A 143579-nucleotide genomic window follows, 5' to 3' on the forward strand; every position below is an offset into this window, starting at 1 on the left:
CTCTAGGCACATGGGCCTCGGTAGCTGCGGCTCGCGAGCTCTAAGGCACAGGCTCAGTAGTTGTGGTGCACAGGCTTAGTTGCTCTGTGGCATGTGGGATCTTCCCAGACCAGGGATCGAACCTGTGTCCCGTGCATTGGCAGGCAGGTTCTTATGCACTGGGCCACCAGGGAAGTCCCTCTTTAATCTTTTATTTACCCTATTGTTGAACATTTTTCACCCCATTAAACAATGATACCACACTTTTTTTTTGTTTGTTTTTGGAGTATAGTTGATTTACAATGTTGTGTTAGTTTCAGGTGTAGAGCAAAGTGAATTAGTTATACATACACATATATCCACTCTTTTTTAGATTCTTTTCCCACGTAGGCCATTACAGAGTACTGAGTAGAGTTCCCTGTGCTATACACAGTAGGTCCTTATTAGTTATCTATTTTATATATAGTAGTTACCACACCTTTAAAAGTTGTGTAGAATTTATGTAATAATCCCCTGTTGTTGAAGATTATTTTCAGGTTTTCATTATTATTAGCAGTACTGTCTCACACAATCCATGAAGAATTCCTGAATCTAAATACCTAGAAATAGTCTTCCCAATATTTAAAAAACCTTTGCTCGTTTCCAGCCATCAACTAATTCTCTCCTACTTTCTCATTGTGAGAGCTCTTTTTTTTTTTTTACTTTTCTTTTTTTTGGCCTCTCCATGCAGCAGTTCCCTGACCTTCCCTGACCAGGGATTGAACCCAGGCCCTCGGCAGTGAGAGCCCGGAGTCCTAACCACTGGACTGCCAGGGAAGTCCCTCATTGTGAGAGCTCTTGAACAAGGGATCTCTACTAATGACTTTAAGGTAACTACCATTTATTGAATGCATAGTGTGCCAGGCCCTGTGCTTAGCACTTCATTCATTTCACATTTACTCCTTACAGCAGTCTGAGGTGAATGGCGTCTGTTTTACAATGGTGGAAACTGAAACTTACGTTAAATCATTTGCCTGTGGCTTCGCAGTTGATAAGCTGTGGAGCAGCCTTCAAACTTAGCACCTTCTGACTAGAGGCTAGACTCAAGTAGACTGTGCCACCTGCAGTGGACTCGCCTCATCATCCTACCAAAAGTGCATTGCCAAGGGCAACCGGTGACGGTCTTGCCAGATTCAGGAACTGCAGGGACCTTTACTCCATGTCCTTGGCTTTTCCCAGCAATAGGTGGAATTGATCACTATTCCCCCCAATCTTTAATGTTATTTTACACCAGTGTTTCTCAAACCATTCATGGTAAAAAGACTAGTTGTCTTAGAAAAAAAAAAAAAAATTCCAGTTCATCATGGGCCTTCTGTGAAAGGCAATAAAAATAAGTTGTTAGAAAGATGGGATGGAAGGGACTTCCCTAGTGGTCCAGTGGGTAAGACTCCGCACTCCCAATGCAGGGGGCCTGGGTTCGATCCCTGGTCAGGGAACTAGATCCCACATGCATGCTGCAACTAAGAGTCTGCATGCCGCAAAGAAGAAGCCTACATGCTGCAACTAAAAAAAAAAAAAAATCCCGCATGCCTCAATGAAGATCCCGCATGCCGCAACTAAGACCCAGCGCGGTCAAAATTAAAAAATAATAATAATAATAAATATTAAAAAAAAGAAAAGAAAAAGGGCATGGAAAACATTCTTCAAAGTACAATCCCAAAGTTGTTATTATTGGTTTCAACAGAGAGGATTGGATGTTGTGGCGATGCCAAATTGATACAAGCATTTCTAGATGCTCTGGTGTCTGTACTTCCTTGGCCTGGGGCCAGGGATGGTGTGCAGACCCCTCCTTAGTGGCATCGGTTGACACCATCTTAGTTCTGATTTCTTCTGACCTAGTGGCTCCTCCCTTCTCCCCCTAATTATGGGCATTCCTTAAGGCATTTAGGAAATCCTTTGACATTTCCACTTCTGCTTCAGATCTCTGTGGTCAACGGCCACTAAGGCTTTGGGTGCTGAATCTTGGAGAGCTGGTAAAACAACAGATCAGTTCTGGTCTATGATGCCCAAGTGTCAGTCTGTAGATTGGTGTGTGAGAATCTCCTTATGCTTTGAAGAGACTTCTAACAAGTGCAGATTATGGATCCTCGTCCAGACAGACCTACTGAAGCAGAGCTCCAGGGCTGGGACCTGGGAACTGGTATGTTTAGCAAGTGCTGTGGCCCGCCCCATGCACAGCCAGGATGCAGGACGCATTCTCTAGTCCAGGCTTCTCTTTTTCCAGTTAAGAATACTAAAGCCCCCCCCAAAGTGGAAGTGACTTGACAGGTTCATATTGTAAATGGCCAGGGAAAGACTTAAACCCCTCGAGGGGCTACCTGAGTAATAGCTACATCCCTGCACGTGTTGAAATGTTATGGAAAGTCAATGTATAGAGAAAAGACAGAACATGTACAAGATCATGTTGAGAGAGTCACTCTGCATGGGATCCCAGTTGATCTTAGTAGTCTTAAGCTTTTCCGTAATTTAATTTTTTCTTCAGTGTGCAGTAGAAGAAAAAATTATTAAAGATGCTCCACTGTGGGACTTCCCTGGTGGCACAGTGGTGAAGATTCTGCACTTCCAATGCAGGGGGCCTGGGTTCGATCCCTGGTCAGGGAACTAGATCCCACATGCATGCCGCAACTAAGAGTTCGCATGCTGCAACTAAGGAGCCCGCCTGCCACAACTAAGACCTGGCACAACCAAATAAATAAATACACACATACATAAATAAATATTTTTTTAAAAAGCTACATTGGAAAAAAAATCAGCTTTTCTAAAGCCAGTGTTCCTCACTTTTTTTTTTTCTAGGTGACAAATCCCTTTCTCAGTTGTTTCTGAGTAATATATAATCTTAGTAATTCCCTTAGGGATTTAAAAAAAAGTGTTTCACTGTTTTTGTATGGTATACAATGGTTAAAGTTAAAAAGCAATACTTATGGCTGATAAGTTATTAAAGATTGTATTATAAAATTTATTTAAAATGCAATTATTTTCTCCTTAGGCCCTTTGAGCTCTTTTTAAAACACTTTTTAACAGCTTTAGTGAGATATAATTCACATACCGTACAATTCACACATGTAAGTACACACAGTTCAATGGGTTTTGCTATAATACATTATTAATTTTTTTTTAATTGTGGTAAAATATATATAACGTAAAATTTGCCATCTCAACCATTTTTAAGTGTACAATTCAATGGCATTAATTACATTCATAATACTGTGCACCTATCACCAAGAGTGAAATTCTTTATTTATGTTCGGATATACTGATTTTTTCCCACTAAAATGATGTTCACTAAGTTATTTTTATTTATGTTAAAATATTGCTGAATTTTAAAATAACCCATGGTTTGATTTGGAAGTATATAGACAATGAAATGCTGACAGGCAACTGCTACACACACAAGCTCTTATATGGGGAATGCCTATATCCTGTAATTTTGAAAAAATAACTGGTTTGGTATTTCTACAAATGTCATAAATTTTATTTTTGTAATTGAAATTTCATTTCTAAATTAGATGAGGTTTCAGGCTGCTATTTGTAAGTGACTTTATAAAAATTAACACATCATGTGTGGATAATTTTTATTGCCCCAAAATGAAAAACTGTTTGAATATAATTATCACTCTATGAACTATTTTATTTTTTAAATAAATTTATTTATTTATTTTTGGCTGCGTTAGGTCTTCGTGGCTGCGCACGGGCTTTCTCTAGTTGCGGTGAGTGGGGGCTACTCTTGATTGTGGTGCACAGGCTTCTCATTGCGGTGGCTTGTCTTGTTGCGGAGCACGGGCTCTAGGCACGCGGGCTTCAGTAGTTGTGTCACGTGGGCGCCGTAGTTGTGGCTCGTGGGCTCAGTAGTTGTGGCTCACGGGCTTAGCTGCTCCAGGGCATGTGGGATCTTCCTGGACCAGGGCTCGAACCCATGTCCCCTGCATTGGCAGGTGGATTCTTAACCACTGCGCCACCAGGGAAGTCCCTACGATCTCTTTTAAATGTTGTTTTTCAAGTTCTAGAGACATCTTGATACACTATGTCAGAATAAGTAAATGCAAGTCTAAATGATAGGTAAAGGAAACTTCTATTCAGGTGAAGAGCAAACTTTGATTTTGCAGAATTACCACCTATTCTGTACTATCTATCTATCTAGCTAGCTAGCTAGCTATTTATTTATTTATTTATAAAGAATGGTTATTTTTTAAAATAAATTTATTTATTTATTCATTTTAATTTTTTTTTTTTTTTTTTTGGCTGCATTGTGTCTTTGCTTGCACGTGGGTTTTCTCTAGTTGCTGAGAGTGGGGGCTACTCTGTTGTGGTGTGCGGGCTTCTCACTGCGGTGGCTTCTCTTGTTGCAGAGCACAGGCTCTAGGCCCACGGGCTTCAGTAGTTGTAGCACACGGGCTTCAGTAGTTGGGGCTCGTGGGCTCTAGAGCGCAGGCTCAGTAGTTGTGGCGCATGGGCTTAGTTGCTTCGCGGCATGTGGGATCTTCCCAGATCAGGGCTTGAACCCGTGTCCGCTGCATTGGCAGGCGGATTCTTAACCACTGCGCTACCAGGGAAGCCCTATTCTGTACTATTTATTAACTTGTACTTTAATTTCGGCATTCCTGGTACTTCCAGTCTTTGGCAATTATTTTGAGGTATAAATTAAACAATATATGGTTAAGAATAAACACAAAAGAAGCTGTAGGATGTCAAAAACACTTCAGCAGCTCTCCTTCTTCTGGTGGTAAACCAACTAGTGAATCGTTTGTGAATTGTAAAATCTACACATGTTCATTCAATAATTGATCACAGGCTCTTGAACAGATTATACTGATATTGTTGAAAATAAAAAAAAATTAAGCAGGCACTGTTATTGCCTTTGGTGATATGAATCCCCAGAACCTCTTCTCAATCATCTGGAGGTTTACAAGCTACCTGCGGGGAGCTGCAATGTGTACTGCTGGCCGAGTTCTTCCTCATCCTTTCAATCTAAGCCTTGGGTCGTAATGGCTGGTGGAAGCCCGCCTGGTTTGCCCTGGATCAGCCACGTCACCTTACATATGATGGAACTGGAGTTTCTACATCATCCCTGTTCAAAAGGCAGAGCATTCAGCCTGAGCCGGGTGTACTTCAGGCACAGCTCCTCCGTAATTCCCCCGCAGTTAAATAGGACTCACTCAATCCACCCAACCTGCTACCCTTTCTCCACCGTGCCCCTTCCCCACTGCCTTCTCACCCCTTCAGCTTTTTTTTATATATATAAAAATTTATTTATTTGTTTATTTTGGCTGCGTTGGGTCTTCCCTGCTGTGTGCAGGCTTTCTGTAGCTGCGGCAAGCAGGATCTACTCTGTTGCGGTGCACGGGCTTCTCATTGCGGTGACTTTTCTTGTTGCGGAGCACATGCTCTAGGCACGCGGGCTTCAGTAGTTGTGGCACGCGGGCTCAGTAGTTGTGGTGCACGGGCTTAGTTGCTCCGCAGCATGTGGGATTTTCCCAGACCAGGGCATGAACCTGTGTCCCCTGCATTGGCAGGCGGATTCTTAACCATTGCGCCACCAGGGAAGTCCCCCTTCAGCTTCTTTTATAGAGAGAGCTGCACAACTTTACTTTGAAGGATATTGAAATGTATGTGTGTGAGTTTATCTTGCGGTGAGTGTATTTTTGTGTGTGTAGAGGTTGGTGAGGAGTTAACATGATGGAGCCCAAATCCAATACTGGTCATTATCTGAGAGAGAGTGTAGCATAATTGTTAAGAGTGGGCTCTGGGGCCGGGTGATTTGGGTTTGCATCCTGGCTCTGCCACTTACTAGCTGTGTGACCTTAATCTCTCCGTGTCTCATAGCCTCATTCTTAAAATAGGAATTACATATAGTACCTACTTCAGAAATAGTTGACAGGATGCACTGAGTTAGTGTAAATAAAATGCTTAGGGAATTCCCTGGTGGTCCAGTGGTTAGGACTCTGCACTTCCACTGCAGGGGGCCCGGGTTCCTTCCCTGGTCAGGGAACTAAGATCCCTCAAACCACGCGGCCAAAAAAAAAAAAAAAGCCTGGTACAGTGCCAGGCACATAGTAATTGCCATATGTGTTTGCCATTATTATTACCGTAGTAGTACTATTACTGTTACTACTAACAGACCTTTTCAGTAATAGAGTGGGGAAGAGATTCAGGAATAATCTATGAACAATGAAATATTAATTGAAAGATTTTCTCATACATGGAGATGTACTTGACACTGGCAGATGAAATAGAGACATTCATAATCTTTTTTTATTAATTTTTATTGGAGTATAGTTGCTTTACAATGTTGTGTTAGTTTCTGCTGTATAGCAAAGTGAATCAGCTATACGTATACATATATCCCCTCTTTTTTGGATTTCCTTCCCATTCAGGTCACCACAGAGCACTGAGTAGAGTTCCCTGTGCTATACAGTAGGTTCTCATTAGTTATCTATTTTATACATCTATAATCTTTTTTTCTTCCAAAAATGTCCCTTTTGGAACTTAACTTCGTATAATTCCCTTGTTAACAACTCTACAATTTTGAGGATGTGAGAAAAGTGCCAGCATTCAGTTAACACAGAGCCTTCCTGGGCCATGGCTGTAAAGCAGCGCCTGCCTGAGTGAGCTTCACGGTGTGGTACAAGCCTGCTCTGAGCTTCAGGAAAGCCTGCGCCTCTTTTCAGAGCGGGCGTCTGTGCGCCCTCACCCAGGGAGGCTGCTCCACTCCGCTTGCCCTTTCCAGTGCTTCTGTCCCAGCACCGTCATTTCAACAGGAGCCCACGCTGGTTAATTACAGGTTGCTGGTGTTCAGGTGACCTTGTTCTCACGTGTGTACCCTGTTGGTAGGAATATTTTAATTCCAGATAACCCGCAGAGTGCATCATCCTAGAAGCTGATGAGGTTTTCGAGTATTGGTTGAGACTGATGTGCAGGTAAATGAAGGAGCATTGGTGTGAACCATTAATCTCATCTCCTGCTCAGCCTCTTGTCTGCACACTTTTTCCCTGATCCACTCAGTTTTCTTTCCCCTTCTTCTTCTTCTTTTTTTTAAAAAATATTTATTTATTTATTTGCTTGCACCAGGTCTTAGTTGCTGCAGGCGGGCTCCTTAGTTATGGCTCCCAGGCTCCTTAGTTGTGGCATGTGAACTCTTAGTTGCAGCATGCATGTGGGATCTAGTTCCCTGACCAGGGATCGAACCAAGGCCCGCTGCACTGGGAGTGCAGAGTCTTATCCACTGCGCCACCAGGGAAGTCCCTTCCTTCCCCTTCTTAATGAGTGCCTGCTCACTGCCTCCTCTGAAAATTGCCCAGTGACTCGGTACAGGTGTACTCCTGACCTGCCTTGTGAACTCCTGCTTCACATAACCCTTTCTTTAGAACAAGAATGTGTATGTGAAAAAAGGTTAATCTGCTTTGATGCATTTATTATTTCTGGCTTGTAATAGATTTCCCTCATGTTTCCAAAAGGTAAGTTGTTCGCTTCAAAAATAAATATATATTGCTGTGAATTAAAATGTAATTTATTCTCTGTGTTTACACTCCCATCCTCACCTAACCTCTGTATGGTAGTAGTTCTCAAGGTTTAGTGTGGGGAGAATCACCTGGCAAGCTTGGTGAAGTGTGGGTTTCTAGAAAGATTCAGTCAGTAAGCCATGGGTGTCAGGAATCCTAGACAAGCATCCCCTGGCCCCTGTCATAGGTGTGGTTGGGGAATTCCACTACAGAAAGAAGCATTGCTCTCTTGTACTGTCCAATGGGCATTTGGTGTGAGCCACACACATAATTTAAGATTTTCTAGTTGCCACATTAAAAAAAGTAAAAAGAAACAGCTGAAATGTTAATATATATTTTATTAACCTAGAATGATATTAATCTAAAATATCATTTTAACATATAATCAACATAAAAATTATTAGGAAGATACTTTACATTTTTTTTTTCATAATAAGTCTTCAAATTCTGGTATGTAGTTTACATTCAGAGCTCATCAAATTCAAATTAGCCAATTTCAAGTACTCAGTCACATGTGGCTAGTGGCTATTTGTTTTGTGCTGGTCTCAGCCTACAGATAAGGTGCTACAGCTAGAAATGCCTGGGGGGGGGGGACTCACCTGCACCCTGGGTGCGCCCCGGACAGACATTTCCTCTTTCAGGGCTGATGTTGTGGCTGGACCAGCACTTGCAGTTCTTATTAGGATTGTAAGACACCCTCAGCAGCAACCATCAGGGAGCTTTGCAGGCACAAGGGTTATGACTCACAGCTTCCAGAGGGTACATAGCACGCCCCGGCCATACAGCGAGGTCAGTATTGGTTTGATATTTGTCTGTGAGCCAATTTAATTTCAATTCAGAAATGGCTTTTGATCCAGCAGATAATTGGGTGTTTTAGAAAGAAATTGTAGGCATCTCACTCATCCTAGGAGGGTGGTCCAATCAGCCCAACTCGGATAAAGTGAAATCTAATTCTCTCTCCATCACATGGCTCCTGACCATTTGGCAAGACCGTATTTATGGTCTTTAGGTCAAAAAGCTTTGCTCCCCAAACGAAGACCCGAGGTGTGAATGTCAGGAAGCAAAAGTTAACAGCATCTGGCTCGTCATTGCAGGTTTTTTCCCCATCTTCCCACGCCCACACTGTTTTCAACCACTCTGCAATGTTCCAAACATCTTCTCCCCTCTCGTCTTTCCTTTTTCTATTTCTCTTTTCTTCTTTCCTTCACTACCCTCTCCTTCAAGTGAGAAGCAGAGTTCAGTAGAAAACAGCTGAAGGGTTGGGGAAACAGAAAAGGGGAAGATGAAGAGGAACAAATCTTGTCCTCCTACCGCTGGGCCTTGAGTCCTAGGAAAAGTCAAGAAAAACAGTGGTGTCCTCTGTCCTCAGAGTCAGGGTTTCCCCCTCTGGTGTGAACTGAGGCAAAAGGGTGCCCCCCCTCCCCCCAGGCAGGAAGGAGTAGGACCAGCAGCAAGTCCGCACTGGGGTCCGAGGTCTACTCCGCAGACACAAACAAGGCCGTCCGCTGCCCCTGGTTTCGGAGGTGGCCTCTGCTGGGTGCCACCAGCCTGGGGAACGTACTCAACAAGTGCACTGGCTCTTCTCCCTCGGCCCCGGGGCCGTGAGGACAGGACTGGACTCCAGGGGGAGGCTGCCCAGGGTGCCCTCCCCATACAAGGGCAGGCTGTGGCGGGCCATCAGCTCCCTGGCCATCAGCACGAAGACCTCGTCGATGTTCTTGGACTCCTTGGCAGATGTCTCCAAGACAGCCAGGAGGCCGTATTTCTCAGCCAGGGTGCAGGCATCCTCAAACAGAACGTGCCGTTTTTCCCACATGTCACATTTGTTCCCTGGGAGTGAGAGAGAAGCAAATATTCCGATGAGTAACTTAATCTGGTTTTTTAAAAGGTGAACTTGAAAAAGAACATTTTAGTTTAGCAATATGCGCACATGCATTTGTTCACAAATAGTTATTGATGGCAGAAAATGAACCCAGCGATGAATGGAAACAGAGCCACTATCTTTTTTTTTTTTTAATTGAAGTACAGTTGATTTACAATGTTGTGTTAGTTTCTGGTGTACAGCTAAGTGATTCGTATATATATATAAAATTTCAGATTTTTTCCATTATAGTTTATTACAAGATATTGAATATAGTTCCCTGTGCTGTACAGTAGGTCCTTGTTGGTTATCTATTTTATATTTAGTAGTGTGTATCTGTTAATCCTAAACTCTTAATTTATCCCTCCCCCACCTTTCTCCTTTGGTAAACATAAGTTTGTTTTCTATGTCTGTGAGTCTGGCTCTGTTTTGTAAATAAGTTCATTTGTATCATTTTTTTAGAGTCCACGTATAAGTGATATCATATGATATTTGTCTTTCTCTGTCTGACTTACTTCATTCAGTACAATCTCTAGGTCCGTCCATGTTGCTGCAAATGGCATTATTTCATTCCTTTTTATGGCTGAGTAAAATTCCATCGTATATATGTGCCACATCTTCTTTATGCATTCATCTGTTGATGGGCATTTAGGTTGCTTCCATGTTTTGGCTATTGTAAATAGTGCTGCTATGAACACTGGGGTGCATGTGTCTTTTCGACTCAGAGCATTCACGGAGCTGCTGTCTTAATTCCCTGTCCTGTAAGAGCATTAAGAGCTGCTAGGAATGGGCTGGAGGTGTGTGTTTTATTGCCCAGGACAGGTGGAGCCCCTGTATTTGGGGACCATCATTCCTGCCAAGTGTGACAAGGTGAAGGCTGGGCTGGTGACCCTCTCTGTCTTCTCTCTACTTGCGTCACATCTTTTTCCTCTTTTCACTCTTTTTTTTCCCAAGTGACTGTAGAGATGGGGCCTGGTCTCACTGAGGAGACTGTGATGAGATTTGTTGGATTGAAGGCGTGGAGTGAATAGTGAAGGACAGAGCTATAATTTACATGCAATAAAATGCACAGACTTGAAGCAGACAGGTCAATGAGTTTTGACAAATGTCTATGTCCTGTAACCGCCATCCCCCTCAAGACACAGAACATTTGCAATTCCCCCAGAAAGCTCGATGAGGGATTTTGCCAGCACAGCCCAGGATTTACTGTAAGAGGAGAATTACCCCATTTCTTTTCCTCCTCCTCCTCAATCCTACATTCATCTAATCACTGGACTTTGATCTCTCGGAGGCAGGAATCTAAAGGCGAAATTACTTTCTCACCAGGTTTGTTTCACTAGACATCAAGATTTATTACAAAGCTACAGTAATTAAGATGGGCTAGACCAGTGTTCCTTTATGGTCCTCATAGAGGGTCTTTTTAGATCTTTTTTCCCCCTAATTACACCTTCGCCTCTGAAAAACAGTAAAACTTCCTATTTGGAAAAAAAAATCTAGATTCACAGGAAATTGCACACACACACACACACACACACACACACACACTATATATATATATTCAGGGAGGTCCAGTGTACTCTTCACCCAGTTTCCCCCAATGGTAACCTCTTGCACAACTACAGTACAATATCAAAACCAGGAAATTGACACTAATACAACCCACAGAGCTTATTCAGATTTCACAAATTATACACACATTCCTTTGTGTGTATGCCTGTGTATGCGTGTGTGTGCGTATGTGTGCAATTTGATCACTTGTGTAGATTCCTACACCTACCAGTGCAGTCAAGATACAGGACAGTTCCATCACCACGAAGTGCTCCCTGTGCTACCCTTTACGACCTCCCACCAGCTCTAATCCCTGACCCCTGGTAACCACTAATCTGTTCTCCATCTGTATAATTGTGTCATTTCAAGAAAGTTATGTAGGGGCTTCCCTGGTAGCGCAGTGGTTAAGAATCCACCTGCCAATGCAGGGGACACAGGTTCAAGCCCTGATCCGGGAAGATCCCACATGCCATGGAACAACTAAGCCCGTGCGCCACAACTACTGAGCCTGCGCTCTAGAGCCCGTGCTCCACAACAAGAGAAGCCACCGCAGTGAGAGGCCCACGCACCACAATGAAGAGTAGCCCTAGCTCCCTGCAACTAGAGAAAGCCCACCCGCAGCAACGAAGACCCAATGCAGCAAAAATAAATAAATTTATTTAAAAAAAAGAGAATCATACAGTAGGTAGCCTTTGGAGATTGGCTTTTCTCAGCTCTTGAGAGCCATCAGAGTGATGTATGTATCCGTAGTTTCTTCTTTTTTATTTCTGAGTCATGTTCCATGGTATGGATATACCACAGTTTGTTTAACTATCCACCCATATGAAGGAAACTGAGTTGATTCTAGTTTTTTATTATTATGAATAGTGCTTCAGTGAACCTTTGTGTACAGACCCTACAGATACACTGTATATCTGGTCCTTTGGAGGCCACAAACCACTGTAATATCTAAAATATTTTTGCCCTCCAAGAGAATGCATGAAATAGACCAGTAGAGTAGAATAAAAAGCTCAGAAACAAACTCATGAATATATGTACCCTTCACAGAAAGATGGTGCCACAGAGCAGTGGACAAGATTACCTTTTTAGTCAATAGTACTGAGGCAATTGGATCTTTACATGAATAGTTACAAATTTTTGGCCCAGACCTCTCACTGTACACCAGAATCAATACTGGGTAGACTGCAGATCTAAATGTAAAAGTCATAATAAATTATAAACAAACAAACAAATACAGCAAGAAAGGGAGGGTGGGAGGGAGACGCAAGAGGGAGGAGATATGGGGATATATGTATACATATAGATGATTCACTTTGTTATACAGCAGAAACTAACACACCATTGTAAAGCAATTATACTCCAATAAAGATGTTAAAAAAACAAAAAACAAATACAGCAAGCAAGCTTCAAAAGATAATGTAAGGCTATGTTAATGATTTCAATTAGGGTAAATTTTCCTACATAGGATACAGGAAGCAATAATCATTAAGGAAAAGTTTGATGGATTGAAATATATTAAAATTAAAAATGTCTATTCATCAAAATACACCATCAGGAGAGTGAAGAGGAACTCTGAGAGTAAAAAAGTGAAAGATGAGGGACTTCCCTGGTGGTCCAGTGGTTAAGACTCCGAGCTTCCAATGCAGGGGGCATGGGTTCGATTCCTGGTCGGGGAACTAAGATCCCACGTGCCGCACGGCGCGGCCAAAACATTAAAAAAATAAATAAATAAAATTTAAAATAAATAAATAAAAGTGAAAGATGTATTTGCAACACATGCAATTGACAAAGGGCTCAGAGCTCCTTCAAGAGAACTGACTTCAGGGAGCATAGGTGACCCCAGCCCAGCTGCTACCCCACTGTCCTCCGCCAGCTGGTGCAGAGGCCCCAGCACAGGGAGGCACTAACGCAGGCCCCTGCTGCAGAGACCAGGGTTCCATTCCTCTATCAGGCAGCTTTGGTTCGGGGCTGAACGAACCTTTCTTAGACACCATCCTCCTCCCTCCCTTCTCTCCTTCCCAGGGGCAGGTCTGCATCACGTAGAAGACTCTCCCTGCTTCCTTCTGTTCCTTCCTCTTTACCCCTCACGGCCATTTCTCCCAATAAATCTCTTGCATGTCTATCGGATCCTGTCCTGACATCTTCCTGGAAGACCCGGACCAACATAGATTATTTCCAGAAAACATAAGGTACTTGTAGGGATCAATAAGAAAAAGACAAATGGGCATGAGAATTGAAAAGAGAATATCCAAATAGCTAAAAAGTGTATGAAAAGGTGCTTGACCTCAACAATGAACAGGGACCTGCAAATAAAAAACGCGAGTGATATCACGACACACTTATCAGGATGGAAGAAATGAAAAGATCTGATAATAGCAAGTGCTGGTGAGGATGTAGAACAACCGGAACTTGCAGACCCTGCCGGCGGGAATATGGAGTCTGAGATGATCTTACTGGAATTGCAGGAATATGCAGTTCTGCTCTCAGGTGTGTACGCAACAGAAACGTGTGCCCATGTGCATCAATAAACATATACAAGGATGTTCAGAACAGCAATTTTCCTAATCGTCCCAAACTGAAAAAACTCAAATGTCTATCACCAATAGAAAGAAGAGAGACTTTGCAAAGGAAGATTATACAAATTATGCAAAAGAACAGGTTACAGTTACATGCAACAATGTGGATGAAACTCATAAACTCCACGTTGAGCCATAGAAGCTTAGACATAAAAGATATTTGTGTCGGGACTTCCCTGGTGGTGCAGTGGTTAAGACTCCGTGCTCCCAATGCAGGGGCCCGGGTTCGATCTCTGGTCTGGGAACTAGATCCCACATGCATGCCGCAACTAAGAGTTTGCATGCCGCAGCTAAGGAGCCGGTGCAACCAAATAAATAAATAAATAAATATTTAAAAAAAAGATATTTGTATGACTCCACTTCTGTAGAGTTCAAAAACAATAGCAAAACAAAACTGCAGCATTTAGTGATGTGGGCTTAGGGGGTAAGATGATATTGAGAAGGAAGGGAGTGATCACTATGAAAAGCATGTTGTGTTTACCTTGGGGGGAGGAGAGGGAGTAATTGGGAGGGGCATGAAGGGGAGACTGAAGGGAGGGTGCTGGCCATATTCTCTTTTTTGACCTGAGGAGAAGGGTGTTTACACAGGTGTTCTCTTTGTGATAAATCCGTGTTGATGTACTTCTCTTTAAACATGTCCCAATAAAAAGGATTGGGGAAAAAAATACTTTCTCATAGTGACAGTCACTAACCTGCTCATTGACAAAGCTAGACTTAGATCATAATTATCCCCAACTAAGGTTAAATCCAAGAATTTTTTCAGTGGACATTACCCCTTCTGGTACTGTGGTAGGCTGAAAAATGGTCCCAAAGATACCAGGTTCTAATCCTTGGAAACTGTAACCATTACCTTATTTGGAAAAATGGTATTTGCAGATGTGATTAAGTTAAGGACCTTGAGATGGGAGTGGGGCATGGGGAGAGGAAGATATCTTGGATTAGCTAGGTGGGCCCTAAACATAATCATGTACAGTATCCTTTTAAGAGCCAGGCTGAGGGAGACTTGAGTACAAACATTGAGGATGTGAAGATGGCAGACACTGGAGTGGTGCGGCCACAAGCCAAAGAATGATGGCAGCCATCAGAAGCTAGCGAGGCAAGGAACAGTGTCTTCCCAAGAGCCTCCAGAGGGAGCGTGGCCCTGCTGACACCTTGACTTCGGCCCAGTGATACTGAGTTCAGATTTCTGGCATCCGCAACTGAGAGAGGTCAAATTTCTGTTGTTTTAAGCCGCTCTGTTTATGGTAATTAGTTACGGGCAGCCACAGGAAACATTCAGGTAGTACCTTCAAGAGAACTACACGCATTTGTATAGCTAGTGAGGTTTAAGCTGGGGACAAAGCCCTGCTTCTTGGTTGGTGGGGGAAGGGATGCTGTGGAAGTAGGAATCCCTGAGCCGGAGTCTGGTCTCCCGCTCTGCATTCCTCACTTTGGTCTATGGGGTCCTGGGCCGGGTTGCATTTATAATCTGCTCCTCCCAGCTGCCCCATCACCGCGGCAGATTAATAGCCCTGACTCTGCGCTGTGCAGTCTCCCCAAAGCTGGTAGCTGCGCACCTCAGGATGGACCCGGACACCTGGTGGAAGGGAAAGAAACCGTGTGCTTGCTACACGGAATCCAAGTCCTTGCTTGCTAAGTGCTCCGTGTTGGGCACCCAGAGAGATATGGGAAGGGGTCTTCATCTTGTCAGGGAGGCATGAGAGACACACAGACAATTAAATAGCTATACAAGCATTTGCCAGGCGGAGACGGGTCAGGAAGTACTATATACTAAGGACCAGGTGAGTGGTACGAGTTGTTAGTAGTACAGATGCACAATCCCTTATCTGCCTTTCCCAAATCCGAAACACTCCAAAACTCCTAAGTTTTTTGGTAATTCATCTGACAGTAAAATCTGCCCTCAACTGGCCATTTGAAGTTTTTATTCAACCTGCTTTGTACAACTGTTCATTCATTTCACTGCATAAATATTAATGCATTTGACCACAGGGCATTGGCCCAGACCCTTAGGGTATTACGTAACATAGAATGCACCCTTCTAAGATCTGCCAAATTCTGAACTGTGAAATCTTGGGTTCTAAGAGCTTTTGCTGAGAGATTGTGGACCTTTAAATATAACAGGGGTTTAAGTGGAAAGTTTGCCCGAGATCCTAAGGGGACAAATAGCAGATGCCAAAGAATGTTAAGAGACAGAACAGCCACATAACCTACAAAAGGAAATTGGCTCCCAAACCCTTACTCTGAGGGAGTAAGAAGAGTTAAGAAGTTAGAAACAGAGCAGAGGGGGATGAGAAAAAGATAAGAAGCAGCCATCTCCAGGGGAAAGCAGGGCACCTTGTGAATGATGTTCAGGAATTTGTGCATTATCTTGGGGGTGATGGAGACACCGAAGGTTTTAAACAGAGGGACAGGGGCTTCCCTGGTGGCGCAGTGGTTAAGAATCCGCCTGCCAATGCAGGGGACACGGATTCGAGCCCTGGGCCGGGAAGATCCCACATGCTGTGGAGCAACTAAGCCCGTGCACCATAACTACTGAGCCTGTGCTCAAGACCCCGTGAGCTGCAACTACTGAGCCCGTGTGCCACAACTACTGAAGCTCACGCACCTAGACCCCATGCTCTGCAACAAGAGAAGCCACTGCAATGAGAAGCCCGCGCACTGCAACGAAGAGTAGCCCCCGCTCGCCGCAACTAGAGAAAGTCCGCGTGCAGCAACGAAGACCCAATGCAGCCAAAAATAAATAAATAAAAATAAAATTAAAAAAAAATTTTTTTAAATAAGTAAACAGAGGGACATTACTGAGGAGCTGGGTTCCCTGTGAATGGCTGGAGGGGAAGGAACAGGACAAATCAACGCACAATCGTCTCTTTGATTTTGTACGGTGGTGACATGGCCTCTAAGGGCTGGGGTAAACTTTTGAGGAAGAGCCATTTGTGTGAAGAACCATGGAGACAGAATGGAAAATATGGGGAAAGGGGCAGGGACACTTCTGTGAGGGAACAGCACAGGTAGCGATCCCAGATTAGGGCGAGGAGGCCACTGACAGTAAACAGGAAGACCCGTGGTGTCAGCCCCTGGGATTGGATGCGTCATAAGCGGGAACACTGGGGACACGTCCTGATCATCTCTGGGGGCGTTTCTAGAACCAGTTAAGAAGTGGGGCAGAGACGTTTGTTACAACAGACAGACGAGGGAGTAAATATCAAGCAAAAGTTGTGAGATTCATGGAAATCCCACCACATCTTGGCATTTGTTCCCCTACTCTGCCCCACCTGTTTCTGCAGTAGGGGGAGGAGGAGTGAAGGACAGTGCTGGTGGGGGGGCGGGGCCAGCAAGGGGCGGGGCCAGCAAGGGAGGAGAAGGCGGCGGTGGAGAAGGGGTGAGCCCTTCCAAAGACAGCCCAGAGGGGATGGCTGGGCAGGGTGGCTTTGCATGGCAGCTTTCAAGGTTCTTCCGCTTCAACGTTTCCTGGGAAGCCTGTGAATTTAGTGGAAGAGGGATCCAACCCACCTTCCTGGGTAACCGCCAGTGAGATTAGGACTGCGTAGTTCCCCTCAGCGGGATGCAAGGGATTCACACCCAAGCTTCCTTGCCCTGGGAGCTACTATTGGTGGGGTTCCCACCTTCCCTGCCGGCTCAGCTATGTCCCCCCTCTCCTGGGGAGGCCCTCTGAGCCCCTCGTTCAGCAGGGCAGGACAGCTCCCCTGGATTGAGGTCTCAGCACTGTGCTAAGTGCTTTATATGTTACCTTGTTTGATCCTTTCAATTCAACAATACCTTTGAAGCAGGTACCAGTTTTATAGATGAGTAAGTAGAAATTTAGAGAGAGGGATGAGACCAAGTTCAGACAGGAAGGACAGAGAGGGAGATTTGAACCCAAAGCTGTCTGACTGCAAAGTCCAGGCACTGGAGTGAACGAGACATTGCCTCAACCAGAGCTTCAGGGGGCCTCCGGGGCGACTGTCGGCCTGACCAGCTACTGGAAAGTGGTTGGACAGGAACTGAACCACCCGGGGCTCTGATTCAAATCCTGCCTCACCTGTCAGTAGGTAACTCGGCTGAGCTCCTTGGCAGGATACTTAACCTCCAGAGGCCTCGGTTTCCTCAGCTGGGAGACGAGGATGGTCGTCTCTGCTTCTCAGGATGGTTGTGAGGATTAAATGAAGGGACCCAGGGGCAGACTCAGAGTGGAGTTTAGTAAATGTCACCTGTCATCACATCTTCTTGTCACCCCTCCTGGTCCTCACACTTCAGGAGCAGCTGTTGTGAAGGGTGTCAGGAACCTTGGCCAGTGTTCTCCTCGGTGCTTCGAAGAAGTGGTTATTGAGGAAGAAATACAGCTCTGTTGGGGGTCAGTGTTTATTTTTATAACTCTGAACTCTGCCTTTTTCTTTTTTTTAAAATAAATTTATTTATTTATTTGTGGCTGCGTTGGGTCTTCGTTGCTGCATGCGGGCTTTCTCTAGTTGCAGTGAGCGGGGGCTACTCTTCGTTGCGGAGCACGGGCTCTAGGTGCGCGGGCTTCAGTAGTTGTGGCACGCGGGCTCAGTAGTTGTGGCTCGTGGGCTCTAGAGCGCAGGCTCAGTAGTTGTGGCTCACGGGCTTAGTTGCTCTGTGGCATGTGGGATCTTCCCAGTAGCTTAGTTGCTCTGTGGCATGTGGGATCTTCCCAGACCAGGGCTCGAACCCGTGTTCCCTGCATTGGCAGGCAGATTCTTAACCACTGCACCACCAGGGAAGCCCTGAACTCTGCCTTTTGAAGAAGTGTTCTTTATATCTGAAGTGAAATCAATAAAGTTTCTGGTCCCAGAAGGGACCTTTGGCTGAGAAGTAACAAGAGAGAGGAGGCAGCTCACTCTTCTCCAAAAAGACAAGTCGCTTTCCATGTGGAGGCCGTTTCCCACTCTCACTAATCTCTCCTGGTTTCTGCCATGAGGGAAAAGACACAGCCCCTCTGAAAAAAGGGGCTAAGTTTGAGGCGCATTTTCTTTGGCAGCTGGCTGTGGATAGGGAGCTTTTGATCTGATGCAGCAGGAAGGAACGAGCCCCGTCTAGGCTCTTGGAATGACTTTGATTCTTAAGTTACAAGAAGCAGAATGAGTTACAAAGCAGCATTCTCTTCAAGGCCATGCATATGATAGGGGCTAGACTGTGACTTAAAACGGCAAAGACAGGGAAAACATGGTTCTAGAATAACAAGTCCTTTTTTGGAATCGCAATGGTAATAATAAATGGGCTAGATGTGCCAACGATGTGTGCCAGTGACCTCTTCTGTGGACCGTCTGCAGCCCGGCTATGCTTCCTGTCACTGCCTCCCGCCTCGGGGCCCAGCTGCTTGGTCCAGGGCAGGCACCTTACCCCAGGCCTGCCTGCCGTGAGGTTGGCCAGCAGCCTGGGCCAGGCTTTGCCATGAGAAAGAGGAATGGGGCGGGACTTCTCTGATGGTCCAGTGGTTAAGACTCCACGCTCCCAATGCAGGGGGCCTGGGTTGGACACCTGGTCAGGGGACTAGATCCCACGTGCGTACTTCAACTAAAAGACCCTGTGTGCTGCAACTAAGACCCAGCGCAGCCAAATACATAAATAAATAAATCTTTTTTTAAAAATTAAGTATTAAACAAAAGGAATGGGACAATGGGATTTCCTTTCTGAGGAATGTGAGCTAGAGGGTATGAGAGAATGAGGGATTTTGTGGCAGGAGCAGGCTGGGGATGATACTTTGAGGAACCCAGGAGGGAGGGTTCAGTGGGAGAGAGCGCTGCAGGCCCACAGTATCCTGAATGTAAGAAGCAGCTCTGAGAGAAGACATAGATACACAGTGGTGGAGGAGGCTGGTACACAGGGCTGGTACACAGAGCCCAGCCCTGAGAGGAGGGTCCCCAACTTCCTGCTTGTGATGGGTGGCCTGGTTCCACTGTGTCTCCCACTCTGGCTGGGCTTGACTGCTGGTTTTTCCTAGGTCCCAGGGACTTGTACCCTCACCATAAGCACCCCACCCCATTGTTTAAGGAACACAGATGAGTTAGTTCCCTCAAACAAATGAACCTTCTAGAAACAAATCCCACACCTGTTATGAAGCACCTACTATGTGCCAGGCACTGTCAAGTGATGTATACACATTATCTCATCACATCTTTACAACAACCCTAGTGAATACTGATTGCATATTATAGATGAGGAAACTAAGGCTCAGAAGGTAACTTACCTTCTGATATGCAGCTAGGATATGCCTGTCAATGGATAAATAATCCATTAAACATGGTATGTTTAGCTCTCAGTCCCACAGCAGCTGTCTAGACCTGTGCTCTGCAAACTTTAATTTGCATATGAATCTCTCTAGGATCCTGTTAAAATGAAGATTCAGATTCAGTAGGTCTGGAATGGGGCCTGAGATGGGGCACTTTTAACAAACCCCAAAGTGATGCTGATGTCGTGGATCTTTAGGGCAGTGAAAATACTCTCTATGATATCATCATGGTGGATACTTGTCCTTAGACATTTGTCCAGACCCACAGAAAGTACAACACCAAGAATGAGCCATAATGTAAACTATGAAGTTCAGATGACTAGGATGTGTCAATGTAGGTTCATCCTTTGTAACAAATGTACCACATTGGTAGGGGATGTTGATATGGGAGAGGCTATGCGTGTGTGAGTACAGGGGGCATATGGGAAATCTCCGTACCTTCCCAATTTTGCTGAAAACCTTAAAAACTGCTCTGAAAAAATAAGTCTTAATACAAAAAAAAAGAAAAGGAAACCTAAAACCAAAAACCCCAGTGGTGCTGATGCTGCTGGTCCGTGGACCACACTTTGAGTAGCAAGAACCTAAACCAACTTGCCAAAATTAAGCAGCCACCTGGTAAACATTAGCGTCCTTAGGAGGGGCACTGCTTGCAAAGCTAATACTATAGGGAAGTGACAGCACGTTACCCGTTTCTGAATGCACAATGGGACGGCACGTATTTCAAGCTGTGAGTTCACTTTGTATAGTTGAAGTTGCGGTTAATTTTGACGTTGGCTTGCTGTTAAGATTTGCTTAGCATCTTAGCAGGTGTGACAAGTCATTCAAGAGTGTTGTCAGTCATAGTCATCTGAGTGGCTCCTCCGGGGATTAAGAGCCATCTGACACTGTGAGGCTCAGACTACAGAATACTTCCTGTGTAGTCTGTACAGACGTGTGTCGAATCAGCCAGGGTGTACCTTCATCTAGATGTCTGGCCCCATCTCAGGTTTTTGCAATGAGAAACTCTAGGGTGGGGCCCTGGAATCTGTATTATTAACAAGTTCAAACCACCCCACTCTCATGCTCAAGTGAACCTGATGGGAATTTCTGGCCCAGATGTTTTCTGAGGTCCCATCCGCCACATGCACTTTTATGGCTTCCTGTCCCACTGCCATTGGAAACACAGAAAAAACTGAGCATGCGGGGTGGCGGGCAGTCAAGGAAAGCGAAACACTTTGAAATCAACCTACCAATCAGCATGATGACCAAGTTTGCCGCCCCGTATTTCTCTATCTCATGAATCCAGTGAGGAACAGACTCGAACGTGGACCGCCGGGTGAGGTCGTAGGCAATGATGGCCGCGTGGGCACTGCGGTAGTAGCTTTGGGTGATGGTCCGGAAGCGCTCCTGGCCTGCAGTGTCCCACACCTGCATCTGGAGAAGGGCAGGAAAGGGGGTCCGCATCAGGAGTTCCCACCCCTGATGGGAACTTGCTCGCCTAAGTCGTTCCCTGGGTCTCACTTCTAGAGATCCAAATTCAGGAGGCCTGGGGTAGGGCCCAGGGATCTGTCTTTTTTCAGTTGCTCCCCAGGGTAATCTGGATGTGCTTTCAGGTTGGGGGCCGTCACCTAAGGTGCCCTTCAGTGGGAGAGGCGGATCCAATGTCCTAAGGTCTGGTGTTCTTTTGCCTTCCTACCACACTCATCCCTTCGTCCAGATGTTGGGCTTTATCTTTTGAGTATGTCCATTGATGTTAATGCTGGAAAAGGTGATAGCGTTGAACTGTTTGGATTTTAAAGGACCATTTGGCTGTTCATGTTTAGAAGTGTTATCATAATACTACCTTCCAATTACCGTCCCAGGCAGTGGCATCAATTTATACCCCCTCCAACAATGTCTGAGGGTACCTGTTTCTTCATACTCACATTATTTATAAAATTTATTTTTTAAAGAAAGTTTGCAAACATACACAAAACTAGAGAGAATAAAACAGTGAACCCTCATATGTCCATATAATTATCAAGATTTTGCCACTCTTGCTTCATGGAGCCATTTCTGTTGATTTCTTTGACGTATTATTTTAAAGAGAATCCCAGACTTCATGTCGTTTCATGCCTACTCCCATCAATATACATTCCTAATAAAAATGGACATTTTCTTATATAACCGTAACACCATTATCACTGCTAATAAACTTTTCAATAACTCCTTAGTATCATCTAATACTCAGATCATATTAAAATTTCCTGATTGGCTCCAAATGTCTTTTTTTTTAGAAATTGCACTTTTGTTTGATTTAATTAAAAAAATTTTTTTAGCTGCACAGTGCGGCACGTGGGATCTTAGTTCCTGGACCGGGGATCAAACCTGCGCCCCTGCATTGGCAGCGTGGAGTCTTAACCACTGGCTTGCCAGGGGGGTCCCTCCAAAATGTCTTTTTACTATTGTGTTTGTTTAATAAGGATCCCATGCAAAATCCATTTATTACATTTTCACCAACACCTTTTGATCTTTTTTGATCAAATGGGTAAATGATATTATCTCACTTATTTTAATTTCATCTCTTTAATTATGAGTGACAGTGGGCACCTTTACTTTTTCACATAAATGTATGAGCCAGTTCATATAAAATTTGTGAAGTAGCTGTTTTGTCTAATCTGTGGAGTGCCTACTTTTTGTATTTGGTTGTTGGTCTTTTCTTCGATATTTATCAGAGCTCTTTTCACGTCAAAGAAATTAGCTCTCTGTCAGTTCCATATTTGCAAATGTTTCTTTCCAGTTTGTCACTCATCTTTGACTTTGTTTATGGTATTTTTGAGTATGTAGAAATTTGACCTCTATATGATCATATAGAAGAGTATTAATTTGACCTTTAAATAGTTAGATGGAGCAATATTTTCCCTTATGGCTTCTGGGTTCTTGTCTTACTTTAAAGCCTGATTTCTCTATTCCTCAATGATAAAAATAAATACTCCCATGCTGTTTTTTTTTCCTGGTACTTTAATGATTTCATATTTTATATTTAAATCTTTCACGCCTCAGGCATGTGTTTCGGGGTTAGGAACCATGGCTAAAAGAGGCAGACCCGCCCCGTCCCCCTCTGACCTTCACTTTCTTGCCGTTGATCTCCAGGGCACGCACAGTGAAGTCCACCCCAATGGTGTTCTGCTGCACCTCTGTGTAGACCCCGGACGTGAAATGCTGCACCACACACGTCTTCCCTACATTGGAATCCCCGATGAGGATGATCTTGAACAAATAGTCAAAGTTCTCATCTGCTGCCCTGGCTGAGCTGGAGAATTGCATTGCTCTTGCCGCCTAGAACAGATCAAGGAAGAAAAGAAGGAATTCAGTCTCTCTTTAGTGCAGCCGTCCCCAACCTTTTTGGCAACAGGGACTGGTTTCGCGGAAGACAAGTTTTCCTCGGACGGGGTGGGGGGCCAGGCTGGTTCAGGAGGCAACGCGAGCGACGAGCGACGGGGAGTGATGGGGAGCGATGGGGAGCGATGGGGAGCAGGGTGAAGCTTCGTTCGCTCGCCCGCCGCTCACCTCCTGCTCTGTGGCCGGGTTCCTAACAGGACTGGTACTGGTCCACGGCCCGGGGGGTTGGGGACCCCTGTGTTAGTGAACAGCTACCAGGGGCCGGGAACTATTCTTGGCACTCGGGATTCAGCACAGGACAAGACAGAGGGAGGTCACTGTTTTCCTAGCACTGCCATCCTCGTGGGACAAGGACGTTAATTACTGGTCAGGTAAGAGGGAGCTGCCCGCACAAACCCCACCTGTCCTAGGGGAGTTAACATTACTTTAGGGGTGACCTTGGAATGAAGAGGTTCTACTGCTGTTCTCTGCTGGGCCCAGGACACAGTCAACACTCTCAGATGACAGCATTGACTGAGACTTCCCTGGCGGTCCAGGGGTTAGGACTCCACGCTTCCAGTGCCTCCACCGCAGGGGGTGGTGGGTTTGATCCCTGGTCCCGGGAACTGAGATCCCACATGCCTCGGGGCCCAGCAGGAGTGTTTTACCTGCCAGTCATCAGGTGGGAGACATGCCTAGCTGTCAGCCTATCTCCATGTCACATGGGGGGAAGACAAATTACTGGAAGACTGAATGGCCAGGCAACCAGCAGCAAGCATCAACGAGACCTGACAGACAAGTCAGTTTCAGGAAGAGTCACATAGCCCTTTTCTTCTGGTTGGCACCTGCTTTTTCTTGTCCTGGAAATTATGATGCTGAGAATATTCAAAATGAAAGCTGTGGGGAATTCCCTGGCGGTCCACTGGTTGAGACTCTGCGCTTTCACTGTCAAGGGCCCGGTTTCAATCCCTGGTTGGAGAACTAGGATCCCACAAGCCTCGAGGTGCAACAAAACAAAACGAAACAAACAAAAAAACCCTGTGGTTCGAATGTTTGTGCCATACTCTACCATAGGCTGGAAAAGAAAGTTTCTCATGACAGTGTCTCCCAAACTAACTGATTATCAGAATTACCTGGGAAGATAATTAAATATATATATATTCCTGGAGCCCATCTTAGGTCTGCTAAATAGATTTAAAAACATGCACACACTCCCAGGTGATTTTGATGACTAGCTAGCCTTGGGAAGTGTTGACCGACACAATCACCCATCTGAAACCTTATTCCCACCTTCAGTGTCTCTGCTTAAATATCCACAGCATCTCAGATCACAAGGAGCTCACTACCTCCTGAAAAAATCTATGTTGTGTGCACAGCTCTAACTTACATGGGGTTGAAATCTATCTCCCTGAGGTTTCCATCTGTGGACCCTCGTGCTACATCAGGACTCCTATTCCACATGACAGCACATTCCTACTTCACAGCCCAGCAGATATTTGGAGCAGCACCCATGTCCCCTCATGGCAGGTATACCCGGGCCCTTCAACTGTTCTTCGGTTGTGTTGGGTCTCCTCGTCAGATGTCTCTTAAAAATACAGGAAACCTTATTTCATTTGATGATGAAACTTGATGTGCTGCAAATTGTTCCTGCCTATGACACCCTTCTTGATTTCCCCCAGTTTCGGTTTTTGGTTTTCTCAGAAGTCATAGAAAAGGACAAGTCTGTATCATCACACAAATTAAAATCTGTACGTAAAAACCGCGAGCTTTAAACAGGTGGAGGATCCTCACTTCTCTTGGACTCCTCTGAAATCACTGTGGCTAAATGATCCAGCAGACACGAGACATAATCAAACAACTCTTCCCCGGGCTTTTCAAGTAAAGAAAGCCATTCCACTTCCGGTGTCTTATCCCTGTAATTTGAGCTGAAATCTTACTTCCATGACCCCCCCCCCAACCAAGTAAGTCCTCAGGGTTTCCACAAAAGCCCCCTTCACCTCAGCCTACACGCCCTGCAAGGAGAAACAAGCGATGCCCACCCTCCAACACCCTCCATCCTGCATCCTGTAACCTGCACCTGTTGCTTACCTGTCTGGCTCTCTCACCTCTGCCGGGGGTAGGTATTGTTTGCTCTTTCTCCTGGTTTTCCTTTTGGTCCTCCGTGCCCCTTCTTCCTCCTGTCTCGAGGTGTGGTGGGAACTGTAGTTCTGTCCCCAGGTGTCAGGTTTGGTGGCCTGAGAAAGTGAAAGGAAAGTGTCAACCCTCCCTCCCTCCGCCTCCCCCTCCCTCCCCATCCGGAGGAGCTGCCATTGGGTACAAAGCACAGGGTGAGGCCACACTAGGTCACCTTTCCTCGGCTTCTTAGCCTCACATGTTATCCAGCAAACCCAAAATGAAAAGGACCATCTAGCTACCTCAGCCAACACCTATTGAGCCGCCCTGCTCTTTCTTTCAGCTCACATTCTCTTAGGTGGCCCTTACCCCCAATTTTTCCTGGTGTCCCCTGTTTGGCTGGGGTGGGGGTGGCTAGTTGAAGGACAGCAACTTAAAGGAGGAGACAGATCTGGGTTTTGAGTCATTTAACTGTTTTGTGGACTTGAATAACCTTTCCTGAGGAGCCACTGAGAGAAAGGAGGTGATCCAAAGAGAAGATTAAAAAACTAAAACAACTTTGAATTTGCAGGGGAAGAAAGAGCTGAAAAAAAAATGTTTCCTTCCCCCCACAAAATGTACCCCAGAACCAAGGTTACTTTCTAGGAAGACCTGGAGTTCGTCAGTCCCTCATGCTGGCAGGAGAAGCGTGGAGCTGAGGTGAAGTTTCCTTTTTGTTTTTTCCCCACAGAGTCTGGAAGAGTCACTGCTTCTAGCATGGGGACCAGATCAGCTCCACTCTGTGGAACGTGCTGAGCAGGCAGTTAAGCTATAGGCACAACATGCAAAACAGAAACATCCCGACTGATAAAATATTAAACTGGTGTAGTGGTTTCAGACTGTGGGCTGAGACCCATTAATGAGTCATGAAGTCAAATTTAGTGGGTTGTAACCAGCGTTTTTACAGAAAAGATTAGGAAAACAATTCAGAATGCATTCCATGGAGTAAGAGTATTGTTGCGTGAGCTGTTTGCATCAGTTGTGAGCAGGCACGTGTGTGCTGGGGGTGATGTAAGATGTATTTCTTACTGTGGGTTGAGGCCTAGCGCTGAAACAGAGGACAATTTACTCACTACTCAAGAACATTTCTCCAGAAAACCTGTAAATGATGATTTATCTTACCCCAAATTCCATTTACACATCACTTTCAGGAACCTCTCTTTTGGGGAGGATAAACCCAATGTTGGCAGGTAGAGCAAGAAAACAAAAGACACTGCCAAATACTACTGCTGCATACCGTGCTTTGTTGTTGTTGTTTTTTTAAAATCTTTATTTTATTTAAAGAATCCTAGTTCGCATTCAGCATGAGGGATCTTAGTTCCCTGATGAGGGATTGAACCCGTGCCCCCCAGCAATGGAAGGGCAGAGTCCTAACCGCTGGACTACCAGGGAAGGCCCTGCAGACTGTGCTCTGAAAGCCACAGTCATGCGTATGCGGCTTGAAAATGAAATGTAGGTCAAGAGCCACGACAAATGTATGGGCAGGGGCAGGAAATAAAACCCGTGAGATGTGTCAGTGAGGTTAGGTGTCAAAATGTTTTCTTCTTCTGGTAATGATTACTGATAAAGAAAAAAAGAAAAAAAAAACCCGAAACCAAAAAACCCCAGCTGACTCAGACTTCACACTTGGATTACCTGAGAACTTGCCTGAAGCGGCTAGTGTCTGCCTGGCGATGTAAGGGGGAGATTCCTTTCTTCCTTTGCTACCTCTTAGCGTGTTGCCTGTGATGTGCGTCACAGTCTGGTTCAAAGCGTATTCAATAATAAAACTGTTTTCTAATCTGCTATCTTTGTGGACAGGTTTTCTGGGTTGAAAGACTTAAATTTTTTTTTTTTTTTTTTTCCCTATTAGTTGAAAGAGAGCCCAGGAGGGCAAAAGACCCTTGTTCAGAGTCATGTGTTGTAAGGCCTTCAGTTTTTGCTTGAGGCTGCCAGGATCTTAACACTCATTTATTTGGGTGATGGGGGTGGGATGTACAACAGTGAATTATACCGACAGACTAATAATCCTGTCCTTATGGGCAACTGTATTTAATTCAACAAAAATTTAAAGCTTATGCCCTCATGGCAGGTCAGTAGCACACCTAGCAGCGCGTTTCTTTCTCTCAAAACAAAATGCAGAATAAAGGTTTTTTGAAAAAAAGATGATTTATATATACATCATTTCTTCCCAGATTATATCCTCTCTCTCCCGCACTGCTTCTTTCCTAACAGTCCTGGCCGTTGTCCGTCCCCCCGACCCCCACTTCCCCCTCGAAGCTGCCGGGTCCACCCAGGCCTCCGGCGGCGTCTGGAAGCCTACACTCCCCCCTCCCCCTCCCCCTCCCCTCCCCCCCTCCACTCCCTGCCCAGCAGCCCTCAGGTAAAGCCGCGCGGTCGGACTACAACTCCCAGCATGCCACGGGTACCGACGGGTCACGTGAGTGCCCGGAAACCCTGGCCGCGGCGGCGCCGGTGAGGTGGCGGCGGGAGTGGCAAGCTTGCGGGCGCTGCGTAGCGAGAGGAGCTGCCGGCCGGCCGGAGCGCAACGACTACTGCGGCACTCGGGTGCGCGAGCGGCGGCGCGCCGGGCCCGAGCCGAGAAGGGCCTGAACCCGGCTGGGGGCGGGGGCGGGGGCGGGGGTGGGGGGCGCCGCAGTCGAGGGCAGGTCCGAGGAGCTTCCAGGCGACGAGGGGACGGGGCGGAGAGGCAGAAGGTGGCGGCCGGTGGGTGTGGCGCCGCGGGCAAGGCCGGCCACCCCTCGTTCCCTCCACTCTGGGCCTGGCTCCTCGGCGCCCAGGTGCTCCGGGACCTGGCGGGGCCGGCGAGTACCGCAGCGGAGGGGAGCGGGAGGATCGGGAGGGCCTCCGGGGAGAGCCGGCGGCCGGGCCCCACGCCAGCGCGGCGGCGGGGGCGCCTGTGCAAGAAAGGGGTTTGTCGTCTAGACCAGGTGAAAGGTGCCTCACAGGTAGGGCGGGCAGGCTTTTGGAGAGGATGTAGTGAGGCCACAGAGGGAGGAGGGTCTTAGTGGAATTACTGGGCTTTGCTTTTTGGTAACTACCACGGTCTCGGTCAGGAATTTATCTGATCGCTTTTCGTCATTAACTCAGTATTCTTGTTTGCAGAATGTGGTCTGTTTGTTCTCACTTCTCACGGGATTATGGGAATGTGTCCACAGGGTTTTTGGTGTTTCCAGAAACTAGGCGATCCCCTGATAACTTACTGAAAGGATTGTAGGGATTTCCTGGGGTGAGCAAAATATTCTTAATGGCCACCTTCTTTCTTCAGCGTTTTGATGCTTGAATTCTTTTTTTCCCATTTGTTGAATGTTTGCTGTATGCCAGGCACTGTACTTACTTAATTTATTTTTGGCTGCGTTGGGTATTCATTGCTGCGTGCGGGCTTTTCTCTAGTTGCGGCGAGCGGGAGCTACTCTTCGTTGCAGTGCACCGGCTTCATTGCGGTGGCTTCTCTTGTTGCAGAGCACGGGCCTAGAGCACAGGCTCCGTAGTTGTGGCGCACGGGCTTAGTTGCTCCGCGGCATGTGGGATCTTCCCGGATTAGGGCTCGAACCCGTGTCCCCTGCATTGGCAGGCGGATTCTTAACCACTGCGTCACGAGGGAAGCCCCAGGTGCTGTATTTAGAACTCTCTATAAATTGTCTCATTTAATCTTTCAGTGAGGAAATTGAGACTCAAAGAAGTTAAGTGCAAGGTCTAGAATTCCAGCTGGAACTTTTATGCCTTTGTGTGGGCCGCGGTGTGGCTTCAGATGACAATCTTTTATTAATCTTTGATATCCAGTCTCTGCATCAGAAAATAACCCTGAAACGATACTTTCATAAGCTCAAAGTCGGTGCACTGTCTTGTTGCTCACTAGCTGTCAGGATCCAGTGTATTAGTCATTGTGTCAGGTTCTGATTTGTCTTGTTCACCAGTGATAAGGAAATGTCACGGCAATGACCATTAACTTGAGTATAAGTCCTTTGTCTAGGAGAGGGAAAGATTTTTATCTTGAAAACTGTTGTCTTTGGAATATGTTCAAAATACGTAGGAAGAACGTGGTTCAGGGAACCCTGAGAGAATTTTACAGAAAAGTGCTAGGTATTTTACATCTGTGGTAAGGAACAATTTAAGAAGAGAGACAAGTTACAGGAAGACTTGAGTTTTGAATAAAAGGATTTACATGATACAGGGAAACGACTTCAAATGAGGTCATGTGGGATAAAAAAGATACTTGTGTAAATTACAGCATGCACAACTGTCACAATAGGCGAGCTCAACTATCCATTTAATACTTTTCCCCCTACCTCTTTATACTGAGTATACATAATCATTTTACTTTGCAAACATAAAAACTGAAGTCTAGGGAGTGAAGTAATTGCCCTTTTTATTTAAGCGTGTGTGAGAACCACTGTTACTAATAAGGTGCTTTTTTTCCATCCTGGATCTATACTTCTGTGTTTAATGTGTGATATTTTTAATTACTGTGTTTTACCCAACTTGGGATATTTTAACCTTTTAACCTTCCCTCTTACACAGTATAACGTAGGGTCTAGGGTCAGGTCTGGGTTTGAATGCTCCTTTCACCTCCTAAGATATATTACTTTCTAAAATCCATTTTTTTATCTGTAAGATATGGTGAGAACTAAATGCAATGGCACATGGTAAGTGCCTAGCACAGGGCCTGGCACTTTGAAAGCAGTCAGTGTTGGCCGTCAGTCAAAGCATTCATTCATTCAGAAAATCTTTACTGATCATTCTAAATGCTCTGCTAGGCCCTGGGGTTATAGCTGTGGTGTTAAGACAGATGTGGAACTTAACAGGTGAACAATAAACATGTGAACAATTAAAGCAGATAATTAGATTGGGAGAAGTGCTGTGAAGGGAAGAAACAGATGGAGATGGGAGAGGTAGTAACAGAGGGAGACCATTTTAGATAGGACGATCCAGGCAGCCACTCTAGGGGATGACACTTGAGGCTGAGCCAAGGAAAGGCAAGAGCAAGCCATTTGCAAAGAACCAGGAGAAAAGCATGTCAGACAACAGAACAGCAAATGCGAAGTCCCAAAGCAAGGAAGGGCTTGGTGTGTTCAGGGGCAAGAAAGGGATTGGGTGCTAGGGAGACGGTAGCGGTAGCCGTGTGGAGGAGTGATGCTGGTGGGGGGCGGAGCTAGGCGGGCGGAGCTAGGCGGGCACAGGGGAGGAGGAAACGGCTAGCTCCACACTGTGTACACCGGCAAAGGATTGGGAACCACCCAGATGTCCCGCAGGAGACTGGACTGCGGCAGCTCTGTAGGTGCAGATGGGGTGGACCTCCAACCTCTGATAAGTGAAGGAAAAAAATGGTGCGGGATGGTGTGTGTTGTACGCTCCCATTTGTGTATGTGTGAGTGTGGGGCCACGCCTGGAATGCACGCACAGGTGCAGATTCTGCAAGAGTGCAGAAGCGATGGTAGGAGCCACGGGTGACGTGGGAACAGGGAGGGAGGTGTCACCGTGTACATACCCTTTGAACTTTCTACCGTATGTGTATAGCATCTACTGCATACAGGTTTTGGAGGCCGTGGCAAAACTCTTGTTTTGTGGTTGTATGTGAGTCTTGGGAAACCGTGAAGAAGGCATTTTAAGCAGAAGAATGACAGCTGATTTATGTTTTAAGATAATGTTTCTGGGCTTCCCTGGTGGCGCAGTGGTTGAGAATCTGCCTGCTAATGCAGGGGACACGGGTTCGCGCCCTGGTCTGGGAAGATCCCACATGCCGCGGAGCAACTGGGCCCGTGAGCCACAACTACTGAGCCTGCGCGTCTGGAGCCTGTGCTCCGCAGCAAGAGAGGCCACGATAGTGAGAGGCCCGCGCACCGCAATGAAGAGTGGCCCCCGCTTGCCGCAACTAGAGAAAGCCCTCGCACAGAAACGAAGACCCAACATAGCAATCAATCAATAAATAAATCTTTAAAAAAAAAAAAAAAAAAAAAGATATGTTTCTGGCTGATGTGTGAAGAGTGATGGGCGGCAGGGGGCTGGTGTGTGTGCTAGATGTACAATAGTGAAACCCTGCAGGAGGCTGTTGCACTAGGCTTGGTAGAAGACGTGCGTGGTTGACCTTGGTAGTGGCTGTGGGGATGGAGAGAAGAGGATGGATTTGGGCTGAATTTTGGGGTGAAGAGGACTGGATTTAGTAGTGGGTTGCATGCGGAAGCTGAGAGGAAAGGAGAAATGAGGGCTAAGTGTTAGTTGCCTTGGTGGTACCATTTTCTGAGGGCAGTGCTGGGGACGGATGGGTGTGGAGGGAGGAAGTGAAGAATTGTGAAATTGTGTTTCAGCTCCAAGGAGGGCCCTCAAGTGGTGGGTTGGCTGTGCCGCTGGGAGCCCTGGAGGGTCCAAGTTAGAGCTGGCGCTCTAGGAATCATTGGCAGAAAGCCGTGGTACCAGATGAAGGGGACAGAGAGCTTGGAAGTTTAGAGAGAGAAGTGTAAGTGGTTATCTTAGATGTTGAGAAAGCAGGTCATTAGGGAAGTGTGGACTTGCTGGGCAGAGCTGCATGCCCTTTGAGGTTTGTGGTTTTGAATCTGAAAAGTGAAACCAGCCTGCTCCTTTGATTTTTCTCTGGCAAAACTCAACCACTTGGGCCCAGGGGAGGAGGCCAGAGGCAAGCAAGGAAAAAAGGCCCGTAAGGGAGATAGTCCAGATTCTAAGTTGGGAAAGAAGGGAATGAGGACAGGAGGAGGGTCATGGCTGAAGGGAAAAAATGGGGAGGTGACGTAATTGGGAGCTTGCTGAGGTAAAATGACTTTGCAGTGGGGAGTATGAAGTAAGCAGTTTTCTGGAAGGAAACAAAGCAAGATGTTTGAAATGCAGTTTGGGAGGTGATGCACTTACTGCTTAGTAGATGACACGGGCCGGGTTTTGACCACGGAGTGGGTTTTTCTCGTGGGATAGAGGAAAAGATTGGTGGGAAGAGGACAAGGGTCTGCTAGGTTACCCATCTGGGTGTTGACATGAGACAGAGCAGAGGGGGGACAGCAGGTGACCAGGAGACGACGGCTGTGAGGGGCAGGGGGCAGCGAGGCCCAGGAGCTTCGGAGAAGCTGGGGTCTCGGAAGGAGGAGGAGTGGTTGTGAGAAGGAAGATTGCTTCTCCCTGAGAGACCCCAGAGGAAGCAGTGTTATCTGGGGGCAGGCAGGAGTCCGCCAGGGTAGGAAAGGTAAGAACTCGCAGAACAGGGTCATGGTATGGAGAAGTAGATTAACTGCTTCTCTCCATTTCCAGAGAGCCTTTCCTTCCAATGGGGGTGGGGTGGGGATGGGTCCGATGAGGTGGAAGTGGCCGGTGATCTCCTTTTCTGCCAGTCTCTCCCCTTTCCACTCTGCAGTCTGTTTCCCCTAAAGTGTTCCTAATACGAGACAACTTTATTTATTTATTTTAAAAAAATTAATTAATTAATTAATTTATTTTGGGCTGCGTTGGGTCTTCGTTGCCGTGCACGGGCTTTCTCTAGTTGCGGCGAGCGGGGGCTACTCTTCGTTGCGGTGCGTGGGCTTCTCATTGCGGTGGCTTCTCTTGTTGCGGAGCACGGGCTCTAGGTGCCCGGGCTTCAGTAGTTGTGGCACGTGGGCTCAGTAGTTGTGGCTTGCGGGCTCCAGAGTGCAGGCTCTGTAGTTGTGGCTCACGGGCTTAGTTGCTTCACAGCATGTGGGATCTTCCTGGACCAGGGATTGAACCCATGTCCCCTGCATTGTCAGGTGGATTCTTAACCACTGCGCCACCAGGGAAGTCCCTACAAGACAACTTTAAATCTTACTATGTTTGAGTTGGAATGGACTCTAAATATGTATGGAAAGTGAAATTTGGGGAATGTTTTATATTCCAAGGCAGTGTTTATAAGGGGGAGATTGCCCTCTGCCTGGACGTGTCACATGTGAAGCCATCTTTTTATTCAGCCTTGATCACACAATATGGAGCGTTCCATCCTGGAAAGTATGTTGTGTGGGTGATCCTATAGGATCTCCGAAAGCTTCTTACAAATCAGATGAGTTAATGATCATGAACTAGCCTTGAAAAGTAGAATAGGGCTCAATGGTTCTGCATCCTTTTTGATGGCAGGGATCTTACTTTTTATGTTTTTTTTTTTTTTAAAGGTCATTCTTGTTCTCACATAACAGTTGTATATTTAGTATCCATGGACTAAGAAAATACTAAATGACAAGCTTCTATTCAGAAACACTTAAAATGAATTTTGGCTTTATTAATTATAACAGCATTTACATATGCTTGAAAAATGTTAGACATTTGTTCAGTCTATATTCAGAGCTGGAAAGAAAATGGTCTAAAAGTAGGATGTGCTTAATAGAGTCGGACTTGGCAAAAACTCCGTGCTTCTGCAGGGCTCCAGAGCTCACAGATGATCAGAAATCACTTCTGTGATGTAGGACATATAAACGCAAGGTATTGTTATTAATGATTATGATTATATAAGACCAGATGTTATAATAGTATTCATTTTAAATGGCATTCTGCCAACATCAGATGAATGTTTAAACTCTTTTCCCATTGAACTTATTAAGCATTTTCTTCCCTGTCACTGTAGCTAAGGAAAAGGTGGTTTATTTAGAAACTAAATCCAGATGGTCTCAAACGGCTTGGTAGTCATTTAACAGCATTAATGTAACTGTACAGGCCTGAAATCCACAACCATTATTGCCGAAGCAAGTAATTCCAATCTGTTGGAGCATACATTTTTGGAATTATTCTCTTACCTAATTAATTATAGAATTTCATAACCCACAACCTTTTCTGAAGTATTCAGTACAGTGTTTTGAGTTGTGAGTGTGTTCAGGTCAAAGAGCTATGATATATAAAGAATGGTTAAAACTTTGAGTTGTTTCACTTGGGTGTCATGTTTAATTTGGGGGTAGAGGTAAATTTAGCAGTAACACTAGTAGCTCTCAGGTTTGTAACCTCCTGGAATTACAGACAGAAAGTTTATTTACATTTTGTGAGTGGAAATTTGTTGTCTTACTTGGCTCATAATTTTGTTTTAACATTTTTCAAGGGGAATGATTATATGAAATTAACTGTATTCTCCTGATGTGGGATTAACCCTGGGCAGATCAGTGGCTAAAATAATTATCTTAATACCTTACATGCATTGTTTATTTTGGTCTCAGAAGAGATAGGCCATTTTACACATGACAATCTGTGCTTCAGAGAGGTTGATGTGTCCAAGGGCTCACAGCCAGTAAGTGAATCAGCTATAATGTTTATATAACTTTAACCATCTCAACTTTGTATCTTTTATCCAAAAGTTTCAAGAATGGCCTTTCAGCTGGGTCTCTCAACATTTAGGGTTTTGGGTTCATCTACCAAGCAGTAGTATAAATTGTAATAGAGAACGGGAGTATAAATAGCAGTTACAGGGAACACAACCTTGGGCAAAGTCCTGTGATTCACTAATTTTAGTGCTGGAAGCTTTTGAATTTGTCTCCTACCTTGACTATTATTGTAGTATGTTTATCATACAAGGTATTTTGTTAATTTAATTTTTTTTAAAGCTTTTTTGTTTTTGTTTTTAATTTATTTTTGGCTGCGTCGGGTCTTCGTTGCTGCACGCGGGCTTTCTCTAGTAGCGGTGAGCGGGAGCTACTCTTCATTGTGGTGCGTGGGCTTCTCATTGCGGTGGCTTCTCTTGTTGCAGAGCACGGGCTCTAGGTGTCCAGGCTTCAGTAGTGGTGGCACATGGGCTCAGTAGTTGTGGCACGCGGGCTCTAGAGCACGGGCTCAGTAGTTGTGGCGCACGGGCTTAGTTGCTCCGCAGCATGTGGGATCTTCCCGGACCAGGGCTCGAACCCGAGTCCCTTGCATTAGCAGGTGGATTCTTAACCACTGCGCCACCAGCGAAGCCCCTGTTAATTTAATTTAATTTTTTCCTAATATGCAGGTAAACTATAGGACTTTTACAATGCTGTGGATGTTTTCCCTCCTGATTATAAAAGTAATATACATGTTTATTGTAGAATTTTTAGGAAAATATATAGAAAACTAAAATTACCCATAATTCCACTGCCCAGAGAGAACTATATATTCCCTGTTTACTTGTAAATATTATGTAAATCTAGAGTTCAGTTGATTGTAAGTCATATCCTACACATTTCACTTGCTGTTTTCTCATGTTATTATAAAGTCTTAATCATCATGTCAAATGATAAAATATTCAGCCATTTGGATATACCATAATTTGTTTAATTATTCCCTTCTTATTGCATGTTTAGGTTGTTTCTGCAGACTCATAGCTGGAGACGTTAAGTGTAGATGCCTACTTTATGCTTAATTAGTCTTGGTGTCAGAGCATGGATGTGGCTTTCCGAGAGGACAGAGGAGAGGTGAGAGGAAGTAGTGGAAAGAGATGGCAGAGGTGTGGCCCTGTCTCTTTCCCCTGTTCCTTTATGACTGGCACAAAGTTCATTTCTTCATATAAGAGAGCTCTTCTGACTTTTTGTGAAAACTACCTTTGTGTATAGAGCTGAATGCATCTTGTATTTCTTTAGGAATAAATCCCTGGAAATTGAATTTTTGTGTCAGAGGCTCTCAATGAACATGGCCAGATCGTCTTCCTATAAAATTGTGTTAATTTTCACTTCCATCAGCAGTGTATGAGAGTTCAGGATCATTAGACCTTGAGCTGCATTGAGCACAGTCTTTTTTAACTATGCAAACATTTTTTGTTACCATAATTAGCATTTCTTATGTTCTAATGAGATTGGAACTCTTATTTGATAAGTTTAATAGCCATTTCATTTCATTTCTTCGGAGTTGTCTGTTCATTTCCGTTGCTCATTTTCCAGTCAGAATTAGTGATTTTCTTATCAGTTTGTATGAGAGTTTGTTCTGTTAGAAGGTAATCAAGGATTTCTTTTTTTTTTTCTAATAAATAAATAAATTTATTTATTTATTTATTGGCTGTGTTGGGTCTTTGTTGCTGCGCGCAGGCTTTCTCTAGTTGTGGCGAGCAGGGGCTACTCTTCTAGTGGGGGCTACTTTTTCTTGTGGTGCACGGGCTTCTCATTGCGGTGGCTTCTCTTGTTGCGGAGCACCGGCTCTAGGTGCGCGGGCTTCAGTAGTTGCGGCACACGGGCTCAGTAGTTGTGGCTCGCTGGCTCAGTAGTTGTGGCACACGGGCTTAGTTGCTCTGCAGCATGTGAGATCTTCCTGGACCAGGGCTCGAACCCGTATCCCCTGCATAGGCAGGCGGATTCTTAACCACTGCGCCACCAGGGAAGCCCCAAGGATTTCTTTTTAAAGGACTAGTTAATAGCTATAAAACGTAATTATCAACCTAGTTTTCTGGTGTCAACTAATCCATGTAATTTTTCTTTTTCTAGGCCTTATTATACAGTGACTGGTTGTTAAGTCTAAATAATTCTATTTTTGGATAATAGGCCTATTATGAGTCATGTTAATAATGTGTTTTGTTTTTCCAGAAAGAAGAAATGATGTAAACCATTCACTATCCAGACTTTAAGGTCAAGGTGAGAAGGAAGGTCAGGAGGAACATGGCCTGGCCAAGTATTTTTCAAAGAGGAACTTTGCTCTCCCAGTTCAGCCATCATCATGTGGTAGTATTCCTGCTCACCTTCTTCAGGTAAGTGGACCACTGAAACTCTTCCCTTGTTGTTCTTGTCCTTGTTTTCCTTTTGAAGGAGCTGTTTATTGCATGGCCAGTGCTTAATGCAGTGATTGGCCTGGGCGAGTCATGAGCTAGACCAGCTGGTCCTTCTGTGGCACTTTATGATGTGGCTGTAATACAGTGCTTCTCGAGGGCTGTCTTGCCCATATTTGGCGATGTCTGGAGACATTTTTAGTTGTCACGCTGGGGGAAGGGGTGCTACTTGGATCTAGTGGGTTGAGACCAGGGATGCTGCTAAACATCCTGCAGTGCACGGGACAGCCCCCCACAATAGAGAATCTGGGGGGCCCAAAATGTCAGTACTGCTGTGATGGAAAAACCTTGCTCTAACATAAAGTCCTTTAATTGTTAAAAGCAGGAGCTTGCGAACAAAGGATGTGCGTATTCAGGGAATGCTCTATGCCTCCTTGAGCATTAAAGATGGTAGGAGACCTCTTCGAGGAACTTCGGTCACTCGTGTGAGAGCCTGACCAGTCAGTGTGACTGAAGAATCGTCCATGTCTGACTCAGTGGCCCTCAGTGGCTCTCCTTAGTGGTCTGTAGATGACTTCAGCCAGGCTTTTTGGTGTTAAGGGCACGTTTTTCATAACCCTGTGACTCAACTACTTCGCTTATTTCTTCTGAATAGATTTTATTTATTATTAATCTTTATTGAAGGCACTGCAAATGATGATGATGGTTGTGGGGTTTTTTTTTAAGGCAGAAACTAGGAAAATGGTTTTCTAATTATGTAAGAGTTGATAGGTACTTTTGGATGCTTGCTTTAGGGGAAATCCATTTGTGAGGGGTTGAGGGAGGCATCAGTATGAGGAAAAGACAGGCCCCAAGGAAAAAGCCACTGAATGGCTAGTGCAGTGAGTGGCCAGTGGTTGGTAAAGACTTAAAATCCTTTACAGAACTGCAACCATGATTTAAAGGGGTTGCAATCCATCACATCTCCATCTTCTAGGTCCAGGGACATGTTATGAATGAACATGGGGGCTCATACTGAAGAAGACAAGTTAATTGTTTCTTTGCTTAGCAGAGACTGTTTCAGTGGATAGTTCTTATAAAGCAGTTCCTTCCGTCCCTCCTTCCCTCTCTCTCTCTTTCTTTCTTTCTGAATTTCTCTTTTTTAAAAGAGAAGAATTCCAAATTGTATAAAACGAATGGGAATATATCTGTGATTTTATTGAATCCGTTTTTCTTTCATTCAGCAGTCTTTCTTCTCTCTTTTGTAGTTACTCGTTGCTCCATGCGTCAAGAAAAACATTTAGCAATGTCAAAGTCAGTATCTCTAAGCAGTGGACCCCAAGTGCTTTTAACACGTCAATTGAACTGCCTGTAGAGGTAAGCAGAACGAAGTGCTAGGGTGGATTTAAGAAGGGAACCACACTCACCCATGAATTCTTCTAAGTTCTGTTTTGTTTCATTCATCCTTAGGATGGCTTACTCTTCCCTATGGCATAAAATCCAACCTATTCTGCCTGATTTCTTAGCTTGCCCTGATTCAGGTCTGCTTTACCATTTCAACCAACCTATTTCTCACTGTTTTGAAATCACACAATTCTGGCTAGGCTGTTTTTTTCATTGAGTTTCACAAGTACCATGCTTATTTCTGCCTTTGAGATTTTGCCTGTATTCTTTTGTATGATCTTTCACCTTCCTTACACCCATCTAAATTTTGCTTTTTCCTTTGTGTCAAGATAAAATGCCACTTTTTCTATCAAGTTTTTTTCCCAGCTTCTGCTGAATTTTTTCCCCTCCTGAACTGTGTGCACTGCATATTACATAGTTTAATGTCGAGGTACTTATGTACTTTATAATCATTTCACTTGTTTTTATCTTGTTTAAGTGACTTGAAGTCAGGGAGTCTGTATCCAGTTCTTATATTCATTTTTGTTTGTTTGTTTTGGTTTTGTTTTTTGGCTGTGCCGTGTGGCTTGCGGGATCTTAGTTCCCTGACCAGGGATCGAACCCAGGCCCCGGCAGTGAAAGTGCTGAGTCCTAACCACTGGACTTCCAGGGAATTCCCTCTTATATTCATTTTGGACCAAGTAAATTCTTTGATGACTATTTGGAATGGAGATGCTATTCTATTTTTTTCAATAAATTTATTTATTTTTGGCTGTGTTGGGTCTTCGTTGCTGCGTGCAGGCTTTCTCTAGTTGCGGGAAGCGGGGGCTACTCTTCGTTGCGGTGCACGGGCTTCTCATTGCAGTGGCTTCTCTTGTTGCGGAGCACGGGCTCTAGGCTCGGCGGCTTCAGTAGTTGTGGCTCATGGGCTCTAGAGTGCAGGCTCAGTAGTTGTGGTGCACGGGCTTAGTTGCTCCGCAGCATGTGGGATCTTCCTGGACCAGGACTCGAATGTGTGTTCCCTGCATTGGCAGGCGGATTCTTAAGCACTGCGCCACCAGGGAAGTCCTGGAGATGCTATTCTTTATGATGCCGTATCTCAATACAAAAATCCATACCTGTCAATCTTTACTATGTTGTTTGAGTTCAACTTATATGGAGTTATAGGTATATATTAATATGCTTCGCACTTTTAAAAAATTTTATTTATTTATTTTTGGCTGCGTTGGGTCTTTGTTGCTGCGCGCGGGCTTTCTCTAGTTGCAGTGAGCGGGGGCTACTCTTCGTTGTGGTGTGCAGGTTTCTCATTGCAGTGGCTTCTCTTGTTGCGGAGCACGGGCTCTAGGCACATGGGCTTCAGTAGTTGTGGCCCATGGGCTCAGTAGTCGTGGCTCACGGACTCTAGAGCGCAGTCTCAGTAGTTGTGGCGCAGGGGCTTAGTTGCTCCGCGGCATGTGGGATCTTCCCGGACCAGGGCTCAAACTCGTGTCCCCTGCATTGGTAGGGGGATTCTTAACTACTGCACCACCAGGGAAGCCCCGCATTTTTATTCATTAAAAATTATTTCCCCTATTTGGACCAATTCAAAATTGACAGAGAATCGAAGGTTATATGAATATACCCTGAAGTGTAAATAAGTTATTCAGTCAATTGCTTATTCAGTCTGTCTTGCACTGAGGATACAATCAATCAATCAGTCAATCAATAAAAGCCTAGAGGATTAAAAAAAGAAAAGAGCCTGTCCTCATGGAGCTGACATTGTAGTGGAAATGCTCTTGAACAATTTTTCTGGAATTGAAGTTATCAGGGATTTTTAAAAGGCAGGCTATTAAGACTAGACAGCTACATTTCTCGACGGAACCTTGACCAGTGTTGTGTGCACGGTAAGTACGTCTGAATGATCATTAACTGACTCGTCACAAACCCTCAAGGTGAAGTGGCCTTAGAGAGGTCATATGCCCTAACCTCTCAGACGGTATAGAATCTTTCTTTGTCATTATTGACAGATGACCACCTAGCTTCTGCTTTAATACTTCAGGGAGAAGAAACTCCCTGTTTTCTAGGTGGACGATTACATTTTTATTTAACTTTGATTATTAGGAAGTTCTTTCTTATACTGAGGTAAGAGTGTTCTGCTGTTTAATTTTGATCTTAGGTTTTATCCTGAGCCGTGCATACTAAGTTGATTCGTGCTGCAGGACAGCCTGTTAAATATTTGAGGAAAATCCATCTCCCTAAATTTCTCATGTTGAGGCAAAACATCCCTGCTCCTTCGGCTGTAGTTTAGTGACACAGAGCACTAAATATGCTCTTTCAGGTACAGGCTGACCAATATATAGAATAATAGGATTTGATTTAGGCACTAAATTTCTGGTTATACAGCCTTTGTTTTTCAGGTGACTGGGTTGGAGATCCCCAGCGCCACCCCCAGGTTTGATGATTCACTAGGGAGACTCATAGGACTCAGCATATGACTCAAAACTATGGTTTATTACAGTGAAGCACACCGAGCAAAGTCAGCAAAGGGAAAAGCACATAGGGTAAGGTCTAGAGGAGAGCAGGCAAAACCTTCCAAGAGTCCCTTTCCAGTGCAATAATATGGATGTGCTTAATTTTTCCAGCAGCAAGTCATGACAGCTCCGGTGAGATGTTGTCTACTAGGGAAGCCCATTAGAGACTTGGTGGCAGGGTTTTTACTGGGGCTGGTCATGTAGGCACCCTCTGCCTGGCACGTACAAAAATTCCACATTCCCATAAGGAAAGCAGGTGTTCAGCACAAACCATATTGTTTGGACAGACAGTTTAGGTACAGGGAGCCACTCTTAGCAGGGACTGATGGGAACCCTCCCAAGACCCAAGTTTCCAGGGGCCAGCCTTGCAAGTAGGCCTTTTTTTTTTTTTTTTTGCAAGTAGGCCTTTTTAAGGACACGTATCAGGTCTGCTATGGTAACTCTTTCCTGCCGGTGACCGTGTCACATTATTAGCTTGTGTTGAACTTGCATTAACTTTCCTGCTAAGATATTTACTTACTTACTTATTCTAATTGATGCTTATTTTTTTTTTTTTAAAAACATTGCTTTTTAAATTTTATTTTATTTATTTATTTATTTATTTAGTCAGTTATGGCTGTGTTGGATCTTCGTTTCTGTGCGAGGGCTTCCTCTAGTTGTGGCAAGTGGGGGCCACTCTTCATCGCGGTGCGTGGGCCTCTCACTATCGCGGCCTCTCTTGTTGTGGAGCACAGGCTCCAGACGCGCAGGCTCAGTAATTGTGGCTCATGGGCCCATTTGCTCCGCAGCATGTGGGATCTTCCTAGACCAGGGCTCGAACCCGTGTCCCCTGCATTGGCAGGCAGATTCTCAACCACTGCGCCACCAGGGAAGCCCCTAATTGATGCTTATTAAAGTAGCTTTCACCATTCTGAGTTTTCAGAACTATGTATTCAGTAGCTTGGATGGATTGGTTATGTAGAAGTCGGGTTCTGACTTATCTTGGAGGTCTTCGTATTTCCATACCTGCCCTCATAGAGAGCAGTGCCAACCTTCCACTCCCTTCTGTAGACTTTAAAATCCAGGTTTTTTCTTTCCTGAAGCCTGCTGCTGGGAGCAGAGTGGCTAGGGCAGTATGTACCTTTCACTCCTGTGCTTCTGGGTCTGTAACTGTCTTAACTCTAGCTTTCTTTGGAGACTTACTTTCTTGTCCAAAGTGGAAAGGTTCTTAGAACCAGAAGTGTACGTAAAATGAGTCAACTCTAAAAAACATTTTGTTTATATATGTTTTTAAACATTTCTTAAGTGCCCCAAACAGCATCCTCAAAAAGTGCTTATTATAGCTTTTATGTTTATGCATAGCTATCTTAGGTGCTTTACAAAAAAATTAAGCAGACACAGTCTGTATACCTTGAGATTTTATAATGGGTCCCACTGACATGGGCAAACATTGGACATAGTAAGAGATCATGATATTGAATCTCTGTTTATAGATACTGAAGAGGAAATGGTTGAATCTAAGATTTGAGGACAACTTGATTGAAAATTGTGAACAAAAATTTGTTCCATTAAGTTAAAAAGTCATAACTCTCCAGACAGCACAGTCCTTCCAGGGTGTAGGGAATAGTGTAAGAGAGTCTAAACTTCTCTCCAGAAGAGGAAAGCAGGATTCAAGGTGCCCTCAACATTCCAGCTCAACCTCGGCCACAGCTGCTCTGACTCAGATTCTCACAGCAACCGATACCTGACCCCTGAACACAAGTCAGCTTCGGCTTATCCTCCGAGCTCGGCTTCAGGAAGTGCTTTCGTGTCAGTTTCCCCACCCCCACGCATAGCTGTAGTTCTGTGATAAACATTCTCACTTAGGAAACCCACACTGCGACCTTTTGTGTTTCCAGGAAGTGCCCCAACGTGTAGCGGTCGTCGTAGCTTAATGCAGGCCCTCCCCTGACAACACAAGAAAGGCCTCCACACTTAAAGGCCGGTCCTTTCACATGGCAGTTGTGCATATGTGCAGGCCAGCGGGTGAGATTTGAGCACCTTAAAGTCACTTTGTTGATGACCTTCAGGTTCATTTCATTCTCTTTTGAGGAAATATCTGCCACGTACCCAAATCTGAATAACTAGAGTTTGTCTGTCAGTCACTCTTACAAGTAAAAATGACATTTCAGCTGTCGACTCACACAGTTTTCCTCAAGACAGTCATCTCCTCTCCTGTTCGTATAGCTGTATTATCGATGTTAACTTTCTTCACTAGCCTTTTCTCTTTTATCCTATTTTCTGAATCTTTTTGTTAGTCCTGCTTTTTTTGGTTTTTTTTTTTTAGTTTTGGGGTTTGTTTACACTTGTTAAGTAGGCAGTCAGAAGTGTATTTCAGCTGAATTTTAAACAGAAAAAAGCTGTTTGAAACCTGTCAGTTTTTGTGGCAGCCGCACCTGCAGGGAGATTTTGGTGGCTTCTCGTAAGAGTAAAGAAAAAAATCCTGAAACTCGGAGCAACTGCTTGAATGTGAGCTCCTCACGTTGGTGTGTGCCCCACAGGGCTTAATTCTGGGTCCTGTTGAGCCTGGATGGCATCAGGGATCAAAGATTGTGGTTAGAGAGGAAGGTGGCAAAATAACTCTAATTGGAGATATTTCGGGCCCCAAGTTGGCACACTGAAATACTGATGGGTCTCAGCCGTGTGAGCTGCTTTCTTATCGCTCATGAAAGCAGTGTGTGAGGGAAAGTAACAAGACTGTTGGCGTTAAGCCTCATGGAAGTGAGTCACAATGCTTTAGGATCACACTTTATATATTCTCTTACAATTTGAGGATTTTACTTTCTGTTAAAAGGTAGAGTGTGTTTTAAGTTGCTGATTGTGATTTTTCTCTTTAATATTCCAAAGTCAAATTTTCTATAATAACCCATCTCAGAAATCATTTAGTATAACAACTTTTTGGTCTGGAGACCCCAAAGAGCTATGGGTTTGTATTTATAGAGACTTACGGTTTTAGAAATTAAAACCAAGACATTGAAGAAAAATACATTGGTTTTAAATTATTTTTAAATGAACTAAATAACCCATAACACGTTAACATAAATAACATTTAGTGAAAAATGACTTTCAAAATGGAAAAAAATCACTTAATAAGGAGAGTGGCATTGATTTACATTTTTGCAAATCTCTTCATGTCTGGCTCAATAGAAGACAGTGGGTTTTCATGTCTGCTTCTGAATTCAGTCTCTTGCAGCTTGATCCTTTAAAGTATATGAAGAGAATTTGGCTTTCACAGATACATAGTAGGAAGGGGAGAAGTATTTTAATAGCCTTTTTTGTTAATTGTGGATATTTGTCTTTGATACTACATGAGAATTTGACAAGAGGCAATTTCTTAAAGGTTAGTTACAATGTGGAATCTGAAACTGTATTCATTAACTTTTTTATACACTTGCATTAAGATCCATTTGTCTGTCTTGTACTTTGAATGGATCTTGAAGTGACAGGCTCATTTCATTCTTTTCTGAGGAAATATCTGCCAAATACCCAAATCTGAATAACTAGGGTTTGTTTGTCAGTCACTCTTTCAAGTAAAAATGACATTCCAGCTTGCAGCTCAGACAGTTTTCTCAAGCTAGCCATCATACTTTGGTGTGCATAAGTGCTGTATGCATATTTTCTGCTTCATCACACGAAATATTTAAAAAAATGTACTCGGGCCAGATTTAATAAAATCAATAATTTTTACTGCTCGACAAATATTTGTTGAGCGTCTAGCATGTGCCAAGGACATTCTTAAGTGAAATTGCCTTTGTTTTTTTTTAAACTGCGTGGCATTAAAGAATACAGTGATTAATAGTACAGTTGTGTAACCGCCTTGATCTGTGCTAAGGCACAGGAGTTTTACCCACCACTGCTTTTGCACCATCAATGGAAAAGTCAAAGGGAAAAAGCAAATAACATTTTAGTGTTATGCAAATGACGTTGGCCTTGTGGACCTTTTTTGCATATGTGTTTCCCTCATGTACAGAGGGCTGATTTGCTCTTTTCAGCATCACCACCCGGTGATGCGGGGGCGGGTGGTAGTTGTGTGTGAAGGTGCTTTGGACCAGCGGGACTGACTGGTTCTTGTGTGACTGCAGATCTGGAGCAGCAACCATCTGTTTCCCAGTGCAGAGGAAGCCACTCTTTTCCTCGGAACACTTGACACCATCTTCCTCTTCTCCTATGCTGTGGTAAGTTTCAGAACTCTAGGCTTTTACGTTGAGGAAAAATGTAAAATTACTCCAAACCTTATGAAGTTGGCAAGGGATTTTGAATTTGCTGACTGAGGAGAGTTTATGTTTTGTGTCCTTCCCATCCCTCTATTCCTCCATTCGACACATATTTTTTGAGCACCTAGCATGTGCTGAGCACGTGCCAGGTACTTTTCTAGTCGATGGGGAATTCATCAGTGAGCATCACAGGAGAAATCCCTTCCTTCATAAAGCTTATTATTCTTTTTTAAGCTTCTCTTCTTGAGTGGGAGCTGAGGGAGACAAATGGTAACAAAATGCTATAAATAAGTAAACGACTGAGTGTATTCGAAGGTGGTAAGTGCTGTGGCAAAGAGCCAGGCCGGGGCGGTGGGGGGGGGGGGGGTTGTCGTGTATGTAGGACGGCCGGGGAGGACCTCGTGAAGAGCAGAGGCCTGAGTGTAGGTGGAGATTTCAGAGCCCTTCACGTATAGATGATTTTTTATTTTTAAAAAATTTATTTATTTATTTATTTATTTGGTTGTGCTGGGTCTTAGTTGTGGCTTGCTGGCTTCTTATTTGCAGCACGTGGGCTTCTTAATTGTGGCAGGAGAGCTCCTAAGTTGCGGCTCGTGGGCTCCTTAGTTACGGCATGCAAACTCTTAGTTGCAGCATGCATGTGGGATCTAGTTCCCTGACCAGGGATTGAACCCGGGCCCCCTGCATTGGGAGTGTGGAGTCTTAACCACTGGACCACCAGGGAAGTCCCGTAGATGATTTTTTAAATTATGAGACTGGATGAAAATCGTCAGGAGAGTTGATAAGGACGGGGAGGAGGTAGGAAGACTGAGCCGGGGCTGGGGGGGGCTTCCAGTATTTCGAGGTGGGGAAGATGAGGGATGGGCCCGGGAGGCTGAGAGGGAGCAGGAGAACCACGAGAGGGTGGCATTGTCCTGGGAGCGGAACCGGGATGGCCGGGGCCAGCTCTGGCTGAGGAAGTGTCCTGGGATCGGGCAGCCAGAGTCTCTGTCTGGCCTTAGGGAATGTCTGTGGTGGCTGCCGAATTAGAGCAGTGGTGGCGATAGCTGGAGCTGTGCCCCCGGGGGAGCAGTCTGACCTTTTCTCCCCAGCGTCTTACTGTTTATCTTTAAAATGTGTCCAGTTATAAAAAAGCCTTTTAGGTATAAATGTGCAGGTGATGTGAAATACTGGGTGAAAGTCCCAAAGTAATCTCCAAATGTTTATTTGGGCGGTTCCTAGAATATCTTTTCTTTGAAGAGGAAACTTATAGACACAGTTGGAGCAGATCTTGGATCATTTAGCCTAGCTTCTCAGCCCAGCCTTTTTTTTTTTTTTTTTTTTTTTTTTTTAATTGGGGTACAGTTGTTTTACAATGTTGTGTTAGTTTCTACTGTACAGTGAAGTGGAGTTCCCTGTGCTATACAGCAGGTTCTTATTAGTTATCTATTTTATACATATTAGTGTATACATGTCAATCCCAATCTCCCAGTTCATCCCACCCCGCTCCCCCTGCTTTCCCCCCTTGGTGTCCATACCTTTGTTCTCTACACCCGTGTCTCTGTTTCTGCCTTGCAGACCAGCTCATCCATACCATTTTTCTAGATTCCACATATATGCGTTAATATACAATGTTTATTTTTCTCTTTCTGACTTACTTCACTCTGTATGACAGTCTCTAGGTCCATCCATGTCTCTACAAACAACCCAATTTCGTTCCTTTTTATGGCTGAGTAATATTCCATTGTATATATGTACCACATCTTCTTTATCCATTTGTCTGTCAGTGGACATTTAGGTTGCTTCCATGACCTGGCTATTGTAAATAGAGCTGTAACGAACATTGGAGTGCATGTGTCTTTTTGAATTATGGTTTTCTCAGGGTATATGCCCAGTAGTGGGATTGCTGGGTCGTATGGTAGTTCTATTTTTAGTTTCTTAAGGAACCTCCATACTGTTCTCCATAGTGGCTGTGGGAATTTGCATTCCCACCAACAGTGCAAGAGTGTTCCCTTTTCTCCACACCCTCCCCAGCATTTATTGCTTGTAGATTTTCTGATGATCAGGCCAGCCTTTTCTGTACAAAATCCCAATATAGGATCGCTTGGCTTTGGCAGGAGCACTCCCAGTGATGCTTCTCCTTCAGCCTTAGAAGAGGCTGTGTCGTCTCACGGAACCACTAGCTCACCACCACCAACTAGCTATGATAAGCTTCGTATCAAAATGGAATTTAACTTTTTTTTGATATTTAGTTTCCTTACCTACAGAGTTATGATGATATAGAGTTATGATGATAATACTTGTCTATAGGATTAAATAGGTTTAGGAGATAAAAGATAAATGCCATGAAAAACCAGTGATCATAGCTCTTTATATTGAGCTGCATTTCCTTCTGTAACTGCCAGGTATTGTGTGGACCTTTGGAGCAATACAGAATAAATTGGTTGCCTAATCTGAAACATAATTGAGAGATTTTCTTCACCACTGTCCCGCACCACCCCCACCCCCCGCTATATATAGTGTAAGACCCTGTGAATTGGAGCTATAGAACATAGACTCTTCTCTAATGTTTGCGGGTGCCTCTTCTGAGGTAGTGAAAACTTGACAATAATGAGGGAGAAACATTTATTATGCCGTTTATCATCTAAATTTTCTCTAATATAGATATATTTATACAGCTATATTATATTGATAATATAGTCAATTTCCTAGAAACACTTGTATCTGAATTTAGGTATTTAGTCAAGACATTTATTCATTTTACATATTTGTGGAAGAAACCTAAAGTGCATTGCCCTTAGCTCTTTGGTCTGCCTTACTGCCATGATCTCGGCATTTTAATTCCTGCCACTCAGTGGGAGGACAGCAGAAGGCGGAGCATCTGCGCCTCTCTTCAACTAATTATCGTCTCTGCCTCCGTGCTCTCCTTGCCTCGTGATGTCATGAAACCCAAGGGTCAGATTAAACAGGCAGTGCATGTGCCCCCGAAGCTTCTGTTCTGCAGGACACGTAACATCTTAATTCAGAACGCAAATGGCTAAGAGGAATCCCTTTGGGAAAGCAGGTAACTGATGTTTAGGAGTTCATCTGTTCTAGAAGAGGAAACATATTTGTGTGCTTGTTTTATTAGAATTATTCTTTGGTTTTTTTTTTTTTCTTTTCTTTTCTTTTCAGTGTCTTAGGCAGTTAGGGGATCAAATAGAATGGAAATTTGCACTGAATTGTACTGTCTTGGTGCATGAAGTGTTTACAGTATAGTGTGCAGAAACAATTGTCATTTCTTGAAATGTTAGTGAAACTGATTTAGATAGCTAGGCTAGGCATGAGAATGAGATTTAATTTTTGTGTTTTGTTTGCCTCGTTTGCTTTGGAATGCGTTTTACTTTTTCCAGGCTGTGTTGTTATCCAGAGCTATAAAATAAAATGCTTTATTTTTAGGGCCTTTTCATCAGTGGTATCATTGGGGATCGGCTTAATTTGCGATGGGTTCTGTCTTTTGGCATGTGCTCCTCTGCATTAGTGGTAAGTTGAAAGGTGTTATTCTTATTACTATTACTGTTATCTCAGCCAGGTATTTTACAATCCAAGCAATCCCCCACTTCTGTATATAGAATAGAATAGAAAAATTAATCTTCAGTGTTCTAATCCCTTCTGTGCCTTTTCGCTTAGGTATGTCCTTAAAGTATGACTTCAGTCATGCCCCTTGCTTGATTCTCAGTCACCAGCAAAATCAAAGCATAACTCGCCTGGCATCCAGTGCTCCTGAGAACCTGGTCCCAGCCCGCCTCCACAGTCATGTCTGTCCTGTGCTTCACCTCTCTGCTCTCCCAGATCAAACTATCAACACCTTTTGTGGCCCTAACATATCCTGCTCCCTTCTACCTCACGGCTGTTGTTCCTGCTGTTCTTCCTGCCTTGAATGCTCTCTCTTCAACTCTTGACAGTATAACTCAGCGTCTCCTTCAAGTCATTGGCCAAATGACTCTTGTTTCATTATGCCTTACTTTACCAGCCCCACTCCCGGAAGTTATCCTTCCCTGTCCTGAGCTCCCGTGCCTGGATTTCTTTGAAGGCACTTGTCTTGTCTGCTGCTCAGCCTGCTTATTTCTGTGTCAGTCTTGCTTTCCCTAGGAGTCTGCAGCGGGGTGATTAAGACCACAGACTTGCCCAGACCTGCACCGCCTGGGTTTCAGTCCTTCCCCGGGAGTTTCCAGCTACGGTTTCTGTGTGCTTCAGCCTTCCCTTCTGAATACCTCCACCTGGGGTTGCAGTGAGGGTTGTGTGTGTTACTATGTGTGGGGCATTTGGAACAGTGCCTGGTGTATTAAGTGCTATAGAGGGCAAGATCCATATTTGATTCATCTTTGTTTGCTTACAAGCATCTGGTGATAAATTTTTGTTGATTGAATGAAAGCGTGGAGTTTAGTTAGACTCTATTACTGTTTTTCAATGTCTGCCATTTGTGTATGGGGAAAAACTTCTTTTTCTATTTCAGAGATTGAAGCACTTTATTTATTCACAAGCTGCTCACCCACACATATATACATACTATTTTTAAACCTGTATACATTCTTGTTTGTTTTTTTTTTTTTTTACATTTTTTGAAAAATTGAAGTATGTACATAAACTCAATAAACTCACCCTTTTTAGTGTATACTCCTGAATTCTGACAAATGAGTGTAGTTGTGTAACTGCCACCCTTCCTCCCGCCCCCACCCTCTGGCAGGCACCGACTGATTTTCTGTCGTTATAGTTTTGCTCATTCCAGAATGTCATATAACTGGAATCATACAGTATTAGACATACCATTTTGAAACCCATGCCAAATATTCCCGAAGGAGACTGACTACAAATAAAATGCCCACCCCGAGCAGAATGCCTGGAAAAAAGCAGTCCTTTGATGAATGCCACCAAATGATTGAGCCAATCACGAGTTACGCTGCTGCACTTATTAGGCACGGCGTTAATAATAGCTGGCGCTTTCTGGTCCCCATGATGTGCCTGGGCTGTTCTAACGATATTTAAACGTGTGAAGTCAGGTAGTCCCCAGAGCTGTCTTCCATAAACAAGAGGAAAGGGAAATAGATGTAAAAAGAGGTCCAACAATGGGGACTTAACCTTTTAGAGTTGAAGATGCAAGTTGGAAGGATGGTCCTCGTTGCGTTTTACGCTCTGCCATCTCTGCCTCTCTGGTGGGGGTGGTTTGGTGGTGGTCTCACTCAGCGCTGCTCTGGGCAGGAGCATCTGAAGAGTCGGCCACACGTCTCTCAGGCCCCAGACATTGACTGTATCTTTCACATAGGGTCTTTAGTTGGGGTGTCCCCGCAGATGTTACACGTGTCTTTTTCTTTCTTCTTCTCTAAGGTGTTTGTCTTTGGCACTCTCACAGAATGGCTACATTTCTACAACAAGGGGCTGTACTGCAGCCTGTGGATCGTGAATGGCCTGCTGCAGTCCACTGGTTGGCCCTGCGTCGTTGCTGTTATGGGCAACTGGTTTGGGAAAGCTGGGTATGCCACTTCCTCCTTCTTTCATTTCTCTATTTAAGTAGTTTTAATATGGGATTGTTCAAGACTTGTCAGTCAATGCACTTGATCCCTTCGACACCACCCACGTCTTCCCTCTATTTTAGAAAGTTTAGAGCAGCCGGGAGAGGAGGTTTCATGTCAAAGTACATTGGAAATAATGTGGACCCTGGAGATGGTCTAGCCTGTGGGACTCATTCACAGCAGTCTCCTGTCCATGGTCAGATTTTGAGTGTGGCTAAAGCCGTACGTCTCAAATTTTTTTTTTTTTTTAAATCTTCCCTTTAGAGAACATAAATAACACACCGTAATAACAGAAATCTCACATGCCATCTCATCATGTATCTTCCTGTGGGTTTTGCTTTCCCTTTTTCTGAGACTCAGTGATCTAGTTTAACCTTCTTAAAGATAAGAAAACGGAGGCCAGAAGTTATCCATGGGGCTTGCCCTAAGGTCACAGAGCAAAGGCTTCAAGAAGATGCAGATGGGGCTTCCCTGGTGGCGCAGTGGTTAAGAATCTGCCTGCCAGTGCAGGGGACACGGGTTTGAGCCCTGGTCCGGGAAGATCCCACATGCCACGGAGCAACTAAGCCCGTGCGCCACAACTACTGAGCCTGCGAGTCACAACTACTGAAGCACGTGCACTCTAGAGCCTATGCTCCACAAGAGAAGCCACCGCAATGAGAAGCCTGCGCACTGCATCAAAGAGTAGTCCCCGCTCGCCACAACAAAAGAAAGCCTGTGCGCAGCAATGAAGACCCAACGCAGCCAAAAGTAAATAAATAAATTAAAAAACCCAAAGTTCCCTTTAAAAAAAAAAAAAAGGAAGATGCAGATGAAGAATGCCAAACTTTGGGGCTTAGTTAAGTTGGCCATTTTTCCCATAAACCTTTAAGTACTTATCAGTTGTATGTGAGTTTGTGTGTGTGTGGCGGGGGCCATGGCTTGAGGATGGGCACCTGCTGCCACTCAAGAAGACCCATATGTAATTTACAGGATGGAAAATAAGTTGAGCTACCCAAAGACTTGGCTTTGTTGTTTATTGTTGTTTGTGGCACTCTGCCTTTGTTGTTTATCATTGTTTATGACACTCTGCCTTTGGGAATACTGTTAATTTGGATTTCTATCATTTGTCCTGGATAAATATTTATGTGTTGTGAGATGCACATTTATTTCATCGATGGCTGTATACTTTTTGTTTGTTTACGCTTTTACGTAGGGACCAGTGTACACAGCAGGCATTATCCACCCGCCGCGGTGATCAGTGCATGCTTTGACCAACTCCTCTCGGTTTTCCAGCTTCCCCCGTTTCATAGTCGGAGTAGAGGTGCTTGCTGGCTAATGATCTCTGTGTTGTTGTGAAAGTTCACCTGTAAAGTGCCTTGTGGTTAGAATCAGCACCGCTTACCGAGAATGCTCTGATTATGTTCAGTGTGCTAGTGATTTCCAGTTCTTTCCAACTCTAGTGTCACTGGTTTAACAGAATTGATTTTCGGAGGTGCTCATTCCCCCGGGATACTTTAGTTTTCTTTTGGAGTAGGAGATGCTGTCCGCTTGCATGTTGTTTATTTTTATTAAGATTTTTAACATAACTTCTTTCCAATCATGATTTTTGAAAATTATACAAAGGTTACTTGATTATTGTAGCCCAACCAGATACTGTAAATGAACACAGAGAAATAAAGGCAAAACCACCTGAAATCCTGTCACTTCAAAGATAATCACTTTGACATGTATCATTTTGAGATAATCCTTATCTGAACTTTTATAAATTGGGTGACATTTGGTGGGTGGTAGGTGGCAGTGACTGAGTAGGCTGACCTCTTGATTATTTCTCTGGCTCAGTCACAAAGACAACAAATTCAAGAAAGCCATTACAGTTTACTTTTGAAAGTAAGACAGTTTGTTTTTAAGCAAATAACACTAGTAAGTGAAATCAATGATGCATTGCCTGACGCACAGTGACTCTTCCTGTGAAATGTAACAATAAACCACAAAGTACTAATAAAACTATGATAACTTAAAGTCACAGTCGTTTTCAACCAGTTTCTTCTGAAATCATGCCTTTGGTCAGCCAGTGTTATTCAGGCCCTCTAGGACGCTCTTGGTAGGTTTCAGGTTTTAGAGGCTTGGGGCATTTTCACACTGGGGAGAACATAGAGATTATCTAGTTCAAATCATTTGATTTCCAAGTGAAAAAAGTTGGGGAATTAAGTGATCCACTGAGGACGTTGCCTTGGAAAGCTATTACCTTGGCTGAGTCGTGTCCCTCCTCCCGTTGTCGGGGTCATAGTTTTTTAAAACACATTGAGGCAGGTAGTACTAGTAGGTACACCCTTGCAGGCCCAAACTGTCAACTCTGTCACTGCACTCAGTCCTTTGAGGAGCACAGCGCTTTCCAGATGAGAGCCCTGAGCCTGGGCTGGGACTTGCTGGAGATCACCCAGCTGGAAGTGGCAGAGCTGGGACTTCTGAAAAGACTTTAGTTTTCACTGTTAAATGTTGTCTACCTGTTCATTTCTAAGATTCCTTCTGTCTCAGTGAGGTTATAAAAATGTTGAAAGAGCTGAAGAACCTAGACCTAACACTGTGTGTTATTAATATAAAGTAGAATAAAATACAAATTTATTTTTTTATTTTATTTTTTAAAATGTAACATACTTTTTTAAAAAAAATAAATTTATTTATTGATTTATTTTTTGGCTGTGTTGGGTCTTTGTTGCTGCGCGCGGGCTTTCTCTAGTTGCGGCGAGCGGGGGCTACTCTTCGTTGTGGTGCGTGGGCTTCTCATTGCGATGGCTTCTCTTGTTGTGGAGCACGGGCTCTAGGTGTGCGGGCTTCAGTAGTTGTGGCACATGGGCTCAACAGTTGTGGCTCGCGAGCTCTAGAGCGCAGGCTCAGTAGTTGTGGTGCACGGGCTTAGTTGCTCTGTGGGATGTGGGATCTTCCCGGACCAGGGCTTGAACCCGTGTCCCCTGCATTGGCAGGCGGGTTCTTAACCACTGCGCTACCAGGGAAGTCCTAATACACAAAATTATATGTTAAAAAAATTAATTTTTCTTAACTGCTTTTTTTTTGTCTTTTTCTTTCTTCACCAGCCCTACTGCCATTGCCTAAGTCCAGAGCTAGTTGTTTTTCTCCAGGACTATTGTAATAGCTAGTTTCCCTTCCACAGACTCTTCATCCACATATCCATTTTTTTTTGATGGCCTTATTGAGGTATACAATATGCTGCACACGTTCAAAGGGTACAGTTGGATGAGTTTTGGCATGCATGCACCCGTAAAAGTATCATCACAATTAAGATAATGACATATCCATCACCCCCAAAGTTTCCTCGTGCCCCTTGGTAATTCCTCCATCCCACTGCCATCTCCAGTCAACCACTGATTTGCTTTCTGTCACTTTAATCTGAATTTTCTAAAATTTTATATAAATGGAATCATGCAGTATGTCTTCTTGTCTGTGTTCTTTCACTCGGCACAGTAATGCTGAGATTAATTCATGTCTGCATTGATAGTTCATTCCTTTTTATAGCTGAGGAGTCATCCATTATATCACAATTTATCTGTTCACCTATTGGTGAACATTCAGGCTTTTAGTTTTCGGTTTTTACTAGTAAAGCTACTGTGAATATTTGTTCATGAATCCTTGTATGGACATATGCTTTCATTTCCCTTGGATACATACCTTGGAGTAGGATGGCTGGATCATATGATAGGTGTGTGTTTATCTTTTTAAGAAACTGGCAATTTCTTCTAAAGTGGTTGAACCATTTTACATTCCCACCAGCAGAGTATAAGGATTCTAGGTGCTACACATCCTTGCCAACACTTGGTATGCTCAGTGTGTTTTGATTTTAGCTATTCTAGGAGGTGTGTAGTGATACCTCCTTGTGGTTTTAATTTGCATTTCCCTAATGTCTGATGATGTTGAGCATCTTTTCATGTGCTTATTTGCATCTTAACTTATTTTTTATTTTTTAAATTTTTTGGCTGTGTTGGATCTTCGTTGCTGCGCACGGGCTTTCTCTAGTTGCGGCGAGCGGGGGCTACTCTTGGTTGCGGTTCGTGGACTTCTCATTGCGGTGGCTTCTCGTTGCGGAGCGTGGGCTCTACACGCACGGGCATCACTTGTTGCAGCACGCAGGCTCAGTAGTTGTGGCACACGGGTGCTAGGGCGCACGGGCTCAGTAGTTGTGGCACACGGGCTCAGTAGTTGTGGCTTGCGGGCTCTAGGGCACAGGCAGTTGTGGCACACGGGCTTAGTTGCTCCATGGCATGTGGGATCTTCCTGGACCAGAGATCGAACCCGTATCCCCTTCACTGGCAGGTGGATTCTTAACCACTGCACCACCAGGGATTTCCACATCTTATTTTTTGTGTGTGTGAAGTGTTTATTAAAATCTTTTGCCCCCTTTTCAGAAACTTTGTATTTGAGATTATTGTAGATTTATACTCTTTAACATTTTATTGTGTTGTCTGTTTTTTACATTATTGAGTTTTGAGAGTTCTTTATATTCCAGTGACAAGTCTTCTGTCAGACAAGTGATATCCAAATAGTTTCTCCCAGTCTGTGGCTTGTCTTTTTAAATTCTCTTAATGGTGTTTTTCAGTGAGCCCCAAATTGAACTTATAATAGAATCTTAGAGTTAGAAGAGACCTACCTGATGTTTTGCCATTTGGGTGTACTTTAAAATAACGTTAATATAGAATATTGATTCTTTGTAATGCGAACCTGCACTATTTTGGCCATTTTGTATTTGAACTGCACACAAAATCCCTTCTGATTCTATTGTCTTCTGTTTTGCACTGTTCCCATCATAGACGAGGAGTTGTTTTTGGTCTCTGGAGTGCCTGTGCCTCAGTGGGCAATATTTTGGGAGCATGTCTAGCTTCTTCTGTTCTGCAGTATGGTTATGAGGTAGGTGTTTCTTTCTAGCTTTTTTGTGAGTATATAAATATATTTTCTATTTTAGGAAATAATCCTGTGACCACTTAAAATGACCTAGAGCTATGTCTGGGTGGGGCAAGGTTTGTATTAAGAGTGGACAAACTTTTGGTAAGTTCAAACATGTTAGAAAAATTAATCATGGAAAAACAAACCTAAGGACATATCAGTTGGGGAAAAGTATTTGCAACTCATATTACAGATAAAGAGCTAATTTCCTTAATATATAAAGAATGCCCACAAATTGATAAGAAAAAGACCAACACACAGAAAGGTAAAGGATTTGAATGTGTAGTTCATGAAAAGGAAATAGAAATGGCTTGTAAACATACGACAGGGTATTCCACTTCACTCAGAATTTATTCATTCATTCAGTAAATATTTTTAAGCTCCTCTAAGTGCCCCAAGGCAGTAAAGAATAGAGCCCTGACCAAGAGACAAAAATCTCTACCCTTATGGAGTTTAGGTGTTAGTCGGCAGAGAAATGCAAATTAAAACTACACTGTAAAAAAAAAAAAGAAAAGAAACAACACCGTATACTTATTAGATTGGTAAAAACCCAAAAGTTTGATAACGCGTTTATGAGGATGTGACAAAACAGGCATTGCAGATGGGAGAGTAAATAATCCCTCTTGGGGTCAGTATGGTCTATCAAAATTATAATGGCTCTCACCAAGCAGTTCCACATCTGTGAATTAATCCCATTGGTGAATATACTTCAACATGTACAAAGAGATACATCTACAAGGTTATTTACTTCAGCATTATTTGTAATAGCAAAAGATTGGTAACAGATGTCAACCAAAAGGGAAATAGTTATACCAAGGAACTCCTATTCAGTGGAATGCTGTGCAGCTGTGAAATAGAATTATGCAGCCCTTAATGTCCTGACAGGGAAACAGCTCAATGGTGTGTTAAGTGAAGAAAGCAAGGGTGCATAACCGTATGTGTTGAATGCTGCCATTTGTGTGACATGGAGGAAGAATTAAAGAGTATCTGTTGTATTGGCTTGTATGTTTCCAAAACAATCTCTGGAAAGTAAAAATGAAATAACAGTGCTTTTATATGTTGGAAAAATGAGAATTGAATGGCTGGGAGAAGGGATGGGAGGGAGGGTTTAACTATACATCTTCTACTTTTTGTTGCTTGAATCATGTCAACCTATTGCCTGTTCAGAACCCTAATAATTAAAAGTAAATTGCTCTTTTGAAAAGCAGATACATTTTTAAGCTGCTCACCAAGTGTTTGGTCCCTGAAGAATTCTGGTCTAGTTAGGGCCAGTGGGACGTCCTTCCTGTGTTCACATCCACCTTTTCCCGGGTTTCTTAGCTTCACACCTGGATTGTACTACTTGGCTCAGATGGGGATTTCAGTTCACCCTACGTGCTGCTCCCAGATTTGACTTCTGGAAAAACTAATCTTGTCACCTGTCTATCCGCATCAGGCTCCACTCTTAAATAAAATAAAATTCAGCGATGCAGCCTGGCTCCTGAGTCTTTCATCTGGATAGCACCTTTCCAAGTCAGTGTTCTTCCCTGTTACCCCCAGCAGAAGCTCTCAGCTCCCACCATGCAGAAGGCTTTCCATCTCCCTCCCACCCGGTGCTGGTGCCTTTGCCTCAGCCGTGCCAGGAAAGGTGGTCAATTGCTGTGATTTTCAGCTGCTCCCTAAAGCATTGTCTCCCTCCTTCAACCTCTTTAGCTGTTTCCTTCTTCTGAATTCAGTTCCTGTTTGTTTCCTATTAGGACTGGGCCTTCTCATTTATTCAGCTACATGCTGCCTTATACTATTATTTTGTGTACTGTTTAATCCCCTCAACTGGAAAATGTCTTTTAGGGCAGATACTGTCTTTTGTAGGAGGCCGAGTAGTGTAAGGAGGAGTATTTTTGGAGCTAGTTCTGATTTCACGATCGTAATAGTACCACTCAGTGTCCAGCGGACCTTGATTATCCTCTCTGAGCCCCATGGAGTCACTGGGAAAAACTTGTGAGAAAACACAAGTAAAACACTTAGCTCAGTGCCTGGCACAGGCTAGGCGCTCAGCGCTCATTTCCTTCCCAGTCGCCCCGTCCTCCCCCCCGTGTGCCTCTAATGAATGTGCCTTTAATGAGCATCTCAGATGCGTCAGGAGCACCTTTCCCTTCCCCCTCCAGTATGCCTTTCTGGTGACGGCGGCTGTGCAGTTTGCTGGTGGGATCATCATCTTCTTTGGACTCTTGGTATCACCCGAAGAAATTGGTGAGAAGCTGCTCTTCTACTCAGAACGTCTTACTGTTACAGGCAAAGAGAAACCTGTGGCCAGAACAGCCCGTCTCTTTCTTGCTAGGAGAACTGTGAGCTCCTTTCAGTGAATTCAAGGAGCAGTATCGCTGTTTGTATCCTGTCCACGCTGCGGCCTCGCCTGGCACAGCTGCAAATGTTTGAGGGAGTGAGGCTCACCTTTTTATAGATTCAGGGAAAACTCATCATTTGCAAATGGGTTTCATAATGGAGATGCTGGCTAGAAATTAGCATGGATGTATTTCGAATTTCACTTCTTGAGACAGATTTATTTTCCTTCATAAAAATAATTTAGTGTGATACTTATCTGTGGTTAAATACAGAACGTGTACAAGTGAAACCACAGAAGCAGATAGATGTATGATTCTTCTCTCTTTTGAGTATACTAAAGAGACATGTCAGTTTAAGAGCACGTAATTAATGGTTTTTTTGGTATTATGTAAGAGAGATAGTGTGATGTAGTTGAAAAAGCTTTGCTTTGAAGCCAGGTCAAGGAGAATTAGAGGCCTGGGTTTGTGGCTCATTAGCTGTGTGACCTTAATTGACCTTGGACTCTGAACCTTAGTAGCTTCTTCTGTAAAATGGAAATAAAAATAACATGGACCCCGTAAGTAATGATGCATGCAAAGCACTTAGCCCAGTGCTGGGCGCCTGGAGGGCCCTCTGTAAACATGGCTGTCACTCTTGTTGTAGGTCTCCCAGGTATTGAGGCCGAAGAAAATTTTGAAGAAGACTCGCACAGGCCATTAATTAGTGGTGCTGAAAATGAAGATGAAGCTGAGCCTAATTATTCAATCCAAGAAGACAAGACTATTACCCAAGTCAAGGCGATAAGCTTTTACCAGGCTTGCTGCCTTCCCGGAGTTATAGCGGTAAAGCCTGTTCAAATCTCCTCACCACAGCCAGTGAGATGTTATAGCCTGGATAGTAACTCTGCCTGGGATAAAGCATCTTGAAGTATTTCGCTTCTCTCTCAGACTTTATCTTAGGAATATATGTTCAGAGGAGTAGCGAATATTGGCCCTCAGCTTGTTTCTGTATTGGCACCACTTGAAGTTTTATCTGAAATCTAATGCAGGGGTTGGCAAAACCTTTTCTGTGCAGAGCCAGTTAGTAAATGTTTTCAGCTTTTGGGGGCACCGTACAGTCTCTGCCACAATCGCTCAACTCAGTAGAGGAAAGGAGTCTATGGACGATATGGAACAGATGGGCCTGGCCGTATTTGGCCCGTGAGCTGGAATTTGCTGACCGTGGTCTAGCCTTCGAGTAAGAAGGCAAAATTGATATTTTTAAATATATACCTTTTGGCCTGTTGAAGTCTTATAGAGTTATAAATAGCCCAAGAGAGGTTTGAGTGGTTCGTTAGGTCTGTTTGATTTGCCTATATTCTTACTATTCTAGGGGAAAAAAAGTTTGCCCTTCTGTTAAAAGGTCCAGAGCAGAATACTCCACAGTATTTCCTGGTAATGCATTCCAGTGTTTCCGCAACCTTTACAGTTAGGTTTTTTCCTGATGTCTAAACTGAATCCCTTCTGCTGCAGTTTTTCTGTCTTGGTGTTTCGGGCGCTCTAGCGTGGGAGTGGAAGTTAAGAGGCCTAGGTTATGTTGCCAGCTTACCCATTAACTCGGCCTGGGGTAAGTCACTCAGCCCGTCCTCGTGTCTCAGTTCCCCTTCCTATGGACAGAAGGTCTACCAGTCCTCCCTGGGGTCTGTAACGCTAGGTTATTATATTGTGAACAAGCACCTTTTTTATTTTATTGTTTAATGGTGCTCTATGAACGTAACCCCTCAGTTAAATTCAGAGTCTGCAGGTTGTCCTATTTCATACTTTACAGTTCCCTTCTACCTGCCCCCAAGCTAAGAGAACTGACATTTACAAACAAGATAGTTTAAAGTGTGAGTTAAAATTTAAGTGTATGTTCCCACAAGTCTTCAACCAAAAGATGATGCGTAATACAAGGGAAATGCAAGTTCCTTTGGGCCTGTTCTTATGCTAATGATCAGTATTTTTTAAAGTGGTTATTAAAATGTTCTGCTGGTAATAGGTTAATTTCTGAGACAGAACTTAGATTTGTTGTGACTAAACATGGCCCTCTTTTGCTATTCCTTTGTGTTTCACAAGCTATTGTTCCCTGCCACGGGTAGGGTGTAAAGGAAATCCAGTTAACTTAATTCCTTTGTCTTTGTGGCAGGCTGTCTGGACAAAATGCACTCGTGATTGGGATTTGGCTCTCGGGGGGGGGGGTGGGGGGTGGGGGGTGGGGGGTGGTGGCTGCTGCCCTGCCTGGGAAGCTGCTTTAAAACAAGTGATACCCAGGGACTAACTGGCAGCTCCGGGGAGAAGGATATACTAGCCAGACACCCTTTGAAGTCAGTCTCTCTGTTCCTCCCCCTTTTTCCTTTGATGCTAAATGTCAGGATTTCCTGGTAATAATGTGTTGAATATAGGATTCTCAGCCCCACTGCCATCTTAAGGCAGCTGTAGCTTTCATTCCTCAACCTAGAGCCACAAGACCCATGACGATCCTATTCTTTCATTTTTGACTCAAAGCTTGTGGAAACTGCAGCGTGAAAGTAGTTTTCATGTTGATGCTTTTCTTAGACCTCGGAACTGTCGTCCAGTCCCATTGCTTCGCATTGTCCGTAATGTTAACTTCACAGGAAGCAGAAGAACCAAAAAAGTCTGGCTGCTTGCAATAAAGGCTGTGATGTTATTGGATTCGTTTGCTTATGGTTAGTGCTAGTCAGTGGCATGAATACCTTTTATCTTTATCTAAATAAAGAAATATGAGTATGTGCCCTGCCTTGCAGGTTCAAAACACTGGTTTGCTTCTACCAGAGAACTGAAAGAAGAAAGTGGGGGGACAATTAAGGAGTAGTCCTATGTGTTTTTTATCCCGAGGCCTACTGTACTGCCTTTCTAGACACTAAGCGGGGATGAAGAGAAGAGGGAGACTAGGTAAAGTCAGGCAAATAGGAATTTGTAGAAACATTTAATTTGAAAATCAGGTACTATTCGCCCCAAACGCCTCTGTTTTGTTTTGTTGTTTAATTACATTAAAATGGTAGTTATGTTGTGCTGTTTGTTCCTTACTGGTAGTTGGATGTTTTTCTTATAGTATTCACTGGCCTATGCCTGCTTGAAGTTAGTGAATTACTCCTTCTTCTTCTGGTTGCCCTTTTATCTGAGTAATAACTTCGGATGGAAGGAGGCTGAAGCCGACAGGCTGTCCATTTGGTACGATGTTGGAGGAATTATAGGTAAGGCCAGTGATACATCTTTTCCTGTAATAAGAATTAGTCACTAGTCATATTTTACTGGGTTATGAAATCTGGCATCATTTAAAGTTTTATTACTTATTCCACAGCTATTTTTCCTAAACTGTCCTACCAGTAAATAGCCAAACTCTTAAAAAAAAGTCCTTAGAAAAGAAGACCTAGCCTATGGCAGCCCTGTGATTTATAGGGCTCTTTTTTCTCAGTCCTTTGTTGATGGATCAGTTCTTTTGTCTTGGGAAGTGCAGGGATGTCTCTCTCTGATCTCTTTAAGTGTAACCCTTTTGTACACTTTCAGCGATAGCTTAGCTGTAAAGCAAATTGTATGTCGGAGATTCAAGTTAGGATGTGAATGTGTTCATTTTATATACCACACCGCAGCCAAAGAAGGGAAACATACTAGCTTAGTGTATTGATTGTCAGATCATAAAGGTAGGAATAATAGCAGGGATTAATTTTTTTGTTTTGCAGTTGCTTCATTGTACACAGCAGATTTTAACAGTGACTTTTTGCTCTAGCTGGAAGTGTAAACAAGGAAGTAGGAAACTTTAAAATCAGACAGACGTACAGATTGCATGTTAGCGGGTACTGCTTATATGGCTATGGCAGAACCTTAATATCCTTTTTGTAATGTTTACATGTAGAAGTGTGGAAAGACTAAACTGCCCTGAGCACATGAAAGCACAGTGTATCCTTAGGTGATATACTGTTGCTGTATTTGAACTTGTGTGCCCTTATTCTTAGATCCAGAGCCAAAGGTGAGGTTGCTGCCTTTAGACCTGCACGTACTTCTGATGAGGGTGTACCAGGTGTCCCATTGCCCCTAGACTCCAAGCAGGACTGCATCTAAACGTGACTGCGTTGCTTCAAGGATCCACATCACTTCTTTTAAACGTATTGACCTATTAGTTATTACCAAACCATGATTGCTGCATTTAAGTTTAGTGAATATTTTATGTTCACTACTACTAATAGCCGATGAAGCACAGTTCTTAATTAATTATCTTTTAAAATAAAAAGCAGCAAAAGCCTTCACAGCTGGTTGGAGAAGGAAAAACAGCAAGGAACAGTGGGGTAGTTTTGATGATTTTCCCTTATTTGTGGTGTCCCGTCCCCATCAGCCATCATGGCAGTTAATAGGTAACCTTTCTAACAGGAAATTACGGAGGAAATTTTTCAGGAGAGTCAGCTGTCGTTTTGGATAGACCAGTGTTAGGATCCTGATCGCAGGTGGAGGGTTATGTGGTAAGCAGGAGTCAGGTAACTGAGCTAAATTAGAAATATTGATTGGGTTGCACTCTTTGTGCTTGAAGGTGGAACTCTGCAAGGCTTCATCTCTGATGTGCTACAGAAGAGAGCCCCGGTGTTAGCTCTCAGTCTGCTTCTGGCCATCGGGTCCCTCGTTGGATATAGTCGTGAGTATTCCCTTGCAATTCAACTGTTTTCCTCATCTCTTAGGACTAAGGCATTTATTTGCCTTGAGTCAGTGATCAGCCCTGGGGGGATAGTTGAGACCAGCCACAAAGGCATAATATGGGACCTTTGTATTGTCCTGTAAATGCCGCTGAAAGTATCACATAGTTTTATTTGTGCTGGGGAGGAAGCTGGCATCTCTTCTGCTTTGTTGGTTTGTTTAAAAGCTTGCTTGGGAGTGTATATGCTTTGTTCAAGAGTGGCAATGCTCCAGAGTGGCAGCATTAGAGCCCATAAAACAATAAAGGGGACAAGACTTCAAAAGAGGAGTGATGGTAATTACTAGGTTTGGTATATGTCCCTTAAGATGCTGCTGAGATAGAAGTAGAGTTTTCCTGTAGCCTTTAGAAGTCACATTAGCTTGAGCACCAGCAAGAAGCAGACATTACAAATAAAAGTTGGGGGACGTGGTGATGGAGCTGTATGCGCCTGTTGTCCCTGGGAGTGATCTGTGAGGTCACGGAGATCCAGGCCCGGGTCTGTGTGTACTGTTGGGTGGGGGCACACGTACTGCGCCCCTCACATGGTTGTTCTGTGTCTGTGTCTTTCCTCACAGGTTCTCCAAATGATAAGTCCATCAATGCACTTCTGATGGCTGTCACAGGTATGGCATAGGCTCCATTTCACTGTACGTTCCTCTATAAGGAAAAAGGAAAAAAGGAAACTGATTTCTCCTTCAATTTGAGTAAGGCTAAAACCATAATTATAGAGAACTCAAGAGGTAAAAGGAAAGATGCTTCCTCCAGATCCTACTTCTCTGCTCTCGTGTGACCTTCTCAGTCCTGTCGTGACAGAGGCAGTCCCTTTTGACAGAGATTTTCTAAGATTTTTGATTGCTGCCCCACCTGCTCATGTTACTCGCGGAAGTGGCTTAGGAAGATGCCACATTGGAAACCAATTCACAGGCTTTCAGAAGGTCCAGTATAGCTAGTTTTTCCTCCTGTGTTGGAATTGGTCAGAATTTCTTCCCTTGATCCCCAGATGTGACAATTGAGTGCAATTAGGGACCGTGTTATAGAAGAAGTCTTATTTGTAAACTTGAGATCATAGGATAGTGGGAGCTGCTCCTGCCCTGTGGGGCACATGGGGCTGATCCAGCCTCACGAACACATTCACATGGGCCAGCTCCTGCTCTGTCCTTGGACAGCCTCACCGAGAGCAGTGGCAGATAGAACCCCCTACACCACTGAAATCGCTTTTTCTCCTGTCTCTCTTTTTTTTCAAGATGTTTGGTTGAATTTGGGCAGTCAGATGCTCTGCGATGCACCTCTACCATAAGAGAATTTGACAAGCCAGTGCAGTTAGTTGTCAATGAATGCACACTTCACAGGATTAGAAAGCTGTGTGTTCGCTCCATTTTCTAGAGAAAAATAGATGCTAACTAGTTCGAAGACGTTACTATCTGGGGGAGTTTCCATTTTTATTGGTTATTTTTTTTCCCCTCTTTTCGTTTCTCTCCAACATACTGATCGGAGTATTGGGATTAAGAGTTTGCTTTATTCAGTAGATTCCTAGCATTGTTACAAATAGTATGTTAATAAGAACCTGTTCTGTTTATGACTTTAGGATTTTTTATTGGTGGACCTTCTAATATGATTAGCTCTGCTATTTCTGCGGACCTGGGTCGTCAGGAGCTGATCCAAGGGAGCAGTGAGGCTTTGGCAACCGTCACAGGAATAGTTGATGGAACCGGGAGCGTTGGAGCTGCGGTGGGCCAGGTGAGAGAGCAGGGGAGGGCTTGACATGGAGTGTTCAACAGTCCTTCAGCGGCGGAAGAGTTTACCCCCGCCCTCTGGGCCACAGTAGGGTGGCACTCTTGTGCTGTAGTGCACTGTACTGAAAGCCTTGGGTTTTTAGTCTCTGAGGTCCAGCTGATGTGACCTAATGTGGAAGGTCGCTCTACATTTATCAGTTCCTTCTTTCCACTTTTACCTCCAGATTCTTCCTGTCTGGAAAGAAGCTAACACCTCATAAGACAGATCCTCCAGTCCCAGCCCGCCACCCCCTTCTTCCAGCCTGAACTTGGCACTCCAAGGAGGCCATGAGACACATGCTTCTCATTACCCCCACCTGACATGCAGGCCCTACCTCTCTCCCCCTACCAAACACACACACGTACACACATCCTTCCCATGGATCCCTGCCAGAAATTGCCATGAACTCTGCAGCTGCCCTGAGTCGCTTTCTCTGCTTCCTACAACTGTGTCTCAAAAGGCGGTTCATAAATGTCTTATGCCAGAATCATCTGGGAGTTCATTAAAGTACCGAACACTAAGCTTACTATAGACTTGCTGAGTGAGAGCCTGGGGATCTGTATTTCAACAAGCCTTCCTGGCGATTCTTATGCACTCTGAAGTTTGAGATCTTCTAGGCTAAGATTGGCCTACTCTAGGTAATCAGAACTATTCAAATCGATCTTTTTTTTTTATAATTAATTAATTAATTAATTAATTAATTTTTGGCTGTGTTGGGTCTTCGTTTCTGTGCGCGGGCTTTCTCTAGTTACGGTGAGCGGGGGCCACTCTTCATCGCAGTGCGTGGGCCTCTCACTGTCGCGGCCTCTCTTGTTGCGGAGCACAGGCTCCAGACGTGCAGGCTCAGTAGTTGTGGCTCACAGGCCCAGTTGCTCCACGGTATGTGGGATCTTCCCAGACCAGGGCTCGAACCCGTGTTCCCTGCATTGGCAGGCAGATTCTCAACCACTGCGCCACCAGGGAAGCCCCTCAAATCGATCTTTTTTGCTTACATTCAGCTTCAGAAAGGCATCCCTTCTCCGGGACGGTCATGAGTCATGCCTCTCCTAGGGTATACTCCTCTAGGTCATTGAGTGCTAATTTTGCAAAATGTGGATTTGAGAATCAACTGCATGGATAAAATGGTTGAAACCGTGGAAGTGATGTGATGTTTAATGGGGAAAGAAAATATAGGTAAAACCTCAGAGGATGCCCAATGGTCACAGAAACAGGAAGCCAGAATTTGAGGAGGTGTGTTACTCAGATCATAGAGGTAGAGAGGTCAGGAGAAAGAGAGTGGAAGGAAAAAGGCTTGTAGTTTTGACATTGAGGTCATTAAATGGCCTTGAAGATTGCTGCTTAATGGGGGTGGATCAGTGGTATCCGATTGCTAGTGGTTAATGCAAGAGCAAATACTGAGGGAGATACACCCATCTTAATGCTGGTCTCCACCCAGCCATATATTACACATTTATTTGTTAATGTCTGTGTCTCCCACGGTAAGGTGGGCTTCACGAGGGCAGCATTTTATTTGTTTTGTGTTCTACTGTAGCCCTGGTACCAGGAACGGTGCCTGGCACACAGTAGACGTTCAGATATTTGTGGAATGATTGTAGAATGAATGATTTATAGTGTCAGTGTGTTAGCATAGTTGATTCTGAGACTAAAGGAAAAACAAACTTAGCAAAGGTAGGAGAAATTTGTTCTGGAGTAGGAACTAAAAAATGCTATTGGCCACCTGTTCCGATGTCTTCCTATAAGGGGTATGGGCATCCTTTTCTGAAATTACTGTATTTTAAGTTTTCCTTCCCAACTAATGTTTTCTTCATTAATCAAATAGGTAGATTGTAATTAGCATTTCAAGGAGTTTCTTTTCATTTAGAATGCCTGCCAGTGTTAAGATCCCTATCTGTGAACATGGGTCAGCATTAGATTGACTTTCATGGCTTGGGAAGCAGCATAGCTAGCTTTACTCATTCCCCTGCCATGTTGATTTTTGAATGATTTCCTATTGCTTGGGGTATGAAATCCCAAACTCCATGGCTTAATATGGACTTAATAAAGCCCTTAGAAGGAAACATAGGGACGACTCCTCATGATAGATATATACCAATGGTCAGTAAGCACCTGAAAAGATTCTCAGCATCCTTAGGGAGATGCAAAGCAAAAACATGAGCTACCACTTGACACCTAATTAGGATGGCTATAATTAAAACAAAACAAAACAGAGTAACAGGTGTTGGTGAGGATGTGGAGAAATTCACATACAGTGCTGGTGGGAATGTAAAATCGTGCAGCTACTGTAGAAAACACTATAGTGGTTCCTCAAGAAGTTAAACATAGAATTACCATATGACCCAGCAATTCCACTCCTAGGTATGTTGTACCCCAAAGAATTGAAAACGGATTCAGATATTTGCTTGCCAATGTTCACTGCAGCATTATTCGTAGTAGCCAAAAGGTGGGAACAACTCAAGTGTCCATTGATAGACGAATGGATAAACAAAATGTGGTATATCCATGCAATGGAATATTATTTAGCCATAAAAAGGAATGGAGTTCTGATACATGCTACAACATGAATGAACCTTAACAACATTATGCTAAGTGAAATAAGCCAGACACAAAAATATTGTGTGATTCTACTTAACATGAAATATTTTGAATGGCAAATTCATAGAGACAGAAAGCAGGTTAGAGTTTATCAGGGGCTGAGGAGAGGGGCCATGGAGAGTTCTTGTAGAGAGTTAACGGGTGCAGAGTTTCCGTTAGGGGTGATGAAAAATTTTGAAAATAGGTAGTGGTGATGGTTGTGCAACATCATGAATGTATTTGATGCTGCTGAGTTGGACACTGAAAGATGGTTAAAATGGCAAGTTTTATGTTACATGTATTTTTTTTAAAAAAAGAACATGGGTTAAAAACTACTGTATACCTTTTATTAATTGAAAATAAAAGAATATGCTATAGAGTGTCAAAGTCATACAGTAATCCTATGAGCAAATAGTATAATTGAAAAATGAGTGGTATACTTAAAAGACGAACTTTAAAAAAATATATATATATATTTATTTATTTATTTATTTGGCTGCGTTGGGTCTTAGTTGCAGCATGCGAACTCTTAGTTGTGGCATGTGGGATCTAGTTCCCTGACCAAGGATCGAACCCAGGCCCCCTACATTGGGTGCGTGGAGTCTTAGCCACTGGACCACCAGGGAAGTCGCGAAGACGAACTATTTTTAAAAGCATCAATTATAGTACCGTTCACTGGAAGAAGGAATGATTAAATGGAAGTGACTTGAGGCTGTTCATCATCCTCTCTTAATTTTTTTTTTAATAAATTTATTTATTTTATTTTATTTATTTTTGGCTGCGTTGGGTCTTCGTTGCTGCACACGGGCTTCCTCTAGTTGTGGCGAGCCGGGGCTACTCTTCGTTGCAGTGCATGGGCTTCTCACTGAGGTGGCTTCTCTTGTTGCAGAGCACAGGCTCTAGAGCACAGGCTCAGTAGTTGTGGCACACGAGCTCAACAGTTGTGGCTCGTGGGCTCTAGAGCGCAGGCTCAGTAGTTGTGGCACATGGGCTTAGTTGCTTCATGGCTTGTGGGATCTTCCCGGACCAGGGCTCAAACCCTTGTCCCTTGCATTGGCAGGTGGATTCTTAACCACTGCGCCACCAGGGAAGTCCCCATCAGCCTCTCTTAATACCAAAGTGAAAAAAAATATACCTCCTGGACTTGTGCCTTCTGTTACACAGTTTTTGTATGTGGACTCTGCCAGCTTACCAAATGAAGGCTGTCAATAAAGCTTAAATAGGAGCATGTATGTGTAAGAGCTCTGCAAACTGCAAAACATTATACAAATCCTAACTCCCTTTTATTTTCTAGAAGAGATATGTTTAATCTCCTTTTTTAAAAAAAATTTATTTATTTTATTATTTATTATTTTTGGCTGCGTTGGGTCTTCGTTGCTGCGCGTGGGCTTTCTCTAATTGCGGTGAGTGGGGGCTACTCTTTGTTGCAGTGCACGGGCTTCTCATCTCAGTGGCTTCTCCTTTTGTGGAGCATGGGCTCCAGGTGTGCGGGCTTCAGTAGTTGTGGCTCATGGGCTCCAGAGCACAGGCTCAGTAGTTGTGGCGCACAGGCCTAGTTGCTCTGTGGCATGTGGGATCTTCCCGGACCAGGGCTTGAACCCGCATCCCCTGCATTGGCAGGCGGATTCTTAACCACTGCGCCACCAGGGAAGTCCTAATCTACTTTTTAGCTACTTCAGTTTATTAATATATAAAGGATTATATTGTGATTTCTTTTTCTCCCTTTTAGTATTTAGTGTCTTTGATCCAGGACAACCTAGGATGGATGTGGGTTTTCTACTTTTTCATTCTTATGGTAAGTGTGTGCCCTTTTTGTTTTTTTAGAACTAGTAGTTTTTAAATTAAATTAGTTCAAAGCATTTACTTAAATCACTTTTTTTTACATGCAAAGTAGTTTTTTTTTGTTGAGGAATAATTGACTTAAAAGAAATTGCATATATTTAACAAGTAAAATTTGGTACAGTTTAACATATGTGCACGCATGTCTGTGAACCCATCATCCCCATCAGGACAGTAAATGTATCCATCACTCCCAAAAGTTTCTTCATGGCCCCTATGTAATCCCTGTCTCTTGCCTCTCCACCATCCCACCTCTCTCCAGGTAACTGCTGACGCACTTTCTGTTGCTATAGATTAGCCTGCGTTTTCCTGAGTTTTGTATACATGGAATCATACACTCTGTATTTTTGTCTGCTTCTTTCAGTCAGCATAATTATTTTGAGATTCATCCATGTTGTTGCATGTATCAATAGTTCATTTCTTTTTATGGTTAAATCACTTCTTAAACCAACAAAATTGCTGACCGCTTTTAAAAAGATTCTTTTGTGAAAAGTAACATTTTATTATTCTGAAAGACACATTCATTTTTCAAGGAAGGAAACGGCTGTTAGTTTGCCCTTGACCTGAGTCTTATGAGTATTGTCATTTGTAATTCCAGAAAAAATGAAGAGAGGCTTATATCCCCAACCATTAATCAGGGTACTCTTCCAGAGTACTCTCTGTCTGCTAAATATAATTTGGAAATTCTGAAGGAAATGTGTACGCCAAGCCACATAGGGTTAAAAAAGAAGCATTGCTGTAATTAACACTGTGGTGTGCAAGTTCTAAAGTGAACCTCGAGTCTCTTGAGAAAATATCTGTTGTGCCTTCGACATTCTTGGCTGGAACTCTGTACTTTCTGGGAAACAGCCAATACAGAATAAGGCCTTGTGCTTTTAAAACACTGCTCTCTGTTGAATAGGCATGTGACATACTCTTATCACATACTGAGACGGTGCTCAAGACAGGTCTACTTGAGAGTCTGGTGACGGCTTCGTCCACCAGGGGATGCATTCAGTATCCTGTCCCTAAATCTAGGGCATCCTAATTGGAGGCAGCCTCCATTGCCCAAGTCTAGATGCTGTCCTCCAGCCTATCCAAGGAGCCTTTGGGATAGCTCAGCACCTGGAATCCCCTGGAGCTGCCTTAAGGCTTATGTACTCTGCTATCACAAAGGATGCTTTCTTCTGCCTGAGTGCCCTCCAGCTTCTACAGACTGGGCCGTATAGCTCTGTCATCTACTTCTGAGTAGAGGGAAGTATCTCCTGATGAACCTGTTGGTATGATCATACTAGAAATGTAATAGGAAGAAAACCGAATCTGTTAGAAGAAACACTGTTTAAATCTGAGCTCCAGCATCAATTTTCTGCCCTACCTATGAGTTATTTAATCTGTGTACCTTAGTTCTTTTTTTGGAGACTGTAATGTAACATTTAAGTATTTTGTAATATTAACTGTAATTTTCAAAATTATTTTCTAATTCATTAAAGATTGAGTTGTCCTTGTACAAAGTCAAAAAGAATGTAGTTGTCCAAATTCATTATTATGTTCAAAACATGATGCTCTAACAGAATTAATTAACTTGTCACTGCATGTTTAATGCTTTTTTCTCTTCACAGACAAGTTGCACAATTCTATTTATTTCACCATTAATAGTGAGGGAAATGTGCTATCTTATGCAAAGACGACAAACTCGCATATTGAGTGGGTGACCGGTGCCCACAAAAGAACAAGAATAATAGGAGACACATCAGGACTATTTCTTTTCATTCACCTTCTTTTGGGGTTGTCTTAAGAGCTCTAGCATAACCTCAGATTGTCAAGCCTCTTTCAACAGTGTCAGCCACCGGAGGTGCTGACCAGAGTGAAGGCTGGGCTGTTTTTCTACACTACAGGAATTACTGTTAATGATTTTTATCGCTGTTGTTTCATGAATGTACTGAAATGGCCTATGAATCTGCTAGCGTCTTTGTTGGCCGTAAATGCTATATTGGACTTGGACCCAAGTTCTCCAGCCTGGAAAGCCGAGTGCCCACAAGGCAGTCAGGCATGGTTTGTATCAGTGACGTGCTCCACGAATAGAAAGGATCGTTGCATTTTGCTTTGGTCATGAGTTTGCAGAGCGTGCCTCGTCTCTGAAGCATCAAATCCGGATAAAGCACTCTAGCTGGGTCCAGCGTAAGCCTGCCTTGGACAGAGAATCCCTTTGTTAACCACGGTGGGAAAAATCACACTACATGCTGATTGGCTCAGTCACTCTGTATCTGCTCTAAAGTCGTTCAGCTCCAGAAGCAGAAATATCTTCAAGTGATTGTCAACTTGTTCTCCTCCGTCTTCATTCAGAATTCCCTTTGACTCCTGGAAGTCTTTAGTCTTCCTTTCAAGGACCATAAGGTACCTCAATTGTGAACATGCCAGTGTGTAATTTACAACTGAAGTACTCAACCCCAGATTTGTTCTCTGGGAACTTTAGGATCCACTAGGAAGCTAATCTGCTTAGCCCTATTTTCAGAGGATTGATCTCTGTTGCAACTGGGTTCCTTGCGTTACCTCAGCAGAAGACTAAAATTAGAGAAAAAGAAAGACCTTTTGGCCCTGTAAGTGTTAAGTATGTGACCTTGAATCACATTAATGGATTACTAGGGCCTGAGGCGTATCTAGGTATCTATTCTTTAGAAGTTTGTAGAATATATGTCTTCAAGGCTGGGAATTCTATACTAATTATCAATATTTTAAGGCCATACTGTATATATATTTTAAATTATGGAAGTTAACAGGTGAAAAATGTGCAATTTTGAGGGCTGCCTAATTTGCATTGGGTTAGGGAATATTTTTCAACCTCTTGCTTTATACTCTCAAATGTGGTGCATTTATGAACTTGTTAATGTTATTTAATCAAGCAGATTTCCAATCAGTTAATTGCTCATTACTGACAAAAAGGGAAAATATGAAACACAGAAAGGGAAAATAAACTGACTTTTATAATAAATATCTGTCCACCTGGTTATTTTATTTATACTGTGAGCTCCGCGCTGTAGAATGTGACTCATGACTTGCAATTTCCTGCTACTGAGTGTTCCCTGGTGACCATTCACTGATCCTATGGTGTTGTCAGATTGTACAGGTCTATTTCTACTACATTCTGTGAAAGCCTTCCCTTCCTCTTTGTGTAAGATTGTGCTAAGTTTGGATGAGTTGCCTAGTTATAATTTAAGAATCATCTGTAGATGAACCCCATTTTGATTGTTTAGCCTCTGTCTGACATTTGGCTGAGAGCTTCGTCTCCCCCCACGTAATCAGTATGGTCACATCTTCATATCCTGACACCAACCATTGTTTTCTTTCTCAAGTTTAAACTTAGGACAAGTGTTCCTCTGACCTCTCTGGAGCCCCCAATTTGTACCTGAAATGAAATTATAAATAAAACAACTGCTCGGCACTGAATGAAATTATATCTTGCACTATGGGTATATTTCCTATTGTTCTCTTTCTGGCAATCTACATACAAGTTAGCTTTAAAGAACTCCTAAGAGTTAACTTTCTTATTTTTTTTCCCTTGAAGAAAAGGCCATAGTGAAGGCCAGTTTGGAAAAGCATTCTTCTCTGACACCTCGGTCCTCCGATACTCACTAGGTTGAAATACAGCACTCTGGCCTGCCTTTTCTTGTCATATGGTGTTTTCTTTTCTCCTTCCATATAGTTTCAAAGGGAGAAAGCCCCCTCTCCACTCCTGCTTATTCTAGTCTTTGCTGCTTCCTGGAGGGCTGGTGTCCCAGTCAACATTCACACAAGAAATGTCTGAGGGCCCCCTGTGTGCGTCGTGAAGTTCAGCGAGATGGAGGGTACAGGATGCTCTTGTCCGCTCCTTCCCTTTCCTTTACAACATCAGAAGTCCTCCCTCCTCCCACACAGGTAACTGATAAAGCCTTTTCTTATCCCTACTACTTCTTCTGACTTACGTCCTATTTTCCTTTTCACAACCAAATCCTTTGAGTTAACAGATGGTATCTGCTGCCTTCCTGGCTGTGCTACTAACTTCCTCCACAACTAGGTAACTAACTGTGTCTATTCGTCCAGGACACGCCTGGTTTATGCCTGATGTCCTGACATAATTATCACGTCATAATTATAGCACTTTCCTTTGCTCTCCAGGTCTCCTAGTTTGGATATGTTACCCTTAACCTCTGACCTTTTTTGCATCGCTCTACAGAAACCGTGCAACTGAAGGTCACAGAACTTAGATATCTTTTTTTTCTCATTCCTTATCTTTCTTAATCCTCCTCTTATACTTGACTCCGGTAACCACTTCATCGTCTCCAGGACTTTTTTCCTTTGGCTTCTATGGCATTTTTTTAAAAAAAATTATTTATTTATTTATTTTTGGCTGTGTTGGGTCTTCGTTTCGTGCGAGGGCTTTCTCTAGTTGCGGCAAGCGGGGGCCACTCTTCATCGCGGTGCGCGGGCCTCTCACTATCGCGGCCTCTCTTGTTGCGGAGCACAGGCTTCAGACGCGCAGGCTCAGTAGTTGTGGCTCACGGGCCCAGTTGCTCCACGGCATGTGGGATCCTCCCAGACCAGGGTTCGAACCCGTGTCCCCTGCATTGGCAGGCAGACTCTCAACCACTGCGCCACCAGGGAAGCCCTGTGGCATTTTAATGTATTGAATCTTCTTACTTCCTGTCTTTTACTGGGTTCTCTTTTCTGCTCCCCCTCTGCTAGTTTTTAGTAGGGGTCACCAACTTTCCCAGATGAGCTGTTGTAAATACCTAACAATCACTCTGTTACGCACTAAAGAGAGACGGAGCATCCAGTTATATAACACTGTCTGCTGTTGAGTTAACTGCACGTCTCAAGGGAAATGAGCTCAACTTATGTAACCTCAACCCGTGTCCCATCCCCACCCAGACCACACTGGCAACTGGCTTTATGAATGGTTTTCAGATTTTCTAAGTCATAAACCCTTTTGAGAATCTACCAGCCATTTGCCCTCTCCCCAGATCAGAATGCACCTGTGAACAAACTTTCAAGATTTATTACAGGGTGTTGTTCACAGGCCAAAACTTGAAGCCCGTCTTTAGACCACAAAGTTAGAAACCTTGGTTGAGAGAATCAAGTGCCACATGTTAGCCTGAGGTTTCCCACAATCCACCTTCAGTCTGTTTCTTTCTTTTTTTAAAAAAAATATTTATTTATTTATTTAGGCGTCACCAGGTCTTAGTTGCGGCATGCGGACTCTTAGTTGCGGCATGCGAGATCTAGTTCCCCAACCAGGGATCAAACCCAGGCCCCCTGCATTGTGAGCACGGAGTCTTACCGACTGGACTAACAGGGAAGTCCCTCAGTTTGTTTCTTTACTGAATCTCCTGATGTCTCTCTACACGAACCTTCTACAAAATCAGACTGGTTAGCTTATTACTTGGCTACAAATGGCAGTGTGTATTCATATCAGTTTATCTTTTTTTTTGGAAGCACCTGTGTTTTGGTTTGTTTTTTTTTTTTTTTTGGTTTGTTTCTTAAATGAAAAAAATGTTGAATTGTGATAAAATACATGTAACTTAAAATGTACCATCTTAACCATTTTAAGTATACAGTTCAGTAGTGTTAAGTATTAATATATTCACATCGTAGTGCTTACCTTCTAGTGTTGATTCACACTTCTGGTCTGTAATACCCCTTCTTAACTCTCTGCTTTCTGAATCTTAATTTTTCCTCAAGACTTGGACAAGCACCGTCTAGTCCAAGAAACCATTTTCCAGCCAGCCTTACTCACCCCCCACCGTCTCGCCTTTTTTTGGTAGCAATAGCAGTATTACTTATTTGGTCCTTAACTGCTTTGGTCTAACCTGTTTTTTTTTTATATCTAACTCCCCAAGGTGATTATTGGTCTTCTTTTTTTTTTTTTTGGCTGCACTGGGTCTTCGTTGCTGTGCACGGGCATTCTCTAGTTGCGGCGAGCAGGGGCTGCTCTTCGTTGCAGTGCGTGGGCTCTAGGCGCGCGGGCTTCGGTAATTGTGGCACATGGGCTTAGTAGTTGTGGCTTGCAGGCTCTAAAGCGCAGGCTCAGTAGTTGTGGCGCACGGGCTTAGTTGCTCCGCGGCATGTGGGATCTTCCTGGACCAGGGCTCGAACGCGAGTCCCCTGCATTGGCAGGCGGATTCTTAACCACTGTGCCACCAGGGAAGCCCTGATTATTGGTCTTTTTCTCCAATGCCTAGTTCCTTGCATGGTTGTTGCTGAGTAAATGTTGATCGTGTTGGAAAAGGTGGAAGGAAAAGAAGTGGCGGGGGGCCTAGTGGACTGTGGCTCCCTGACCCTGCATGTGGCTCTTCCCCTTGCTTTACAACATGACACCGCCTCCCACAGTAAATGGCCAGGTTATCAGGCCAGGCCGTGGGGCAGAGAATGCATTGTCCTCTCCTCAGGCTCTTCAGTAGCCATATCAGCTCTCCCAGAGAGCTAAGCCACAGTGAAGAGCGAACTTGCTGCTACAGAAGAAACCCCATGTTGTTCAAGTTGCTGTCTTTATTCCTGCTGCGTGTTTTCACCTGGACCGTCCTCTTCCTTCCAATTCTGTCTGTCCCTCTCAGCTCCTGATGTCCTACCTCCATGGGACTTTCCTTTTTTTTTTAAATTGAAGTTTAGTTGATTTACAATGTTGTGTTAGTTTCAGATGTACAGCAAAGTGATTCAGTTACACATACGTATGTATATATTTATCTTCAGATTCTTTTCCCTTATAGATAATTACAAAATATTGAGTAGAGTTCCCTGTGCTATACAGTAGGTCCTTGTTGTTTATCTGTTTTATATATAGTAGTGTGTATATGTTCATGTCCGTGGAGCTTTTCTTGATTACCCCACTTCTGATGCTCTTTCCTTAAAATTCTAGAGTTGTTACATAGACCATGCAGTCTGCCCAGGCCGAGTGATTTTACTGCCTTATTTTGTTCTCTGGTTGTTTCTGGTTAAGTTGTTGTTTCCTCAATTAAATTGTGAGCGTGAAAGAGTCAACTCCATGTCCAAGGTCACAGCAACCATCAATCAAGACAGCTGGTTTACCTTCCCTTGTGACCTCTGTACTTTCGGATTCAGGCACATCTTCCTTTTGCTTTTCCTTAAATGCCCTGATCATTTCTGGTGACCAAGTTTTTATTTATTTACTTATTTATTTATTTTTGGCTGCATTGGGTATTCGTTGCTGCGTGCGGCCTTTCACTAGTTGCGGCGAGCGGGGGCTACTCTTCGTTGTGATGCATGGGCTTCTCACTGTGGTGGCTTCTCTTGTTGCGGAGCACGGGCTCCAGGCACGCGGGCTTCAGTAGTTGTGGCTCGCGGGCTCCAGAGCGCAGGCTCAGTAGTTGTGGCACACGGGCGTAGTTGCTCCACGGCATGTGGGATCTTCCTGGACCAGGGCTTGAACCTGTGTCCCCTGCATTGGTAGGCGGATTCTTAACCACTGTGCTACCAGGAAAGTCCCTCTGGTGACCAAGTTTGTTCCAGCATATATCCGGAATAAATCAGATTCAGTATGAAATTTATATATGTGAACACAGATAATACAAATCACTTAAATGGTTATAGATGTGTTATAGGTAATTCTAGGTGACTATATATATATGTAATTATGTGTTACATTTAACTATACACACACATATAAATATATACATATGTACATGTACATCAAGACTAATATTTGAAAGGGAATTCTAGGTGACTATATATATATATGTAATTATGTGTTACATTTAACTATACACACACACATATATATATATATACATGTACATCAAAACTAATATTTGAAAGGGAGTTCTGTGCCTGAGCCCCCAATGCCTCATGTGTGTACACAAATTTCTTTTTATTTTTTTTAAGCTTCTCATCTTCCTGGCCTCATTTTCTTTTCTTTTTTTAAACAAGTTTATTTTATTATTTATTTATTTGGCCGCACCGCGTGGCATGCGGGGTCTTAGTTCCCCGACCAGGGATCAAACCCGCGCCCCCTGCAATGGAAGCACGGTGTCTTAACCACTGGATTGCCAGGGAAGTCCCCTGGCCTCATTTTCTTTATTTTATTTTATTTTTAATTTTTTTGGTTGTGCTGCATGGCTTGTGGGATCTTAGTTCCCTGATCAGGGATCAAGCCTGGGCCCCCTGCAGTGGAAGCCCAGAGTCCTAACCACTGGACCACCAGGGAAGTCCTGGTACACGACTTTTAAAAGTGCCCTCCCATCCACTGCTCTCTTTTATCCCCACCGCATTTGTAAGGTAGGAGGACCCGTGGTTGTGGTCCTTCGATTTGAGAACTGAGGCTCTGAGAAGCTCATGGGTTTGCCCAGGGTCACACATCTAGTACATGACAGCAGGACTGAATCAAAACCCAGGTCTTCTGACTTAACTGTTTTTTTCCGTGATCCCACTCGGCCTCTTCTCATTTGACTTTAATCTTATCCTGGACTTCCTCTGGAGCCAGGAGGGTGGGGCTGGGGGATGAAGGAGCAGTGACTAAAATAGAGGCTGAAGAGATGCCCTTCCCCAAATGCCCCCAGTCGTGAGATAGGTTTCATCCTTGTTTGCTCTACTAGGTGGGTTCACGTAAAGATGATTCTGTGAACAAGGTCTTGGAGAGAAGATAATTTAACAGAACTTTTGAAATTCAAAACAAGCCTGTGTCCTGGCTGAGGGAAAGGTTCCTATCTCTGCAATCACTTTGAGGCTGTTGAACAGCGTGTGGATAAAGGGATGGGTTAATTAAGAGAAGAACCTTTTAGAGAAAAGACTAGCAAAGATTTTTTTTTCACCCCCCAAAGTGTGGATCTTAGTTCCCCGACCAGGGATTGAACCCATGCCCCCTGCAATGGAAATATGGAGTCTTAACCACTGGACCGCCAGGGAAGTCCCAAAAAGACAAGCAAGAGTGGCCCACAGGGATGACCCAGTGCTGGCCCTCTTCCCACATCTGTCTGCTGTTTGGTTTTTGCACAGCAGCTCATTTAATGCTGCAGGATCTAACTTATAAGGTGGTTTTTAAAAATCAATGTTTATGTTTTCCTCTCTCTAACCCCCCCCCCCCGCCGCCAAAAGAAACAGTTCTTTCCTATTGGGCTCCTTTCCTCGTCTCAGCCGCTCATGCCTCTTGACTCAGCAGGGGGAGACAAAGTTCCAGAGACCCTGCCCGCTGCACCTGTCAGCACCAGAAAGCCACGTGTGCTTCATTTCATCATGACTTTACATCCGTTGGTTTTGAAACCCTCCTGGCTAGTTATTCTCTCAGAAGTTCTCGGTCCCCCCACCTGGCAGCCTTCTGTTACCACTGGTGATGCCCCACCTGTTTTACTGAAAGATCAGGATTATCTGGAGTTTCTCCACTTGGGCATTTCTCTGTTTTGCACAGGAATTGATGCCTTAACTTCACTCTAAATTCCATTCCTTTTGATTAGCTTCTCTCCATCTTTTTTTTTCTAGTCTTTCAATCCTCCAGGCCTCTCAGCTGAGACCTTTAACCTTCCCTTCCACACCTTGCTTCTACCATCCCCCTACTATGAACAGTAACCTGTTCTCCAAATGCATGGTCTTCCGATGCGCACCTCAACCATACTCTCCCTGTGAGGCTCTCGTTGTTAGAAGATGTGTTCTACTGAGTGAAAATCTTTTTTTTTTTAATTCATCTATTTTATTTGTTTTTATTTTTGGCTGTGTTGTGTTTTCGTTGCTGCCTGCGGGCTTTCTCTAGTTGCGGTGAGCAGGGGCTACTGTTCGTTGCGGTGAGCGGGCTTCTCATTGCGGTGGCTTCTTTTGTTGTGGAGCACAGGTTCTAGGCGCCCGGGCTCAGTAGTTGTGGCACACAGGTTCAGTAGTTGTGGCTTGCGGGCTCTAGAGCACAGGCTCAGTAGTTGTGGTGCACGGGCTTAGTTGCTCCGTGGCATGTGGGATCTTCCCGGACCAGGGCTCGAACCCGTGTCCCCTGCATTGGCAGATGGATTCTTAACCACTGTGCCACCAGGGAAGCCCCCTGAGTGAAAATCTTACAGTGTCTTCCATTGGTCCTAATTCTTCCAAAGCAACACAGATATATATTTTCTCTTGATATATTTGAAGACAACTTCCATCTTTCCCTTTCAGCTTTTTATGCTTCTAATCTTAAATTTTTATTGAAGCTATTCCGCCAAGCATTGCTTTCTGATCAAAGCTGGCCGTCTCTGTTCTTTACTTTTGATGTCGTTAACTACCTTCTTATTCTTTGAATTCTACTTTTGTCTCCATTTTGATATCCCCTTTTCCTCCTAATCCTCAATCGTAAGAAAACTCTCTAGACAAAATTGTTTCATCTTCTGTGTCCCAGACACTCTCGTTCATACTCTATTTTTAGCTTTGTCATCACTCGTCCACAAAACTCTAGAAAGTCAGGACTACCTTCTAATCATTTTGAAAAATCCTCTCATACAGTGCCTGGCAAGTAGGAGGTAGAACTTAGTTAATGTTTAATTTTTCTCTTTTCCAGTTCCAGTACTTCTTTTACACAGTTCACTGTTTCATATTTTTCTAAAACCTCCCAATGACTACCAAATTTTTCTCTCTAGCCCCAATTTGTTACTCATTTTCCAATCTTAAATTGCCTGGCAATCACCAGGATGTCCTGCTGGCAGCCCAATGTGATAGAGTTCATTTTCTCACCCCAGTCCCTGCAAACCCACTTCCCACATAACTTTCCTAGTGGTCTTTGTTTAATAAGCTGCTTGAAGCATTCTTGAGTAACCTTAGGCATCAAGGCACATTTTGATCCTTATTCATTAAGTAGCTCTCTCGCATTACTGGACCCGGAGTCTCCACTGTGCCATAATTCTCACATTTTCTGGGTTGTCTTTAACTGTCAGTGGCAACGCCATCTTCCCCAGGCCCACAGCCTTAAGGATACTTTTGGATACATCTTTTCCTCTCTTCTTGTCCTCAGCCTGCACGCGTTGCTGATTCTTTCTCACTTGCTTTTCTAACTCGTCTTTCTTGTTGATTTCTAAGCCGTTTTCCTCTGCCTGAATTATTCTCAATGGCCTTATATTTGGTGTCCCTCTTCTAGTCTTCCCTGCTGCAGTCTGTGCCCTGCTCAACTCTCAGAATAATCCTGTTAAACAGTATTTTTGTGGTGTTATTTTCCTGCTCAGACATCAAAAAGGACTTTCCTGTTTCCTGGATTAATGTTGCGATCTTGCATGAAGCCTCACCTCTAGCTAGAAAATCTGGGAGACCAGAGATCTGAGGGTAAGTAGTAGTGACACCTCTCTTCCACTGATGTCTTTTTTTTTGCCATGCTGCGTGGCTTGTGAGATCTTAGTTCCCGGACCGGGGATCGAAGCCGGGCCCCCTGCAGTGAAAGTGCAGAGTCCTAACCACTGGACCACCAGGGAATTCCCCTCTGATGTCTTGTTTGTGAAAGTATTGAACACCGCTCTTTCTTTGTATTTTGTTTTTAAATAACAACTTTATTGAAATATAATTTACACATATATAAGTCACTCATTTAAAGTGTACAGTGGTTTTAGGGATAGTCACAGGTCTATCTAATTTTAGAACATTTTCATCACCCCCAAAAGAAACCCCGTACCTCTTAGCAGTCACTCTGCATTCTCCTCTTTCCCCAGCTTCTGGCAACTAGTTACATTCTGCATCTATGGATTTACCTATTCTGGACTTTTTGTATAAATGGAATACATGGTCTTTTGTGATTAGCTTCTTTCACTTAGCATAATGTTTTCTAGGCTGTTCTAACTGGGTTTTCTTAGATCCTGTATTTGTCTATTTAGCGTCCATTCATCAGAAGGCCAGCTGTCTTAATTGTATCATCTTATTTTCTGTATTCTTGATGCTCTGGCATTTGTGGGCTCGCTGCCCCTCCCAGGACTAGCTCTGAGAGATAGGAAAGTGTTCACCCTGCAGCACACTTTTCATATGCAAACGATCCAGTCCAGAGCCCACACCCCGAACCAACCAGGAACCAACCACATCCTTTATCAAACTCTCACACACCAAGCTAATCTCTCCCCTGCCCTAAGTCAAACGAGGGCCAGGTGCCAAACAACTAAGAGACAGCCCTTCCCAAAGCCTGCCAGCATTATTCAGACTAGTCAGTCCTAAACTCTTTACCCTGCCCTGCCTTGCCTTTCCTGCAGAAAACACAATAAAGGCTCTGGCTCAGGCTTTCCCTGGCTCCTTCCTCCTCCTGACCCAAACTGAAGCTTCCCTATAGGGCCCTGTGGGTGTGGTGTGCTCGCCTTTCAGGCACCGTGAGTAATAAAAATCTTTCAATGGCACTGACCTCTCCTTGTAGTCACTCAGTCACTTCCATAAGTTAAAATCTCACAGGTACAATTGAGACAAAGGCTCATTTCTGTTGTCGCATGTATCAGTACTTCATTCCTTTTTATGACTGAATTGTATGCATACACCACATTTTGTTTATTTACTCATCAGTTGATGGACATTTGGGTTATTCCCACTTTTGGGCTATTATGAATAATGCTGCTAGGAGCATTTGTATATAAGTTTTTATGTGGATGTATGTTTTCAGGTCTCCTGGGTGTGGAATTGCTGGGTCATATGGTAACTATAATTAACATATGGAACTGCCAAACAACTTTTTTTTTTTTTAACGTTTTTTTTGGAGTATAATTGCTTTACAATGGTGTGTTAGTTTCTGCTTTATAACAAAGTGAATCAGTTATACATATACATATATCCCCATATCTCTTCCCTCTTGCGTCTCCCTCCCTCCCACCCTCCCTATCCCACCCTTCTAGCTGGTCACAAAGCACCGAGCTGATCTCCCTGTGCTATGCGACTGCTTCCCACTAGCTATCTATTTTACCGAACTACTTTCTGAAGTGGCTGCACAATTTCACAATCCCACCAGCAATCTGCGAAAGTTCCAATTTCTCCACGTCCTCACCGGCACTTGTTATTGTCTGTCTTTTTAAAATTTCAGTCATCCTAATAGATCTGAAGTGGTGTCTTACTGTGGTTTGCTTTGCGGTTCTCTCTAATGACTGATCATGTTGGGCATCTTTTCATGTGCTTATTGGCCATTTGTTTGTGTTCCTGGAGATGTGTCTCCTTTGCCCATTAAAAATTGGGTTCTTTGTCATTTTATTGTTGTGTTGTGAGAGTTCTTTACATATTCTAGATACAAGCCCTTATCAGATATATGATTTAATATATTTTTCCTATTCTGTGGATTGTCTTCACTTTCTTGCTGGTATCCTGAGAAACACAAATTTAAAAAATTTTGATGAGGTCTAATTTACCTGTTGTTTCTTTTGTCACTTCTGATTTTGGTGTCATACATAAGCTATCTTTGTCTAGTCCAAGGTCATGAAGATTTACTCCTAAGTTTTCTTCTAAGACTTTTATTATTTTAGCTCTTACATTTAGGCATATGATCCATTTTGAGTTAATTTTTGTATGTGGTATTAGATAGAGTCCAAGTTTTATTCTTTTGCATGTGGCTATCATTATCCCGCTGCATCATTTGTTGGCAAGACTATTCTTTCCCCATTGAATTGTCTTTTTTTAAAAATTATTTATTGATTTTATTTATTTTGGCTGCGTTGGGTCTTCATTGTTGCTCATGGGCTCTCTCTAGTTGTGGCGAGCGGGGGCTGCTCTTCGTTGCGGTAGATCAGTTAGATGGAGAGTATTGCCATCTAATAATATTAAATCTTCCAGTCCATGAATATGGGATGTCTTTCCATTTATTTAGGTCTTCCTTAATTTCTTTTTTTTTAAATAAATTTATTTATTTTTGGCTATGTTGGGTCTTTGTTGCTGCGCGGGCTTTCTCTAGTTGTGGCGAGCGGGGGCTACTCTTCATTGCGGTGTGCGGGCTTCTCATTGCGGTGGCTTCTCTTATTGTGGAGCATGGGCTCTAGGCACGCAGGCTTCAGTAGTTGTGGCACGTGGGCTCAGTAGTTGTGGCTTGCGGGCTCTAGAGCGCAGGCTCAGTAGTTGTGGTGCATGGGCTTAGTTGCTCCATGGCATGTGGGATCTTCCCGGACCAGGGCTCGAACCCGTGTCCCCTGCATTGGCAGGCAGATTCTTAACCACTGCACCACCAGGGAAGTCCTGGTCTTCCTTAATTTCTGTCAGTGATGTTTCATAGTTTTCACTGTACAAATATTGTACTTCTTCTGTTACAGTTATTCTTAAGGGTTGTTTTGTTGTTGTTGTTGTTGCTATTGTAAGTGGAATTGTTTGCTTAATTTCATTTCATGTTGTTCATTGCTAGTATATAGAGATACGATTGATTTTTGTATACTGACCTTATATCCTGCAACCTAGCTGAACTTCTTTTTTCTGTTCCAATAATTACTTTGTGAATTGCTTAGGATTTTTCATATACAAGATCACATCATCTGGGAATAGAGGTAGTTTTAATTTTTCCTTTCCAATCTGGATGCCTTTTATTTCTTTTTCTTGCCTAATTTCCTTGGTTAGAACATCCAGTACAATGTTCAATAGAAGTGGTGAGAGTAGCCATCCTTGTCTTGCTTCTAATCTTAGGAGGAAAACATCCAGTCTTTCACCAGTAAGTATGATGTTAGCTGTGGGTTAACAAAGAGCCTCTTGCCTTTTTGTCATCCTACACTATCCAGTTTCTCTTTCTACTCTCTGACTTTACAGCATAGTGGAAGGAATGTGAACCTTAGAATCAGACTTCGGGTTTGAATTGACTGTTTTATTAATTCTACCAGGAAATGTTGAGTGTTAGAGACCAGTGAATAAAAGCAAATCCCTGCCCCCAAACTACTGCTAATACAGTGAGAGAGACTGTCGTATGGGTTAAATCTCACAGTGTGATTAAGTGCTGTGATGTGGGTATGCTCAGGGCAGTGAGGAGTACAGAAGATGGGTCCTTGGGAAGATTAGTACAACCTGAGGATATGATGCCTGAATTGCTCTTGAACTGTAGGAGATGGTCTTGGAAGAGAGGGAACATGTGCAGAGATGGGAAGGTGGCTGGATTCTGTGAACCACAGGTAGGTCTGCGAGGCTGGGGATGGAGTGCTTGCAAGTGAAGGGCCAGAGGTGATCCTGGAGTTAGCAGAGCTGTCTCATCAAGGGCCTTGCAAGCTTCTGAAGGCTTTGTGAGGACTGGTTTTGTGTGTTAGACCACCTGGGCAGTAGGGAAAGAGATGGACTAGTGATAGGTGAGACCATGAACAGGGAGACCTGGAGACAGGAGGTTATTGCGTAAGCAGGAGAGAATTGAGGGCCTAGAGTAAGGATGGAGGAAAAGAGTAGAATCAAGGAAGATTCAAAGGTAAACTTAATAAGGCATGTTGTGGGCTTCCCTGGTGGCACAGTGGTTGAGTCCACCTGCCAATGCAGGGGACACGGGTTTGAGCCCTGGTCCGGGAAGATCCCACATGCCACGGAGCAACTAAGCCTGTGCGCCACAACTACTGAGCCTGTGCTCTAGAGCCCGCGAGCCATGACTGCTGAAGCCTGTGCGCCTAGAGCCCGTGCTCCACGGCAAGAGAAGCCACGGCAATGATAAGCCTGTGACCACAATGAAGAGTAGCCTCTGCGTGCCGCAACTAGAGAAAACCCGCGTGCAGCAATGAAGACCCAACATAGCCAAAAATAAATAAATAAAATAAATAAATTTATTTAAAAAAAAAAAGGCATGTTGCAATTGACTGTGAGACGTGGAGGTGGATTTGGAGAGAATGATTCTTGGGTTTCTGATGTGGCATCTGGGTTGATTGGTGGATTACCTGAGATTGTTTCCTCATCTGTAAAATGGGAAAAATACTTCACAGATAACAGTATATGCAAATCTCTGAGCATAGGCATGTGGTTGGGACTCAGTAAATACTTATCCTTTTTGCTTTGCCCCATTTCGTTTCTGTTTTTTCCATTCTCTAAATGTAGGTCTTCCTTTGGTTCTACCTTCAGAATGCTTTTCTTTGCTGTGTCCCACAGTTCCCGCTGTCACCCCCATGCAGATGACCCCCAGATCTCTCTCTTCACCCTGATCTTTCTTGTAAGTATTTTTGACTGTGTTCTGGGCATCTACATGGCCTCTTAGCCCTCGCAAGGGCGAACCATCCCCCAAATCTTCCTCCTCCTCATATCCATAGGCCTTTTAATGGCACTGTCACTTCCTCAACCACTGTGGCTTATAAATTCATCTTCTCTAGTGGAAAAAGCACATCTGTCTCTGGTGGTTCCTAGTTTCCCGGAGTCTTTTTTTTTGTGGGCTGCACTGGGTCTTTGTTGCTGCGCGCGGGCTTTCTCTAGTTGCGGTGAACGGGGGCTACTCTTCATTGCGGTGTGCAGGCTTCTCATTGCAGTGGCTTCTCTTGTTGCGGAATGGGCTCTAGGCACGTGGGCTTCAGTAGTTGCAGCACGCAGGCTCAGTAGTTGTGGCACATGGGCTTAGTTGCTCCGTGGCATGTGGGATCTTCCTGGACCAGGGCTTGAACCCATGTCCCCTACATTGGCAGGTGGATTCTTAACGACTGTGCCATAGGGGAAGCACTTCCAGAGTCATTTTGACGTCTCTCTCTCTACCTCTCTCTCTCTCTCTCTCTCTCTCTCTCTCTCATTTCCTCACATCCAGTGAAAATTCAGGCTCTGTTTACTCACCTCCGTAATGTTGTACACGTTTCCTTTCCCACCCCCATTGTTACCGCCATCCTTCAGGTCTTCATTACTCCCACCTGAACTAGAACAGTAGTTCTCTGATTTCTCTCCCTTTTGATCCATGCTGCCGGCAACTTCCAGACTGAGCTTCTGGAGACTCTGATTCGATCCTGACTCTCACGCTGTTGAGGATCTTCAGTGAGATCTGCACACCCACTGGATCAAGCTGAGCTTGCAAGCTTGTCGTTAAGGCTCTGCACGTCCAAGCCAAGTGTGCCTCTCCAGCTCTGTCTCCCTACATCCTTGTCGAAAACTGAGACAGTTTTCTGCACCTTTGGCATTACCCCTGTGTCTTCCCTTTCAGGAACTGTATTGTTCTCCAAGGCACAGTTCATGAATCTTGCCTGACTTTCATCAAACCAGATAATTCTCCTTCCTCATATCCTGTAGGACTTTGTGCTTACTTTTTACTAATTTATTTATTTTATTGAAGTATAGGTGATTTGCAATGTTTCATGTGTACAGAAATGTGATTCTGTTATATATATATGTACACACACACACATACACACACATACACTTTTTCAGGTTCTTTTCCATTATAGGTTATTATAAGGTATTGAATATAGTTCCCTGTGCTATACAGTAGGTCCTTGTTTATCTAGTTTATATATAGTAGTGTGTATATGTTAATCCCATACTCCTAATTTATCTCTCCCCTCCCTCCACCAATCACTATCCCCTTTGGTAAGCATAAGTTTGTTTTCTATGTCTGAGTCGATTTCTGTTTTGTTTTGTTTTTAACTTTTTATTTTATATTGGAGTATAGTTGATTAACAATGTTGTGATAGTTTCAGGTGTACAGCAAAGTGATTCAGTTACACATATACATGTATCTAATCTTTTTCAAATTCTTTTCCCATTTAGGTTGTTACGTAATATTGAGCAGAGTTCTCTGTGTTATACAGTAGGTCCTTGTTGGTTATCCATTTTAAATATAGCAGTGCATGCATGTCAATCCCAAACTCCTGAACTATCCCTTCCCCCCACCCTTCCCCCTTGGTAATCATAAGTTCCTTCTCTAAGTCTGTGAGTCTGTTTCTGTTTTGTAAATAAGTTCATTTGTATCATTTTTTAAGATTACACATATAAGTGATATCATATGATGTTTGTCTTTCTCTGTCTGACTTCACTCAGTAAGATACTCTCTAGGTCCACCCATGTTCCTGCAGATGGCATTATTTCATTCTTTGTTATGGCTGAGTCATATTCCATTGTATATATATACACCATATCTTTTTTTTTGGCCACACTGCATGGCTTGTGGGATCTTAGTTCCCTGACTAGGGATTGAACCCATGCCCCCTGAAATGGAAGCGCCGAGTCCTAAACACTGGACCACCAGGGAATTCCCAATATACCATATCTTCTTTATCCATTCATCTGTCCATGGACATTCAGGTTGCTTCCATGTCTTGGCTATTGTAAATAGTGCTGCTGTGAACATTGGGGTGCTGCATGTATCTTTTCGAATTAGAGTTTTCATTTTTTCCAGATATATGCCCAGGAGTAGGATTGCTAGATCATATGGTAACTCTATGTTTAGTTACTTTGTGCTTGTGTAAAATGATTTGTGTACATGTCTTATCTCTCCTACGAGATTTACTCTCCTTGAGGGTGCCTCCTTCATCTCTGTAACACCCACGATGCCCTCCCTCATATCCAATAAATATTTGTTGGGGAATATCCTACATTTCTCATCTTCCTGAAGCATGAGCTTTGCTTTTCCAAATGCCCATCCCCAAAGGTCTGTGACACAGGCAGTGGTGAGAGGATGAAGGACAAGTGACTTTCCCCTGTGGATCTTATAATTTAATACAGGGTAGTATGAGGATATTACAAAGACTCTTTCTTATTTAAATTCCTGGTAACTGAGTCCCATAGCATTTGGTGAGTTCGGTATAGTCTATACAGCACTTAACTCTTTATATGGCTTGCATGGGTGTAAGTCATCATGGGCTGCATGGGAGCTAGAAAGATGCAGAAATTAATCCAAGTGCTGTGCAGTTACATAGAGCTGTAGGTACCAGTCTGATTTTTCCTTGTAGAATTTAGAACTTAAATTTACATACTTCTTGGGCACTTTCAGTCAAAATAAATAGCCACGTGATTCATTTGGGAAATTCTACAAGGTACGCCCTGCCCTCCCCTGCTCCTCCCTGGAATGGCTTCTCAGCAAGGCCGCCTCAGCTGGGCTTGGACGGAGGTGGCTCTCTGTCCTAGTCTCCTACCGGTGATTTCCAGGAACTGAGAAGGGATGCAGGAAGAATAGAAAGCATTAAATAGCTTCTGTCTTGGGCTTTAAAAAAAAGAAAATACTCAGTTCCTACAGCACTCGTCTCCTGGCAGCCAGACAGGGAAGGAGAGAAACTGTGAAGGGTGCCAGGGTGCCAACAAGAGCATCCGTGTCCTTGGCGGCGCTCAGAATAGCAGTCAGGCTCTCAGTGATTCATCACACGCAGGCCTGCCCACTCGTGGGCCATGCGGCTGAGCGCAGGGTGAGTCAGGCCTCCCGCGGCTTCCTCCCCGACTGCAGTTCCGTGTCCTCCCCAGTCTCGCTGGGCTGGGAGCGGAGGGGAGGCCCGTGATGCAGGAGGCCGTGCCAGTGAGGAGAAGATGCCTGTTCTGGACTGTTCCTTCCTGAAGGGTTTCCCGCTCCTGTCTGCACTAAGCCCTAGGGAAATCGGGAGAAGAGGAATCCTGATATTTGGAAGAGAGGGTAGTTTAGGGACGTATCTAAAATCGGGGCCTCTCTGCCCCACTGAGCTGAGCAGTGCGCCTGCATTGACCCTACAACAGTCCTCATGGTGATGTCCTGCCCCTCTCCAATTGGATGGGCGTTCTGTCCTCTTGCTTTGTCCCACTCTCTTCTCTTCATTATTTTCTCTGTCCCCTTGCTCAGTAAGAATTGTATGTATTTATGAAATCACAGCTGTTGGGATTTTTCCTTCTCAGGATAGTTTTTCAACCAGGTGCATCCACACCTCTTGGCTGGTCCTCCCATATCCCAGTCCTAACGGAGAGAATAGCCCAGCGTTCTCAACACCAATCCCCCAGCGTGGACCCAGGCCCGGAGTTCACCACCTTCGTTCCCCTTTGACCCGCAGCAGAATCACTAGTTGAAAAATCATCCTAATGCCATGTAATGCTTAGAAACGCATCCTTCTTCATCTGGGCGACCCGAGACAGGCCCCGGGTCTCAGGATCTCCTTCAGCCGAGCTGTCATTCTCACCTCAATGCAAGGCTCTTGCTGTGTGTCCCACTTCACTTTTGTAGCAAGTCACTTTCCTCTTTGCCACTTTCCCAGCACTGATTTTCTTGGATCCACTCAATTTAAAACTGAAGCGTCCCTGTTCCTTCTTCACAGCGGGAGCTCCTCGCTTCCAGCTCTGCATGTGTCTATCACCAGACTCGTTCCACGACACCTTATAGCAATCCAGACACAGCTAGTTTCGGTGGCTTGTCTAGAATGACATAGCATTGTCTGGGCGAGAAAGATAAGTTACTCTTTTAGAGGTTTTTTTTTTTTTTAATAAATTTATTTATTTTATTATTTTATTTTATTTATTTATTGTTTCTGGCTGCATTGGGTCTTTGTTGCTGCGCACGGGCCTTCTCTGGTTGCGGCGAGTGGGGGCTACTCTTTGTTGTGGTGCGAGGGCTTCTCATTGCGGTGGCTTCTCTTGTTGCGGAGCACGGGTTCTGGGTGTGCGGGCTTCAGTAGTTATGGCACGCAGGCTCTAGAGCGCAGGCTCAGTAGTTGTGACGCACAGGCTTAGTTGTTCCGCGGCATGTGGGATCGTCCCGGACCAGGGCTCGAACCCATGTCCCCTGCATTGGCAGGCGGATTCTTAACCACTGCGCCACCAGGGAAGTCCTATGTTTGGTTTCTATCACACTGCTCTCTTTTCAGGAAGCTTCTTTCACTTAAGAGATGAGATGAAGCCACCCCCAGGAAGACCTGTGCTCTGAGTTGTTTTATTAAAGCGGGGATGGGTTTCCTTGAATTATCCACATGCTCTTCCCTAGAGCGCTGCCTGTATCATCTGGAATTTATTCTAAGTCCTGGGAGCAGCCTGCCCTCTGCAGTCCCTCAGGGCTCAGCTCCTCCGGCTCTGTCCCCATCTTCCCAGACCCATTCCTGCTGGCGCCCATCTGCCTTTTTCCTGATTGTGCCATTTCCCAACAAGTGGCTCCTTTTCTTGTCAGCTCCTTGGCTTGTAGGGCAGGAGAAGGGAATGGTATACTCCTTGCTCCCTAGAGATGCTTCCCTTCATTCCACAAGTAATTAGTGAGCACCTGCTATGTGCTGGATTCCCTGATTATACCACCTGTTGTCACCATGTCCATCTATCAACTTCAAGAAATTCTCCCTCTTCCCTAATGAGTTCGGTGCTGGACTGATAGTGTCCCACCCTCTTTACTGCCATCACTGCCAAGGAATTGAATATCCATGTTACTGACCACCCAAACATCCCACCCTTCTCGTTTTCTAGACTTCCTAACTATAGTGCCTCCTTTTTCAGGACGCTGCAGTCACCCATGAGGACATTACGCTTATTGCACTTCGTAATCATGTGGGACTGTTCCTCCTCCAACCTTTTCAGCTCAAAAATCTCTCTGACCACATTTCACAGGATTGATAGACTATGATCCTGGCTCTCCTCTCCTTTCCCTTGCCTTTGATAGACATCACTAATTTATGGCCAAGGCACTGAGTCCAACTGAGCCTGGACACAGCCTTGAAAGTCTTCCTCAACATGAACCACTAATGTCACTACATATTAACATATTTGGTCTAAGAGGTTACAACAATTTTCAAAACATTTTAGGACCACAACCTCTTTCTGTCTTTCCCACCTCCACTCACCATGACCTTCAGGCCCTGGATCTCTCATTCTCCCAGTCTAGGCTGCCTTGTCTTGTTTCGTTGCAAAGCTCAGAAAACCCCATAGTTGACCATTTCAAAAATGTGCTTTCTATGATCCAAGAATGCCTCACTCCTTGGATTTTTATTACACAAATCTTAAGCATACTTAGAACCACCCTCTCAATGCCATAGCTTTTCCCTCTCTCCCCCTTAGAGTGCCAGGCATTGATGGCTGGGCCACCAGGTGAGTTTGCTGCATGTGTGTGCTCTCCAGCCTCATCTGGGCCCCGGTGACACTCGGCAGTCATTTAATTCCTCCTCTCGTGGCTCCCTGTGTCACCTTCTGCAGTAGACGTGCCCTTGTTGAACCATCAGAGTCACTCCTGGCCCGTCTCCTGAAGCAGATGACTTCATTTCTTATCTTATTGATAAGTGTGGAGCCATCTTCCTTATTCTCCACTAAAAAATTGTCTCTTCGAATGGATAAAGAAGATGTGGTACATATATACAATGGAATATTACTCAGCCATAAAAAGGAACAAAATTGGGTCATTTGCAGAGACGTGGATGGATCTAGAGACCATCATACAGAGTGAAGTAAGTCAGAAAGAGAAAAACAAATATCGTATATTAACGCATATATGTGGAACCTAGAAAAATGGTACAGATGAACCGGTTTGCAGGGCAGAAATAGAGACACAGATGTACAGAACAAATGTATGGACACCAAGGGGGGAAGGCGGGGGTGGTGGTAGTGGTGATGGGATGAATTGGGAGATTGGGATGGACATATATACACTAATATGTATAAAATAGATAACTAATAACCTGCTGTATAAAAAATAAATGAAATGAAATTCAAAAAAAATACGTTTATTCATCCAAAATGCAAAAAGTTAAATGTATATATGTAAAAAAAAATTGTCTCTTTACTTTCTCCCACCCTTTCCCCCTTCACTTCTGTCTACATCACCCTGACCCTGTGCCAGGTTTCTCCACCCTGCTCCCTCTTACCTTCTTCTGCCCCATCACTTCACTCTTCTTTCTTTCTCTGATCTCCAGTCTCCCACAGGCCACCAATTCTTTCTATTCCTTCAGTCTCTCCTAACCTAAAAACACAGACAAAAACCACGAATCAAAATGATGCTGCAAAATCTTTCCCCTCAACATACAACCCTCTCTCTTCATCTTCATTGTTAAATGAATTGAAAATCATCTATACCGTAAATAATGCGCCACCACCTTCTGCCCCATTCTGACCCTCCCTCTCCACTTGCAGCCATCGGCTTCTATGCATTACCCTCCAAGGAGCCCCCTTCCCGTCCCCCCTCGCTCCTTCATTCCCATCCTATGGCCACTAGTCAGGTCCAGACCTTCCTTATCTCTCACCTGGCTGTATAGGGGCCTCTGTCTCCTCTTTTCAATATATTTTGTACACCAATGCCTAGCTAATCAATCTCAGGGACAACTTTGAGAACTTCATTCTTCTGCTCAAAATTTTTTTTTTTTTTTTTTTTTTTTTAGAAATTTCATGTAATGTCTGAAACATTTATATTAACATATTTCCATACATATTTCCATACAAATACAAATATAAGATTTTTAGAAATTTCATGTAATGTCTGAAACATTTATATTAACATGTTTCCATACAAATAACCCAATGAAAGTTTAGTATTAGTTGTCTTGTTTGTTTTTTTATACTGCAGGTTCTTATTAGGCATCAGTTTTATACACATCAGTGTATACATGTCAATCCCAATCGCCCAATTCAGCACACCACCATCCCCACCCCACCGCAGTTTTCCCCCCTTGGTGTCCATATGTCCATTCTCTACATCTGTGTCTCAACTTCTGCCCTGCAAACTGGCTCATCTGTACCATTTTTCTAGGTTCCGCATACATGCATTAATATACGATATTTGTTTTTCTCTTTCTGACTTACTTCACTCTGTATGACAGTCTCTAGATCCATCCACGTCTCAACAAATGACTGAATTTCGTTCCTTTTTATGGCTGAGTAATATTCCATTGTATATATGTACCACATCTTCTTTATCCATTCGTCTGTTGATGGGCATTTAGGTTGCTTCCATGACCTGGCTATTGTAAATAGTGCTGCAATGAACATTCGGGTGCATGTGTCTTTTTGAATTACGGTTTTCTCTGGGTATATGCCCAGTAGTGGGATTGCTGGGTCATATGGTAATTCTATTTTTAGTTTTTTAAGGAACCTCCATATTGTTCTCCATAGTGGCTGTATCAATTTACATTCCCACCAACAGTGCAAGAGGGTTCCCTTTTCACCACACCCTCTCCAGCATTTGTTGTTTGTAGATTTTCTGATGATGCCCATTCTAACAGGAGTGAGGTGATACCTCATTGTAGTTTTGATTTGCATTTCTCTAATAATTAGTGATGTTGAGCATCTTTTCATGTGCTTCGTGGCCATCTGTATGTCTTCTTTGGAGAAATGTCTATTTAGGTCTTCTGCCCATTTTTGGATTGGGGTGTTTGTTTCTTTGATATTGAGCTGAATGAGCTGTTTATATATTTTGGAGATTAATCCTTTGTCCGTTGATTCATTTGCAAATATTTTCTCCCATTCTGAGGGTTGTCTTTTCGTCTTGTTTATGGTTTCCTTTGCTGTGCAAAAGCTTTGAAGTTTCATTAGGTCCCATTTGTTTATTTTTGTTTTTATTTCCATTACTCTAGGAGGTGGATCAAAAAAGATCTTGCTGTGATTTATGTCAAAGAGTGTTCTTCCTATTTTTTCCTCTAAGAGTTTTATAGTGTCCAGTCTTATATTTAGGTCTCTAATCCATTTTGAGTTTATTTTTGTGTATGGTGTTAGGGAGTATTCTAATTTCATTCTTTTACATGTAGCTGTCCAGTTTTCCCAGCACCACTTATTGAAGAGACTGTCTTTTCTCCATTGTATATCTTTGCCTCCTTTGTCATAGATTAGTTGACCATAGGTGCGTGGGTTAATCTCTGGGCTTTCTATCTTGTTCCATTGATCTATGTTTCTGTTTTTGTGCCAGTACCATATTGTCTTGATTACTGTAGCTTTGTAGTATAGTCTGAAGTCAGGGAGTCTGATTCCTCCAGCTCCATTTTTTTGCCTCAAGACTGCTTTGCCTATTCGGGGTCTTTTGTGTCTCCATACAAATTTTAAGATGATTTGTTCTAGCTCCGTAAAAAATGCCATTGGTAATTTGATAGGGATTGCATTGAATCTGTAGATTGCTTTGGGTAGTATACTCATTTTCACAATGTTGATTCTTCCAATCCAAGAACATGGTATATCTCTCCATCTGTTGGTATCATCTTTAATTTCTTTCATCAGTGTCTTATAGTTTTCTGCATACAGGTCTTTTGTCTCCCTAGGTAGGTTTATTCCTAGGTATTTTATTCTTTTTGTTGCAATGGTAAATGGGAGTGTTTCCATAATTTCTCTTTCAGATTTTTCATCATTAGTGTATAGGAATGCAAGAGATTTCTGTGCATTAATTTTGTATCCTGCAACTTTACCATATTCATTAATTAGCTCTAGCAGTTTTCTGGTGGCAGTTTTAGGATTCTCTATGTATAGTATCATGTCATCCGCAAACAGTGACAGTTTTACTTCTTCTTTTCCAATTTGTATTCCTTTTATTTCTTTTTCTTCTCTGATTGCCGTGGCTAGGACTTCCAAAACTATGTTGAATAATAGTGGTGAGAGTGGACATCCTTGTCTCGTTCCTGATCTTAGAGGAAATGCTTTCAGTTTTTCACCATTGAGAATGATGTTTGCTGTGGGTTTGTCATATATGGCCTTTATTATGTTGAGGTAGGTTCCCTCTATGCCCACTTTCTGGAGAGTTTTTATCAGAAATGGGTGTTGAATTTTGTCAAAAGCTTTTTCTGCATCTATTGAGATGATCATATGGTTTTTATTCTTCAATTTGTTAATATGGTGTATCACATTGATTGATTTGCGTATATTGAAGAATCCTTGCATCCCTGGGATAAATCCCACTTGATCGTGGTGTATGATCCTTTTAATGTGTTGTTGGATTCTGTTTGCTAGTATTTTGTTGAGGATTTTTGCATCTATATTCATCAGTGATATTGGTCTGTAATTTTCTTTTTTTGTAGTGTCTTTGTCTGGTTTTGGTATCAGGGTGATGGTGGCCTCATAGAATGAGTTTGGGAGTGTTCCTTCCTCTGCAATTTTTTGGAAGAGTTTGAGAAGGATGGGTGTTAGCTCTTCTCTAAATGTTTGATAGAATTCACCTGTGAAGCCATCTGGTCCTGGACTTTTGTTTGTTGGAAGATTTTTAATCACAGTTTCAATTTCATTACTTGTGATTGGTCTGTTCATATTTTCTATTTCTTCCTGGTTCAGTCTTGGAAGGTTATACCTTTCTAAGAATTTGTCCATTTCTTCCAGGTTGTCCATTTTATTGGCATAGAGTTGCTTGTAGTAGTCTCTTAGGATGCTTTGTATTTCTGCAGTGTCTGTTGTAACTTCTCCTTTTTCATTTCTGATTTTATTGATTTGAGTCCTCTCCCTCTTTTTCTTGATGAGTCTGGCTAATGGCTTATCAATTTTGTTTATCTTCTCAAAGAACCAACTTTTAGTTTTATTGATCTTTGCTATTGTTTTCTTTGTTTCTATTTCATTTATTTCTGCTCTGATCTTTATGATTTCTTTCCTTCTGCTAACTTTGGGTTTTGTTTGTTCTTCTTTCTCTAGTTTCTTTAAGTGTAAGGTTAGATTGTTTACTTGAGCTTTTTCTTGTTTCTTTAGGTAGGCTTGTATAGCTATAAACTTCCCTCTTAGAACTGCTTTTGCTGCATCCCATAGGTTTTGGGTCGTCGTGTTTTCATTGTCATTTGTCTCTAGGTATTTTTTGATTTCCTCTTTGATTTCTTCAGTGATCTCTTGGTTATTTAGTAACATATTGTTTAGCCTCCATGTGTTTGTCCTTTTTACGTTTTTTTCCCTGTAATTCATTTCTAATCTCATAGCGTTGTGGTCAGAAAAGATGCTTGATATGATTTCAATTTTCTTAAATTTACTGAGGCTTGATTTGTGACCCAAGATGTGATCTATCTTGGAGAATGTTCCGTGCGCACTTGAGAAGAACGTGTAATCTGCTGTTTTTGGATGGAATGTCCGATATATATCAATTAAATCTATCTGGTCTATTGTGTCATTTAAAGCTTCTGTTTCCTTATTTATTTTCATTTTGGATGATCTGTCCATTGGTGTAAGTGAGGTGTTAAAGTCCCCCACTATTATTGTGTTACTGTCGATTTCCTCTTTTATAGCTGTTAGCAGTTGCCTTATGTATTGAGGTGCTCCTACGTTGGGTGCATATATATTTATAATTGTTATATCTTCTTCTTGGATTGATCCCTGGATCATTATGTAGTGTCCTTCCTTGTCTCTTGTAACATTCTTTAATTTAAAGTCTATTTTATCTGATATGAGTATAGCTACTCCAGCTTTCTTTTGATTTCCATTTGCATGGAATATCTTTTTCCATCCCATCACTTTCAGTCTGTATGTGTCCCTAGGTCTAAAGTGGGTCTCTTGTAGACAGCATATATATGGGTCTTGTTTTTGTATCCATTCAGCCAGTCTATGTCTTTTGGTTGGGGCATTTAATCCATTCACGTTTAAGGTAATTATCGATATGTATGTTCCTATGACCATTTTCTTAATTGTTTTGGGTTTGTTTTTGTAGGTCCTTTTCTTCTCTTGTGTTTCCCACTTAGAGAAGTTCCTTTAGCATTTGTTGTAGAGCTGGTTTGGTGGTGCTGAATTCTCTTAGCTTTTGCTTGTCTGTAAAGCTTTTGATTTCTCCATCAAATCTAAATGAGATCCTTGCCGGGTAGAGTAATCTTGGTTGTAGGTTCTTCCCTTTCATCACTTTAAGTATATCATGCCACTCCCTTCTGGCTTGCAGAGTTTCTGCTGAGAAATCAGCTGTTAACCTTATGGGAGTTCCCTTGTATGTTATTTGTCGTTTTTCCCTTGCTGCTTTCAATAATTTTTCTTTGTCTTTAATTTTTGCCACTTTGATTACTATGTGTCTCGGCGTGTTTCTCCTTGGGTTTATCCTGTATGGGACTCTCTGCGCTTCCTGGACTTGGGTGGCTATTTCCTTTCCCATGTTAGGGAAGTTTTCGACTGTAATCTCTTCAAATATTTTCTCTGGTCCTTTCTCTCTCTCTTCTCCTTCTGGGACCCCTATAATGCGAATGTTGTTGCGTTTAATGTTGTCCCAGAGGTCTCTTAGGCTGTCTTCATTTCTTTTCATTCTTTTTTCTTTAGTCTGTTCCGCAGCAGTGAATTCCATCATTCTGTCTTCCAGGTCACTTATCCGTTCTTCTGCCTCAGTTATTCTGCTATTGATTCTTTCTAGTGTAGTTTTCATTTCAGTTATTGTATTGGTCATCTCTGTTTGTTTGTTCTTTAATTCTTCTAGGTCTTTGTTAATCATTTCTTGCATCTTCTCAATCTTTGCCTCCATTCTTATTCCAAGGTCCTGGATCATCTTCACTATCATTATTCTGAATTCTTTTTCTGGAAGGTTGCCTATCTCCACTTCATTTAGTTGTTTTTCTGGGGTTTTTTCTTGTTCCTTCATCTGGTACGTAGCCCTCTGCCTTTTCATCTTCTCTATCTTTCTGTAACTGTGGTTTTTGGTCCACAGGCTGCAGGATTATAGTTTTTCTTGCTTCTGTTGTCTGCCCTCTGGTGGTTGAGGCTATCTAAGAGGCTTGATGGGAGGCTCTGGTGGTGGGTAGAGCTGACTGTTGCTGTGGCGGTCAGAGCTCAGTAAAACCTTAATCCACTTGACTGTTGATGGGTGGGGCTGGGTTCCCTCCCTGTTGGCTGTTTTGCCTGAGGCAACCCAACACTGGAGCCTACCCGTGCTCTTTGGTGGGGTTAATGGCAGACTCTGGGAGGGCTCACGCCAAGGCGAACTTCCCAGAAGCTCTGCTGCCAGTGTCCTTATCCCCACGGTGAAACAGAGCCACCACTCGCCTCTGCAGGAGACCCCCCAACACCAGCAGGTAGGTCTGGTTCAGTCTCCCCCAGGCTCACTGCTCCTTCCCCTGGGTCCTGATGCACACATTACTTTGTGTGTGCCCTCCAAGAGTGGGATCTCTGTTTCCCCCAGTCCCGTCAAAGTCCTGCAATCCAATTCCCACTAGGCTTCAAAGTCTGATTCTCTAGGAATTCCTCCTCCCGTTGCCTGACCCCCAGGTTGGGAAGCCTGACGTGGGGCTCAGAACCTTTACTCCAGTGGGTGGACTTCTGTGGTATAAGTGTTCGCCAGTCTGTGAGTCACCCACCCAGCAGTTACGGGGTTTGATTTTACTCTGCTTGCGCCCCTCCTACCGTCTCACTGTGGCTTCTCCTCTGTCCTTGGACGTGGGGTATCCTCCTTGGTGAAGTCCAGGGTCTTCCTGTCAATGATGGTCCAGCAGTCAGTTGTGATTCTGGTGCTCTCGCAAGAGGGAGTGACAGCACGTCCTTCTACTCCGCCATCTTGGTTAATCTCTCCTCTGCTCAAAATTAAATGGAAAATTTTTGGTTTAGCAATCATGGCATCCTGTTCCCGGTCCCCTCCTACCTTTCCAGCTACCTCTCTACTTGGACTGGACTCCATACTAAAATACACCCTCTGTTGTTCTTCCTCTAAACCTTGACTCAAGCCACTTCTTCTGGAGCAGCCTCGCCTTCTTACCTGTCTTTCAAAGCTCAGCTCAAGTTCCATTACCTTCATGAATCCTTTAGAGATTCCCATGACCAGGTGTTATCTTCCCTCTGAATTTCTTTCTTTTTTTTTTTTTTAAATCTACCAAGCTCATTTTATTTTTTTTAAAATAAATTTATTTATTTATTTATTTATTTATTTATTTGGCTGCGTTGGGTTTTTGTTGCTGCATGTGGGCTTTCTCTAGTTGCGGCGAGTGGGGGCTACTCTTTGTTGCGGTGCGCAGGCTTCTCATTGCGGTGGCTTCTCTTGTTGTGGAGCATGGGCTCTAGGCGCATGGGCTTCAGTAGTTGTGGCTCACGGGCTCTAGAGCGCAGGCTCAGTAGTTGTGGCGCACAGGCTTAGTTGCTCCGTGGCATGTGGGATCTTCCTGGACCAGGTCTCGAACCCGTGTTCCCTGCATTGGCAGGCGGATTCTTAACCACTGCGCCACCAGGGAAGTCCCCATCTTAACCATTTTTAAGTGTACAATTCAGTGGCATAAATTACATTCACAATGTTGTGCAACCATCACCACTGTCTTTTTCTAAAATGTTTTCATCACCCCAAACAGAAACTCTATAACCATTAAGCAATAACTCCCCAGCCCCTGGTAACCTCTTATCTACTTTCTGTCTATGAATTTGCCTTTTCTAGATATTTCATATAAGTGGAATCATATAATATTTGTGCTTTTGTGTCTGGTTTATTTCACTTAGTGTAACATTTTTAAGGTTCATCCGTGTTATATTAAGTACCAATACTTCACTCCTTTTTATAGCTGATTAACATCCCACGGTGTGGCTGTACCACATTTTATTTATCTGTTTGTCTGTTGATGGACACTTGGGTTGTTTCCACCTTTTAGCTATTGTGAATAATGCTGCAGTGAACACTGGCATAAAAATATCTGTCTGAGTCCCTGTTTTCAGTTTTTCTGGGTATATACCTAGGGATAGAATAGCTAAGTCATATGGTAATTCTATGTTTAGCTTTTTGAGGAACGCAGTGTAGAGTTTTTAAAATTCAAATTACTTAATGACTTTAAAAAGTGAGGGACTACACATGAAATCAGATTTTTTTCTAATTTCTCTTGAAAAAAATGAGAATGTCTGCCTCTCCTGGGTCCATGTCTCTGTAGCAATGTGATCTGCTGGGGATGAGTGGGGAGCAGTCACTATAGATGAGGTGTCTGGTCTTGGCTCAACAAGGTCCTTACCCAGCTGGTATCAGATGTTGGCACCCCCTGTCTGGGCCTAGTTCTAAGACTTTGCTCTAGTCCCCTCCCTTCACTATGTCTTCCCAACCCGCCCATACAGACACTGTTTCCCTCCTGTGTTCGTACTCACTCCATGTTATTATTTGTGTACATGCTGTTCCTCTCCCCATCTACGCTGTAATTATCTGAGGGCAGAGTACCTGTTTTTTTATCTCTGATTTACCAGAACTGACTGGCACATTGTTTATACCCAAAGTCTTAATTATATTGAATTTTTGTTTTAAAATATTTTAAATTAATTTTTATTGGTGTATAGCTGACAATGTTGTATTAGTTTCTGCTGTACAGCAAAGTGAATCAGTTATACATATACATATATTGAATTTTTTAAATTGAACAGCTGAGGTTTAGGGCAGAACTAATTTGTACAGTTATGACTGAGTCAAGCAAGTGCTAGACTGCATCATGGCATGTTATAAGAAAAGGGAAAAAGTCTAAAATTGGGGAAATGAATTATAGATTACAGGCAATGCAGGAAGGGCTAACCACTTGCTCATTTAAAATATTTCTTCATGAGGATTTTCTTTTCTATCACTCTAGGCTGTAGTCTGAAGAAAATCATCTAAAAGATGTTTTGTGGAAAACTGAGGTACAGTATCATAGAACAAGTTAATAAGAAATAGAATTAAAGTGTAATGTCTGTACCCATATGCAAGAGAATAAATTTGGACCCCTACCTCACATCATATACAAAAAATAACTCAAAATAGATCACTGTAAAGTAGTGCAGCCACTATGGAAAAGAGGATGGAGTTTCCTTAAAAAAAACAAAAATAGAGCTACCATATGATCCAGCAATCCCATTCCTGGGCATATATCTGGAAAAGATGAAAACTCTAATTTGAAAAGATACAAGTACCCCAGTGTTCATAGGAGCACTATTTACAGTAGCCAAGACATGGAAACAACCTAAGTGTCCATGAACAATTGGTTTAAGAAGATGTGGTATGTATAAACAATGGAGTATTACTCAGCCATAAAAAAGAATGAAATAATGCCATTTGCAGCAACATGGATAGACCTAGAGAATACCTTACTAAGTGAAGTAAGTCAGGCAGAGAAAGACAAACATCATATGATATCACTTATATGTAGAATATTAAAAAATGGTGCAAATGAACTTATTTACAAAACAGAAATAGACTCACAGACACAGAAAACAAATTTATGTTTACCAAAGGGGAAAGGGAGGGGGGAGGGATAAATTAGGAACATGGGATTAACAGAGATGAACTATTATATGTAAAACAGATAAGCAATGAGGATTTACTGTATAGCACAGGGAACTATATTCAATATCTTATAATAACCTATAATGGAAAATAATCTGAAAAAATATATATAACTGAATCACTTTGCTGTACACCTGAAAATAATACAGTATTGTTTTTTTAAATATTTTATTTATTTATTTGTTTGGGCCCTGTCTTAGTTGCAGCAGGCAGGCTCCTTAGTTGCAGCATGTGAACTCTTAGGTGCAGCATGCATGTGGGATCTAGTTCCCTGACCAGGGATCGAACTCCGGCCCCCTGCATTGGGAGCGTGGAGTCTTAACCACTGTGCCACCAGGGAAGCCCCTACAGTATTGTAAATCAACTATATTTCAATTAAGAAAGAGATCGTCACCTAAATGTAAGAGTGAAAACCATAAAACCCTTAGAAGAAAACGTAGGAGTAAATCTTTGAGTCAGGCAGCGGTTTCTTAGATAAAGGAGAAGCAACAAAAGAAAAAATAAATAAATTGGACTTCATCAAATTGAAAACTTTTGTGTTTCAAAGGACACCACTGAGAAAATGAAAAAGCTCACAGAATGGGAGACCATATTTGCAAATCATAAATCTAATAAGGAAATTACATCCAGAATATATAAAGAGCTCTGACAACTCAACAGTAAAAGGACAAATAACCCAACTAAAAAATAGGCAAAGAGGGCTTCCCTGGTGGCGCAGTGGTTAGGGGTCTGCCTGCCAATGCAGGGGACATGGGTTCAAGCCCTGGTCTGGGGAGATCCCACATGCCGCGGAGCAACTAAGCCTGTGTGCCACAACTACTGAGCCTGCGCTCTAGAACCCGTGAGCCACAACTACTGAGCCCACCTGGCACAACTACTGGAAGCCCGCGCGCCTAGAGCCCGGGCTCCGTAACAAGAGAAGCCACCACAATGAGAAGCCCGTGCACTGCAGCGAAGAGTAGCTCCCGCTCGCCGCAACTAGAGAAAGCCCGCGCACAGCAACGAAGACCCAACACAGCCAAAAATAAATAAATAAATTAAAAAAAAATAGGCGAAGAATCTGAAGAGAGATTTCTCCAAAGAAGTTATACCAAGCACCTGAAAAAGTTTAACATCACTAGTTATTGGAGAAATGCAAATCAAAACCACAATGAGATACCTACCACTTCATACTCACTAGGATGGCTATAATAATTTTTTTTAAATGACAATAACAAATGTTGGAGAATTTATGGAGAAACTGGAACCCTCATCCATTGCTGGTAGGTTTGTAAATGGTGTAGCCACTTTGGAAAACAGGTGGTTCCTTAAAATGTTAAAATAGAGTTATCATGTGATCCAGCAATTCTACTCTTACGTAAATTAGCAAGAGAAATACAAACATATGTCCACATAAAAACTTGTACACAAGTGTTCATTGCACCATTATTCATAATAGCGCAAAATTGGAAGCAACCCAAATTTCCATCAACTAGTGAATGGATAAACAAAATACAGTATATCCATGCAATGGAGTATTACTCAACCAGAAAAAGGAATGAAGTATTGGTACATGCTATAACATAGATGCATCTTGTAAACGTTATGCCAAGTGAAATAAGTCAGACACAAGAGACTATGTGTGTGATGATTCCATTTATATGAAATGTTCACAATAGGCCAATCTATAGAGATAGAAAGTAGCTTAGTAGTTGTCTGGGGCTGGGGGGTAGGGGAGTAAGGAGTGACTGCTCACTGGTACAGGGTTTCTTTTTTGGGGTGATGAAAACGTTCTAAAACTGGATCGTAGTGATGGTTGTACAACTCTGTGAATATATTAGAAATCACTGAACTGCAAAAAAATAGAAAAGAAACAGAGGACCCAGACATAAAATGCTATTCATTCCTTTTACATAGCTAATAAAGTACACAGTACTCAAAGATGACCAAAAAAAAAAAAAAAATGTGTCTAAAGTAGTTTAGACTAAAGCATTTACACATGACCTGGAATGATGCGTTGAGTTTGCTTTAATATGCTCCAGGCATCCTTCCGTGCAAAATAAACTTGGCTGGGAGTTGGATTAAATAAAATGGACAAAATGTGGACAATTGTTGAGGCTGTAGGATGGGCACGTGGAATTTATTACACTGCTCTATTTTTGTGAATGTGAAAAAAATGTTTCCCATAGTAAAAGTTAAAAAAAAAAAGTCTAAGACATCTGCAATTCCGTAGTTACATGTAAAATATGTCTGTGTTTGTTTGGGGAGCTCCATGTGGAGAGCTGTGACTGTGGACTCCATGGGGTCCCAGGCATGTGTACCCATGTGGATGAGGAGGGATGAGGGTTTTACCTGGAGGAGAGGCCAGAGCACTTTGGGGATGTATTAGTTTCCTAGGGCTGCTGTACAAAGTTCCACAAACCGGCGGGCTTAAAACCACAGAAATTTATTCCCTCGTAATTCTGAAGGCTTAGAAGTTTCAAACCAAGGTGTCAGTGGAGGCAGGCTCTCTCTGAGGCTCTAGGGGAGGATCCTTCCTTGCCTTCTCTAGCTGGCAATCCTTGGGGTTCCTGGCTTACAGACGCACCCCTCCAATCTCTGCCTCTGCTGTCACGTGGCCTTTTCCCCGCCTCTCGTCACGTGATCTTCCCTCTGTGTGTCTGTTTTCCCTATTCCCAAGGACAGCCCCCTAACTGAATGTGACCGCATTTTAACTTGGCCTCTGCAAAGACCCTATTTCCAAATAAGGCCATGTTCACAGGGAGCAGGGGTTAGGAACCCAACGTGTCCTTTGGGGGGTCAGAGGGACACAGTTCAACCCATGCAAGGGCACAAGGCAGAATAAGCAGAAGGAAGATGACAGGTTCTCATCAGTGCATGTCTCTGCAGCTGCGGCGTCAGCTGCCCCACAGGCAGGCCACAGCGGACACGGTGCTGGCAATGACTAGGCTTGAGCAAAATGCATCCCTCCCCGGCCAGCTTTGTCTTTCCCAAGCCGAGACGAGCCTTTTCCAGGACCCATTTCCCGCTCGGCAGCCTTGACTGATGACGGACACATCGAGACTCTTCCAGTCCATCCTTTCACCAGAATGTTCTTGGGGACAATTCTAACCAGTATGCACTTGAGATATGGCTCAGCAAAGGTCCGTTTCCTCCTCTCTGACACAGACACACACAGCACTTTTAGAGTTTATCTTTTGAGTCGGCTGCTGAAGTTATTTTAGACTCTACAGTTAAATTGACCCAGAAATCATTCCTCCTTTGAAATTTCCTCTGAAATGTTATTCACTCCGACTCTAACTGAGGATTGCATTGTGCTGTTCCTTGCTCTGTAATCTTACTCTGGCCTTTGACCAAAAGCAATAAAATCAGACCTCCATCTTAAATGGCTCTTAAAACACATATAATTATATTCTAGTAGCTCAGATACCTGATAATTGCCGTGAGGTTCCAGATACTCGCTCGCTTGAAGAGTTTCGTGGAGGCAGGGCAGGCTCCTCCGTGCTCATGAACTGTGTGGGCCACGGACTGTTGGTGACTTTGCAGAGGACGTCGGAGGGAATAGAGGTAAGAGGAGAAGGGGCTGGGCTTTGGGCTCCTTCACGTCCTCCATAGCCATCTTTAACCTGGATTTCGGATGCAATTGATACGAATGATTTTCAACCCATTTGTTTTTGTCTCATTGCTCTTGGGGGAGTGGGAAAGGCCTAAGCAAGAAGGAGCTGATGCTCTTTGGAGGAGAGGGAGGGAGGAGGCTGGCCTGACCCAGGTGCAGGGAGACGACAGCCAGGGCGAACTTGGCCGCCGGTCTGGAGCTTAGATGCGAACCACTGTGGGCTCCTGGGCAGAGATGAAGAGACTGGTGAGCACGAGATGAAACATTGATCCTTGGTGCCCCGGCCCCTGTGTACAAGCAGAGGTTGACAGCAGTATCCATACAAGGCCGATAGTGGTATTTTAAGAGCATCCACGTATTGCCTGCGTCCTCAGGGCGAGGCACTGTGCTCACAGCTTTACTGCACTGGGTACCTGCCAGCCACACTGACTTTCTACACTGTGTATGAGACTAATTCATTCTTTTACCTTGGGTGGGCTCTTCCACCTGGCTTTTTAAAATCCGATTTACAAAAGGTTCCCAGTTTTACGGTAAAGCTCGTTTCTCCCTTCTCCGATGGTGCAATTAATATACTGTATACAATTTGTAGAAAGTCTGTTTACAGAAGGCTCTGTAAGAAGATCCCTTTTCTTGAAAGCACAGAAACATGAATAACAGAAAGGCTCCGAGTCCACTGATGGTTCACTTATCACAAGCAATATTTAATGCGATAGAATTAATTGTACCACTAGAAGGGCCTGGGACTGAGGTCCTAGGAGCTTTTTATAACTGGATTGAAAGGAGCCATAGACTCACCCCTGACGTCCAGTCAGAAGCTCGCCTAACCCACAATAGAACCAGGGGAATATTTTTTTAACTATCCTTTAAAAAAGATCTTCCAAGGCGAGCCCATTATTTCCTTTGTTAGTTTGGATCAGAGTCTAATAGCCCCAACAAGTCAAAGTTGCTTTGCACTCTTGCTATGATTTGAGTCTATTCCTTTTATGTCATGTTCTCAGTGGAGGTGGAAAAGATACTGTCACCTCGACGTATGTATACCTGTTAAATTCCTGAAAACCGCCGTTAACGCTCACATTAAAATGATTGCTACCTTCTCTTCTAGTGTGTGTTTCTGACCTCTTGGTTATTTATTGTTTTCTATTGGTATTTTTGGTTTCTCTATATTTCTTTTAACAAGAAGCACCTCAGTGTGTTCACATTGTCATTTCTTTGGCTTGTTTTGCATCTCCCTCTTATCAAAAGAGGCAGGGAAGGGGCTTCCCTGGTGGCGCAGTGGTTGAGAATCTGCCTGCCAATGCAGGGGACACGGGTTCGAGCCCTGGTCTGGGAGGATCCCACATGCCGCGGAGCAGCTGGGCCCGTGTGCCACAACTACTGAGGCTGCGCGTCTGGAGCCTGTGCTCTGCAACAAGAGAGGCCGCGATAGTGAGAGGCCCGCACACCGCGATGAAGAGTGGCCCCCGCTTGCCGCAACTAGAGAAAGCCCTCGCACAGACACGAAGACCCAACACAGCCAAAAATAAAATATAAAAATAAATAAATAAATTTAAAGAAATTGCCAAGCTATTAAAAAAAAAAAAAAAAAGGACGCAGGGAAGGGCATGTTCTATGAATTGCTGAGAACTCTGTGCAGACAGAGTGAAGGAAAGGGGTGGTGATATCTTACAGGAGACCAGAAATTCCCAGCCTCCTTCAGGCCAAGCAACAGCCCAGTGAGGGCTTCTTACTTATTTCAGATCCGTACTCTGAGCCCAGTTGACAGGGTTTAGTAAACCTAGGCTACCTTGAGTTACCTGGAGTACTGAGTGAACATTTGCTTGTTACTCTGTGGGCTTTATCCCAAGTTCTTGCCCATACCCTTAAGAATTTAGCAGGTTCTAGATGAGTGGCCCTGGAAGAGTATGATCTGCTGCTTTAGCCTGAATAACACCTCATGTCCCGCAGTGCAGTTTCAAAGCATGAGAATGTAGGACCAACCTCATACACTTTGTGCCAGCTCTAAGGGACCTCCTGTACCACTGGGACGATCATTCCCCTGGGGCAGGTGTCCAAGGTGTGGCCCACATCACTAGGGATCATCTGGAGGGCTTACAAACAACATTTAACAGAATATTAATAGCCATGAATCTATTTTAATGTGTATTAGAAAAAAACATGACAAGCACATAAACCCCAAGACATGAACTTTCTTCTCAAAAGTAATCAGAGTTGAAAAGTGAGCCAATTTTTAAAACTATTAAACAGGTAAACACAGGAGGCAGCATGTGACTGGAGAGGGCTATGAAGGTGGGATCAGCCAGCTTCAGGTACGGAGCCCCCGTGGAGGGAATGCAAAGACCCTGGGCCCTCACTCTGCCCGCCACACCACGCATCTCCCCTTCTCTCTTTGCTTTTCCTCTTTTTTTTTTTTTTTTAAAGTCTTGCTGATTAATATATTTTTTTTTAATTTTTATTTATTTATTTATTTTTTGGCTGTGTTGGGTCTTTGTGTCTGTGTGAGGGCTTTCTCCAGTTCCGGCGAGCGGGGGCCACTCTTCATCGCGGCGCGCGGGCCTCTCACTATCGTGGCCTCTCTTGTTGCGGAGCACAGGCTCCAGACGCGCAGGCTCAGTAGTTGTGTCTCACGGGCCCAGTTGCCCCGCGGCATGTGGGATCTTCCCAGACCAGGGCTCGAACCCGTGTCCCCTGCATTGGCAGGCAGATTCTCAACCACTGTGCCACCAGGGAAGCCCTGCTTTTCCTCTTTTTCATTCTCTCTTCAAGTTTCTCCTCTTCTGGGCTTTTTCTTACTCCCCCTTCTTCCTCAGAGCACCCCGGGTGGTCCTCTGGGTTTTAAGAGGGAGAAGGAAGGAAGCTCACATTTATTGATCATTCATCATTTGCTGGAAGGTCACAGACATAATATTAGTGAAGTGTTGGGTGATTCCTCGGGAGTGCTTCTCAAGTTTTAATATGCCCACGATTATGAATCATCTGGAGAGCTGGTTAAAATGCCGATTCTGGTCCAGTAGGTCTGGGGTAGGGCCAAGAATTCCGCATTTCTAACGAGCCCCCATGTGAGCCTGATGCTTCTGGTGCAGGGCCCACACTTGCAGCAGCAGGGATTGAAAATGTGGCTCTACTTCTTTACATAACTGTGAGCAGCAGAGGATATTTGTAGGAAGAGGATGAGCTCTGAAATCACCTCTTTTGTCTGCAGTGAAAGCAATATAACGATTGAGAACACTGTTTACAAGTCCGCGTGTCTTGCTTCACCTAAGGAATACAGGACTGTTCCTTATACTGACCGAGGCAGTTTGTAATGAAAACTTTGGGCTTAAATTGTTGCTAGGGCGCTGCCAGGGGAACCAGCCACACAGAGGGAACGTGTAACCTAATCTTATTACGTGTGAAATAATGAGCTCTGGCCTTGGAGAGATAGGAAGTGTTCTGTTGCACCCCCTTGCTCAGGTGACAGGCCAGCCCCGGCCTGGGCAGGCAAACCGAGGTGCCCTTCTCCATGCTGGGCTGCTGCAGAGCCCTTTCTCTGGGTACAGAAAATGGGGTTGTTGAACTGATCAGAGTATCTTGGTGTGTTCACATCTATTTGGTTATGAGAGCCAGACCCACCAGTGGGTTCCGAGGGTTACAGTAGATAACAGTGTTTAGGAAACGAGCCAGCTACATACAATAGGACCCAGACTGAGGTCATATTAAAAAAGGGACTCAATTCGGGCCCAGGCTATTTTAAAGGAACGGACCCTTGATGTTATCTCACCTGTAGAGATCAGAGAGAGATGCTATTGCGTGGCCCTGCAATTTTACAGTATCCTTTCTGTTAAGGCAGAAAAATCTACAGAAGCTAAAAAGCAAGGCCATCTTTTCTTTTTAAGATTCAGCTGGAGCCAGACACTAAGCAAAAATCAAGCCCTTCTATTGACACAAGGAGCCACATGACTGCAGAATATTAAGTGCTAAAGTGGTTCTTGGGGACCACGTGATGGTGTTTAATTTGGTGCGGGGGCAGTTGTTGTATTCCAGACTCTCTTCCACCAAAAACACAACCATTCACCGTCTTCCATGTCATTTCCAGGGATTAGTGGATTCCCTAGCAAATCCACGGATTTCGATTAAACACCTCTGATGTAGTACACTTCCTTCTTTTTGCAGATGAGAAAACTGATGCCCAGACAGAAGGTGACTGACTGTTGGTCTTATAGCAATGCTTGGGGTGAACTAAATAGAAAAGAGGATTTAAGAACCACAAATGTCCCCAGGGAAACCAGGGGTGAGTATCTGCGCATAATTTATTTCTGAAGGCCCCGAAGCACGAATGCCAAAAGTTTTTTGAAAGAGTTAGAACTTTTAGCTGGGAGAATTCCAATATTAGCCAAATCACATTTGAAGAAAAATAGAAATAACTGGGCCAGAAACGTATGGGACCTAGATTTTATGATGCGTTCAAAAGACCTAAGTGAGAAGCCCCACTGCTACTTGGTAACTGTGTGCTAAGCTGTAGTTTGGGGTGTTTTTTAGGGTAGGTAATAAATTTCTTTCAAAGTTTGAAGTCACATACCAGTGTGAATCTTCCACATCCCCCCCAACTACTCAGGCAAGATGCCTCATTGAAACAGAAGTCTCAGTTTGGAAACACACTTTGGGGTTCAGCCCCTAACACAATCCCTGGCATAGTCTGGATGCTCAATAAATATTTATTTGAATAAAGGGGTTTTATTTCACATTATGACAGTTTTCTGGAGATGAGAGATGCAGGAACCTGGAGAGCCACCAGTATACAATGTGTAAGTACACAGTGGAAAGCTGGGGTTCCTAGTGAAGGATTTAGAATCTCGCAAACATAATGTTGAACAAAAGAAGCCAGACACAAAAGAATACATACAAGATGATTCCACTTATATGGAGAACAAATATGGACCATACTAACCTATGCTATTAGTAACTGGAGTTCTGGTTACCTTTAGTGAGCGGGGGTTTGGTTATGGAGGGTATGTGGGAAAGAGGGCTTCTAGGGTGCTGGCAACGTTGTTTCTTGACCTGGGTGCTGGGTACACCAGTGGATTCACTTTGTGATAGATAGTTCATCAAATGATACTCCTATGACTTAGCATTTTTTTTCCTCCAGTTTTGTTGAGATATAATTGACATACAACAAGTAGAAGTTTGTGTACAGCATAGTGATTTGACTGACACACATCATGAAATGATTTCACAATAAGTTTAGTGACCATCCGTCATCTCATATGGATACAAAATTAAAGAAATAGAAAAAAATTTTTTCCATGTGATGAGAACTCTTAGGATTTACACTCTTAACAACTTTCAAATATAACATACAGCAGTGTTAATTATATTTATCATGTTGTACATTTCATCCCTAATTTTTATTTATCTCATAACTGAAATTTTGTACCTTTTGACTGCCTTTATCCAATCCCCCCTCCCCCCATCCCCTGCCACTGGTAACCACAAATCTGATCTCTTTTTCTATGAGTTTGTTTGTTTGTTTGTTTGTTTTCAATATTTCAGCTTACTTTTTTTTTTTTTTAAAACTTTGGGTTTATTTAATTTATTTATTTATTTATTTATGGCCGTGTTGGGTCTTCGTTTCTGTGCGAGGGCTTTCTCTGGTTGCGGCAAGTGGGAGCCACTCTTCATCGCGGTGTGCTGGCCTCTCATTATCGCGGCCTCTCTTGTTGCGGAGCACAGGCTCCAGACGTGCAGGCTCAGTAGTTGTGGCTCACGGGCCTTGTTGCTCAGCGGCATGTGGGATCTTCCCAGACCAGGGCTCGAACCCGTGTCCCCTGCATTGGCAGGCAGATTCTCAACCACTGCGCCACCAGGGAAGCCCTGTTTGTTTGTTTTTGAAGTACAGTTGACCTACAACACTATGTTAGCTCCTGTTACACAACATAGTGATTCAATATTTCTATACGTTTCAAAATGATCACCATGATAAGTCTAGTTACTATCAGTCACCATACAAATATATTACAAAGTTATGGACTGTATTCCCCACCCTGTACATTTCATACCCACGACTCATTTATTTTGCACCTGGAAGTTTGTGCCTCTTAATCTCCCTCACCTATTTTTTTTTAAATTTTTATTTCATATTGGAGTATAGTTGATTTACAATGTTGTGTTTGTTTCAGGTATACAGCAAAGTGATTCAGTTATACATGTACATATATCTATTCTTTTTCAGATTCTTTTCCCAGACTTAGCACTCTTTTATGTGTGTTGTACTTCAATAAAAATGTTCACTTAAAAACACACACACACAATGAAGGATCTAGGCCAGTGCTTCTCAAACTTGAATGTGCATACAAGTCACCTGGATATTTTATTAAGATGCAAAATTTTGACTCTTTTGGTCTTGTGTAGGGCATGAGAGTTTGCATTACTAGGGGCTGGTATCTTCAGGATCTTTTCTTAGAGAGATCCAGAGGGCTGGGGAAAGTTTCCTGGGCCTCTCCTTACCTGCGGTGAAGGAGATGGGGTACAGGGATGTTAACCTAGTAGGTTATTAACAGACAGAGCGTGGTTTCCAAGATCAGCCCATACTTGGGTGGGCTGTGAAATTTGCCTGCTCTCAGCACCTTTACGAAGGATTTTCTGAGTGCTGGGTGGTGATCAGAACCTAGAGTTGTGCCACTAGAGTAAAGTGACCAGCCGATGTCCAGCCCCTGCAGCCCACATTAGGGACCCTGGCCTGTCTGGCCCATAGAAGACCCCGGCTTACCCCAAAGAGCACGCTGAGGGTGTTGGGAGCCTGGCTCCGTCTCTGTCCACGTGCACGGGCGAAACTGGATTGTCAGCCGTGACCGCCGTGGAAGTGAATTGGACTTCCCAGCTCCTCTGTAAAACTCTGCAGGATATAGATGCCCAAACGTCAAACTTATATCAAGAAAAACCATGATTTTGAGTGGAAAAAAAGCAAGTCACACACAATATGATTCCTTTCATAGAAGCAGTAAAGCCAGGTAAAACTAATCAATGCCTTGTTCAGGGATAGAGATGTAGGTAGTAAAATATAAAGAAAAGATAAGAAACGATTGCTAAGTACTAAGGAGGTGGTATTCTCTGGAAACAGGAGAGGAATGGGGGGCCACCCAGGGCCTTCCAAAGTGTTAAGGAATATTCTGTATTTTCTACTAGTGGTGGGTTCATGGCTGTGTATTTTATTATTACTCTTTAAACTGTATAGTATATACACATTATATATCCTCTTTTACTTGTATGCAGTGTTCACAATCTAAAAATGAAAATGCAGTGTAGTATCTTAAGATAACATTTTATGTTGGTGTTTCTTTGTGTTTGACTCTTTTTAGGATATTCTGTTATTTAAAATTTTTTGACATAACAGAGTAAGCTGGCAACTATGATTTTTTGGAAGGACACTTTATTTTGAGATTCTGCCGCTCTTACATTTTGGATGTTAAACTGCCCTTTCCTTTGCTGGCATTTTAATGAAATGTTGGTGATAGTGACAGTGATTTGAAAACAAAAACTCCCTTATAAGTTAAATAACAAATTGAAAACTGTAAATTACCCGCATCCCTTTCCCTTTTTTAAAAAGTTAACTTGATCTGTGACATTAAAAAGACTGGGAACTGCAGGTTTAGAGAGCTTTTCTTTGGGAAAGGAAGACATTGCCCTCCAGCTCTAAGGAGTTTGAAAATAAAAGACAGAAAGAAAGAAAGGGAGGGAGGGAGGGACGGATGGACGGAGGAGAGAAAGGAAGAAAGAAAGGAAGAAAGGAAGAAAAAGAAAAGGGGGCTGGGGTAGAGGGATAATGCCTGCAGAAGATGAAAAGGATGGGTAGAATCTTCTAAAGTTTTTTTCAAAGAGCTTTTCATATTCTCATAACTTGTGTGTTAGTCTGGCAATCTTTCTCGTGGTCTTTTTTTTTTTTTTTTTTTCTCGTGGTCTTAAAAGAAGAAAATGGAGTGGGTGAAACAGAACTGCTATATGTTATATTTAGTAGGAAACCAGCAAGTGGAACTGTGTTGCAACTTTTTCCCCAAACTGAAGTTGTGTGTATGTACACTGCCACCAAGTAGCAGTGTTCACAGAATCCAAGAGGTAGAAGAGAATTTAGAGGTAATGTAACAACTATTATAATAACCTGCATTTATTGACCTTTTAGCTATGTGCCCTGTGTGAATGCTTTACTGACACCAGCTCATTTAATCTTCTTATCAACCTTAAGGGTAAGTGCTTATCCCATCTTATTTTATTTTAGATAATGACTTATAATTTTATATAAATATATACATATTTGGGGGGGGTAGTTTTAGATTTACAGAAAATTTGCAAGGATAATACAGAGAGTTCTCATATACTCTTCATCCAGCTTCCCCTAATGTTAATGTCTTATATAACCATGGTGCATTTGTCAAAACTAAGAGGTTAACATTGATATACTACTATTAACTCAAATATAGATTTTATTAGGATTTCACCAGTTTTTCCACTAATGTCTTTTTCCTGTTCTAGAACCCAATCAAGACAGAGCATAATATTTCGTTGTCCTGTCTCTGTAGTCCCCTTTGATCTGTGACAGCTTCTTAGTCTTCCCTTAAGATGATATATTCAATTATAAAAACTTCAAGTCCAAAGGAAATAATCAACAGGGTGAAAAGGAAACATACAGAAAGGGAGAGAATATTTGCAAACTATATATCTGATAAGGGATTAATATCCAGAATACATAAAGAACTCCTACAACTCCCACCAAAAAACCTGATTAACAAATGGGCAAAGGACTTGAATAGACATTTCTCCAAAGAAGACATGAAAATAACCAACAAGCACATGAAAAGATGTTCAACATCATTAATCATCAGGGGAATGCGAATCAAACCACAATGGGTATCACCTCATGACCATTAGGATGACCACAATCAAAACAAACAAACCAAACAAACAAACCAAAAAACTCCCCAAGTGTTGGTGAGGATATGGAGAAATTGGAAACCTGGTGCACTGTTAGTAGGAATGTAAAATGGTGTAGCCACCATGGAAAACAGTATAGAGTTGCCTCAAAAAATTGAAAATAGAATTATCATATGATCCAGAAATACCACTTTTGGGCATATATCCAACATAATTGAAAACATGATCTCAAAGGGATATTTGTATTCCCAAGTGTTTTTCACCATAGCCAAGAGGTGGAAGCAACCTAAACGTCCATTGGTGCATGAATGGGTAAAGAAAATGTGATCGATACACACACGCGTGCGTGCGCACACACACACACACACACACAAAAAAAAACACACAATGGAATATTATTCAGCCTTAAAAAAGAAGGAAATCCTGCCATATACTCCAAGGTGGACGAACCTTAAGGACATTATGCTAAGTGAAATAAGCCAGACACAAAAGGACAAATACCGTATGATTCCACTTATATGAGGTATCCAAAGTAGTCCAACTCAAAGTAGAAGGGTGGTTTCCAGGGGAGGGGGGAAAAGGGAGTTGTTCAATGGGTATAGAATTTCATTTTTGAGAGATGAAAATGTTCTAGAGATTTACTATACAACAATGTGCATAAATACTACTGAACCATACACTTAAAAGTTGTTAAAGTGATCAATTTTATGTCATGTGTTTTTACCATAATAAAACAAGAACTTCAAGCCTTATAGACAAGTACAAAGGAAAAAACAACAAACCAGCCAGATAGAACAGGAGCTAACCTTTCTGGAGCAGACCCTGTTCACGGTTCATATCCATTCACAGTCCTCCTACCTTCTTTCTTGCTGAGACCCAGTTTTGTTTTTGAATTTGCTCTCCAAGTGGTATATGCTCAGGGAAGAGGCCCTGCTTTGGAGACAGTTTTACTTACTCTTAAAAAGAGTTTTACCACATTGCATTTTCTGCCCCTGGATGTTGTTCTTGGAATGTGTCCCTTATCGTATAAGCCACTTTTAGTTGGATATTGTGTTCCTTGCAGGCGAAAACACCCTCACTGATAACCTTGCCACGAGTAGTAGACAGATGCAGCACTGCAATCCCACTGTGGAGAGATCTGGAGGACGGTGATGGAGGAAAATCTTCTCAGTGGGCAGAACTTGAGCAGTTCATCTGGTTGTTTGTTTTGCCTGGAAGGAGCAATGGCTAGAGGTATGGGTTTACATCGATTCATGGGCTGTGGCTACTGGTTTGGCTGGATGGTCAGGGACTTGGAAGAACCATGATTGGAAAATTGATGACAAGGAGGTCTGGAGAACAGGTAGGCAAATAGGTTTCTCTGAATGAAAATGAAAGGGTGGTCTCAGCAGAGGAGGATTTTAATAATCAGGTGGACAGAATGTCATTCTGTGGATGTCAGTCAGCTTCCTTCCCCAGCCACTCCAGCCACTGCCCAATGTCAGGGATAAAGTTTATGCATAGGTCGGCAACATGGACTTCCACTCACCAAGGCTGATCTGGCTGTAGCCACAGCCAAGTGCCCAGTCTGCCAGCATCAGAGACCAATACAGAGGCCCTGATATGACACTATTCTCCAGGGTAATCAGATAGTTACCTGGTGACAGATTGGTTACATTGGGCCACTTCCACCAAGGAAGGGGCAGAGTATTGTTCTTATTAGAACGCTTACTCTGGTTATAGATATGCCTTTCCTGCCCACAATGCTTCTGCCAAAACTACCATCTGTGGACTTACAGAGGGCCTTATCCACCATTAAGTTATTCCACGCAGCAACAGCTCTGACCAGAAATTTCATTTCACTGCAAATGAAGTGAGACAATTGGCTCCTACTCATGGAATTCATTGGTCTTAGCGTATTCCCCATTATCTGGAAGGAGCTGGCTTGATAGAATTGTGGAATGGCCACTTCACAATGTGGGTAAGGAGGAGGAGGTCTGGGAAGCAGAAGATCCCAGGGGCGCCTCTTAGAACTACTGTGTCTAGTGATTAAAGTTCATGGAAAATTACAGTGCAATTCAGGTAAGATTATTGATGTCACAGTACCTTCAGTAATGAAGGTTTGGGTCACCTTGTCAGGCAAGAACCAGCTGAGATTCTTGCTGAAGACCAAGGGGATACTGAATTGGTAGAGGAGAAGGAAGTTTTAAATACCAGCTACATCATGTGACAAGTTACACAAATGAGGACTGTAGTAGTTATAAGTATTTCTTCTTACTTTAATGTGAATGTATTTGAATATCTAGTTTTTTTATTTCCTTTTTTCCCTCTGTCTTATTCCCTTACCATCTAAGTGAAATGTGCTAATAAGGCAACTTTATATTTAAGTATTCAAGTTACAGGATCTCAAAGAGGGAATGAGTTAGAAGAGGAATGAACATCACCCAAAGATGGGTAAAGAGACTAGGTGCTTTGTACTCTCTTTTGGAAAGAGGGCTAATGTGTTTTGGTTATATAAAAGATCATTGTATCACGTTACGTGAATGCATGATTTTGCTATTGTGTTTATTTGGAGGTTAAATGTGATTCCAAGAAGTATGTATGGATGTGGAGTTGACAAGGGGTGGACTGTGGTGGTTTGTATTGTGTCAAATAGGCTCAATTGGAAGTACATTTCCCAGAATCCCTGTACCTGTAGAGCTGGCCCAAAGAGGAATTTACATGAGGTTTGAAAGGCAGGAATGAAGCACCAGACATTACTCTCTGAAGGTCACCGTGGTCAGATAGATGCAATGACAGACACAGAGAGGTGCTGGTCGGTTCTGCCTTGTCCTCGACTCTTCCCCCCCTCTTTCAGCTCTTCTTCCCAACTGTTGATCCCGTTGACCAGTAGTGGCCTCAGGTCCACCACTAGTCACTGGGCAGCAGACTCAGAGAAGCAGCAGCCACTCAGAGCCATGGCTTGCCCCATTGATGTCCCCATGAACTTTCCCTTTGCACTTCCCTTTTGGTGGTTGGATGTGCTTGGGTTTCAGATTGACTGATAGGTGACGTACCTATGATCTTCCAGCTTCCCTCCTGGACCTTCACTTCCCCAAATGTAAGGTCTCATTCCACTGTAAATTCCTTACATATTAACCCAGCATCTGGCAAACTACGTACGGCTCATGGGTCCAATCCAGCCTGCCACCTGTTTTTGTAAATAAAGTTTAATTGGAACACAGACACACCTGTTCATTTGCATATTATCTATGGCTGCTTAATGACCAGGTTGCGTAGGTGTGACAGAAACTACGTGGCTCCTGAAGCCTAGAATATTTGTTATCTGGCACAGGAAAACATTCGCGCCCCTCCTCCACTCATGCCAGGTGTGCTTCTCTGATTGGAACCTGACTGATACACATGGCCAACCCAGACATCACTAGGGCAGGTAAAAATATCCAGCCTCTGCTGAGAAGAACTCTAAAGTTACAGGGAAAGGGCATGGATGAAGGGAGAGCTGAAGAATTAGGAAGCTAGTGCACTCTACCATATATACTGGTTTAAATCGAAAGTCTATTTAATTTTGTTTGAATTTAAAGAAGAAAGTAAAACAGAAGAAATTGCTCAACTTAAGATAAATGTTTCTTCACCGCAAGAGATGTTAATTCCTAAAATAATCTTCTAAGCCTAAAAAAAATTATGAATTATGATAACCATTAGAGGTTGAATTCACTAGTTTCTTGGTTTTTTTAAAAAAATTTATTTATTTTATTTATTTATTTTTGGCTGCATTGGGTCTTCATTGCTGCACACGGGCTTTCTCTAGTTGTGAGCGGGGGCTACTCTTTGTTGCGGCTCGTGGGCTTCTCATTGCGGTGGCTTCTCTTGTTGTGGAGCACGGGCTCTAGGTGTGTGGGCTTCAGTAGCTGTGGCACCTGGGCTCAGTAGTTGTGGCTCACAGACTCTAGAGCGCAGGCTCAGCAGTTGTGGCCCACGGGCCCAGTTGCTCCGCGGCATGTGGGATCTTCCCGGACTGGGGCTTAAACCCGTGTCCCCTGCATTGGCAGGCAGATTCTTAACCACTGCGCCACCAGGGAAGCCCAGAATTCACTAGTTTTTGAAATCACATTTCAGTTTTAAATAGAATTGATTTACTCCAAACAATAAGAGATCAAGTGATTAATACTGTTTCGTTGCCTTCCTTTTCCCCTCTCCTCACTCCCAGTTTTTGCTTATACTGTTTTTCCTTTAGTCCTGTTTCTCTCTTTAAGTGGATTCAGTGCCTACCATCTATTCCACTATGTGATGTCCCTATTCTAGAATTCTTTATTTTGACTCATCTCTTGGCTAGATTTTATCATCAATACTTTTTTTTTTTAAGAAGTGACTATAGTTTCTGAATTATTTCATGTTTGAGAGTGTCTGCCTGTTGCTTGTATGTCAGTTTGATTGAATGTGACATTCTTAGGTCACACTTTTTCCTCTCAGATCTTTTTAGATCAACTCTGTGTCCTTTGGCATTGAATGTTGCTGTAAGGGGAGTCTGAGACCAGCTTGATTTTTTCCCTCCTTTAAAAGTGATCTGTTTTTATTTTTCCGTTCTACCAGAACATTTGAACAATTTTTTTTTTGGCTGCGCCACTTGGCTTGTGGGGTCTTAGTTTTCCAACCAGGGATCGAACCCTGGCCCTGGGCAGTGAGAGCGTGGAGTCCTAACCACTGGACCACCAGGGAATTCCCTGAACAATTTTTTTCCTTTAAATCTTGACACTCAGAATCTTAAACAGGTATGTCAATGTTGGTTATACTAAAACAAAATTTCCTGACATGATCTTTTCAATATTCATATTTAAGTTTTCATTCAAGTCAGAGAAATGTATATTTATAAATTTATAAGAAATCTATATTATATCTCTGAATAATTTTAAGTTCCTTTTGTTGAGATCTGTACACAAGGGACATCAATTGTCCTTAAGTTAGAACATCTTTGACTTCTATATCTATCACATTCTTTCTAATTGCTTCAATCTCTGTGTCTTTTCCCTCGACTTCTTTTATCTTAAGTCTCTCCTCCATGCTGTTAATTTGATTTTCAGCCATGATTATTTTTTTCTTTTCTAATTTATTTATTATATCTACAATCATAGTATTTTGGTTTTCAATTTATTTCCTTAGCTCTGCAACCTCCCTTTTCATCTCATTCTGTTACTGTACTGTCTCATTTTTCAGTTTTTTTTTTTTTTATTTTTTTTTATTTTTTATTTTTATTTTTTTATTTTTTTTAAAATTTATTTATTTATGGCTGTGTTGGGTCTTCGTTTCTGTGCGAGGGCTTTCTCTAGTTGTGGCAAGCGGGGGCCACTCTTCATCGCGGTGCGCGGGCCTCTCACTATCGCGGTCTCTCTTGTTGCGGAGCACAGGCTCCAGACGCGCAGGCTCAGTAGTTGTGGCTCACGGGCCTAGTTGCTCCGCGGCATGTGGGATCTTCCCAGACCAGGGCTCGAACCCGTGTGCCCTGCATTGGCAGGCAGATTCTCAACCGCTGCGCCACTAGGGAAGCCCCATTTTTCAGTTTTTGTTTTATTAACTTAAAACCATATTACATTATTCTAAACTGCAAAATGCTTGCAGAGAATCTGTCTCTCTTATTTGGGTTCTAGCCTCCAGGACTGTGAGACAATACATTTCTGTTGTCTAAGCCTCCCAGTTTGTGGTGCTTTGCTGTGGCAGCCCTAGCAAACCAATACACCGGGCCACCTTACTTAACATTCCGGCCAGACCCCAGGACTCTCTCTCCCTCTTCTCTGCTTTATTTTTCTTCCTTGCAACTTATCCCCTTCTAATATATGGTGTAATTTCCTTATTTATATTATTGCCTGCTCCCCCACTAGAATGAGGGCAGGAATTTTTGCTTTAGTTTGCTGATTTATTTCTAGGGCCTAGCACATAATAGAAGCTCAATAAATGGCTGTTGAGTGAATAAATACAACCACATCTGATGCCCTAACCTATGCTCAGGATGAGAACTGATAGAATCACATTGATTATTGCTTTGTGACTTGGGGGAAAATGTCTTTGGATTCATTCATCTACTTAGAGAATATTTATTGAGCTCCTACTACGTGCCAGGCACTGCTCTCAAGTGTTAAGAGTACAGTAGTAAACAAAAACAAGAGGGAGAAAAAGACAATAAACAAATAGCTTGTATACTATCAGGCAGTCATAGGTGCTGTGAAAACTAGTTAAGCAGGGTAAATCCTCCAGATGACTACTGCTGTGGAAAAAACAGCCCTGAAACTCCGTGGCCTAAAACAACAATTTTGTATTCTCTCTCATGGTTCTCTGGTGGACCGGGCCCATCAGGGTGGGTCTTGCTGGGGGTCTCACAAGTGGTGCAGCCAGATGCCGGCCGGGCCTCGAGTCATCCGAAGGACCGGCTGGGTCGGACATCGAGGTGCCTCACTCGTTTGGCTGCCGTGGATGTTGACCTCTGGCTAGGAGCTCAGCAGGCTGCTGACGGGCACATCTGCTTGTGGCCTCCCCACAAGCTTCTCAGCCTGGCAGCTTGGCTCTGGAAGGAGCACTCCAAGAGTAAGTGTTCCACGAAGCAGGAAGCAGAGGCTGCCGGAGCAGTGAAGTGCCTGGGACTGGGTCAGCGTCACTTTTGCCGTATTCTGTTGGTTAGAGCAGTGACAGGGACCCCAGATTCAAGGGGCCAGAGAAAGAACACGTGGCGTAGGAGAGATTGCTGCAGCACCTTTGGAAAACACAATCCGCATGGCAAGAGGATGGTAAAGGATGGGCGAGCAGGGAAGGGAGGTGCTCTTTGTAGGGACGGCCTCCCTGATCAGCCTCCTTGGAGCACAGGCCTGCGGGGAGTGAGGATATCTGGGGAAGAGTGTTATAGGCTGAGGATGGCGAGTACAAAGACCCTGAGGCCAGGCCTTAGGCATGGTGCTTGGCATGGTGAGGAACAGCTGAGGTGCGGTGGGAAAGGAGCTGTGAGACCAGCACTTACAAGACTCAAGCAATGTCTTATCTGTAGGCCCCAATAGTTCACAGAAACCTGAAGGCTTTCAAAGCTTTGGGGCCTTTGCTGCAGCCCTTGCTGATGACTCCACCCACGCCTGCCCTGTGCTGCTTGCCTTCCCCATCCTGAACCCACTGGTGCTCTCGCCAGCAGGTTTTCCCTTTTCTCCTTGATCTCCATCAACCCATGAGGCCTTGTCATTAAGTCACCCTCTTCGGCCCAGAAGCCAGGTGCCAACCAGGTTGCCTGTGTTGCTATGTTTGCTGCTATGAGACAGGTTCGGGGCCGCAGAGCAAATTCTACATGTCTGTGTCATAGCCCTGCTGTCACAGTATGTTTACTTCTCAGGTTGGCCCATTGGGGCCCCAGCCCAGAAACAGGGAAATGGCTCAGAGCCAAAGGGGCCCAGGTGCCCTTTGCTGGGACTGCAACCTGCCCTGTTCCCCACCTGGCTCTAGCCCGGCCCCTTCTGGGGTTGGAACTCTCCGCCCACAACCCAACCCATTGGCTGGCTGAACCCTTGTCTACACCATCGGATTATCTGGAACCATGACTGACCCCAGCCAGGCTCTAGACTCTTCTGGCTTCCCCACTGAGGGGCTGTCTGTCTGATCTGCCACCTGAAGACCAGCAGCTGGGGGAGAGGTTGCAGGGTGGATAAGGGTGCCAATTCGGGAGTCTGCCTGATTGGGTTTAGATCTGGCTCTGCCTCGCATTGACAGGGTTACCTTGGGCAAGTAGTTTAACCTCCCCGTCCTTTTGATCCTTCAGTAGAGGGCCTTTACTACATCTTTAAAATATTAGAAATAGGTCTTAAGAATGATCCGCCATCTAGTTGTTTTCCATAGCCAGACAACTCTTAGACCTCCATCAGCCTGCTGAACTGTTCCTTTTTCAGAGACTTTTCCATATACCACCCAGAAGTGTCCGGGTATCCTTCTAACTGTTGTGGCTTGCAGGATCAAAGTAACAACCTGAATTTGATACAAGTTCAACGTCTTTTCCTTTAAGAATTAACTCCTCTTTCTGGGCTTGAGACACTGAACAAGCAACACCTGGTTCAAATACTTTCAAACGCTGCTGATCTATTTCTCATGCAAGAAATTCCAGATTTCAACCAGAGACCTGTCCTCTTGAATGACAGCGGTGATGGGGAAGCACACAGATCTCATCTTGGAACGGAAGCCAGGGTAACACCCTCCATTACGTTCTGTACGTGGCAACCGACAGTGCAAACCACAGCCAGTTCCTTCCTATTTCCCCACCATTTGTCCACCCAGAGCCTCTTCTTCTTCCTTCCAAGGAGACTGAGTTTGACCCTGATGTGATTCAAATCCCTCTGCAGCCTCCTGTGTGGCCCTTCGTGACACCTGTGCATCCCTTCTGAGTGATGTCTACATTTTCTGGACCGTCGACTGCCTGATTGCTTTCATTCTCACAGCAGATGCAGCAAAGAGAGACCCCGTCCCTGTGATCTTGTTTCTGCATCAGTAAAGTCGGCTGTAGTACTGACCTCATAAGTTCACTGGGAGAATTCATTGAGTTCGTGCACACACATCAATATTAAGGGCTTGGAAGGATGCCCGGCACATTGTTGGTGCTAAGTGTTGGCTCTAATTATTTTACTATATTAGAGTCTGTGACTTCTTGGATGAAGCTCTAGACCTTTCCGTGCTGCTCCCCGGAGCCAGGCCCTGTAGCTGGACCCCATCTCGAGGCCCCACATCCACTGGGCCTCTCAAGTTACGTTCCCCTCCCACTAGCCTGATAACCCATCATGCCCCCGACCTGGCCTACTCAGAGCACCAAGGAGGCAGGGTGTAGAGTCCATCTTGTGATAAAATTCAGCCAGAATCCATTTGAATTTCCAGAGGCTAAACCACGGGACCCAAAGTGGACACTGGAGCCCTTGGAGACAAAGCAGAAGCTCTTGCTGACTGGCAAACTTTAGGAACCGCCACACAAGACGGAGCTTTGGTTGATTAGCTGGGGGTGCTGGACGGGAAGGGGGCAACACGGTTGGAGGAGATGCTGAGACCTGGCTTCCGGCTTAAGCTTTTACTTAGATTGCGTCTCCCAGCATGCGGTGTCCGAGAGTGCTCTTGGATAAGTGGTGGAGACAAAGTCCCTCACGCCCCAGTGGCGATGAGCAGACGCTGGAGCTTTGTCCCTATTTGGGGAACGCTGGTCCGCTGAGTCAGCCTGATCACAAAAGGGTAAAGAATCAAGGAACTTTTTTCTTTTCTTTTTTTCTTTTTTGGCTGTGTTGGGTCTTCGTTGCTGCGCGCGGGCTTTCTCTCGTTGCAGCGAGCGGGGGCTACTCTTCGTTGCGGTGCGCGGGCTTCTCTGGCTTCTCGTTGCAGAGCATGGGCTCTAGGCACGCAGGCTTTAGTAGTTGTGGCGTGCGGGCTTCAGTAGTTGTGGCTCGTGGGCTCTAGAGTGCAGGCTCAGTAGTTGTGGCACACGGGCTTAATTGCTCTGCGACATGTGGGATCTTCCCGGACCAGGGATTGAACCCGTGTCCCCTGCATTGGTAGGCAGATTCTTATCCACTGCGCCACCAGGGAAGCCCAATCAAGGAACTTTTGAAGGTTAGAAACAGGCCCTGGTTTCTGTGTTACTTTTTTTTTTTTTTCTTTTTAAATTATTTTTTGTTGTAGTAAAAAACAAAAACAAAAACAAACACATAACATAACATTTATCATCTTAACCATTTTTAAGTATGCAGTCCAGCAGTATTGAATATATGCACATTGTTGTGCAGCCAGTCTTCAGAACTTTTTGCAAAACTAAAAGTCTATACTTGTTAAACTCTGCTTCCCGCCGCCCCGCCTCCCTCCGCCCCTGGTAAGCACCATTCTGCCTTCTCTTTCTCTGAATTTGACGACCCTAGGTACCTCATATAAGGGGATCACACAGGACTGGTTTCTGTGCTACTTTTGAAAACGGACTTTTGGAAACCTTTGTGACAGCCGTCAACACACACGCCGTCCTCCCACCTCTTCTTCTCAGTCTCCCCCTTAAGGTCTCCCCCTGTGCTCAGCCCACAGGTACTGCCGTCCTCCCCACTCAGTCCTTGGCCAGTGCGTGGCCCCTCACACTTTTTCTGGGTGGGCTCCCCCAGCCTTGGCTCCACCCAGCCTCAGACAGCTGACAGCTGCTCCCCCGTCTGGAGTCTTATCCTCCCTGGGCCTCTGCCCGACCTTCAGGGCTCAGCATTTTGACCAAACGTCAGGGAGATGCTTGCATAGGTGGTCCAGGAACCATATTTTAAGCACTACTGCTGCGTCATAACGACCGATTTCCTTGTCTGTCTCCCCAACTAGTGTCAGCTCTGTGAAGGCTGAGGCTGGTCCCTCCTGACAGCCCAGCCTTGCAGACATCAGAGTGAGTGAATGAAGGAAGAAATCCTAAAACACAGCTCAGTAGAAAAGTGAGACCAAGAGAAAGCTCTCAAGGTGGAGACGGTACATTGAACACATGCATCTTTTCCCTCATGAAACTCCACTCAAACTACAGCAGAGGGATTTAAGCGACAATACACAAACCCAGGAGGAGAGTGAAGTGGCAGAGCTGAAAGGCGGAGTCACCGGGGGCCGGTGGGACAGCGAAAAGCCATGGAGCCCCTAGAGCGTACAGGAGCAGGCAGCCCCAGTCCCTCTGGAAGTGGGAGTGAAGGTGAGGGAGGGGTCACGGGAGCCATCCCAGGGGCTCCCCACCGTCCCGTGTGAGCTTACAAGCACTCAGGATGCAGCCCACTTACCCAACCATCTTCCTGCCAGGGGCCCAGTCTCTTGTCCACACAAGTGCCCTAATTCTGGTGAGTGCTGAGTTTTCCAAACTGTACCCACTGTCCCCCAGCAGGGCTCTGAGCACTTTCTGAGCTGAAGACCCTTTTTGGAGCATCTCATCGTGGGAACCTTCATCCAGAAACGGCAGTACTGCCCTTACCTTATTCAGCTAGACTTGTGCTTAAAACCCAGCGTTTCAAAACTCAACAATTTTTGTGTTAGGTATACAGATTTAGGTGGTGAACTATTTTAAAGGTTAAAAAATAAAAAAAGATTAATGCAAACATCAGCCAAGTGGTTACCTCTTTGGGGAAGGAAAATGATGGAGGAGGAACACAGCAAGGGCTCTGTAGGACATTGAATTGTGTCCCCCCAAAATATGTTCAAGTCCTCACCCCCAGTGCCTGTGAATGTGACTTTGTTTGGAAAGAGCATCTTTGCAGACTTAATCAAGTTAAGATGGGTCATACTGACTGGATTAAAGTGGGTCCTAATCCAATGACTGGTGTCTTTATAAGAGAAAGGAGAGGGAAGAAGGCCGGTGACAATGGAAGCAGAGATTGGAGTGATGCAGCTACAAGCCAAGGAACGCCAAGGATTGCTGGGAGCCACCAGAAGCTAGGAAAAGGCAAACACTTTCCTCAGGAGCCTTCAGACACCTCGATTGCAGACTTCTAGCCCCCAGAGCTGTGAGAGAATAAATTTCCCTTGTTTTAAGCCACTCAGTTTGTGATCATTTGTTATAGCAGCCATGGGAAACTAACACAAGTCCCAAAGCTTTACTAATGTTATATTTCTTAACCTGGGTTATGAGTACTAGGGGATTGGCTTTAGTATTGTTTTTAAACTATACATATGTGATTTCACATTAACAAAATTAAAAATAAATAACAGCAGAAAAGGAACATCCAGCGAGGGTCTGGGCCTTGAAGATGGGTTCAGATCGGGCACATTTGGCTATGGGTTTGCTGTGCATGCCAAGATCGTGGCAGGTCTGTGGGATGCGTCCTGGAGGGGGCTCTCTGGGGCTGAGCTTGGACATCATAGATCATGGGATACAGCAGATGGCAGAGGGGTGGTGGAAGCTTCTTGTCCTACATGTGAACATCTCATGTGATCACCGTCCCAGGAGGTGCCATGTCAACAGGAAGATGAGATGCCCCTCCTTCCCGGGTGCAGCAGGCTGTCCGCCTCACGGGAGAGTCGCGGACTGGATAGCTGAAGTGGGAAGGGTCCCTCCGGAGGCTCTGTGGGGGTCTGCTGACCTGCAGCATCTGTCTGGGAGGCAGCCCGAGGTCTTCCTTCTTCGCCCTGATGGGGGACGCTTGGGGCATAGCATCCCCCTCAGTGGGAGCCCTGTCCGCCGCAAAGTGGGCAAGGTCTGAGCAGCCCCACCATCTCCGAGATGCTTATCACAATCCGGGGCCACACTTGGCTTTGTGTTGATGGCCCCGTGGAACTTCCAGGAGAAAGGCGTCATCAAGGGCCAGAGGAGCCCCTTCAAGAAACTGAAATAGAGGAGCCACTGGGGGAGAAGCAGCCTCCACCCACCCCCAGTGTCATGGGACTTCCTCCGCAGGCCTCCTGCAAAACGCTGTTGCCTTCGTGAGCACTGCCCCTCGGAGCGACTTTCCTCTTCCCTTTGCTCAGCCAGAGGGATCAGGGCCGTGGGCTTTCTTGGTGATTTTTTTTTTCTCTGCTTGGTTCCCTGCCTTGTAGTTAAGAGGAAATAACAGCCATCCTAGGAATTCTCAATAAATGTATATTATTTAGCTGAAAAAAAAATTGTTAAAGGATGAGAAAGCGAATAGTGAACACCTTATACACTGTCCTAAACAAATAGATGCTGGTTCTGAGTGTAAAAGGGCACTCTGAAAAGCAGGGAGAGACGGGAAGAAGTCACTTTATACCTCCCTTAAAACTGTGTTAAGTTCTGTTTAATGGCTATTCTGGGAAAGGGATATAATTCCTTCAAAAGCGGGACTGCCCTGCAGCTGAAGCCAAGTTGTCAACCTGTTTGGGGCGTAGCAAGAAGGTTAGTAAAGAGACCAATCCTACGGTCATTTCTAACGATTGACGGGAGGGGAATTTGGAATGGTTTAAATGCTGGCTGTCAAGAAAACCAGTGATGGGAAAAACAACATCACGGGGCTTTTTATATGGCCCGCTGGTATCGTGAGGCAATGTGATTATTTTCCTGACTTTCTGTTTTTGTCACAGGAAAAGGAAGAAGCAAGGGAATCAGAGGAGTGATCAGATGCCTAATTACCAGTGCTTCTCTCAGATAAATTACAAACAGGCAGTTAAAATATTCTCCTGCTACAGCAAAGAAACAAAGCAGCCTTTAAACACTTTGGATGTCAACATGCCCTAATTTCAAAAGCACTAGAGCTATGTATAACCCCAAAGATAATCTCTTTCTCCAAGGAATGAGTAAGCAGTGTTTAAAAAAAAAAAAAAATAACCCCGACTCGCCATTCCTGGGCCTGTGGCAGACATCATTAATCAATCAAGTCAGATTATTTTTTCCATGGAACCTAAATGCTGCCCCAGAATTCTTCTCAACAATGTGTGCCTGACAGCTACTATAAATAGATCAGAATTGGCTTGTGAGCTGAGCCAACCAAAGAGGCATCTAATATGATGGTTAAAAGTATAATCTTTGGAGCCAAATATCAGCTCAGCTAATGAAGCTTTCATATAAATTTCTTTACCTTCAAAATGCAGATATTAATAATACCTATCTCATTGGATTGTTGTAAGGATTAAATTAATCACCACACCTAAAGAGCTTAGAACAGGACAAATAGCAAATACTTGAAAAATATTATTTTTATTTTTCCAGAATAAAAAGTTAAAAAAGATTATTTACTATTTAACCGTGGAGGAAGAACTAGATTAAGACTTAGTAGGAATCTATAAGTTGAGGGTTTATTCAACAAAGATATATTATTATATGCCAGACTGTGTATAAAATGTTGGAAATTCTGTGGCTAGCAAGACAAGTAAGGCGGGACTTCCCTGTTGGCACAGTGGTTAAGAATCCGCCTGCCAATGCAGGGGGCACAGATTTGAGCCCTGGTCCGGGAAGATCCCACATGCCACAGAGCAACTAAGCCCATGTGCCACAACTACTGAGCCTGTGCTCTAGAGCCCACGAACTACAAATACTGAGCCTGTGTGCTGCAGCTACTGAAGCCCACGAGCCTAAAGCCTGTGCTCCGCAACAAGAGAGACCACCACAGTGAGAAGCCCGTGCACCGCAACAAAGAGTAGCCCCCGCTCGCCACAACCAGAGAAAGCCCGCGTGCAGCAACGAAGACCCAACGCAGCCAAAAAAAAAAAAAAAAGACAAGGCACCAATTTTACCTAGGTGATATAAATCAATCTTCCTCAAAATTGTCATCCTTTGAAATGTAGTGATATACTGACAAGGTATCGGTTTATATTCAGTTGTTTTACATCAAAATTCTATTTAATAGAAAAAGAATAATTGAGAAGCTAAGTGGACAATTAAATGTGGAAGCTACTCAACCTCATTAATAGGTAGGGAAACAAATTAATACACTACTGAGAATGGTGAGGAAGATGAGAGAGCTAGAAGATCTATTTAGGCATTCAACATCCAAATATAAGGAGTTCCAGGAAGAGAAAATCATATATAAATTTATTTCTAGACCTGAAGGGCAAGTGTCTCTAGTTGTAAAGATCCACTGAAGTGCATGGCAGAATGAGTGAAAAAGACCCTCGCCAGGGCATACTATTATGACATTTCTGAATCCCATGGATAAAGAAGCAAGCAAACAAACAAACAAATAGGATGGAGGGGGAGTGTTAGAAACTAGTTATATGCAAAGAAACAGGAGTCAAGGTGGCATTGGATTTTTTTTTTTAATTGGGATACAGTTGTGGCATTGGATTTTTTACCTATAATTTTATACCCAACCAATCTATCACTCAAGTGTGAAAGAAGAACAAAGATATTTTCAGACTTCAGTGACTTGAAAAATACACTTCTATTAAAGGAATTTTTTTTTAAAAGGTAAAATCATGACTCTCACAAATATAAAATGAACGTGTGTTAAATATCTTACCTCATTATTAATGAGGGAACCAGTAAGATGTTACAACCAGTTTAAAGAAGTCAAAGAAGCACAAATTTATATGGAAAAAAGGAATTTTGAAATGAATTTATAAACGGATATGAAACTGCCTTTTGTAGGGAGCCTTGCGTGGGGTGGGGAGAGGGACTGTGGGTTATTTATTTGCATATCTCTAGATAAGAATTATTTTGCATTGCTATCAATTACCTACAATTCACAGAGTTGTAAAATAGCTCAAAGGCAATGAAAGGCACAGAGCCCCCATAGAATCAAAATCAGAAAGCTCAGAAAGGATGCGCTCTAAGCAATGCATAGTTTTTCACCCAATCACAAAATTATCTGAGTACACTCTCAAGTGAATTTTATTAGGACACTAGTAGACACTTCCGCCTTCATTAAAAGGAGGAAATAAAATTTTTTTTAAAGTGGGGGAGGAGGGAGAGGGAGAGAGAGAGAGAGGTGGGATCCTCAGCATAGGGACTAGGGTATCCATCACTGGAGGTGTGAGCGAAGTCCTAGGACTAATAGCAGAGCATTAAGCCAGAGCCCAGTCAGCTTGGGTGCAGGAGGAAGGAGGCCTCCTGAGAGGCTCTGGGGAAGAAGAAATGGAACTGATGTGCTTGAGCATATGGAAAATGTCATGGGATGGCCTTTGGCAGAGATGTTAAAGCTTTTAGAGAACACTAATGATGAGTCATAGAACATAAAATGAATAAAAAAACGAGGCCGTCATTAACTTTAGGAATACTGAAGGCTGCCCGAGAACAGAGATAAGTAATGTTCACTTGGCTCAGAGTGAATGATACTTGCATAGTCATTATAATGTAAATACCAACTATTTCTTCTCCCAAAGGTGTGCTATGTTGGGATGATGGGGGAGGGGAAGTGATGGCTGCACGTGTGGGAGAGTTAGGTACTCACCTACCAGAGTCGGTGGAGAATGTCTAGACATGATAAATTAAGAAATAGCAGTAGAGAATTCCCTGGCAGTCCAGCGGTTAGGACTCGGTGCATTCACTGCCTTGGCCCGGGGTTCAATCCCTGGTCGGGGAACTGAGATCCTGCAAGCCATGTGGCGCGGCCAAAAAGGAAAACAAAACAAAACAAAAGAAATAGCAGTAGAAGCACAGTATTCTTAAATATGGAGATAAGTATCAGAGAAAATAGCTAGAAGAGTTGCCACTGGCTACCACAAGCAGATCCTGGTGGTGAGAAAGCTTAGGGCAGGGGACTGCTGGTTTTCATTAAAAACTTATGTACATTCAGGGGGCTTCCCTGGTGGCACAGTAGTTAAGAATCCGCCTGCCAATGCAGGGGACACGGGTTCGAGCCCTGGTCTGGGAAGATGCCCCATGCCTCCGAGCAACTAAGCCCGCGTGCCACAACTACTGAGCCTGAGCTCTAGAGCCCGTGAGCCACAACTACTGAAGCCCGTTCGCCTAGAGCCCGTGCTCTGCAGCAAGAGAAGCCACTGCAGTGAGAAGCCGCGAACCGCAACGAAGAGTAGCCCCTGCTCGCCACAACTAGAGAAAGCCTGTGCACAGCAACGAAGACCCAGTGCAGCCAAAAATAAGTAAATAAGTTAAATAAATTAAAAAAAAACTTATGTACATACATATACACATAATACATACATACACATATATATATATGCATATATTTATCAAAAATGAATTGAAAAAAATGATTACACTCAAAGAAAAAGGCATGTATTATTAAGTGCTGGTGAGGTGTGGGTAATCTCAAACACTACTAGTGAAGTATAATTTGGCACAGACTTTATGGAAAAGCCACTTGGCAGAGTCCGATGAAATTTTACGTGTACATACCGTTCAATCTAGCAGTCATACTTCTTCGCCTTTATCCTCAGAGAAACACTTGCACGTGTGCTCAGGGCAGCATGCCCAGGGACATTCCTGGAGCATTGTTTATAAGGTAAAAAAACCCAACAATGCTATAATTGTCCAATAAAAGGGGGACGGCAGTACAACAACAACAAAAACCAAAAGTCATGACCCTTGAACATGTAAAAAGATGCTCAGTCTAACTCATGATACACAAATAACAATTTAAAGTATAATGAAGTTCTCTATATATTTTTTGCCTATCAGTTTGGCAAAGTCTGGTAGTATTTTATTGGTGTGTTGGTAAAGCTATGGCAAAGCAGCTGGTCTCATACATGGGAAAAGAATCTAAAAAAAAAAAAGAGTGGATATATGTATAACTGATTCACTTTGCTGTGTACCTGAAACTAACACAACATTGTAAATCAACTATACTCCAATAAAAATCAAAAGAAAAAAAGGTGGTCTCAAACATTGTTCACGGGAGGACAAATTGGTTCAATCTCTACAGAGAGCAATATCCATCAAAATTACAAATGCACAGGCTTTTTGACGGAGAAATCTCACTTCTAGTAATTCATCTAACAGATAAGTGCATGAACTAAATTTTATATATATACACAAAGATATTTGTTGCAGTGTTGTTGACGGTAGCAACAGTTTGGAAACAACCAATGGGGGGACTGGTTAAATAAATTTCTTCTTATTTAACGCAAACGTCTGTGCTGTGGAGCTAAGATGCGGTGGAGGTCGGGGAAGGACAGGAATGGAAGGAGAATTTGCCTTTATTTCACCATATGGCATTTCTTCCTATGTTCTCTTCTAGGACAAAATGCCCCACAGTGAAATAAATGTGCTCTGTGCCTCAGTTTCCTCATCTCTAAAAAAGAGATGGTGATTCTAACCTCCTAGGGTTACTGTGAGGATGGTGAGCCGATCCACGTGAGGTGCTTAGATCAGAGCCTGGTGCAGAGCGAGGGCTGTATAAGCTTGTCCAGGGCGCCACGTGTAACAGAGCGGGGCTCATCAGTCATGGGAGGGGGCTCTAGCGGTCAAAGTTTAAGCTGCTCGGAGACAGACATTAGGTTATGTCAGAAAAGTCAAATCAAATGGGAGTACTTCAGAGATGGATCTCCAGCTGAGACAACACAGTACCATGGGCTGTGTTGGGCTGGCAGCCAGTTCCATTTGTGGCTCTCCAAGGAACCATACGTGGTGGTCTTCACACCCTTGTGTGGATCTGGGGCTAGGCTGCTTTCAATGGTAGTTTGTAGAAGCAGGAACTCTTTTGTTTTTTTAAAATTGAAGTATAGTTGATTAACAATGATTCAGGTGAAAAGCAAAGTGATTCAGTTATATATTCTCTCTATATATTCTTTTTCAGATTATTTTCCATCATAGGTTATTACAAGATATTGAGAATAGTTCCCTGTGCTGTCCAGTAGGTCCTTGTTGTTTATCTTTTTTTTTGTTTTTGTTTTTTTTTGGGGGGGAGCCATGCGTTGCACGGCATGCGGGATCTTAATTCCCCGACCAGGGATCAAACTGGTGCCCCTGAAGTGGAAGTGTGGAGTCCTAACCACCGGACCGCCAAGGAATTCCCCTGTTTATCTATTTTACATATAGTAGCGTGTATCTGTTAATCCCAACTAAGAAGGCAACTCCTTCTTAAGACCTGTACTGACCACGGCAAGGGTGAACACCCCAACTAGCCCAGCTCCTCCACCAAACCCACAGATGAACAGCTGATGTTTAAGATCAGCAGAGGAAAGAAGCAGGATAGGACAGAAGGGTGCCACATCCTTTTAAGGAGCTTTTCTGGGAGTCCCTCACACTTCTGCTCACATTTCATTGGCTAAAACCTAGTCAGAAAGCCTCATCTCACTGAAAGGGAAGTTGAGAAATGAAGTCTTTGAGCTGGCAGCACTGACACCTGAAGAGGATAAATTCTATGGGTGGTGAAAATGTTCTGGAACTAGACAGTGGTGATGGTTGCACAACCTTGTGATTGTAGTAAATACTGAATTGTACACCTTAAAAGTATGAATGCTGTTACATGAGTTTTACCACAATTTTTAAAAATTGGACTTCTTTTACTGAGGAATAAGATGAAAATGAATATTGGGGCAGGCACCCAGCAGCTTTATCGTACCTGCTTTTAAATTGCAATCAATTACAGTAGGTTTCTCTGGGCTGCGTGGCAGCAGGGGCAGGGGAACAGTGTACCGTGATTGGACAGCCTGGGTCACAGGCAAACCCTGTAGTTGGGGGCTGGGGTCTGTGTATAGGAGAAGCTAGGGAGGGGTGCTGGGTAGACACACAACAATCGTCCTGCCATTTGTCATTAGGATTTAACTACCTTAAAGTAGGTAGGAAGAGCTCTATGGTTCACCTTCCCCATTTTGTGACCATTCTCCGATTGTTTTCCCCAACTGTCAGGCCAAGCCAGGTATTTGCTTTGGAACTTGACCTGTTCGCTCTTTGTAAGCCACACCCCACTCTGAGGATTGCTGTCTCTGAGAACATCAGGGGAAGTTTTGTCCAGGTGGGTCTGCAGTTCCTCTGCCCCCCCCCCGAAAATGAAGGGGGTGGTTTCCCAACTTTCATGAAATGTTATCTAGGAAAGAAAGGGGCGAGCGTAATGCAGAGACCAAAAGGGATATGACTAAAAAGTGACTTAGCCACCTCTCCTGCCTTGTGGGTCCCCTGAGGCCCGAGTCCTGCCCTTTTGCCTGAATCAGAAGGAGCAAGGCAGGGGATGGAGAGAAGGAGGAGAAAGAGGGGGTTGTCTGCCCACGTTTTTCAGTGTGATGAGACCAGGGCAGAAGGTCTGCCAGGAACAGGTCAGGTTCAAAACAAGAAGCCCCAGGGCACTTCTCTGTAGATTTTACATGGATCTCAAGGGAAAGTGCTGGAACTGATCTCATTCAATATTTTATTTTACAAATCATGTTGAAAAGGAAGTACACAATGAGCTCTCCAGGTTTGCCAGCGACGCTAAATCTCTCCCAGGTGCTGCAGTGCTAAGGTAACGGGAAACGCAGCAGGAAGCTCCTACAGCACTTAGTGGGAGGGGGCAGGAAGATGGCCTGACAAGGGGCAGGAGGAAAGTGGAATTTGGGGGCAGCAGAGCCAGGCCCTGCTGCCCTGGGTTCTCACAAGCTCCACAAACACACTTCCCGGGGCTCCTGCAGCTCCCAGTGTTGGTGTGGGTGGAGTGGGTGGTGGGACAGAAGAGCGGGGCTCCCGAGCCACCTGGGAGCCCCTGGGACGGCCCAATCCTCCCTGGCCTGCACACAGAAGCTGTGCTCTTCGGGACACCCTGAGTCACGGAACTCCTCCTGTCTGCTGGGGTCTTCACCTCAGCATCGGGTACTTTCTTCAGCTTATCCTGCTTGTAATTTCAGATATACTTATTTGGTTTGTCTTATTTCACCTTGGCACTTCCCTTGCCTTCCACTCAGCCGCACAAATGGTTCAGATTCTTGTTCTCCTAGTGTTGAATTTCCAGGCACCAGGGAACCAGCCAGCAGGTCTGGTCTCCACAGGCTGGGGAGTTAAGTGAGAGGAGTCACAGGAAAGAGAAAGGCTTCTAGTGGTAAGAGATTGAGCCTCATCTTCCTACTTACGTTAATTACTAGATTCCAGGCCGCGGCCTTTTGAGGCATAAACTCAAGTTTAAACTGGTAGGAGGGCAATCGAAATAACTGATTCAGGCAAGGATCATCAACTGTGTTGATTTTTAGGAGGCACATACTGAAGTATTTAGGAGTGAAATATGATTTCCAAAACTTAAGTTCAAGCATTTTGGCAAAAAAAAAAAACACAAACAAAAAACACACATATAGAGATAAAGCAAAAATAGCAAAATGTCAACAATTTTTAAATTTAGGTCGTGGGTATATGGGTAATCATTGTGCTATTCTTTCAACCTTTCTGTATATTTGAGCACTTGTGTAATAGTAAGTTGCTGGGAGTAAGGGTATGGGTAGTGGACAGCTGGTGAATCTGAGAGTCCTTGAATATATCACAGGCATGAAAGGGCTTAGTAATGCCAGACTTGGAAAAATCTTTTCATTCTGTGAGGCTCAAAGAGTAGTGTCTTGGGCTGAATTTTGTCCCCTCAAAATTCATATGTTGAAATCCTAACTCCCAGGACCTCAGACTGTGACTGTCTTTAGAGATAGGGCCTTTACAGAGGTAATTAAGGTTAAATGAGGTCATTGGAGTAGTGTCCTAATAAGAAGAGAAATTTGGACACAGACTGGTAGAAAAGACATTGTGCTATGGACTAAAAACCCCCAGATTTGCATGTTGAAGCTTTAACCCTCCAAGGTGATGGTATTTGGAGATGGAAACCTTGGGAGATAGTTAGGTTTAGATGAGGTTATGAGGGTGGAGCCCTGTTAGGGACCGAACGTTTGTGTCCTCCAAAATGCATATGTTGAAACTATATACCCCTCAGTGTGGCAGTATTAGGAGGTGGGGCTTCTGTGCTAATAAGCATAAGATGAGGTCATAAGGGTGGAGCTCTCATGAATGGGATTAGTGCCCTTCCAAGAGTCACAAGAGAGCTTGCTTCCTGTGCTCTGCTCTCTGCCACATGATGGTGCAAGAAGTCAGTAATCTGCAACCTGGAAGAAGGCCCTCAGCAGAACATGACCAATGCTGGCACTCTGAGCTTAGATTTCCAGCCTCTAGAACTATGAGAAATAAACTTCTGTTGTTTATAAGCCACCCAGTTTATGGTATTCTGTTATAGCAGCCTGAGCTAAGACAGGCCCTCTCGACAGGATTAGTACCCTTTTGTAAGAAGAGAAAGAGACCCCTAGAACTCTCTCCACCATGTGAGGAGACAGTGAGAAGGTGACTGCCTCTGAGCCAAGAAGGGAGCTCTCACCAGAACCCGACCAGGCCAGCACCTTCATCTTGGACTCTGGCCTCCAGTGCTGTGAGAAAACAAATATCTGTCGTTTAAGCCACACAGTCTATCGTATTTTGTTATGGCAGCCCAAGCAGACTCTTACACGATATGAAGACACAAGGAGAAGACAGCTATCTACAATCCAAGGGAGGAGGCCTCAAAAGAAACCAACCCTGCTCACACCTTCACCTCAAATGTCTAGTCACCAGAAGTATGAAACATTTCTGTCATGTAAGCCACATCATTAGGGCAGCCCTAGCAAACGTACAAGTATCATTCACCATTGTTTGCACTTCCTTAAATGAAGCAGAGCTCTCACACAGGAAAAAGAGTTCAAATGGGGCAAAGTTCAAACTCTCCTGTGCTTTCCTGTGGTTAGGACAAAACCAGATGGCAGCTGGAGGTTACCCACCTGAGAGAGAGCAGAAAGTGGAGGGGGGACCAGACCATGGGAGCCACTGAGGGCTACACTTGTCTTATACTTTGGAATCTTTTTTTTTTTTTTTTTTTTAAATTCACGTTCTTTTATTTATTTATTTATTTATTTATGACCGTGTTGAGTCTTCGTTTCTGTGCGAGGGCTTTCTCTAGTTGCGGCAAGTGGGGACCACTCTTCATCGCGGTGCGCGGGCCTCTCACCATCACGGCCTCTCTTGTTGCGGAGCACAGGCTCCAGACGCGCAGGCTCAGTAATTGTGGCTCACGGGCCCAGTTGCTCCGTGGCATGTGGGATCTTCCCAGACCAGGGCTCGAACCCGTGTCCCCTGCATTGGCAGGCAGATTCTCAACCACTGCGCCACCAGGGAAGCCCTATACTTTGGAATCTTGACCAAGGGGAATAGAATTTGCTTTTTAATAACTATTTCCTTTTGTTCTCCTGTGATATTAATAGAGCTATGTTTTGTAACTAGGACACAAGGTGAAAAAGTTATATGCGATAATTGAAAATAAGTTTTTCCTATGAGGGTCAAGCTAGGAATAATCAACATTTGAGAGACAAGATCAGCAGTCTGTAGGCTGAGGGCATAGATACAAGGCTTCTGAATGGTATTGTGAGAAGAGCCTTGGCTTCGGCTTGGACAAATGTGAGCACAACTTTTCCCTTTTCCAATTAAGAGCTGTGAGACCCTTAACTGGGGCAATTTGTGTAACTTCTTTGGACCACACTTTCCTCATCTGTAAAATGGGCAGAATACTACCTGCCTTGTAGAGATACTGGAAAGATTAGAGCTGTTGTACTTAAGCCCTGGGTACAATGCCTGGGCACAAATAATGGTACTATTATTACTGTTGCTATTTTTTGGGAACGCTCAATAAAGGTGATGGAAGTGCAGTGAAGGGAAACACAGTAAAGATAAAAGAAAGCTACCTTTTACTTAGTCAAAATCATAGAGACAAAAAGTAGAATGGTGGTTGCCAGGGGCTGGGTGAAGGGTGAAATGGGGAGTTATTGTTCAATGGGTATAAAGTTTTGTAAGATGAAAAGAGTTCTGGCGATGGATGGTGTTGATGGTTACATAAAAATATGAATGTACTTAATACCATGAACTATATATTTAAAAATGATTAAGGGAATTCCCTGGTGGTCCAGTGGTTAGGGCTCCACGCTTCCACTGCTGGGGGCCTGGGTTCGATCCCTGGTTGGGGAACTAAGATCACACAAGCCGCACGATGCAGCCAAAAAAAAAAAAAAAGATTAAGATGGTAAATTGTATGTTACGTGTATTCTACCACAAGAAGAAAAAAATTGGAAAAGAAATAACTTACTCCACAGTACAGCACACTTGACGAAAACACAGGGGAATTGGGGGGGGGGGGGGAAATTAGCCATAAAGAAATTTAAAAATTTGACTAATAAACAAAAATTCTACCAGGCAAAAATCACTCTAAACAAAGTCAAAAGACAAAGAACAAGCTAGGAGAAATATTTTCAGTTCTATCCAACAGAGCTCATTTTCTTACTGAAGAAGTCCATATGTTAGGAGAATGGCCTACCAGAAGGCCAGAAAGAGGAGTTCAGAGAACATAAATTCTAGTTTCTCCAGGACCTTCCGGAGGCACCCATGGTGGGACAGGTAGTTGGGGCAGACAGTTCTTCAGGCTTCGTGATGTCCCAGCTCAAATATCCCTCTACATTCTCCATATCCCTTTTCTCTGAATTTTATGCTAAAACCTCTTTGGACACATATTAGGTGCCAATAAATATTTATTGAATTATTTCACATATTACAGTGTTTTCGTTTCCTAGGGCTGCTGTAACAAAGGACACAAACTCGCTTAAAACAATGGAAGTTTTACAGTTAGAGGCTAGAAGTTCAAAATTAAGCTGTCAGGAGGACCATGCTCCCTCTGAATGCTCTGTCAGAGAATGCTTCCCTGCCTCTTCCTAGCTTCTGGTGGCACCAGGCATTCCTAAGCCTTTAGTAGTATGACTCCAACCCCTGTCTCTCTCACATGGCTTTCTTCTCTGTGTCTCTGTGTCTTTCTTAGTCTTCGCCTCATCTTATAAGGATACCAGTCATTAGGTTTGGGGCATACCCTATATCCAAGATGATTTCGACTTAACATCCTTAGCTAATTACATCTTCAAAGACCATATTTTCAAATAAGGTCACATTCTGAAATTCTGGGTGGATGTGAATTTTGGGGGGACACTGTTCAACCTTTTAGTTGCAACACGGAGCTTTTTTAGTTGCATCTTAAAGAAAACCCCCATCTAACTAGCTTAAACAAATAAAAATAACTACTGGGACAATTAGCAGAAAAGTCTAGGAATATATGGAACATCAAGAATGGCTTGACCAAGGAAGTCAGTTTCTCTGTTTCATTCTGATCTGTCTTTTGCTGTGTTGACCTCATTCTTAGGCTCCATCGTGTGGCTTTTGGCAGCTCCAGGTTCACATCATCCTTATTGGTGGTAATCCTAGCAAAAAGTATCTCATACCTTTCCCCAAACAGTATCAGCAAACATCTCATGTATATCATTGGCTTTTATTAGGTTTCATGCCCATCTCTAAACTAGTCACTGTGGCCTGGCCTTAAGTCTATACCTCAGCTCTGGAACCAGGCATTGAAAGCTCACAGACTAAGGATGGAGGAGGGGTTCTTCCCAGAGTGAACTTGGGGTATTATTACCAGGAAAAGCATGCATGGGTGCTAGGTAGTGAAAAATGTAGCTATCCACTAGAATGTTAATCCTACCTTCATAGTTAAAGAGCTCCTGGAAGACAGCAACTCTGGTTTTCTATTCTGTATTCCAGAGCCCCAGATAGCATCAGGCCTTCACATAAGTATTTGCTGACTTGTTTTGAATTTTTAACAAGATTTAATCTCTGCAGACTTTATCCACTATAAATCTGCAGCCCAGTTCCTGAACCAAGGCGACACACCCTACACCCTACTGCTCTTTGTAAAGCTCTATCTAGGTAGACCAGTTGGCCATCTGTTGTGAAATCATTCTGAAAAACTTCCATGAAAGGGAACTGAGTAAAAAGGCTCATGTTTGGGTCAACATGGCAGGAAAGAAACACAAGTGTCAGGAAAGAAACAGTGGGTGAAACTGAGGAACAGAGAGATACAGCGCCACTTCCCCACTTTGTTCCAACACACACACACAAATCTCAATATATCTGCTGGGATGGAGTATTGTTACTCTCACATACCCTGGAGCCCTGGTGGAGTAAATAAGATTCTGAGTTTAGGCATGTGTCATCGAGGGGTTTAGACCTGAAGTGTTGTACCTTAAACACACGCAGAGGGGCCTTGTATCCAAGGCCAATGCCCAAAGGGTGAAATCAGACAGCCCTTTAGCTAGATGAAGCTGGACTTGGTAACCACACTGTGGAGTTTAATTTGCTGACCTAGATGTAGTTTGAAGCCCACAAAACCTCATACCACAGCAAAGCTTTTCTTGTGCTGAGACAGCTGGCTGAGCGTGGTGTTGCAATGACTCAGTTCTTGGTAAAGGGTCTGCAGAAATTAGGGGCAGAGCTATAGTCCTAAGACCACAGTCCCAAGAGACCTTCCTGTTTATTCCATGGTGAGAGAAGAGGAACCTTCTGTTTGTGGGCACTGGTGTTTCATCAGAAAGGACCAGGCTGGGGCTATGGGTTTGGGCTGCGTATACACAGTCCACACATGATGGTCAGACAATTATACTCAGACTGATCCTTCAGACTGAACCACACAGGCCAAAAGCATTTTTGGAAAGTGGTCTTCAAACTGTGTGAACTGAGTCACATTTCTCCTTGACTTCCATTTTGAAATTGGGGCTAGTTTACATGAGGAAGCTGACTTCAATAAAACTGGGGTTGAAGACTGTGGGTTCTGAGGACTCCCCATTAAACATAGCAGATTGAACATGTGTATAAGCTTCAGCCTCCTCCCAAAACCCCACTAAAATATGAGTAAAGACACATTTTTTTTAAAAAAGCATATATCCAGAAGAGAGATAAGAGCAGAGAGAGGGATCAAAAAAATCCTAGCTGAAGCCTATTGATGTTCAAGGGAAATAAATTTACTTCGGATATATTTCCCTATTGTGAAATATATATCTAATAATAAATTGTTAGACATTGTTACATTGATCAGTGTTCACTAAAATATTCACCATCTTTGTGTGAATGTATGCGCATGCTGTGTTGGTTGATATAATTTTACATAAATTTATGTTCTCAAAAGGATACATCTTAGAGTAAAAGGTGGCAAGGGATTTAAATAATATCCATGTGAGTTTATGACATCAACTAGTACATTTCAACCCTAGCAGTGCATTAGAATCACCTTCAAGTGCTTATTAAAAATGGGGACCCTGGGACTTCCCTGGCAGTCCAGTGGTTAAGACTCCATGCTTCCAATGCAGGGGGCACAGGTTCAATTCCTGGTTGGGGAACTAAGATCTCACATGCCAGGTGGTGTGCCCTGCCCCACCAAAAAAAAGGGAACCTTTATTAAAAGTACATATTCCTGGGCCTGCCTCAGATATATGAAACAGAACAGGATTGTGGGATGGGGGAATTGCTAGGAATCTGTTTTTCCTTCAACTTTTTATTTTGAAAATTTCAAACTTACAGAAAAGTTGAAAGACTGTAATGCTCACCCTATACCTTCCACCTACATTCTACAATTATTAACATTTCATGACATTTGGGTTTTTTTTCCCTTTCTCTCTTTCTCTAGCTATAAAATTTTTTGCTGAGACATCTGAAAGTAAATTTCAGACATCCTGACATTTTATCCTTGTTGTGGGTTGAATTATATTCCCCCCAAAGAGAGGTTGAAGTCCTAACAGCTTGGTACCAGTGAATGTGACCTTATTATAAATAGGGTCTTTGCAGATGTAATCAAGTTAAGATGAGAGAATATTGGGTTAGGGTGGGCCCTAAATGCAATAACTGATGTCCTTATAAGGGGAGAGAGAGATTGAAGTCCCAGAGAGACACACAGGGAAGGACAAGTGACCATGAAGGCAGAGATGCAGTTAATGCTGTCATAAGCCAAGGAACACCAAGGATTGCCAGCAACTACCAGAAGGTAGTAAGAAGCAAGGACGGATCTTCCCCTAGGGCCTTCAGACAGAGCATGGTCCAGCTGATACCTTGATATGAGACTTCTAGCCTCCAGAACCGAGAGAGGATACATTTCTGTTGTTGTAAACCACCCAGTTTGTGGTAATTTGTTATAGCAGTCCTGGAAAACTAATACAACCTCTAAGTACAGGAGTTACCAAAATGCAGGTATTTCAAAGGAGTAAGGACATTCTCCTCATAATCAATACCATTACCACACCTAAGAAAATTAAGAATAATTCTATAATTTCCAATCCATAATCAAAAGGATCCAATTGTCCTCAAAATAACTTTTTGCAGATTTTTTTTTTTCTTTTTTGGTCAAGATCCAGCCAAGGTATCTGATATTCATTTGATTGTTATCTAATTTCTTTTAATTCTATTTAATTAAATTCTATTTAATTAAAAGAATGTAATTAAATTCTTTTAATTTCTCTAATTTCTTTTATTCTGTAGTAATCCACCCTTTTAAAAAATGACATTAATTTTTTGAAGTATCCAGGTGTTAAAGAAAAAAGAATTCTCAAACTATAAAGAAGACTTTATTCCAGATTATTGCAACAGGGGAGAGAGAGGGAGCTCGACTCCAAATTCAACAAGGACAGGTGGGGATTTACAGCCAAAGAGCAGGTGAGGGAGTCAGTGGATGGAGATGTACTAATAGGAGACGTGGTGGAGCAGGGCAGGGGGAGTCTTGCTAAAGATAGGTCAAGTCCTTAGACATTGTTGTGGGTAGAAGAGGATGAACTGGATCAGATATTAAGGGTGATCAGATAGTGACGGTGGAGGGATGATTTAGCAGCACTCTGCTAAGATTGGGTTGGGTAGGTCCAAGACAGGGTGGGGACCAAGGTCGAGGCCTAGTGGAAAGAGGGTTCAAAGGAACCTGACTAAAGTCAAGGAGAGAGCCTTTGTCACAGGTCAATTGTCTTAGAGTATGTTCCACACTGTGAATTTGTCTTTTTGATTTCTCTTGGTATAATTTAACTGTTCCTCTATCCCTGTATTTTCTGTAAACTGGAATGTAGGTCATGAGGCTTGGTTAGAAGTATGTTAATCACTTTGGCAGAAGTAATTCATAGGTGGTATTGTGTATTTTGGATTATATCACATCAGAAGGTGCATAATTGTTGCACTATTAGTGATGCTCAGTTTGATTGCTTGGGTAAGATGGTGACTACCAGATCTCTCCATTGTAAAGAGAAATCTTCCACTTGGTAATTTGTAAGTCATCTGTGGGTGTTATTTTAACCCAATGCGACTATCTTACTCTCCTATAACCTTTCATCCAATGGTTCCATTGTTAATCTTTGCCTAAGTCACTTATTTTACTGGGGGCTGCAAAATAGTGATTTCCAATTCTATCATTCCTTCCATTTTTATTGGCTGGTATTTCCCTTCCTCTCTCTTTTGTTTTGAATATCACTGTGAACGTGTGGATTTTGTTGTATTCATTGTGTTACCAACTGTAGTCATTATTATTATTTTTTTTTAATTTTATTTATTTATTTATTTATTTTTGGCTGTGTTGGGTCTTCGTTCCTGTGCGAGGGCTTTCTCTAGTTGCGGCAAGTGGGGGCCACTCTTCATCACGGTGTGCGGGCCTCTCACTATCGTGGCCTCTCCTGTTGCGGAGCACAGGCTCCAGACGCGCAGGCTCAGTAATTGTGGCTCACGGGTCTAGTTGCTCCGCGGCATGTGGGATCTTCCCAGACCAGGGCTCGAACCCGTGTCCCCTGCATTGGCAGGCAGATCCTCAACCACTGCGCCACCAGGGAAGCCCCTGTAGTCATTATTTATTTTGATGCTCAAATTGTTTCAAATTTGGCCAGTATGAATCCTTTCCAGCTAGCTCCTATGTCTTTGAATACTTCCTTGTCTTCTGGCACGATTTGATGCCCTAGGCTCACTTTTCCTGCCTGAGACTTGGGATTGGCCATTTGTTCAAGGGACAGAAAAGAAGCCCATCCTTCTCAATTACCCATTAAGTAAGGTGTCACTTTCCTTACCATTTAAAATAAGCTTAATAATAGCTAATGTTTATTAGGTACTGTGTGCAGGCACCCTGCAAGTGTTTTCCATGCATCACCTCATTTAATTCACATACTAATTCTTTGTGGTCAATACACTTATGTATCCCCCTTCTACAGATGAGGAAACCAGGGTGTGGAGAAGTTAAGTAAATTGCACAGGACCATTCAGCTAGCAAGCGGAGGACTTAAAATCAGAACTCAGATCATTCTGACTCCAAAATCAAGCTTGGAACCACCATGCCATATTGCCAATTTTGCTACAAAAAGAGAAACTGCTTTAAAAGAACTGAACTTCATTATATCTATAACTAAACAAAACAACAAAAACCCCATGCTTTAAGATGATAGGCATTACGTAAAATTTAAAGAAAGAAATCCTTGAGAAATTTGGTAACTTTCTCATTAATTCTAAATTGCCAGTAATCACAGTTTAGGATAACCTGGGTCAGGCCTGGAATGTGATTAGCAACTCAACCAGAAGCCTTATCATGGAATGAACTGGAGCAGGGACTTTGGACCAAGTTAGTGTTAAAGCCTTCCAAGCTTCTCATAGCTGCAGAATATTTCTCTGTTTCTGGGGTGGTCTGTTCAGCACTTAAGCTGTACAGGTTAATGGAAGGGATAGATAGGGGCAGGAGGGAGAGCTGCTGTGATTATGTAGCTGTGTCCTGGTTCTCATTGGCCCAGGGTGCTGGGGAAGCTGGGGGAGGTGACTCGCCCAGTCGAGGGCTGTGACACCTGAAAGAAGGGGCCCCTTCTTCTAATTTGCACAAAGGTGCCCTGTGGGCTGGTAGAGGCCGTACCTAAGTAAAGTCCTCCTGGCTTGAAACTGACTGTTCTGGGTTCAAGGGCGAGTGACTCTCTATTATCTCTTAATGAGAGAAAACTTCCTGCTCCCACAGGAATTTCTAGTTATAGTTATTAGCTTAGGTGTAACCCGAAATTTAAATGTAATTACATTTCTCTTAGAGCTAAGGTTGCTCCTAGAAACCTGCCAGTTTCCTTTCCAGGAGGAAGGTCTTTGGCCTTTTACTCTTTTCCTTCTTTTCCACCTTCACCTTAGCGTCCAGTTAAGCCTGGCGTGGTGTTTAGTGAGGAGCCTTAACCCGGACACCAGATGTCCGGCCTGTCCTCCCCCATCCCCTCCCTCCCTGGGTCTTTGCCCAGGGCAGGGAGAGGTACCTGAGTATCCAAGTGGTGGTGAGGGATATTCCAGGGAGCGATAGGTGGGGGGACCCATTAAGATAAAGAGGAAGAATAAACAGAAGCAGATGTGCCTTCTGCCCAGGTCCCCAGCCGGCTGATAAGAGCTAGTCTCCAGGGCTGGGCCTGGCCTCCTTGGAGCCAGGAGCTGGGCCAGCCTCCTCCATCCTCATCTCTCCACTGGATCT

General features: G+C 43.6%; 2 protein-coding genes, 1 long non-coding RNA gene and 1 pseudogene across 6 annotated transcripts; 2 read left to right on the top strand and 2 right to left on the bottom strand.

The window, feature by feature from the left end:
• Positions 1-7926: 7926 nt before the first annotated feature.
• RAB19 (RAB19, member RAS oncogene family) lies at positions 7927-25313 on the bottom strand. Of its 3 annotated transcripts, none has more exons than XM_059932626.1 (4): positions 25191-25313; positions 22831-23043; positions 20976-21159; positions 7927-9344 (listed from the first exon to the last, which is right to left on the bottom strand). In XM_059932626.1, the coding sequence occupies exons 2-4, from the start codon at positions 23029-23031 to the stop codon at positions 9076-9078; spliced, it is 654 nt and encodes a 217-aa protein (XP_059788609.1). In that variant the 5' UTR covers positions 23032-23043; positions 25191-25313; the 3' UTR covers positions 7927-9075. The 3 variants fall into 3 exon arrangements, with proteins under 3 accessions (XP_059788609.1, XP_059788607.1, XP_059788608.1); XM_059932624.1 differs by having other exon boundaries at positions 25174-25266; XM_059932625.1 differs by lacking the exon at positions 25191-25313 and adding an exon at positions 24473-24615.
• A 2370-nt stretch (positions 25314-27683) lies between these two features.
• On the top strand, positions 27684-70407 carry SLC37A3 (solute carrier family 37 member 3). Of its 2 annotated transcripts, XM_059933227.1 has the most exons (15): positions 27684-27783; positions 36696-36856; positions 38122-38230; positions 44847-44939; positions 48396-48479; positions 50322-50467; positions 55309-55405; positions 57586-57670; positions 58406-58584; positions 60833-60974; positions 62303-62404; positions 63019-63066; positions 64029-64180; positions 68517-68582; positions 70225-70407. In XM_059933227.1, exons 2-15 carry the CDS (start codon positions 36768-36770, stop codon positions 70315-70317), a joined length of 1485 nt encoding a protein of 494 aa, XP_059789210.1. In that variant the 5' UTR covers positions 27684-27783; positions 36696-36767; the 3' UTR covers positions 70318-70407. The 2 variants fall into 2 exon arrangements, with proteins under 2 accessions (XP_059789210.1, XP_059789211.1); XM_059933228.1 differs by lacking the exons at positions 57586-57670; positions 58406-58584.
• A 37788-nt stretch (positions 70408-108195) lies between these two features.
• LOC132371385 (uncharacterized) lies at positions 108196-114118 on the top strand. Its single transcript, XR_009504840.1, has 3 exons — positions 108196-108304; positions 112187-112250; positions 113999-114118. It is a non-coding gene; the product is annotated as an uncharacterized LOC132371385 (long non-coding RNA).
• A 6608-nt stretch (positions 114119-120726) lies between these two features.
• On the bottom strand, positions 120727-124572 carry LOC132372239 (large ribosomal subunit protein uL6-like; annotated as a pseudogene).
• Positions 124573-143579: the final 19007 nt, after the last annotated feature.

This window comes from Balaenoptera ricei, chromosome 9, assembly GCF_028023285.1.
Source record: "Balaenoptera ricei isolate mBalRic1 chromosome 9, mBalRic1.hap2, whole genome shotgun sequence".
NCBI classification, from domain to species: Eukaryota; Metazoa; Chordata; class Mammalia; order Artiodactyla; family Balaenopteridae; genus Balaenoptera; species Balaenoptera ricei.

Bases quoted from the DNA above. Each gene is read 5' to 3' on its own strand.
- RAB19 (XM_059932626.1), bottom strand. From the start codon at position 23,031: ATGCAATTCTCCAGCTCAGCCAGGGCAGCAGATGAGAACTTTGACTAT. The intron at 21,160-22,830 runs GTCAGAGGGGGA...GCCCTTCTCCAG, and splicing joins TCAACGGCAAGAAAGTGAAG to ATGCAGGTGTGGGACACTGC. The intron at 9,345-20,975 runs GTAGGTTGATTT...TCTCACTCCCAG, and splicing joins CTTGGTCATCATGCTGATTG to GGAACAAATGTGACATGTGG.
- SLC37A3 (XM_059933227.1), top strand. From the start codon at position 36,768: ATGGCCTGGCCAAGTATTTTTCAAAGAGGAACTTTGCTCTCCCAGTTC. The intron at 38,231-44,846 runs GTAAGCAGAACG...GTGTGACTGCAG, and splicing joins CAATTGAACTGCCTGTAGAG to ATCTGGAGCAGCAACCATCT. The intron at 63,067-64,028 runs GTATGGCATAGG...TTATGACTTTAG, and splicing joins ACTTCTGATGGCTGTCACAG to GATTTTTTATTGGTGGACCT.